Here is a 144,179-nt window from a genome sequence, read left to right on the forward strand (position 1 = left end):
ACAGCTTGAGGTGGCACATAGCCAGTTCATTACAATTTCTTTCTGACAAAACTAGCCTAAAAAATAAAACCAAGAAATAAACTGCACAATCGTTGTTAGCCCACACAAACATTCTATTTGCCAACTATTTAGACACTGTGTTTACCTATATCAAGTAGCCAATATGTCAGTTGTTTTATTTGATTTTCATGTTGATGAGAAAATGACAAATAGATCAGTCTAATTCAGGTTCTTGGCATATGGGTTTATCGTGTTTTAGTGTGTCTTTGTCAACTGAGTAGCCTACGTTTTATTTTTCATACACAGGCTATAGGCAACATTAAGAAACATTTGCTCAGGCTTGATTAATTATTTCTCCATTAAAACCTTATTAATTCAGGACAAACTTAGTCAACATAAAAAGGCCACTATTTTTATATAACAAAAACATCCCAACAACAGTACATTTGGTTTAAAACCCCATTTTTTGTTTATTAAGAAAGATTAAGCACCGACCTTTCAGCCATGTGTCATTCTCTCGTTCGGGGTTGGGGGGAAAGGTACAGAGGGGGCAGGTGAAGCTTAACGCCTCCTCCTGCCAGCCCTCTTGCGCCTACTCACCCTAGGTCTGCGCCTCCTGCGAACGGGGCGAGAAGCTCTTCGTCGTCGTGGTGGCATTGTTGTGTTTAGGATTGTGTACCGATACTGCGTCCTCGACCCCTATTTATAAGCAATTATAGTGACGTCATGTTTGATTATGACGTCATCGCACAATAAAACAAACAAACAAAACTAAGAACAGCAGAACACGCGCAATTGTTAACCACCACTGCAGTGCATAGTGTCAATCGGGAAATTTACCAAAGAAAGTCAGTGAATGGGGGCCGATGTTGCGTTTGAGTAATGTAGGCCTAGGTGGTCTTTCGGTAAGCTCCGTGAGGTAACTTTTCTCATTTCGATAATAAACAGATTATTCTGACTTAACCTCATACATCGATATATTTCGTTATCTAAAGTACTTGGACTTTTAATGACCGATTCTGAAATAAAAACTATGAAGCCATCGACTGCTAAATCGTCGTCCAAAAAAACAGGAGGTCGTGGTGCTACTGCTAACTCCCCGGAGGAATCAACTGACAGTGTTGATGATGGGCTAACAGCCAGCATGCTAACCAAAGCGCTGGACTCGCTGAAAGTTGACATTTGCTCGAAAATAGATCTGGCCGTTGGCGGAGTACAGGCTGACATTGCTGTCGTGAGAGAGGAATTGACCTCCTCTGTAACCAGCCTACAGAGAATAACAGAGGAGCAAGACAGCCGTCAAAAGATTTGGAATCCGCAGCCACCACTTCTAGCAACACTATGTCTGCTCTCGAGACCACGGTTACGACGCTCCAAAGCCAAGTCAAGGAGTTACATACAGTATAAGTGCGAAGACCTGGAGAATAGGTCCCGGAGAAATAACATCAGACTTGTGGGCATTCCAGAGGATCTAGAAGCAGGGGCGTCATGCAAGCCAAAATTCTTGGGGGGCACAATCAGGATTTTTTTTGGGAGGGGGGGGGGGCTTACATTAAAAAAGGTGCTGAGGTCTGACTTTGTGTGTGTTGAAAGCTGAGTAAGGTTAACACTAAATATTTGAATATTTTACTAGGCTACTAGTAATATAGTTTTCATTACCATTATGGCAAGCAATAGCTACCTCATTAGTAAGTTGCTACTTGCAAATCATGAGCAATTTTGACCTGATACATGAAGGACTGCTATTATTTTCTTGCGCTCTACATCACGGTCATAGCGATCCTATTTATAAAACAACTGTAGGCCTCCTTTTGAATGGGTAGCCTAATGTTATCCCTTTTCACTAGCAGCTACATGGATTAGCGGCCAGATACGTGAAGAGACCAAGTGGAGAAACATCAACGCGATGCCTTTGTAGGCCTATACTTGGTTGGATATTGTAGTTACTGCAAAATTAACACCCTCGTTTCTATGAAACTGAACCAGGAGACTTTGTCACGTACAAGACAGAACAGAGCAGATGTCTGTTAGCCAAATATTTGTAATATTTGTAAGAATGTTTGGATACGTCTGCTAGGAAAAAATATTCTATGTCAAAATCTGCAAAAGTTATAGGCCTAAATAGGCACCTCAATAATTACGGTCTGGCAGATATATGGCGACGCCTGAACCCCAATGCTCAGGGTTATTCTTTTTTTTTTTTCTCCTGTTCATCACATATATACACGTATAGACTATTTTCTTGTTGACAATAAACTATTTACACTTATTCAAAGATGCAACTACCATGCTAGACTTATCTCAGACCATTCACCCCTCTTAATGGCCATTAACTTTGTCCACAAATCCACATCTCGTCCACCTTGGAGATTTAATACATCTCTCCTATCTGACTCTGACTTTGTTGAATATATATCTCAACAAATTGATTTCTTTATTGACACAAATGCAACTGGTGGAACAAACCATAGCACATTATGGGAGGCATTTAAAGCCTACATGAGAGGCCAACTAATATCACGTGTGGCATATGATAAGCAGCTGAGATCTTTTACTCTCACCAATCTCATGCACCGCATTCAGAATTAAGGAACTCAATATGTTCAATCTCCCTCCCCTGCTTTGTATAAAGAGAAGTTATCACAGAAATCAATACAAGCAGTGGCCTCACTAGGGACCCCCAAGAAATTAATAACGCTTTCAGGAATTTCTACATATCACTCTATACTTCAGAACAGCAACCTACCGCTGATGACCTGTTAAATTTCTTTGGTAATCTTTCCATACCAAAACTATTAAAGGACACAGCTGAAAATCTTGATAGACCAATTACTGCAGAAGAGGTGGGGGAAGCTATTATGGCTATGCAAAGTGGGAAGAGTCCTGGGCCTGATGGTTTTTCTGCTGAGTTCTTCAAGAAATTTTCTGCGAAGCTCACTCCTTTGCTACTAAACATGTTCACTGAATCTCTTGCTTCAGGCATTCTTCCCAAAACTTTACGTTCTGCCCAAATTTCACTACTTCTGAAGAAAAACAAAGACCCTCACTGCTGTGGTTCCTATCGCCCTATTTCTCTTTTAAACGTGGATGAAAAGATTTTGGCAAAAGTCCTTGCCCGTCGTCTGGAAAAAATCTTACCTGACATTATATCAGCTGATCAAACAGGCTTCATCAGGAACAGGTTTTCATTTTTTAATGTGAGGCGTTTATTCAACATCATATACCACCCATCTGACTCCGCCATTCCAGAGGTTGTAGTGTCCTTAGATGCCGAAAAGGCTTTCGATAGGGTTGAATGGGGCTACCTCTTTTATACCCTTGAAAGGTTTGGTTTTGGCAAGAAGTTTATTTCTTGGGTTACTCCACTCTCTTCAGTACGTACCAATAATACTTTCTCAGAATATTTTCAAATAGGCCGTGGTACAAAACATGGCTGTCCACTGTCACCCTTGCTCTTTGCTTTGGCCATTGAGCCGTTATCTCTTGCTCTGAGACACACTCCACTAATAAAAGGTATTATGAGAGAGGGTCAGGAACAGAAAGTTTTATTGTATGCAGACGACCTGCTTTTATACATTTCAGACCCAGCTCAATCTCTCCCACACGTGCTTTGTATTTTAGATAAATTTCATCATCTCTCAGGCTATAAACTCAATTTACAGAAAAGCAAGTTGTTTCCAATTAATGTGGCAGCCCATCAATACACAGTTAGTTTCCTGCCTTTCAAGGTTTCAAATAAATTTACATATCTAGGTGTCAATGTTGTGGATAAATTCTCCAACCTCTTCTCTGCAAATTTTTTACCTCTACTCAAACAGACTGAACTAAACCTTAAGCACTGGGGGCCCCTCCCACTCTCTGTTGCAGGCCGTATTAATTCCATTCGAATGAACATTCTCCCCAAATTCACCTATTTATTTCAATGCATCCCTGTATTCGATGCCAAATAATTTTTTCACAAACTAAATTCTGTCATTACATCTTTTGTGTGGAATAATAAAGCTCCCCGCATAGCTAGAAGTATCTTACAACATCCAAAATGTCTTGGTGGTATGGCAGCTCCAGATTTTCTAGCATATTATTGGGCTTCTAATATACGTCCAATTGTACATTGGCTGTATGAAGATCCAGGTGCCGATACACCATCATGGTGCGTTTTAGAATCTTTATCTTGCCTACCCTCCTCTGTACCAGCATTGGTCTATTCTTCCACCTCTGAGTCCCCAACGGCTTTTGCCAAAAATAAGATTGTGAGATCAACCTTAAAGATCTGGACACAGATGCGTCGTCATTTTGGATGGACAATCTTTTCTTTAAAAGCTCCTATCCATTCAAACCATGTTTTCACACCTTCCTTATTAGACATGTCATTTTTGAATTGGCAGAGATCAGGTATTAAAGATTTCCATGACCTCTACTTGGACAGTGTTTTTTCCTCATTTGACCAGCTCTGTAGCCAATTTGACCTCCCCAAAAGCAACTTCTTTCCCTACCTTCAGGTCAGGGACTTTCTGCGTAAAACGCTACCAGTGTTTCCAGCACTGCCACCATGCAACCAATTTGAGGTACTTGTAGAGCGTCCTGAATCATTTAGGGGGATAATTTCCATACTATATAACAAGTTCACACAGGAGCGCCACTCACTACTACCCTCTTTAAAAGCCGATTGGGAATTTGACTTAAGTGAAAGCATTACTGACGATATGTGGCTCTCTATCCTGCAAAGGGTACATGGTTCATCAATATGTGCAAGGCGTAGCCTAATGCAATGTAAAATTCTACACTGCTCACACTGGACCAACCTAAAACTTTCAAGACACTTCCCAGACATTAGTCCTATCTGCAGTCGATGTAATTCATCCCCTGCTACTCATGCCCACATGTTCTGGGCTTGCAGCAAACTTAACAACTTCTGGTCTTTGATTTTTGAAACTCTTTCAGAATGCATAGGTGTGGAGACAACCATCAGTCCTTGCCCACTCATGGCCATTTTTGGTGCCTCCCCAGATCATCTTAAATTGTCAAAAACAAAGTCAGATTGCATTGCTTTTGTGACTTTTATTGCCAGACGTCTAATCTTACTCAAGTGGAAAGATCCCCACCCTCCCACATTTACACACTGGATTAAAGATGTGCTGTATTTTCTTAAACTAGAAAAAATAAAACACTCATTAAGAGGTTCTGTGAAGAGATTCTTTGATTTATGGAACCCATTTATCACTCATGTCAGGGATAAAATCCAGCTACCTGCAATGTAAAATATTTCTATGCATGCCTACTGCTCAATGCCTACATTTCTATGCCTACTGCTAAATTTCAGCTCTGTAGTAACTCTCATTCTATGTGCTTCTTGCCTAGTCTTGTTCTGTCTTGTCCTCTTTTATTTATTTATTTATTTGTATTTTATTGTCCTTTTCTTTGGGAGAGGGGGGTGGGGGTGGCCATTATGTTAGCCTTACTTTTATTGTATATGTTATGTTATGTCTATGCTATGTTGATCTTATTACAACTACACAAATTGTACATGTATACTGTGCTGTATAACCTTTTGAAAATCCCAATAATAAAAAAAAAAAGAAAGTCAGTGAATTCTGGAAGAGTAATGTCTTTAATAATCATTTGGGATTCTTGTCTTCTTGAGTAAGTTTTTGCCCTTTTTATGTTGAGGAACAGACCAGTTTAGGCATACATCTTTTCCCCAAAAGAAAATGAAAGATAGAAGCCTACCGCTGGATTAATTTGGAGGTCATTGGACATGATGTCAATTGTTGCCTGCATCAGTTGTAGGGGGCAGCCGGTAGTAGTAGTAGGGGGTTGTTGTAGGGGGTTGCCGGTTCGAACCCCGACCAGAAGTGCCCTTGAGCAAGGCACCTAGCCCCTCACTGCTCCCCGAGCGCCGCTATTGCTGCAGGCAGCTCACTGCGCCGGGATTAGTGTGTGCTTCACCTCACTCACTGTATGTTCACTGTGTGCTGAGTGTGTTTCTAATTCACGGATTGGGATAAATGCAGAGACCAAATTTCCCACACGGGATCAAAAGAGTATACATACTTATACTTATACAGTTGGTTTAGCCTACTAACAAAAAAAGCTTAATAAAAAAAAAAAACTTTCAAACAATTCCCCAATTAATTTGGCACAAGGGGTCTCGTCTCGTCTGTAAGAATGGCAAGAGCATGGGCTACAGAAGCCTCTTGGTCATGGTAATTTCAGGAACCACTAGATGTCAGCATATGCCTATTGTAGATGGGTGGTTGTGGTTGGGTTATGGTTATGGGATTTGGCAGACGCTCCAAAGCGTCCAAAGCCACATACAAATACAAAAACAATATAATAAGTTATTTAAAATTTAACAGGGATGTTGGTCAAACTATAAGAAGGAGAATAGCAATAATAAACAACAATGTCAATTCAATCAATAGCCTAATAAAATAAACAAGGAAAGTGAGGGGAAAAAGCAATAATAAACAATAATGTCCATAATATAAAAACAATAACATGGTAAGACTACATTAACGAGAATATCAATAATAAACAATAATGTCAAATTAATCAACAGCCTAATGGAAATAAAACAATATTATACAAACCATAACGCATAAGAAGCGCTTAAAGAACTAAGTGCATGTGTAGGCATAACCCTCATGTGTGACTAGATTTTCCATGGAGGTATTATGGTGCTATCCCTTCCTCTGAAGCTGCTGTAAGAGCGCCTTGTCTCCTCCCCCTCACCCTGCTCAGTCTCCCACTCCTCTGTGTTTTGTTATCGTTGTGTGTGAAAATGGAGGGAGAGAGGTGAGTTAAATTGTAATATCACAATATGGTGTGCTCACTGAAATAATTATTCAATTATTTTGATGTTTTGAATCATATTGAAGCTAGACGAGGGTGTTCTGGAAGTAAACACTCAACTTTTCAACACTGTAGCTCTAGAGGAGCTCTGTAGCTCCGGTTCTGCTCTCTCCTGGTTTGAATCCTACCTCACAGGACGCTCGTTTAACGTATCATGGCTTGGTCAGCTATCCGCACCTCACCATCTCACCACAGGGGTCCCCCAGGGCTCAGTGCTGGGCCCCCTCCTCTTTGCTATCTACACCACCTCCTTGGGACAGATTATCCGCTCGCACGGCTTCTCATACCACTGCTATGCAGACGACACACAGCTCTATCTGTCCTTTCCACCTGACGACCCCCTGGTTTCAGCACGGATCTCGGATTGCCTTTCAGACATAGCTACATGGATGAAGGCACACCACCTCCAGCTGAACCTCTCAAAGACTGAACTGCTGGTCATCCCAGCTAAACCTACCATACACCACGACATCAACATCAAATTTGACTCCCTGTCTGTTTCACCGACCAGGACTGCAAGAAATCTAGGAGTTGTTCTTGACAACCAACTAAACTTCTCGGATCATGTTGCCTCAGTCGCCCGGTCATGCCGTTTTGCACTCTACAACATACGGAAAATCAGGACTTACTTGACTCAAGATGCTACCCAACTTCTGGTTCAGGCAATAGTCATCTCACGACTCGACTACTGCAATGCCCTCCTGACAGGTCTCCCAGCCTGCGCAGTGAAACCACTTCAGATGATCCAGAACGCGGCGGCGCGCCTGGTCTACAACCAACCCAAAAGGGCACATGTTACCCCGCTGCTCATCCAGCTACACTGGCTACCTATGGCGGCCCGCATCAAATTCAAGTCTCTAACGCTTGCCTACAAAGTAGTCTCCGGTTCTGCTCCCACCTACTTGAATGCCCTCATACAGACTTACACTACCTCCAGACCGCTGCGCTCCTCTGACGAACGACGTCTAGCTCTACCACCGGTGCGCTCAAACCAATCCAAACTTTTCTCATCTGTTGTTCCTCGTTGGTGGAACACACTGCCAGTTCCTACAAGGGCAGGGACATCCTTTTCCACTTTCAAAAAACTCCTGAAGACCCAGCTCTTTAGAGAACATCTACTCTCATAGCAACACTTACAACAAGTCTTACTGATCCTAGCACTCACCAGCCGTTTTAAACTGACAAGTAAATGTTAAAAACAGCACTCACCGACGCACTTATTCTTACTGTACTCTAATGTTTTTTTTTTAAACTGTCCTAAAATTGTGAGAATTGTTCTAAAACTTACTGTTTACCATGTTGTTAGTCGCTTTGGTTAAAAAGCGTCAGCCAAATGTAATGTAATGTAATGTAATGTAGAGGAACATGAAGCTTGTGGGTTTCAGTTTGCTGTAGATGTCTTGGGGCCTGTACTACGAAGGGAGGCCCGGCGCGTAACAAACGTGGGGGATGTGGGTGTTATAACGTACACAGTTTTGCTGGAACACGATTCTATCCTCCACACTTTTTGTCAGATTAAAATGAAAGTAAAATATGGAAATAAACGCTCCCGTAAAGAGTTGGAACCGTATCTACCATAACGCATACACAGAGAGACACAAATAGGTCTGTTGATTTGATTGAACGGTCATCCAGCCAATCACATCAAGTTAGCCAGTGAAGAACCAGAGCCGCTCTGATCAAATTCAAAGTGTGCGTCTTTCAAGGCTGTGCTGCTGCTTGGGTCTGCATTATAACGTCTGCAGTGAGCAGATTTCAGGTAGAATTGAAATGATAATTGTTACCGCATTATGCTAATTTAGTAAACCAAAATTCACTGTCTGACTGACAGTTTTTGTCACAATGCAGAAATGCAGGGGAGTCAATAAGTGAAAGCAGGGGTGCGCGCACCAAGGCACTGTTGTTTCTGCAGAAAGGCCCTTGGCTACTGTTTTCAGAGCATTATGCTTTCTCTGTCTATTATCTGCAGCTTTTCTCAAACTATGGGCCTCCTCAACAATTAACCTACTGGTCCACGTAGCCCCCCCCCCCACCACCACCGCCCAGTTTCACCTACAAATGCCTTACTTTTCACCTTAAAACCCGTATCCGTAACCGTAATAGTAAACATGACATATTACATTAACTGTTAATCATAGCCCTGATTTTAATATTTACAGATATCTAGGCTATATTTAACATTTATTTTCTATGTGACCTGTTATGAAATCATGTATTGAACAATTAAAGCACAGTTCAGCTTTAAGAAACTCAAATAGTCTACATTAGCATTTTGTGATCATTAAGGCTACTTTGACAAACTCTTAGTCAGCTTATTTTAATATTTACAGATATCTAGGCGATATTTGTAACATTTATTTTGTATTTGGCCTGTTATAAAATCATGTATTGGACAATTTAAACACACTGTGAAACCTGAAGCCCAAAGTTGGAGACATACATTTAGACATTGCTGCAAATGTAAAACCGGATTACTCTGGAATGGCTATAACTGTACAGGGGAATGCTTTACACCTTTGTATTCGGTAAGGTCTGCTGTTTCTTCTAATATATGGTTTGTCATGTGTTCGGGAAAAATTCGTGAAGTATTCCACCGAGATGATTGGGTAGGGAGATGGGCGCAGAATGTAACATGATAAATTAAAGTTACTTTTCTCGCGAACCGTTTACCACAACAAATTGCGGCCAACATCGTTTAAAAGCTGAGAAAAAGCTCACATTTATTTAATAGGTATAGTGATACCTCGAAATTAGCCTGCTGTCTGTTAGGCAATTTATTGTAGCCTAACCCATATGCACAAAACATCATTTCTGAAATGATTTCTTGATTTATAACATGAGATATGTCGTGTTATGTGATACATGTAATATCTGTGTGAAGAGTAGGCTATCGGAGTATAGGCTAGTTCAGCAAAGAATGCGTGAATTTGGACGCACTTTCTTTCTTGCAGTGCGCTGTCACATTCTCCACTGCGTAAAAGACATAGGCTAAATTAATTTGCGTTGTGAATGCTAAGCTTAATCAGGCCATAGGCTAAATAAAAATCGCTAGTCGGATGCAGAATGCAGAATATAAAAAAGAAATGGACACCAAGGCCACAGTGGCCTGTGAACCTCCGCCGTAAAATTCCCAGCCTGCTCATAACACAGTTAAGGAATGACCAATGTTAACAAACTAACTGGCTAGATCACCTTAGAAAGCTAACATGCACATTAGCTAAAAACAAACCTTATTCAAACGAGAATAATACAAAAAGGTCTTTATTTAAACCAGCAACAATAATCTATATTACATCTAGTAGCCTATAGCCTTTATGGAAATATAGCTAAGCCCTCTCTACTGAAGTATGAAATAGCAAGTGATGCACTCAGTGTGGAATGGTAGGGGAACGCGTCGCTGCTGCTCCGATAGCTTATTTATACTATCCAACCAGCAAATCAGCACCCTCGAAATTCAGACGGGACGAATTAGAAAAGTGTGATTGGCAGATTCAACAGCTGTCAATTAAAATAGACCAATTGGGTGGGGCAGAAGAAATATTTGGAGGGACATTGCCCCTCCCAGGCATGCGTAGTGCTACATCTACTGGAGATCTTAATGTCTAAAATAGGGTACGATCGCGTTCCATTTAGAACATCTTATTTTGATCTTACAAACGGCCGCGTCAAGACACATTTGAGTTATACATCTGAGAGCTAAGATTTCCAGCATGTAGAACTCAATAGAACGCTTATGAGCGCTCATGCAATGTGTGCATCCCTGCAGCAAGTGAAACTGGAGGTAACGTGGGCTAGAAGCAACAATAGTTTAAACAACAACGTGGCTTCCTCTAACTATCAATGGAAAAACCATAGAAACTGCTAATCATAATCTTTAAATTGACATTAATTAAGCTGGCTACAGTATATGTACAATTTATTTATATTCCCTTTGCATATGTTTGACTTCAAACGTTTTTGAATTTGAGCTTACAGTTCTGCACTATTCTGTGTCCTTCACATTTATTTAATAGGTATAGTGATACCTCGAAATTAGCCTGCTGTCTGTTAGGCAATTTATTGTAGCCTAACCCATATGCACAAAACATAATTTCTGAAATGATTTCTTGATTTATAACATGAGATATGTCTCCATGTAGGGTAGTGCCAAATAGTGAAGTGATAGCAGGTAGATCATGTAGGCCTACATGTCACATGAGCCACACATAGGCGCTGCTTCTTCTGTCCCTTCCAAACTGCATTAAAATGGTGTGTTTAGCCATCAGAATCTCATTTTTTTTCGGGGGAGAAACTCCCGGACACCAATATAGTCCACACCCCTCTCAGAAAATACTTACAACATCCCTGTAGGGAGTTATTTATTATTTGGCCAGATTGTTTTATTTCCCTATTCCACAACTTCCACACTTTTAAAAAGCTTGATACGCCTCTGAAGGGAGCTTAACCTACCCAGATGTAACCCAGGGTTACTTTGTTAAACCGGGGTTGACAAAACCTGGTTATCTTAAATGGTGTTAATCGGTACTACGACGTTGATTATGAAGTTGATTTGTTGAGCCGGGGTTAACCTAATTGGAGTTTGTGCGCGTTCACATAAAAAGGGCGGGTTGCAGCGCAAGTCACCACTTTCAATGATGACGCGATCACCTTATTTTACGGATGAGGAATGCACAATTATTATGACAAGTTATGAGGAATTAAAACCCACTCTATGACAAAAATCAAATACGTCGGCAGTGAACAAAGCACAATTGGAATGGAAGGAATGCACAATTATTAATAGCTTGCGGAATGTCTGAAATGAGTTTGTAGCAGGTAGACCTTCTCTGCCTGCTATTTCCCCATAGCACCTGGAAGTGCTAATGAAGAGGGCGGGGCATAGGCATTTGATCAATCTGGCACCAGTGGAGTGCTACTTAAGAGGGGCAGTAGCAATGTAGACTCCACTGGTGTAGCCCCTGCCTGCTACCGTCAGGTATGCTGTCTCCCCATAGACATTTGTGGTTTTATGTTATGTATATTGTGGTGTGTTCTTTGTTTAATCTTCTGTGTTCTGTTCTTTTAGGCAGCACAGTCATGCTGATGGGGAACATGGGTCGTGCTCTTGTCTTGTCTTGGTTTTGCTTTGGTTATTTTATGTTTGGTTTTTGTGTTGCCTGTCTTGTCCTTCTGTTTGTAACTTTTATGTTTATTTAGTAGGGAGGTGGCTCTGAGGGGGGCTACTCTGAGCATACGTGTGGTGTGGTTTTGTGTATTGCTTATCGCTTTGCAGTGTGCCTTTGCTGTGTACTAGGTGAGCTTTTCTTAATGCTTGCATGTCAAATATTTGTGTGGACGTCCATAGTTGCCACCCTCAGATCCCCACCCGTTTGTGTATTAATAAATCCTTTGTTTTCCTGGAATCATGTCTCCATGGTGTAATTACGAACCTGAAAGAGCGGTCTCGGTTTAGAGGTACGATCTCTTAAAGATTCCCTGATGCACTAGGCCTCAGGGTGGCGTAGTCAGGCTACTGTGATTGGCCCCTTGGCCCTTCCGAAGTATTACCCTGTTACAAGTTGAAATAATTAAATTGCCTATTTTGAGTTCATAGAAATGCCTACAGATGCAACACAATTTAGAAGTGGGCATATAGATTACAGTAGTAGGATAATTGAATGTTTAAGTAGCCCCCATTGACTGATTTAGTGTATCATGCCTATACTGTGAACATTTCAGATGCAACACCATTGCCAAACGCACATGTTATAGCTTGCATTAATATTTCTTAATTATGAAAACATGTAGGCCTAGTATGCTTATAGCCTTCACTTGGCCTCTGTTTTAGCTAACAAGAAAAAGGTGTCTTTGAACACTACTGTAAAGAGTGTTTTACAGTAGCAGAGGAGTTGGCCATCGCAAATAATAGTGGAAGGCCGATTGTGGAAGGGGTTGAGGGAGGCATTCGGTCGGATTCTGGTGCTGTGGAAATGTGTAGCCTTTATGCAGGGTACAGTAATAGGCTATGACATTGAATTCAACAAGTTTGTTAAAATGGTGATTTTAATGTATTAGGCCTAGGCTATGCCCGATTTATTATGACCGCCGCGCAGCGAAGCAGCGGTCATATAGGTTTAGTCAGATTTTTTTTTTTTTTTTCTTTTTCGCATGCCCAAATTTCCGTCAATGATTCCCGGGACACTGAAAGACCGGGGTACACGAAACTTGGTGGACATGTAACCCCACATGGATAGCATGGAACCATCGTTTTTCGTTTTGATCTGTAGCCCCCCCGCTGAATTGGACCCCCCGAAAGGAGGGTAGGGCAGACACAGTTTTCTGTGAATATCTCGAAAACCGTAGGGTTTAGGAGGACCATTTTTTTTTTTGTATGTTGATCTCAAGGGGCCATGTCAACCCATTCCATAACCACTCATTTCATGTATAGCGCCACCTAGTTAAACACAAAAAAGTAAAAATGGGGTGGTGTAATTGAAGGTATCTGTGACCTAACATAGTCAAAACTGCACGAAATTGGAAGTGTAGGATCATTATGACACCCTCTGTATGCACGCCAAGTTTTGTGGAATTCCGTTCATGGGGGGCCACACAATAAATTAATTTATGTTACTATACACCAACTGGCCTGTAGGTGGCCGGAGACAGTTTTCTGTGAATATCTCGAGAACCGTAGGGCCTAGGAGGTCCACCTTTTTTTTGTATGTTGGTCTTAAGGGGGCATGTCAACCCATCCCATTACCACTTATTTCATGTATAGCGCCACCTAGTTAAAAATTAAAAAGCAAAAAATTAGGTGTTTTCATCTCAATATCTCTGGCTGACAAGGTCAAAACTGCACGAAATTAAAAGTGTAGGATCATTATGACACCCTCTGAATGCATGCCAAGTTTTGTGTACTTTCGTTCATGGGGGGCCTTACAATAAAATAATTTATGTGTACATTTAGTGACGTACACCAACAAGGATTCCCGTGACACTGAAAGACCGGGGTACACAAAACTTGGTGGGCATGTAACCCCACATGGATAGCATGGAACCATCGTTTTTCGTTTTGATCTGCAGCCCCCCCTCTGGACTGGACCCCCCGAAAGGAGGGTAGGGCAGACACAGTTCTCTGTGAATCTTTTATGGTATGTTGGTCTCAAGGGACCACATCAACCTGGCTCATAATCACTCATTTGTGATTTGCCCCCCCGCCCCGGTCAAAAATGAAAATGCAATATTATTCTGCTTTAATCGCCCCTATTTTCAGTTAAGATGTTCAGAACTGCACCAAATTTTATGTGTATGATTGACCTGGCATTCTCTGGGGGTCTGGGGGTATGCCAAGTTTCGTAGAATTTCATCCATGGGGGGGGCTAAAAAAATTAGGTTATGTGTACATTTAGTGACTGTACACTCATTGGCCTGTAAATGGCGGTGCACACATATAAACATGCACACACACAGGCACCCACATACTATCGGTATTAGAACGGCCGATACATAATTACAAATTCAATAGGATCAAAAGAAAGCCAAAATATTCATCATCATCATGGCTGCATTTTCAGTATTGGCGATAAGTAGTCGTTTGTCCACTAGATGGCGCATCGTTGCAGTGAGACGTAATTTTTTTGGAAGTTAAAAGTGGGTTGAAAAAATAATGGACACTTCCTACAAGGACTGTAATTTACCGCAGCGAACATCTAATAAGGACAGGACGATGTTCACATGAAGTGTAAGTGAGGATGAAGTGAGGATGTTTATCGGACATGCTTGGTTTTTACTGCAGGTACGTTAATCTTGTAATATCAATAAGGACCTAATGTTACCGTTAGCGTTGGTTGAGTGATGGAGGCCCATTTGATTGATTGCATTTGTAGAAAACTATAAATGCGGTTATACCAAGCAAATTGATAGCAGCACTGTTTGTATCTTTCGACTGTCATTTATTGCACGTGCTACAAAATCATTCTGTGCAATGGAAGATTTACCAACGTTACACCGGTCTGATACAGTTTTGCCTATACATGCGTGAGACTGAGACGCCTGTTTATTTTGTTTTAAGTGCGTGCAGGGTAGGGGAATCGATGTGCTTTGATTACAGCTTGGTAGTTGTAGTCTGTGAAATTAAAAAGCACGTGTGTGTGAAGTATCCAAACAATGACACCTTCATTTCATTATGGCTGCTTTAGCAAAACACCTTAAGCTACTGTGTAGTGGGTCCCATTTAGAAGTGGCTACTTCATTCGCGCTTTCCTTGACTCATGGAGCTGCGTGAATGTTATTACAACTTTTCGCCACGATATGACAGTTTAAGTCCGCTTGATACTGTAAGGCGTAAGCCATTGGTTTCCAAAGGAGATTTTATTTGTGTCGCCAGCATAGCCTATTGACAATTTATGTTGTAAATAGGCCTACCTTATAATCCTACCTGTAGCTTAGGGAAGCTAACAGCTTTCTATTAGGATCTAGTTTGTTAGTTACCGTTTTGTCATAACTCCCTGATGCATTTTTGCATTTAGAATAGCCAGAGCGTGTATATCTCAATCGGAAAATTAAACAATATCGGGTGCCTATGGACTAGGAGCCTGATCTGCCCGCTATTTATTTTTTGATTTCTTAAAAGATTGAGCTTGGTCTGATGAAAGCCAGACTAGCCATGGACCTCAGTTAAACAATGCAAGGGGACATGAATCAGCCTATATTTGCACGAACAATAACGGACAAAAGCTCTTCAACTTTGGCCCGTTAAAATGTGTATGAACAGTCTAGCGACGCATTTCATCAAGGCCCATTTGGACATGTCAGTTATTTGCACCACTGGTTAGATGTAAAACAGCATTTCGTTTCAGACTAGGCTACTGTTACTTAATTTGTGCATTAACAATAACGTTTCAGACTACTGTTACTTAATTTGTGCATTGACAATAAAGTATTACATGAACTAAAGATGACTAAAATCTTATGTAGAAGAAGAAACATTCACAAAAAATCCATCCATCCAAAAATGACCTTTGTTTTTGATAGCTGTTGAAAACGGCATGGAACTGACAGAGATGTTTTTGTTTAAAAATACATAAAAAATAAATAAATAAATAACATTATGCTGATACCTTTTGCTTTTCCCAAATACAATGTAGCCAACAGGTGTAAGTGACCTTTCATCAATCCAGTTGCAATGGATGAACTGTGATGAACTGCCCTACTTGTGATTGTTTAGAGATTTTAAAGGTTTTATAACAATTCTACATCTTCTTTGGCTATTCTACAATCTATTCACCTTTTCAGCACCAGTAGGGTACTTTCTGTGCAGCCGCACACACACACTCAGGCATGCCAAACAAGCATACACAAAAGTTTCAAGAGTGGGGGATGGAGTAAAATATGGAGACAAATTGAAGTGTGATTTATTTTCGCGGAACGGATGTACAGGACTGAGCGGCGGTCATATTTTGTACCGCTATGCGGTACATCTAGTTTTAGGCTATTCTTGCTCAGATGTTCAGCACACTGTAGGCTAGGCTAGGCCTATGTCCGATTTATTTTCGGACATACAGTATTCTTGCTCAGATGTTCAGAATCACCGATTAGATGGAAAACATGAATGTCCACGTAAGGGCATTGCTATGACGGGTGACATTAGAGACTTCTGCCTAGATCATCTGACAAAGATAACGAATTCCCTCGGCTGACAATCTATATCTATATTTGGCGGTCTCTAAAACCCCTCGAAGAGAGCACCTCACGATTTGCGCTCCGATGTCGTATGGATCATCCAGGTACGCCGACATAGTCTCGAATTGTTAGTGGAGGGGTTAACGGAAACCTCGGGTTAACCAAGAACATAACCTGCTCGGAGCAGGTTTGAGATGCAGCGTAAATTGCCATGGCAGCATACCTCGGTTAAAACATATCCACCTTTCGTAGTACGGGTTAACCGGGAACTTACGCCACACGTGATCAAGTTACTCTCGAAGTTACCCAGATAAGCCAGTAACCCCGCTTCGTAGTACAGGCCCCCGAGCTGTCGGTTCCAAAACACCGGTTACCAGTTAGTTCAATCAACCCTGTGTTAGATAACCTAGAGTTGTGCGCGTTCACGGCGAACTTATAAAGGCATCATCTATTGAGAGTCGAAACCATGAGTGAAACCGGCGAAACGAAGAGCACCGTATTTTTCAGAGGCGGAGTAGTCGAGGCTTACGAGCAGAACAGATTAAACAAATATGGGCCCCTGTGCACAATATCAAAAAAGGCCCCCCTTCCCCCTGACCGCGACGCGCGCGAGCGCGTTTGCGCGTGCAAGTGACGTGCGCGTGCAGCCAGCACTTCTCTCTTTGCTGTCGCTGTGCAGGCTGGTGCACAATTTCACACAATGAAAATGTAGTACATTATGTCATATGTTATAACTCAGGCCCACACAGAAATGAATTCCAGCAGCTGTTTTTATTATTAGGCTGTAATCTCCCTTTGCTGTCCAAACAGTCTACAGCAACATTTTTCACTAAACGGACCGGACACAGTTGTCATATCTGACGGACCGGTAGCAGGGACGGACGTTGATAGTATTTTGTGAGAGGTGGTGCTGATCATATTACGGGGGGTTCGGGGGTGTCTATCCCGGGAAATTTTCGAAATTCTGCCTGTTAAATATACCCTTTTGACGCAGTATACACACTTTAACAGAGCAAGCAGGGCCCGTTTTCTGTCTGACTCAGGTGACGTGAACATTGGCTACCTGCATGATAAGGTTTTCACTTCACTGCTGCTTGACACTACCTTGCATGGAGTCATATTTCACGTTAACAGTGGAGATGTTAGCAAAACTATAGCGTTTGGGTAAATGGAGATGCAGATCATCTCCCTAATTAATTTATTTGCGCAACAGCCCACATTATGCGCTCACTCCAGCGAGACGAGTGAAATAAGTGTAGGCCTATCTGTCATCGGCATCGCCATAGGCTATTTGCTACGATATAAGCTACTGTTAGGCCTACAACAAGTCGCGATTTATTAGGCTATCCAATCGCTATGCTGTTTTCATGAACATTGCAGGAATCCACTTCATTCACCTACCCACGAGTGGGTCAGTTTCACTTTCGCAAACACGCATACACATTGAATAAGCACTCATAGCCTACCACTTCCACCTAATGTTATGCCTCTATATTTTATGAATTAAGAAGTATTTATTGATCAGGAAAACATTTCGTTTATTTTTCTTTCGGTCCGCGGTTCCATAACACCATTCAGTTGTGCCGCAAATTAACAGACAGAAGCACCGGGCATAATCTAGCCTAAATTCATGGCATTTTTTTTTTTTAATCCGAGGGCCCTCCTGTGCACGTGCACACTTGGCACAAGCCATGATCCGTCCCTGCTTACGATGAGAGAACTGTAATAACAAAAAAAGAGCAATACTGCGTCCGAGCCTATTTAATGTCAAAAGCACAATTAAATAATTCAGTGGACATCACGTATTGACGTATAGACATCAGCCTATTGACTGCTTTAAATGATGCTATCTTAAACTAGCCTACCTTGTCACAGATTGAGTGAGCCATAGAATTCTTTCAGAATCCCAAATGTAATTTTCTATTTTAACGCGGGTTCTGCAGCTGTGGGCCAAGTTAAACTTTTGCGCCTCCATCATCGGAAGGGCGAAGAATGTCGGAAGGCATGGGTAGCCTATTGGACACATTTCGGTGCATATATGGAACATTTAATAAGTGATGCTGACCTGCCAGTTGGTGAAACTACAATTTAATGATCCTCGTGGGTTTGTGTCCAGGAAACGAATGAAGTTGCGCATGAACTGCTTTAGCGCAAGACAAACTTTACGCACCGACCGATAGCTTGCCCATATGTTCTGCGTCTCCAATACTAACATTACAAAAACTCGCAGTCGGAGAGCGATCATCGATGCACATAATTTGGAGAGAGGCAAAAAGTGTAGCCTAGGCCTATTGAAAAACTATTTTATCCCAAATGCCATCGGCATTCTTAACCAAACTAGTGACAACACACATACCTGGCTGAGCTGTTATGTAGCCTAGTTTTAATCCAGCTCCTAACGTTTTGACAAGCATTTCTACCAATTGACCTCGTTCCTGCCCATCTCTAGCTTTGCTGTCTCCATCCTTTCTGTTTTTGTTGTTTGCAAAAAAAATATATAGTATTTATTGGTAACCAGCAACAAGTGCAATTTGTTAATCGCTGTCATTCTCTCTCCTGCCAACAAAAATGTGTAACGTTCCAAATAGCAGTGCGTAATTCTGCTTCATAAAGTTGAACAAATACATTTGGTCATATAAATAGCCAGTTTATGGTCTACAGTGTAGTTGGTAAGTTATGGTAGGCCAACTTGGAGTGAATATACAGGGGGAATTTTTTGTCTAGCTGAGTAGCCTGGCAGGTGCGCACGTAGGCATAGCCTACGGCCGAACACTGCAAGCGCTAATGAATCGTGCTCTCACGACAACCACGTTGTTAACTTAAATAGGCCTAGGTTAACATCACTGAGTTCGCATTCAAGCAAGCAAAACGATGATTTGAATACATCTGTTTCACTGGAAGGGCTAGGGGTAACAGGACAACACAGAGACAGGCCAGAATGCAGGACTAATGTTATGAGAGTATTACAGTAATATGGGATATTCTACGGGAAAATATTAAAACGGCAAGACAGCGGGGAAACGTTAAAGGAGAACTTGGCAACTATTTCAACTTAATAAACCCGTTTAGAAATCATTTGGATGGTTAAATGACCTGTTCCGGTGAAAATGGTGACTTTCCCCGCTGCGCCTCTTCCCCAGGGCGGAAAACCAACCTTGCAACATTGAGACTACCGTCCCGGAAAGAGAAGTGAGAAACAAGAAACTCGTTTTAAATCGTGTTTCTTACCTTGTAACATCCACATAGTTCTGCCAAACTTATGCTAACAGTTCGCTAGCTTGTAAACAAATCCATGTGCTTTATCATTACCTTTTCACACAGTTTGAAATAGCATAATGTGCAATTTCTCCAGCAGAGGGGGAAATCCTGCCAAGTTTCCCTTTAAAATGATAAACCCGGAAAAAGTTGGCATGTTAGTTATTCTTCGGTCCCTGTGATTATTTGTGAAATTGTGCAAACGGCCTTTTAAAGCCATTTGAGAAGGAAGGAGTGTAGCAAGCTCCCAAATTGACGCTCGTCTAAAAAATTGAGTTTTAGATAATGTTCAGCTTCGGCAGCTTTACAATGACTGAGGACGCCTAGAGACGAGTCCATAGCAACAAGTTCATGTGTTGAATTTGTTATTACGCAGTGTGCTTTGTTGAATGGTCTCAATGCTTTATTTCATGTGAATACTTACTAGAGGAGTAACTTTTCAAGTAGGCTAATGCAGTTGCAGGAAGTGTGCATTTAGTTTCCATGCTTATTGTGTTTCCACAACAATGTTAGTGAGTAAATCTACTGAAATGGCCACCATCTTGGTGAAGTGTGATGTGTAAGATCAGAAAGCAGAGGTTGGTTATAGGGCGGTAGCATATGTAGATGTGTTTTCATAGCGCGTAAAGAGCGTGGGCGGAAGATCTCGACAATTGGCCGGGGAGGGTCATGTCAGTTTTGAAAATGCTGCTGGAGGGTCGTTGAAAATTATAGCGCAGGCAGGGGAGGGTCATGCAACTCTTGATCGAAGCACTCAAAATCCCTCCGGTGATCCCGTTTATAAATAACGAACGGCCCCTTATTCATTTTCTATACGTTTTCCCTTTTTTGTAGCCTACTGCACTGTAATTATCTTCAGTGTGTCCGAGATGTTTTTTGTCCGAGATGTTTTTTTTATTCTATTCTAATCCATGCGTAGCCTAATGTAGGGATGGAGTCGAGAATGCTTTTCAAGTAGCCAAATTTAGGATTCAGCGGAAAAACTATAGCGCTCTTGTAAAACTCGTTTGGAAAAGAAAGGATGGGCTATCATGTGATGTGGTCTTATCGCCCTCTCACGGATAAATATTACATGATTTTGTGCTTCTTTGTCAATCGGACCTTCTTCAAAATGAAACGTCATTGCGTGACAAGTGAAATAGCAGCCTGGATGAACATGCTCTGAAATAACCTAACATAATTGAACATAACCTGAACAAAACCTACCCCCTACCAGGTTAAGTTCAGAGCCTATGTTACCATAGTTACTTACATAGCCTGATCATATTTGAGCGTTCTGGGGCTTGTACTACGAAGCGGGGTTAGTGGCTTATCTGAGTAACTTCGAGAGTAATTTGATCACGTGTGGCGTAATTTACCGATTAACCCGTACTACGAAAGGTGGATAGGTTTTAACCGAGGTATGCTGCCATGGCAATTTACGCTGCATCTCAAACCTGCTCCGACCAAGTTATGTTCTTGGTTAACCCGAGGTTTCCGTTAACCACACCCTTTATAAGTACCACCCCTCCACTAACAATTTCTCCCGAGACATGTTGGTGTAGGCTACCTGGATGATCCATACGACATTGGAGCGCAAATCGTGAGGGACTCTCTTCGCAGGGCGAGGGGTTTTAGAGCGCCCGAAAATATATATATAGCCTACCCGGACGATATTCTCTATGAAGATATATATTGTCAGCCAAGGGAATTCGTTATCTTTGTCAGATGATCTAGGAAGACGTCTCATAGCAATGCCCGTACGTGGACATTCATGTATTCCATCGGATGCAAGAATACTGTATGTCCGAAAATAAATCGGACATAGGCCTACAGTATGCTGAAAATCTGAGCAAGAATAGCCTAAAATAAATCGGACATAACCTACAGTAGGCCTAATAAATTAAAATCACAATTTTAACAAACTTGTTTAATTGAATGTCATATTACTGTACCCTGCACATAAAGGCTACACATTTCCACAGCACCAGAATCCGACCGAATGCCTCCCTCAACCCCCTCCATAACCGGCCTTCCACTATTATTTGCGATGGCCAACTCTTCTGCTACTGTAAAACACGCTGGTGCCTTTCCTCCTACAGTAGTGTTCAAAGACACATTTTCTTGTTAGCTGTAAAACAGAGGCCAAGTGAAGGCTATAAGCTAGGCCTACATGTTTTCATAATTAAGAAATATTAATGCAAGCTATAACTATATAAACCTACTATTCTGAATAATGTTTTTGTTTTCACCTGCTGCCATGTGCGTTTGGCAATGGTGTTGCATCTGAAATGTTCACAGGATTAGGCATACACTAAATCAGTCAATGGGGGCTACTTAAACATTCAGTTATCCTTATTACCAGGGTGCGATTTGTAGGGGGGGGGGGGGTGGTGAGGATTTCCCCCCCTCTGGTTTCCCTATCCCTACCTCTGCTAAATAATTTTTATCGTCGGGGGGGGGGGGGGACAACATTTATCCCCCTTTGCCCCTCATATTGATTAATGCTACTTCATATAAGTAAAGCGCTGCAACGTGAGAACAGTCTAGATAGGCTAGCCTACATAATAATCTGACATAAGAAACGCACCGTCACCGTCAGCACTGATGCTGCTGACACAGTGGCTGCGTGATAACTTAAATTTGGCCTTGATCGTGCAGGACATTTCAGAATGTCGAGTGTGTAATCCATCATAAATGGCTAGGTTCAATGGAAAAGTTAGCTGGACAAATGAAAGAAAACGAGAAGGATTCAGTGAAGCAATAATGTTTTAGAACCTTCAAAATTAGAAAAACTGATAAAGATGGAGGACAACTGCACGTAGAGTAGAACGTAGGCCTATTGTCCGAAGGAACTTACATTAAATGAGGAGATATTTGCTGAATGTCTCAAAAAGTGTTACAGAAATTGCTTGGCATCGCTTATTCAATGGCTCTCTACCGAAACACCTGTAGTTTGCGGAGGACGAACGAGAAAGCACTCGTTTGATAAATCAGCCAGTAGTAGACAAATAACTTTTAGAAATAATCTGTACTGCAAAAACGAATGTTGGTGGGTATTTAAACTATCTAGCGGGTATTTTAACAGCTGCAAGAAATAGAAGCTTCATGGTCTTTATGTTCTGGTTCGTAAATTATTTTCATAAAACTTCAAGTTGCCCTATAACTTTACTCTCCAAACTCTTCACTGCACTGTAGGCAATTAACTGACAGTATGATAGGCTATTTATTTTCTGTAGGCTACAATTAACACATTTATTTTTTTAACACTTTGCAATATTACGCAAATCAGCACGAGAGAGAATGCACGTAGCCTACGCAGCGTGTAGCGCAATGTGTAGGCTATTTGGTTAACAACTAACACTGTTAGCCAATTCACTAACTTAAGACTTCAGTGCCATCATATACAATGTTTTTTTACACAACAAATACAGAAAGGATGGAGGCAGCAAAAGTAGAGAAGTCATTTCAGATGGGGCAAGAACAAGGTGAATTTGTATGCTTGTCAAAACATAGTCCTACCCTGCATTAGAGGAGCTGATCATCATACCAAGCACACTCGCTGTTCACATTACTAGGCTATGAATCGTTCGTTCATTTTTTTTATTTTTTTTTTGGGGGGGGGGGTTACAAACTTATTCAAAATCAACCCCCCCCCCCCCCCCCTCTGGTTTTTACACAAATCGCACCCTGCTTATTACTGTAATCTATATGCCTACTTCTGAATTGGGTTGCATCTGTAGGCCTTTCTATGAACTCAAAATAGGCTATTTAATTATGACCGCCGCGCAGAGAAGCGGCGGTCATATAGGTTTAGTCATATTTTTTTCTTTTTCGCATGCCCAAATTTCCGTCAATGATTCCCGGGACACTGAAAGACCGGGGTACACGAAACTTGGTGGGCCTGTAACCCCACATGGATAGCATGGAACCATCGTTTTTCGTTTTGATCTGTAGCCCCCCCGCTGGACTGGACCCCCGAAAGGAGGGTAGGGCAGACACAGTTCTCTGTGAATATCTTGAGAACCGTAGGGTTTAGGAGGACCATTATTTTTTTGTATGTTGATCTCAAGGGGCCATGTCAACCCATTCCATAACCACTCATTTCATGTATAGCGCCACCTAGTTAAACACAAAAAAGTAAAAATGAGGTATTGTAATCGAAGGTATATGTGACCTAACATAGTCAAAACTGCACGAAATTGGAAGTGTAGGATCATTTTGACACCCTCTGTATGCACGCCAAGTTTTGTGGAATTCCGTTCATGGGGGGCCACACAATAAATTAATTTATGTGTACATTTAGTGACGTACACCGACAAGGATTCCCGGGACACTGAAAGACCGGGGTACACAAAACTTGGTGGGCATGGACCCCCACATGGATAGCATGGAACCGTCATTTTTCGTTTTGATCTGTAGCCCCCCCGCTGGACTGGACCCCCGAAAGGAGGGTAGGGCAGACACAGTTCTCTGTGAATATCTTGAGAACTGTAGGGCCTAGGATGACCATTTTTTCCGTATGTTTGCCTCCAGGGGTCATGTTAACCCATTTCATGTGCACTCATGTGCACAAACAGATACACACACACACACACACACACACACACACACATACATTCACAGTAATCATACGTATGACACATACTCACACAGTAGACATATGTACTCTTGCATGCACTGGCACATACGCAGGCACACACACAAGCACGCACACACACACACACACACACACAACATAAACATAACACAAACAATCAAGAATTTCTCAGAATTATGAACAGGCAAGATGGGGGTGGGGTCGTATAAAATCAATTTTACATGTGAAATCTATGAACTAATCATGTTTTGGTACTTGTACTTGTTGTCTAGCAGATACCAGTGAGAATTGAGTATGGATAATGCAATTTAGTGAGACAGTTAGAATCATATAGGCCTTTCAGCGTGATTTATTTTTGTGGAAAAAATGTGCTGGACTGGGCGGCGGTCATATTTTGTACCGCTCTGCGGTACATCTAGTTTCAACTCATTTCAGACATTCTGAAGCTACTAACAGAGACTTTCTAATGTGGAGACACAGCACTCAAAAAATCCTCCATAGAAATGCATGGGGTTAGTTTATCACGCCAATATGGTCGTTGTCTACACATATTCTTTTTATTTTTGCCGATTCCTCGGCAAAACATCGACATGTGAATACATTGAGCCAATCATGTGGTGTGATGTGAATACATTGAGCCAATCATATGTTGTGTTGTGAAGACATCGTGCCAATCACGTGTTGTGATCTCGCCGCTGGAGCAAGATTGGTGTCGTGAAGCCTTGCGCACGCGCAGTTCGACCCAACGGCTGTGCCCGATGAGTGCCCATAAAACGTTTGTATATGGCCGCCGAGTGGAGGGACTTGCCTAAAAGGACTTTGCTACTAATCCTCCGTAACACATATTTGAAGAACATGTGGGAATAAAACTTTACTTTGAGGCATTTAGGCTACCCGATCTGCAATACGTTGCCAACAGCCTTGCTTTGTTCACTGCCGACGTATTTGATTTTTGTCATAGAGTGGGTTTTAATTCCTCATAACTTGTCATAATAATTGTGCATTCCTCATCCGTAAAATAAGGTGATCGCGTCATCATTGAAAGTGGTGACTTGCGCTGCAACCCGCCCCTTTTATGTGAACACGCACAAACTCCAATTAGGTTATAACTTCATAATCAGCGTCGTAGTACCGATTAACACCACTTAAGATAACCAGGTTTTGTCAACCCTGGTTTAACAAAGTAACCCTGGGTTACATCTGGGTAGGTTAAGCTCCCTTCGTAATACAGGCCCCTGGAACTGAAATCCCAGGTTTACCGCTAACTCTGGGTTAACATACCCAGTTAAGCCAGTAAACCTGCTTTCTGGAATACCCCCCAGGCCCTTGGGTCTTCATTTGTCTTTCTTTGTTTGTCACGTCATCCTATCCCTCTTTTGATAGCTCTCTTTTACATCTTTCTGATATTGGGTTGGATAGATAGCTCAGTCTGTCTGACTATAATGTGCCAGTCAGTGCATTGTCATGGGTCTGTTTCATGGTTCTGTTTTATCTCTGGACAGATCTCCTTGATGTTCTTTGGCTGTAACGAGCTGATGCTGAGTCTCATGCTGATGAGGATGTTATGGTAACCTCATGCATGTTGAACGTAATTATTCAGGAATGAGGCCTCAGCACCATTGAGGATCTTTTGAAAAGGGAAGAAATAATACAAGCAAAACACTTGAATACACTTTTTGGCTGGGTTACAAGAAGTTTATGGGACTTTTTTGCGATGATTAGACTTGGAAACCTCTTAAATGTTGACATGACATTGATGGTGGCTGTATTGCCTGGTGTCCCTTTAATGGACTGTGCTTGGTCAGTCATTTTGCCTCACACTGCAAAACATAAATTTGTGAAAGTTAAAATGTTTTATTTTCTTTTAGGAAATCAGTCTAGTTTTTGCCCAAAAAGTCATCTAGTCACAATGTTGTTCAAATAGTTCTTACCAAGAAAAACACTTTTATTTTCCAAGAGACTTTTACCACATTCAATATTTTTTCTTCTTTCTAGCAGTGCCTATTTCAGTGCAGAATGTATACCTTGTGCACCAGTACACCTTGGGCCAGAGTAGGCTTGTCTGAAAACACTAATATGACTTACAGCTTACATTATTCAGATTTGTTATTATTATTAGGTTGTAACCATAAGTCAGCTTCAAGATGTATCAATATATTACCTTTTTTTCTTTCAAATCCAGTGCCCTCCAGAATTATTGGCACCCCAGGTAAAGTTGATTAAAAACGGTAATAAAAATGTAATCTTTTGGTGATTTATCATAATCTCACAATGAAAATAATGAGGAGAAATCCAGCTTTGAAGGGAAGCACATGTATTCTGAGAAACAAAAATACCTCATAGGGCAATTCCATGGAAAATTACATTTTTTGTAACATCCATAACGGCAATAAAATGTGATGGTATGGTATGATGTGAATGATTACATGAAATTTGAGCATTTGCTATTTTTGGCTGAAGAATGTACATGAGAAAAAATGCACAAAAAACGAACGTCATCATTCACATCATACAAATGCCAAGGCATTTCACTGGCGTTATAGATGACAAAAAGTCCATTTTCCGTGGAATTGCCCCATAATGAAATAAATATGCAAGATTACAGTTGGTACAGATTGTTAGATTGCTTACCAGGACAAGGAAACAACACATCACTCAAGTACTGGCAGTTTTGCACTGGCTTCCTGTTAAATATAGAATCCAGTATATAAAGTGGCACTCTTAACTGTTTTTAAATCATTAAATAGGCGTGCTCCAGGTAACAAACATGCTGAACCTTTATACCCCATCATGGCCACTAAGATCTGCATCCCAAGCACGCCTGGACACACCCTGTTCCCGCACACCGAAAGGTGACTGTGCTTTCACTATCCATGCACCGCACCTCTGGAACAGACACAACACCTCAAATCAGTATCATCTGTGACTGTTTTAAGTCTCTACTAAAAACCCATCTCTTCAGACTTTTAACAGCCATTGAGCCTGTGAAACCTTGGATTGTGCAATCTCTTTGATTCACTGTTTTTCTATGGAATTTAGATCAGGGAATTGAGGTGGCAATGAAGCTTGATTTTGTGTTCAGTAAACCCTTTTTGGTTTTGATCTGAACATGTGTTTTGGTTCAGTAGAAGGGGGTCACTTGCGCTTCAACCTGGTTGGTGCTCACGGAACAGGACACAGAAGTCAAAAAAGGAGATCCAAGGTCTAACAGGAGCCAAGGAGCAGGACCGGAGCACTCAATGCTTAACGTGTTTTTATTTGTGCAAATTGACTAACGTGTCGACGCCCATGCATCTTCTTCAGAGTCAAACAGTCAATGGCAATGATGTACAGTTTTTAGAAGAGTCAGATACTAACATCTTTCCAGGCATTGGTTACTGGCTTAAGTGAGTGTGGTACATCAATTAACTAGGCAGGCAGGCAGGCAGGCAGACAGAGACACCTTCAAAGAAGCAGTACATGTAGAAGTATAGAAAATAAATATACATACAGACTCAACATTTATACACATACCTCAAGGTGTGGATTATAAAAAAAAGAGAGGCCAAGTTCCTCATTAAGACCATTAGGTTCTACTGTGTTCAGAGTGAAAATCCAAAAAACCTCTCTTTAGGGACCTCACTGTGTCCCCTCCTCGTTGGGAGGGTAGGATTTTCTCAATCCCCCAAAATTTAAGGGACGCATTGGAGCCATGATTCGCTTGCACATAATGTCTCGCAATAGCATAGTCCATATTCCGGTTACGAATGGCTGCTTTGTGTTCTGCAATGCGTAGTTTCAGGGGGCGTTTAGTTTGGCCCACATAGACCAAGCCACAAGGACATTAACATGTAAATCACATTGGCCAATATTCCCATTGGAATCCGCCGCGGCGTATTACTTTTAAACTTCCTCGCTCACTTAGAGACAGGTTGGTTCACACAACCATGAGCCCTCCACCAAAACCTACGTGGTTGCCGGCTTCTCCTCTGGGTTTTTACAGATGTGGACATTGTACTCATTGTTCGAACTCTTATGACACAAAGAAATTTTTCCATCCCCAGTCAGGCAAAAAATACAACATCAACTCATTTTCAGTGCTAGGCCTATGCAAAACTTTGCTGGAGACGAGTAGACACTGATACAGCGGAAAGATGTGTAATAATAATAATAATAATAATAATAATAATAATAATGAAGAAGAAGAAGAAAATGTAGAATCACTATGGGTTGCCTCGCAGCTTCGCTGCTTGGCCCCCAAATATCCTAATGAATGATAGAACCAAGCTTAAAATGTTAAATATTTAATTATTTTATATTCTAATGTCATCAGAAGTTCACTTAAAACAACACTCAACAACAGCGAATACGGTTTAAACCCCATTTTTATTTATTTAGAAAGATCAATGACTATCGACCATGTTGGCCGATAGACCTCTCTCATTCGGGGTTGAGGGGAAAGGTACAGAGGGGACAGGTGAAGCTTAACGCCTCCTCCTGCCGGCCCTCTTGCGCCTACTCACCCTAGGTCTGCGCCTCCTGCGAACGGGGCGAGAAGCTCTTCGTCGTCGTGGCGGCATTGTTGTGTTTATGATTTGTGTACCGATACTGCGTCCTCGACCCCTATTTATACGCAATTGTTGTGACGTCATAGAGGTCGATTATGACGTCATCACACAACTAACAAAACTAAGGACGCAAATTGCTCACTTTATCCTGAACTTCTGTTTGGGAAGGTTCAGGAAGATTAGACGCGTCTCCTGTCAAGACTACTCCTTCTTCCTTTTTGTTTTTATTATTTGGATTAATAATAAGTACTTCTTACCTTTGGAGCTGGGTTTGCAGATAGGCCTACAGCAACAAACCTAATGTTTTAAAAATGTTTTAAAACGTCGACAAACTAGATCAGTGTCTACTCGTCTCCAGCAAAGTTTTGCATAGGCCTAGCACTGACTACAGGTTACCCTGTAAAGTTCACATCGAAACGAAAGTTCAAAACATGAACACCTGAACCATATTATTTTTCTGTCCGATGCTATCGTGCAAGTCAAAGAAATATTCATACGGACGGTTTTAGATTTGCGTAGGGATAAATAATTAAATAAACAGCTAATTTTACACCAATATTCTAATCAAACATACAATCTTTGTTTTACATCGCAATCAATGCATAGACCAAGACCAGACTGACAGAATTAGGGCCTAAAATGTTTGTATATTCTGAAAACTTATGGAATTGGGCCCGGTTCCCCATAAGCATCGTAAGTTAGGCGGTAAAGTCCCTCTTACGGACGTCTTAAGATTTGCGGACTGTTTCCCGAAATCATCGTTGCTTAAGAACGTCGTGAAAACACTCGCAGATCTACGAGTGGTCCAGAGTACTCGTTAATGTCGAAGAGAGTCAACAGGTACTTCACTGAGGTCACCAGCAGGACATACAGGAAAATTACAACTAAGAATATAATTATCCAACATTTGTTACCATTCTTTATTATATTTAATTGTACTTAATTAGATTAGCAACATAGCATAGGCCTACATTTAATGTTCATAATGATATGTTTAAAACGGACAAAAATGCAATTAAGTATGAAACGATAGGCTACATTTGTGATAGGCCTACAAGCAATGCAGCTCGACTACGCCACCCAATTGGAGAGCTGGGACTATTAAATAAAATAACCTTATATTTTACTCACAAGTTCGTTTAGTTTGGTGGGATCAACACAACAGATTTACCCAGACAACAAATTTTGTACAAAAATATATTTATTACAATCTGATTACAATAATAAAAAGGGGTACACCAAGCACACACGCACTCGCTCAAGCTTAAAAGCTAGACATCGGACAACAGATTCAAAAGTCCACTTGAAGTTCGTAGCTAGGAGCCCACAGTCCATAAGAGGTTCCTCTAACACAAGTCAGTCTCACACCAGGCAATGACGTCTACACAGCAGGCCACCTGTCAATCACTCGCACGCACCGGCACATCACACAAACAAAGAGAAGACCGCCAGTATCTCCATAGATAACCAACACAGCATAAGCACAGCACCACACTAGAAGAGCAACAATCGTGCAATACCAAATTAAATCACTGCAATTCGTGAATATGTATAGGCTATTATATATATATATATATATATATATATATATATATATATATATATATATATATGGATATGACTACGGCAGACAGTCTGGAGCACTCCGATTTAGTGAGACGTGGATCTTAACCTCAGACGAGGGAAGACAGCATAGCCTCACACAGGGCGTCAATCACCAATAAACTGGGAGTAGACGAATCTGGCTCCCAGTCCTGTTGAACAGCTGTTCACACTGTTCCAGTTCCTTCGCTTTTTAAACAGTCTGATTGGCGTGGCAATTACCAACAGCTGTTCATATCGTAATCACCTGTGGTCGGGCATTTAAGAGAAAACGGGTGCGTTGCCCCACATTCTAAATCACGGTCAAACAACCACTGAAGTCACAAAACAACAACAAATCAAATTAAGAAAAAGGGAAAACAGTGCCAAACACACACATGAAATAAAATAGACCATAATCTCGCCATATGACACATTGGCAGAATAGATTCTCTTTGTCGTAAGTGTAGGCTATCTTAGTTATATAAGGTAGGAGCAGAGTAAGGAACATATGGTGCGACAAAATGTAAGCTTATATGTTATTTAAGCCTACACATTTCCTCACTTTCTTACTCGACCTCTTCCTCATCTTCAAACGTCTTCTTCAGTGACACTCCAAAACTTGGCAGGCAGCACACACAGTGGGACTTACAAGTGGCAAAGAACAGCAGGCATGACAGATATATAGATATATACAGGCTATAAGCTTATAAAACGAATGTATCTCTATCTGGACAGAGATGTGTTAAAAAATAGTTGTGTTGAAAGTTGTGTTATTTTCAACACATATTTTCATCACGCATTGAAAACAAATACACATATTTTCAACACATATTTTGTAACAAATAAAAAATGGAAACAACAGAAACTGTGCTGTCCCTATCTGGACACAGAGATGTGTTAAAAACAACGCAAGTTTTGTTTTAGGAGTGTTAGGCATATGGTCATAGGCTACATCCAGGCGCGCGGGAACCTATTTTTGACCAAGGGTGCTGAATAACAAAAATAATGGATGTCCGTCGATTTCTCCCCCCTCCCCCCCCCCCCCCCCTCCCTCCCCTCCCCTGGACATGTTTAGGATTTTGACTGCTAAATAAGTCATTTTAGTGCGGTGTGCGGGTGATAGCGAGAAGTTTTAGAAAAGTCCTGGGCAGCCACAAATTCCAATGTTCCGCGACAGCACTCCGAGTCCACTGCACCCACCCTAACCCCACAGAAGCGCACTTGACATCGTTAGCCTATTTCAGTATAGCTAAGGAAAATTACTTTTCTGATCGTCAAAACCACACCAGAGATGTTAGGCTTTAAATATAGGCTAATAATCAGGCTGCAATGATCTCGCAAATAATTGAATAGCCTATAGAGTGTGTCGTCTCCACAGCAAGTAGGCCTATGTGTCCTAATAATTTCTATCTTAGCGATTAGGATAGTGAAATGATTTCACTAGCTATGCATTTATTATTTTGGCAAAACTGTAAAACACAATTAAAGTTTCTTTCAGCTTATCAATGGTTTTTTGAACGTGTAAATCGCATAGAATATGTAGGCCTATATCAACCGTAGGCCTACACACTTGATCGCTATCACATAGATGAAACCACGCTACTGTTCTTACAACTGACTCACGTTCATATTGATTAGGCCTACTATAACTGTTAATTTTTAGTAGCCTATATTCGAACCTATCCATAACCCTTTTTTGCTATTTGACTCATCATTTCACATACAAACATATAAATAATGTCAGACAGCGAATTAGTAATTATTTAAAAATATATATAATATTTTAAAAAAATCTATCTCCTGCCAGCAGGGGGTGCTGCAGCACCCTCAGCACCCCCCTTCCCGCGCCCTTGGCTACATCTTGCAAAAAACATGACAACGGTGCAACAATCTAGGCTAATCTTAAATAATAACTATTATTCGTGTCTCTGTGTGGAATTATAGCCTGCTGGGGATGCGTAGGCTACAGTAGGCCTACATGTAGATGTCAGTTTTTCTAATTTCGCATTGAAGTGAATTACAAGGATACAAGAAAGTTTATTGTCACATGCATATAGTTACTGGAAGTAAGACATGCAGTGAAATTATGTCATTAGGCCTAATGTGTAGATCCGAACTTGACCAAATTAGAGGATATTCCAGAACTATTAAGCGTTTTACTGAGTGCAGCGAATAGGCAGTCCCGGCGGCATGGGGGGGCTTTGGGGGGCCAGGCCCGTCCTGGAAGTCATCTGTGCCCGCCCTGAACGAGCTTGGCTGCTCCAACCAACCCCAATCCCATAGATTGATTTTAAACACTTAAGCCTATTAAATGTAGGCCTAGCCTATACGTTTGTCAATCTAGCAAGTAGCAAATAAAACAGGTAAAATCTGTATTATTCCGTAGCTAATCAATCAGGAACATTAGGTAAGCCCATCACCTAAATGGAGAGGAGGTTACGTGGCGCAGTCTACTTCACTTCTGCACTAACCCCTGTCATCCGATGACAAATACAGTTTATCGGCTCGCAGGTAGGCTATATCTCATATCGTAGTTAGTAGAAGTATGCCTAGTAGTTTCTGGGTTTGTTTGATAGCGTTAACCTTTACAGTTTTTTTCTTCTGACCTAGTCGGAGAACAGGGAGCTTACCACTCCAGGGCCGAAGTTATCCGTAACTTCGGGGCTAACTCCCTAACACTCTATCTGAAAGTGGTTAGCAAATGAACGAGGATTTTGGTTTTATCTGCGGATTTATTTTTGCATTATTTTGAATATGACTAGCTCCAGTCTCAACTGCACGACTACTTTTTCCACACGCATCTCAGTTCTAACACACATATCCCCTCTCGCTTTCTCTCTCTCCATCCCTGCGCACAGGGCTCTCTTAAAGGAGCTGCACCATTTTACAACAATTGCATCTACATTTTCATATTGGAATGTTTTGTCAAGTGTAAGCTTAAACTACCGTGATCAATTTAAGTTCCAGTGCCCCCCCTGGAAAGGTATAATGCCCGTCCGTGAATTTGTGTCTGCCGCCGGGTCTGCGAATAGGTTTGGCTTGATAGATGGCCATGGTCCTGGGATGCCATTAGCGGGGATTACATGAGTGAGGCTAACCACATGTTCCTTACTCTGCTCTACCTTGTAGGCCTAATAAAAGACAAAGAGAATCAGAAACTATTCTGCCAATGTTTCGATTCATAACTTAATTGCATTTTTGTTCGTTTTAATCACATTATTATGAACATTAAATGTATGTTAAATTAAATGTAAATTGGATAATTATATTCATAGTTGTAATTTCTGTATTCTGCTGGTGACCTCAGTGAGAAGTACCTGTAAGTACCTGTAAGACACTCTTAGCCAGTAACAAGTACTCCGGATCACTTGTAGATTTACGAGTGTTTTCACGACGACCTTAAGATGGTTTTGGGAAACATTCCGCAAAACTCTTAACGACCTACTTAGGCTTAAGATGCTTACGGGAAATCCAGCCTAGGTTCAGGCCAATCATACAAAACAAAAAGTAGATTACTTTGGATGTCTCGAAAATTAGGCCATATCCCATCCTAAGGTTTAGCTTTGGAATGGTGTTGCATTAAGAAGGTTCCTGGATATGCGCTCAAGTAAAGTGTCCAAAACAAAAGAGAATGAATAGAATCGAAGACAAAAGAGCTAATGGAATATTGTGACCAACATAATAGGGCTAGAATTTTAAGTGCAACCCAAAGCGCTCCACACACAAGACATTGACACATAAGACAACGCGTCATAGGCCCCAGCGCTGCGAAATCAAAACATAAACAAACAATTTGACAAAATAACAAATGACAGAAGACAAAAGATGCCGGACGGGAGCGGCGTAATCGCCAGCGTACCGAGACACCTAACATAGCCTACAAGACAGACAACAAACACAAATGAACAAATAAGAAAATAAATAAATAAGAAAAAAGGAAAGTCCGTGTTAACCTAGTCCATCTCAGTCCAATTGGTTGAAAAATGTCCACGGGCAATGATCAGACCAACCCGGAGGATTTAACGTTAACATTAGACATAGTAGGTTCCCGAGATCACTGAAGTTAAATTATGATAACAGTCATAAGTAGTTTTAATCTGTTTCCTCTAATGTTGTAAAAATGGGGAATAATTGTGAATGGAGAAAGAATCATATCCTGCAATAATTGTTTTGCAATAAAAACAGAAAAGTTAGAAAAGTAATTTAACAATATTGAACCTAGCCTATCCTATAGTCATTTTTCAAATTTGTGAAATATTATGGCAAATCAAATGCACACTGATGACCCATGCACAACCACATTATGACGTCTCCCAGAAACTGATGTCACAAAGCCAAAGACAGGAGTTTTGTTAAAGCAGACCAAAAAAATAGGTGACTGATGACGTCATATTTCTGAAACGTATAAAAGGCCTGCGCTGTCACTCAGTAATTATCATCAGCATTACACAACAATGCCACGACGACGAGCACGCTCTTCCCGCCCCGTCCGCAGGAGGCGCAAGCCCAGGGCCATGCGTAAGCGCAGGAGGGGTGGCAGGAGGAGACGTTAAACTTCATGTTATCTCCAAGTAGTTCGTCGGCTGTTGTGTGTTGCCCAGGTATCCGGCAACGGTGCCTGAATATCTCAATAAAATATTGAGAATTTAATTGAAATGACTGTCTTTGGGTTGTGATTGTAGCTATATAGATGCCGTTTTTTGTCTTTCATAGGCCTTATAGTAAAGATACAGATATGTAAAGATAATAGATAGCCGATTGATAATTACCTCACAGTTGATCATCAATGTGTCAAAGTAGGCTACTGATATGAATCTATAGATATAGATGGATGTAAACAGTGTATGGTCTATATGACAAGATGTTTAATATTGTGAAAATACGATAACCTAAAAACTATAATCATACAATTTGTGATGATAAAGGCCTAGGGCAATGTGCCCACTGCTTATGTTGTATTCAATACAATTATATAGCCTAAAATAAATACGAATGTGTATAAGCTATAATTTTGTATCATATAGGCTATTTATGGAGGAGCAATTGTATGTTTGCAAAGGTATTGACACATTATTATTTTCATGTTTCAAAAACATTTTTAAATATGTTGCCTTTTAAAAAAATATATATTTTAAAGTGCTAAGAGACATGTAAGGCCTATCCCTGTTTGATTTTCTCTTCAATGCATATCCTACATTTATACTCTCTCTCTGTTTAATTTAGCTTATACATATCCCCATTGCTACCAAGTATGACATATAAGTGCCATTTCATTAGCCTTTAACGACTGACACGGATCCCGAACAATGTGTGGCACTGCGGATTCGGCAGCAACGGTCAAAAAAGGCTGCATATGGATAGGGTCTGTAGGTCCTGTAGGTCTTGTAGCAATTAAAACACAACTTCTGAAAGTGCTGAATAGCAAAGCGTTCCTTTACCTGTCCCTTTTTCCTAGATAGTGAGCAGAATTAATTTAAGATTAACGTAGCCTACCTGCAGTAAAAACCAAGCATGTCCGATAAACATTCTCAGATTTATTTCGGCTTCAAGAAGAAATAGGAATTACATGTCATGCACAAATCATCCTATCCTTATTAGACATTCTCTGCGGTAAACTACAGTCTTGTCCTTATAGGAAGCTATGTCTTTCCAACCTACTTTAGATTAACTTCCAACAAAATTACGTCTCACTGCAACGATGCGCCATCTGGTGGACAAACGACTACGTGACGCCAGTACTGGAAATGCAGCCAAATTATTATGATGAATATTTGGTTTTTCTTTAATCCTACTGAATTTGTAATTATGTATCGGCCATTCTAATTGCCAATACTGATGGTATGTGCATGCCTGTGTGTGTGTGTGCGTGTGTATATGTGTGCACCACCATCTACAGGCCAATGAGTGTACAGTCACTAAATGTACACATAACTTAATTTTTTTAGACCCCCCCCCATGGATGAAATTCTACGAAACTTGGCATACCCCATACCCCCAGAGAATGTCAGGTTAATCATACACATAAAATTTGGTGCAGTTCTGAACATCTTAACTGAAGAGAGGGGCGATTAAAGCAGAATGATATTGCATTTTCATTTTTTACTGGGGGTGGTGCAAATCACAAATTAGTGATTATGGGCTAGGTTGATGTGGGCCCTTGAGACCAACATACCATAAAAATGTCTTCATCCTCAGTGCCACGGTTCAGGTAGTTATTTAGAAAAAACTGCATTTTTTGGGTTTCGGGGGTCCAGCGCGAATTTTTTTCCGTAAAAGTCTAGTGGGGCTACATACCCACCAAATTTCATGTGCCCCGGTGGTTCGGTGTCCTGGGTATCGTTGACCAAAAATTCAGGAAGTAGATGACGGGGGAAAAAAAAAAAAAAAAGAAAAAAAAACTTTGACAAACCCTATATGACCGCTTCGCTAGCGGCGGTCATAATAAGTGAGGTATTCACCTAAAGTAATATTGACATAATCTCTAGCTCATTATGAATTCATCATGTGTTCAGTATGTAGGCCTACATTAGGAATTATGAATTAGTTTACTGTGTGTGCCTTATGAATTCATCATGAGCTCAGTATGTACACATTAGGAATTCATCATTGATAACAAAGGGAAACACACTGATAACACATACTAAATAAGACTATAACAATGAGGAAAAGGATATTTGTTATCCCTTAAGTTTGTATCAGCGATGGCGGCAGGGTCGGACTGGGAACAAAATTCGGCCCTGGCTATTTTCTCCTGGACCGGCCCACCACTGGACCGACGACCTATAGCCTAATCACAATAACACGGGGGTCCGGGGGTGTCTTTAAAAATTCTGGTTGCTAATCACACCATTTTAAAGTGATTTGAGAGGGACAGGATTCAGGGATAGGCTACTAAAGACAGGCTCATCTTCTGTCTGTCTCACATCATGTTTCCCACATGTCACTGCTTGACTATAAATGAAAAATATAGGCTACTGAACATGGACATAGTCATAGTTGACAGAAATTACGTTTTGTGCCAACATGTTGTAGAAACACAACCACAGCCTTTATTTGGTGCAAATCTTCTCCTTTACTTTGGTTATAGTCCGCGATTCACATTACATGTAACTGTAGGCTATCACCACATACTAAACGTTTTTGCCCAAGTTTGTGTGCCGTCATCACATTTGGCAAAATTAGGCTACCTTCGTTACTAACCTACCAGTTGATACTTTTTACTTGCATCGACTCGCGATTGATTGTGCATCTAATGTAACACTCGGTGGAGAGACTTCCACTTTCCAAGTTTCACTTTCACTGTCGTTGTGAGCTAAAAGGCTAGGCCTACTATATGGGAAATACTTTGAAGTTCCTTTTGAGTAGGATCAGCTCCAAAAATGAATGAGTTTTCTTTAACCTGTGTTACACTTTTCCACTAAGTTGGGCGAAAATTGTAGGCTACCCGTAGTTTTTTTTTTATGTTGACAGAACCACACTACTGTAGCCTACATGGTGCAGTAAATGGAAGCTCTTGGTAGCGCGTGCAACTAACGTCTATAAAAAGAACTTACGGAATAAAACTAGACCTCTGATTGCTGTTTACGGTACACCAGCCAGCGGAGGGCACTTACACAACCTAGGCTACCATGCACTCGTAGCCTCGTAGTCGTAGCCAAATGGATGCAACTGCATTTATAGGCTAGGCCTAGATGACGGGCCGCAAATAGGCTAAATAACTTTTAAAAATCCCGGAGGTCACCAGCCCACATGTGGAACGGCCCACCGGGCATTTGCCTGGTTGTACAGAATACCAGTCCGAGCCTAGATGGCGGGGTAATGTCACTTCTGTTGACGTTAAAAAAAAAAACAGAGCTAGCTCGCTCGCTCCCTCTCGTGCAATTGAAACTCTCCTGAACGCGCATCTCGTCCATTATTGGTTGGAACACTTTATTTTGCATTTATTCCACTGCTTGGTTGAATTTCCTATTGTCCTACGTAATTTAGAACGACCATTAACCGTATGTTATTTGCATATGTAGCACTCGGCTCAATTTACTATATTCTAGGTTATGTCTAGTTACTTGGACCAGAATCAGAAGTTTCTAGATAAGACTACTGGAGGTAGATGGATGCAACAAGCTAAAGTTTATGTTAGAATAATGATGACATTTAATAAGTAAAAGGAGTGAATGAATAAAATGGTATAAATAACAATAAGTACAATGAATAGATTGAAATAAATAGAATACAAAGTGCAGTGCAATAAATAACAACATCAGATGTTCTATATACGGTTCTATATTCGGGTGCACCCTTATCTTACCTAAGTTCTAAAATATTCAATGTGATCTTTCAATGGTACAAGAAAATAAAAATATATACAATAAATATTCAGTGTATTATAGTATGTATGTGTATCAATTCAACAAAATGTATTATCAATATCAACGATCAATGTGTCACAATCAATTAATTCAGTTCATTCAGAAGTTATCAGGAGGTTAAGTCAGGGAATAGTCAAAAGGTCAGTCTGGGTCAGTCTTACAGTCCTACCACAGTGGTGTGAAGGGAAATGAAAGGTGAAGGGAAGTTCAGATTCGGGATTCTGGGAGGCTCGCCATCAATTCAGATCTTTTATCCACTATAAAAAACCTGACCTGTAAATATACAGGCCAGAAACAATCATGTATCCAGGTCTCAGAGTACAAAACATCCAATAAATAGTCACATCAAATAAATTAAATCAATAAATAAATTATATGAAACTGGTCTATGTTAAAAGGTTTATTAAACATTACCGGAGTTCAAACTAGCGTTAGGCTTTTATGGTGCTGCACCAGCAGTAGCTCTAGTAGCAAACCTAGCTTAGCATAAACTTTTAACGGAAAAAACGAACTCACCGAAGCCAGCATTCGATGCAGTACAGGCAGTTCAGAAAGTTGCAGTTCTGTTTGAAGTTTTGTCTTCTGGATGTCTACAATCATAATTATGTCTACATTACTATTTATGTATTTAGTCTTGTTCTAATCTTGTAGATATTTCAGTTAAATATGTACCTTCAATCCATTCGATTTAACGTTAGTCCTGTCAATCGTTTTCCCTCCGGTCAGGTTTATGTTCTAGTTCAGGTTTCTATATCATATTAATTTCATTACTAATCATGTTTATCATATTACACCATGTTCTAACTTATTATTGGATCAAATAATTACCTTTTCTCTTCTTATTGAGTTCTTATTGATAGATTATTCTCGTTGGTTCGTGTTAAACGTCCCACATACTCGACGCACCCGACCAGTAGCGCGACAATGTGACGTCACAGAAGCGCCGTAACCATTTATACTCGCGCGTGGTGGTCGCAACACTAGTTGCAATATTCTCCTGAACAGAGGTGTCGCTGTTGTGAAAAGACTAACATTAACTACTTACACAGCAGAAGAAGCTGCAGTAAGAAACACCAAGTTCCGTGGAGCTAGCGACAGTAAGCGACAGTACGCGACAATAGCGGGCAATATGGCGGCGAAAAGCGTCAAAATAAAGGTACAGATGAACGATCAGATAAAGTAGGTTAAAATTCGGTTTTCAGAGTATTTTTCAAAGGTTTACACAAAATGTAAACATGTTGCTGAAACTTAGCCTATGTAAATGCATGTGCAAATGTTATAATTGTAGCAGAATTGTCTTGCTAACATCCTTGTAATTGAACGGAAGTGATCTCGCGCAACACCTTTCTCAATGCAAGGCAAGACAAACCAGAGCCCGTCTAAGGACATTCTCTGGACAAACGTCTCCATCTCCTGATGTAGGCTACTATTAAAAGAGAGGGGAACAAAAACAAACATAGAAAAAGGGGATAATAATGTACTATACATCGATTTAAAGTTAATGTTTTTATACAATTATACTTTGCATTAATATAATTGTGGAAGGATTACCTTTTTCATTAACAAGACCTAAAATAACACTATTATCAAATAACACTTAGTTCAAACTTAGGGTGGTAGGCTAAAATGGACTCCTTGTACTTTCAGAATAGATTCGTCTATATAGGTATATGCCATACTAACTCTATACGGACTCATATAGCCTACCCTAGGCCTGTCATACTATACACAATACTATTGAACTTTAAATTGTGTGGCTATGGAAACAATAAGTTGTGCATATTTAAAAGGGGGTAAAATGGACTCCTTATAACATATACTTTCAGAATACACATAGATATTTATACCAAGTTCGCCTTTGTAGTACCAGGCAATACCAAGTCACTAGGCCTTCTATTGACACACACTGTTGAACTTCAAATTGTGTGGCTGTGAAAACAATAAGTTGTGCATATGTAAAAAGGGAGTGAAATTAAATCCTTATAACATGTACTTTCAGAATATATAAAGATATCTATACCAAATTCGCCTTTGTAGGTACAAGGCCATACTAACTCTGTATCAAGTCATATACTATGTCTGCCATTGACATACACTGTTGAACTTCAAATTGTGTGGCTGTGAAAACAATAAGTTGTGCATATGTAAAAGTGGGGTCAAATGAAATCATTATAACATGTACTTTCAGAATACATATAGATATTTATACCAAGTTCGCCTTTGTAGGTACCAGGCCATACTAACTCTGTACCGAGTCATATACTTTAGGCCTGTCATTGACATACACTGTTGAACTTCAAATTGTGTGGCTGTGAAAACAATAAGTTGTGCATATGTAAAAGTGGGGTCAAATGAAATCATTATAACATGTACTTTCAGAATACATATAGATATTTATACCAAGTTCGCCTTTGTAGGTACCAGGCCATACTAACTCTGTACCGAGTCATATACTTTAGGCCTGTCATTGACATACACTGTTGAACTTCAAATTGTGTGGCTGTGAAAACAATAAGTTGTGCATATGTAAAAGTGGGGTGAAATGAAATCATTATAACATATACTTTCAGAATACATATAGATATTTATACCAAGTTCGCCTTTGTAGGTACCAGGCCATACTAACTCTGTACCGAGTCATATACTTTAGGCCTGTCATTGACATACACTGTTGAACTTCAAATTGTGTGGCTGTGAAAACAATAAGTTGTGCATATGTAAAAGTGGGGTGAAATGAAATCATTATAACATGTACTTTCAGAATACATATAGATATTTATACCAAGTTCGCCTTTGTAGGTACCAGGCCATACTAACTCTGTACCGAGTCATATACTTTAGGCCTGTCATTGACATACACTGTTGAACTTCAAATTGTGTGGCTGTGAAAACAATAAGTTGTGCATATGTAAAAGTGGGGTCAGATGAAATCATTATAACATGTACTTTCAGAATATATATAGATATTTATACCAAGTTCGCCTTTGTGAGTGCCAGGCCATACAAACTCTGTACCGAGTCATATACTATGTCTACCATTGACATACACTGTTGAACTTCAAATTGTGTGGCTGTGAAAACAATAAGTTGTGCATATGTAAAAGTGGGGTCAAATGAAATCATTATAACATGTACTTTCAGAATATATATAGATGTTTATACCAAATTCGCCTTTGTGAGTACCAGGCCATACTAAGTGTGTACCGAGTCATATACTATGTCTACCATTGACATACACTGTTGAACTTCAAATTGTGTGGCTGTGAAAACAATAAGTTGTGCATATGTAAAAGGGGGGTGAAATGAAATCATTATAACATGTATTTTCAGAATATATATAGATATTTATACCAAGTTCGCCTTTGTGAGTACCAGGCCATACCAAGTGTGTACCGAGTCATATACTATAGGCCTGTCATTGGTACACTGCTGAACTTCAAATTGTGTGGCTGTGAAAACAATAAGTTGTGCATATGTAAAAGGGGGGTGAAATGGAATCCTTATAACATGTACTTTCAGAATATATATAGATGTTTATACCAAATTCGCCTTTGTGAGTACCAGGCCATACTAAGTGTGTACCAAGTCAAATACTATGTCTGCCATTGACATACACTGTTGAACTTCAAATTGTGTGGCTGTGAAAACAATAAGTTGTGCATATGTAAAAGGGGGTGAAATGAAATCATTATAACATGTACTTTCAGAATATATATAGATATTTATACCAAGTTCGCCTTTGTGAGTACCAGGCCATACCAAGTGTGTACCGAGTCATATACTATAGGCCTGTCATTGGTACACTGCTGAACTTCAAATTGTGTGGCTGTGAAAACAATAAGTTGTGCATATGTAAAAGGGGGGTGAAATGAAATCATTATAACATGTACTTTCAGAATATATATAGATGTTTATACCAAATTCGCCTTTGTAGGTACCAGGCCATACTAACTCTGTACCGAGTCATATACTATGTCTGCCATTGACATACACTGTTGAACTTCAAATTGTGTGGCTGTGAAAACAATAAGTTGTGCATATGTAAAAGTGGCGTGAAATGGAATCCTTATAACATGTACTTTCAGAATATATATAGATATGTATACCAAGTTCGCCTTTGTAGGTACCAGGCCATACAAACTCTGTACCGAGTCATATACTATGTCTACCATTGACATACACTGTTGAACTTCAAATTGTGTGGCTGTGAAAACAATAAGTTGTGCATATGTAAAAGGGGGGTGAAATGGAATCCTTATAACATGTACTTTCAGAATATATATAGATGTTTATACCAAATTCGCCTTTGTGAGTACCAGGCCATACTAAGTGTGTACCAAGTCAAATACTATGTCTGCCATTGACATACACTGTTGAACTTCAAATTGTGTGGCTGTGAAAACAATAAGTTGTGCATATGTAAAAGGGGGGTGAAATTAAATCATTATAACATGTACTTTCAGAATATATATAGATATTTATACCAAGTTCGCCTTTGTAGGTTACAGGCCATACTAAGTGTGTACCGAGTCATATACTATGTCTACCATTGACATACACTGTTGAACTTCAAATTGTGTGGCTGTGAAAACAATAAGTTGTGCATATGTAAAAGTGGCGTGAAATGGAATCCTTATAACATGTACTTTCAGAATATTTATAGATATGTATACCAAGTTCGCCTTTGTAGGTACCAGGCCATACTAAGTGTGTACCGAGTCATATACTATGTCTGCCATTGACATACACTGTTGAACTTCAAATTGTGTGGCTGTGAAAACAATAAGTTGTGCATATGTAAAAGGGGGGTGAAATGAAATCATTATAACATGTACTTTCAGAATATATATAGATATTTATACCAAGTTCGCCTTTGTAGGTTACAGGCCATACTAAGTGTGTACCGAGTCATATACTATGTCTACCATTGACATACACTGTTGAACTTCAAATTGTGTGGCTGTGAAAACAATAAGTTGTGCATATGTAAAAGTGGGGTGAAATGGAATCCTTATAACATGTATTTTCAGAATATATATAGATATTTATACCAAGTTCGCCTTTGTGAGTGCCAGCCCATACTAAGTGTGTACCAAGTCAAATACTATGTCTGTCTTTGACATACACTGTTGAACTTCAACTTATTGTTTTCACAGCCACACAATTTGTGCATATGTAAAAGTGGGGTGAAATGGAATCCTGTGGTGTGGACAGTGGTGTGTGTGATGGTGTGGTCAGTGGTGTATGTGTTGGGGTGGACAGTGGTGTGTGTGATGGTGTGGCCAGTGGTGTGTGTGTTGGGGTGGACAGAGGTGTGTGTGCTGAGGTGGTCAGTGGTGTGGACAGTGGTGTGGCCAGTGGTGTGTGTGTTAGGGTGGACAGTGGTGTGGCCAGTGGTGTGTGTGTTGGGGTGGACAGTGGTGTGGACAGAGGTGTGTGTGCTGGTGTGGTCAGTGGTGTGTGTGCTGGTGTGCAGTGGTATGGACAGAGGTGTGTGTGCTGAGGTGCTGAGGTGGTCAGTGGTGTGGACAGTGGTGTGGTCAGTGGTGTGACCAGTGGTGTGTGTGATGGTGTGGACAGTGGTGTGTGTGTTGGGGTGGACAGTGGTGTGGCCAGTGGTGTGACCAGTGGTGTGTGTGATGGTGTGGCCAGTGGTGTGTGTGTTGGGGTGGACAGTGGTGTGGACAGAGGTGTGTGTGCTGGTGTGGTCAGTGGAGTGGACAGAGGTGTGTGTGCTGAGGTGGTCAGTGGTGTGGACAGTGGTATGGACAGAGGTGTGTGTGCTGAGGTGGTCAGTGGTGTGGACAGTGGTGTGGTCAGTGGTGTGTGTGTTGGTGTGGACAGATGTGTGGCCAGTGGTGTGACCAGTGGTGTGTGTGATGGTGTGGACAGTGGTGTGTGTGTTGGGGTGGACAGTGGTGTGGCCAGTGGTGTGACCAGTGGTGTGTGTGATGGTGTGGCCAGTGGTGTGTGTGTTGGGGTGGACAGTGGTGTGGACAGAGGTGTGTGTGCTGGTGTGGTCAGTGGAGTGGACAGAGGTGTGTGTGCTGAGGTGGTCAGTGGTGTGGACAGTGGTGTGGCCAGTGGTGTGTGTGTTAGGGTGGACAGTGGTGTGGCCAGTGGTGTGTGTGTTGGGGTGGACCGTGGTGTGGACAGAGGTGTGTGTGCTGGTGTGGTCACCCCCCTTTTACATATGCACAACTTATTGTTTTCACAGCCACACAATTTGAAGTTCAACAGTGTATGTCAATGGTAGACATAGTATATGACTCGGTACAGAGTTTGTATGGCCTGGTACCTACAAAGGTGAACTTGGTATACATATCTATATATATTCTGAAAGTACATGTTATAAGGATTCCATTTCACCCCACTTTTACATATGCACAACTTATTGTTTTCACAGCCACACAATTTGAAGTTCAACAGTGTATGTCAATGGCAGACATAGTATATGACTCGGTACACACTTAGTATGGCCTGGTACCTACAAAGGCGAATTTGGTATAAACATCTATATATATTCTGAAAGTACATGTTATAATGATTTCATTTCACCCCCCTTTTACATATGCACAACTTATTGTTTTCACAGCCACACAATTTGAAGTTCAGCAGTGTACCAATGACAGGCCTATAGTATATGACTCGGTACACACTTGGTATGGCCTGGTACTCACAAAGGCGAATTTGGTATAAACATCTATATATATTCTGAAAGTACATGTTATAAGGATTCCATTTCACCCCCCTTTTACATATGCACAACTTATTGTTTTCACAGCCACACAATTTGAAGTTCAACAGTGTATGTCAATGGCAGACATAGTATATGACTCGGTACACACTTAGTATGGCCTGGTACTCACAAAGGCGAATTTGGTATAAACATCTATATATATTCTGAAAGTACATGTTATAAGGATTCCATTTCACCCCCCTTTTACATATGCACAACTTATTGTTTTCACAGCCACACAATTTGAAGTTCAACAGTGTATGTCAATGGTAGACATAGTATATGACTCGGTACAGAGTTTGTATGGCCTGGTACCTACAAAGGCGAACTTGGTATACATATCTATATATATTCTGAAAGTACATGTTATAAGGATTCCATTTCACCCCCCTTTTACATATGCACAACTTATTGTTTTCACAGCCACACAATTTGAAGTTCAACAGTGTATGTCAATGGTAGACATAGTATATGACTCGGTACAGAGTTTGTATGGCCTGGTACCTACAAAGGCGAACTTGGTATACATATCTATATATATTCTGAAAGTACATGTTATAAGGATTCCATTTCACCCCACTTTTACATATGCACAACTTATTGTTTTCACAGCCACACAATTTGAAGTTCAACAGTGTATGTCAATGACAGGCCTAAAGTATATGACTCGGTACAGAGTTAGTATGGCCTGGTACCTACAAAGGCGAACTTGGTATAAATATCTATATATATTCTGAAAGTACATGTTATAATGATTTCATTTGACCCCACTTTTACATATGCACAACTTATTGTTTTCACAGCCACACAATTTGAAGTTCAACAGTGTATGTCAATGACAGGCCTAAAGTATATGACTCGGTACAGAGTTAGTATGGCCTGGTACCTACAAAGGCGAACTTGGTATAAATATCTATATATATTCTGAAAGTACATGTTATAATGATTTCATTTGACCCCACTTTTACATATGCACAACTTATTGTTTTCACAGCCACACAATTTGAAGTTCAACAGTGTATGTCAATGACAGGCCTAAAGTATATGACTCGGTACAGAGTTAGTATGGCCTGTAACCTACAAAGGCGAACTTGGTATATATATCTATATATATTCTGAAAGTACATGTTATAAGGATTCCATTTCACCCCCCTTTTACATATGCACAACTTATTGTTTTCACATCCACACAGTTTAATTATATTGACGTTGAAAAAATATAGCATTCTAATGTGTATTTTCGATTTAAATGTCTTATTTAATTATTTTCTAAATTTACTTTCCCTTTGGTAACACAATACAGTTTTAAATTAATAATTTTTAAACATATTCATTACTTTTTCATTGAAAAAGTAATGACTATGTTCTGACTTTTATTTTGAATGATTCGCGATTGGCGGCCATATTGGAATTTTCTTTACTGTCGCTAGTTTCACACTACTGAAACACCAGTAGCTAGCCTCTGTGATGGTACTTCAGACTTTGGTTGCTACTATTCACAACTACCATCATCATTATCATGTAGTTTCCAAGGTGTGTGCACAGGTAGATAGATAGATAGATAGATAGATGGATATATAGATAGGTACTTTAGTCATCCCGAGGGAAATTTTAATAATTTAAACAGTTTAGTTAGCTAGCTAGCTAGCTAGCAGTCAAAGTCAAAGTCAGTCAGCTTTATTGTCAATTTCTTCACATGTTCCAGACATACAAAGAGATCGAAATTACGTTTCTCACTATCCCACGGTGAAGACAAGACATATTTTACCAATTTAAGTCCACAGACAAACATAACATTCAAGTAAACAAAAAAGTAAGTAAATAAGAGGGCACATATAATAATGAAAAAAATAAGAGCAGCAAAATTTGGTTGAAAATTGTGCATAGACAGTCAATAAAATACTAGTGCAAAGTCAGGCCAATAAAAGGCTTGTGTAGTTCTGTTTGACCTAAGTAAGAAAGAAAGTGACATAGTGGTGCAAGTTATGTAAGAGCAGCAGATGTGTTGTGTTTTCAGGACAACAACAACAAGTTGTAAAGTGTACAAGTGTGCAAGTGTGCAAGTGGAGTAGTGCACGCGGCCATTGTGGGTCCAATGTCCAGGATGTTATGTAGCTGAGGGTGGAGGGGGGAGAGGAGGGAGAGAGTTCAGCATCCTTACAGCTTGGTGTATGAAGCTGTTGGTGAGTCTGGTAGTGCGGGAGCGCAGGCTTCTGTACCTCTTCCCAGAGGGCAGTAGATCGAACAGATTGTGAGCGGGGTGACTTGCATCACTCACAATTTTGGTCGCCTTGCGGGTGAGGTGGGTGGTGTAAATGTCCTTCAGGGAGGGGAGTGAAGCACCAATAATCCTTCCAGCTGTGTTCACTATGCGCTGCTGACTGAGTTTGTGTAATTTCCTGAAGTGGAAAGAGATTTTGTTCAGGCCTTAATAGATATCCTTTGTTTTAAAATGCACGACTGTAACAAAACACTGCAACTCGCTTGCCCTCGAACTAGTCCATCTTCCTGTTTCCGCCTTGTCGCGCTCGTCTGAAAAAAAATGAGTGGTGCGCTACCTCGCGCTACACGGCCAAAACCCTGGCGCGCCAGAGAGATCTACGTCATTTTGATGTCACATTGTCGCGCTACCGGTCGGGTGCGTCAGGTATGTAGAAGCCTTTAGTTCGTGTTGGTTCGTGTCTTTCGTTTGATTTCATTCAAAAGTTTTTCTGTGGTTGCTGTGGAGACGCAGGGGTCGCGCTCTCATTGGCCAGCTGGATTTTAGAAGTTAACCCTTTATGCACTGGGCTACACACACCTATGAAGTAGATCCATTTTTTTGGCCGCATCACACTTGTATATTAATTCCCGAACTCGTTGTGAAGTTTAAATGAACGGTCACGTTGCATCCGAGCTGTAAAATGCAGACGTTTAGAACATTGCAACATTGTAGCATATGATGGAGGTGGCTTTTAGCTAGATGGATGACAGCAAGCTAAGTAAAATAGCGATGTTTCAAAGCTAAAGTTCATCAGAATCTTGGGATACGCTCCGCTCTAGAATCTTTGGTAGAAACCATAGATTATTGAACTAGTAACGGCAGTTTGTCCTGCAAGTTGAGAAATTAGCCTAGTTGATAGGCTATGTGTCGAAAGAAAGTAGTTCTACAAACAAGACAGTTTTAGCGATTAAAACTTTTAAATTGTAACGGGAAATTAGCACAACGCAAGTGGCAACTGTGGAATAAGCAGGATAATGGACTCCACGGTGGTCTGTTCACAGAAGTTAATGCACTTACGCTTCGCGTCGGGCCTTTTTACAACCTCGATCGTGCATTAACTTCTGTGAACAGACCACCGTTCCGTCTTGAAAAGAAGTAGCGCCTCATGAGGAATACTTAGGTGACACATCTGACGTATTGAGACTTTTGCATTCGTTTGAATGCAACCACGATTTCATGCTGGTAACTTGTGACGTGCAAAGTTTATATACATGCATTCCTCATGAAGCAGGGACTGAGGCGCTACTAGGCTACACTTCTTTTCAAGACGGGCTACTGACACAGCTCCTCCCAATGAATTCTTACAGACACTGTCCCAAGTTGTTTTAACAATGAATTATTTTGCTCTTATTACTTACAGAAGCGTGGGGTCAGTATGGGTAGTTGCTTCGCACTATCATACGCATGCCTAGTAGGCTAATGGGTTTATGGAAAGCTAAGTTCATTGACAATCCTGTAAACAACCTATTCCTCCCTAAAACCCCTCTTTGTGAAGAGGTACATTGACGATGTATTCTTTATTTGGATGGGGACTTCTCTGGAATTAGATCACTTCATGGCCTATATTAACTCCACGACACCCTGATTTACTCGGGAGCACATACAATAATTTTAGCGACCTTTGACCACTAGGGGTGCTATAATTTGCAACACTTTCTCGTATCGACACCAAACTTGGTACCTGGACTCGGGACCACATCCTGAATAAGGACAATACATTTAGTGAACTTTGACCACTAGGGGCACTATAATTATCAACACTTTCTTGTATCGACACCAAACTTGATATGTGGACTCGTGACTACAACCTGAGGACGCACAATAGATTTGGTGATGTTTGAGGTATGCATATGTGTGGGGGGTTATTGGGGCGTGTGGGAGAGGAGGTTTATCTGTGTATGTGTGTGTATGGGACAGGGGGTTAATTGGGTGTGTGTATAATGTAACAACATTGGGTTGCCATGACAACTCCTGCTCAACTGCTTGGCCCCCACATTGCTGCTTGCAGCTATATTTTTGTTTGTTGTTAGTTCGTCTTGTTAGGGTATTTAACAGACAATTTAGCAGACGCTCTCCAAACGTCCAACAAAACAATTGACTTACTTTGTAGCTCAGTGATAGGCCTATTGTTACCTGTCAATTAATAAATTATAATTTGTTCCTTCTAATAAACCCCTGTATCGTAGCCTAAGTGGATTATTTCCGAGAATAGGCCTACATATCATTTCTGAAAATAGAATAATATCACTTATCATGTGGATCCTGTAGGCTAGTGGCTTTTTATTGCAGCTATAAGCCGAATCCAACTTTTAGCGAATGGGGCTTTTAGAAGAGGCCTATCAGGTTTAGTTTCCAAATGTCAGCAATAGCCTCTATTCACTATTGCATAACGGGTGCGAAGTACTCTCACATAGGCTAACTTAGCTTTTTAGAGAAACAATTTTCATATGCTGCCCATGCTTGTCATTAGAGCATAGCCTAACATTTGACTAACTAGTGCAATGCCCGTTCAAACACCCTATTCCCGTAGAAACCCCGTAGCCCAATTACATGCCAGCAGGTAGGCCTGCTTTAAAAATAAGATGATGGGGGAAAAACATCATTCCAGGTAAGCAATCAATAGTGAGTATTGAATATTATATTACATTATAATAAATGTGCAGTGAGCCGAATTTAAGCATGGCTGCATGTGATTTTTTATAGGCCTAGATCAAAATGAAATAAACAGCTGTTTTGAGTTGACTAGGCTATGTGACTCAAAAACAATGTCTGGTTAGCCTATAAGTGACATCACGCTGCCACTTGCTCTGTCTGTAGCTGATCATAGTGTTTTGTTTGAACCATATAACCAAACGTGACTTCCGGAATTCATGCCAGTTTGTCATTTAAAATAGCATAACTTTAAAGACAGACATAAGCCTACAGTAGGCACCTACGAGTCTGATCCCCTGTGTGATTAGACCATAGACTGTAAAAAATAGACCCATACCCTACAATTCTGAACCCAGTTTCCCGATATCGATGGATGAACCTTACAAAGAACATTAGAACCTTACGAAGAACCTTATTTTAGAAAGTTCCTTTTTTCCGTGTTTTCCGAACATGCTCATAATAGTGAATGTGCCTGCACTGATCTTAAAATGAGGACGTTAACAGTTCTTATTCTTCTTCTAACGCATTTAATGCAGCTTCAACCGTTTAACGTAGAAACTTCATTCAAACTATGTTACGTAGGTCTTACTTAGGACAAGAGTGCTATGTATTTTTCAGCTTTGTAACTTTTATACTTTTTAAACTATTAATTAAAAACTGTTCAAAATTTCCCCATAGACTTAACATGGGCTGATGACATCACAATAGAGCCGTTAAGCAATTTGAATCCTATGGCAGGTGTTCAGGCCACCTGGATCAACTGCCAGTCTCAGGCTTTAGCATACAAACTGGCCCTATTAAGACTACACATCCTGTTCAACTGCTTCCTCTGCCAAAAACTGTTTCAAAATAAAAGTCCTCACTATAATATTTCACTGTTAAACAATTTAACCCTTTAAACTACTGAACTTTTTAACTGTTCAGCCATTGTAACTGTTACTTGTCATCAACTATGACTCCTACCCACTGTAGCTAGTTAGCATAGTTAGCATCGCTAACATTGTTAGCATTGTTAGCATTTTTAACAAAACTGCTAAAAAGGATTAGCTAAGTAACATGGTTAGCATAGTTAGCATGCTAGCATGCTAGTTAGCATTTTTAACAAAACTGCTAAAAATGATTAGCTAAGTTAGCTTAGTAACATGGTTAACATAGTTAACATGTCAGTTAGCATAGTTAGCATAACTTTTAAAAATGATTAGCTAGGTTAGCTAAGTAACATGGTTAACATAGTTAGCATGTTAGCATGCTAGTTAGAATAGTTAACATACCTACTAAAAATGATTAGCTAAGTTAGCTAAGTCACATGGTAAGCATACTTAACATGTTAACATGCTAGTTAACATACCTACTAAAAATGATTAGCTAGGTTAGCTAAGTCACATGGTTAACATAGTGCTAGTTAGCATAACTACTAAAAATGAAAACATTAGCTAAGTTACGTTAGCTAAGTTAACTAAGTTAAGTAACATTATTATCTTTGATAACATAGTTAACATTACTGCTAGCAAACATTAAAGCCATTCCAACTGTCAGTTATCGTCATTGCATCCAAATAACAGAAATGGCAAACTCCCAAGTTATGGTAGGGTAAGTTACAGTAAGCTATAAGCACATAGCCATTAAACATGAAGAAAAAAGTGAACAGGACATATTTCACTAGAACTATTTCAGCTTGTGTAGGCCTATCAGCGCTTTCTGAACATATTGAACACACTTTTAGAAATACCGTGATAATACAGAAAACTGTGATAATTTTGGTCACTATAACCGTGAGGTTAAATTTTCATCCCGTTACATTCCTACACTGAATATGTACGTTTCACAGTTTTACTGTATATGCTCTGTGCAATTCTAAAGCATTGTGACAGAATTTGATAACTAGTTCACCAATTTTGTATGTAATGACTCAAGCAATGAAATGAAGACTATTAGTTTCATTGGGAACGACTATTCAGCATCCATAAGTATAGTTCATTTTGACTGACATGACAAAGCAACTGATACATGTTCAAAAGCATTTGCAATTTGCTCAGAGGAATGAGAAATTGCTACTATGATGTGCACAAAGGACTAAATGTTGTGGAGGTTGAACTAATAGTTATGAGAATTTTCATTCTGATCAGAGAAAAGCATCAAAGCGACTAAGAAAAACTGTAACATGGCGCACGTACATGGCTAGTCGCCCCTGTGCTATGTAGATTTAAATGTGGATTTCTAAGCCAATAGGTATGCTTCAAATTGGTGGTGGTGGTGGTAATTAAACATGAATGAGGCCACATTCATGTGGGGGCTTTAATGAGTGCCCTTCTTGTTGTAAACATAATTCAACACCCTAAGGTGCCCCTTTAAATGGTCTATACTTGGCGTTCCCTATGTGAGCCCTTCCATTGGAAAAGGAAATTATGGAGTGCCCTCTATGCTGCCCCTACATGCCAGTGTTCTAAGGGTGTCATTTCCAGTACAGAATGCAGTGGAATGCAGCCCTATATATTGTAGGCTACTACATGTGAGGTAGGTGCTCCTAGTGGATAAAATGTGATGCAGTCAAGTAAAGGGCGTCTCTACTTGCATCAATTTAGGGACGTACGTTTCTAATGGATGCCCCTGCAGTGAGAAATATGTGGTAGGTGTCCTTACACTTGAGGTGTCCTTACACTTGAGGTTCCCTACAGGTGCCTTTCTGATGGAAGAAAAAAAAATCCTGAAGCGCCCTTGCAATGGAAAGGAACAAATCCCAGTCAATGAGAAATGAGAAGTCTTCCTTACCATGTGAGGACCTCTAGAGAAGGTTTTCCAAAAGGCATGACGTGAGTCTACGGTGCCACCAATTACTTTTTCTGTATTTCTGCACTGCACTGCACTGCAGACCCTCACGGCTCCCACACACAGCTGCGTTCCGTCAACGCATTCCAGTGGGTGTTCCCGACGGTAGCTATGCAAATGACTTGAAGTAAAACCGTAATGTGATTGGTTGGTGCCGTCCGTAGATTGGCTTGATTGGCCGGTGCCGTCTGTCGGTGCAGCAACAGCTGAACTCAACGCGAGCAGCGGGAGAAACGCGACGGACCCACAATTCAGTTCGGCAACGGATCACGTGAGCCCATTTAAAGTGAATGGGATGAGTCTCCAGCAACGCGATGCGCGCAGCTGTGTGTGGGAGCCGTCACCCCTATCTCACAACGGAAAAGAAAGTGAAACTCCAAGTGAAATTCCAAAATATGAATTCTGATCTGTGTAATTATATTTTATTTTACAATCATTTATTTTAGGAGGACTGAGAAATGGGGTCTCTCACACGGGTAATGTGATGTGTCTTAATTGGGCCCCTCAATCATATACCATGGGCTATGTTATTCACCCCTGATATCTGAATAGCCCTTTTTTCAAGATGCCTATATATATGTTAATGGTTATGTCATATTGTAAATTTCAATCTGTCATTTCTTTCCACAAAACCAGTCAGAAGTTATCATTTATCGTTTATAATTTACACATCATAACCTTTTGTGTGAGGTTGGGACCCAATATTGTGGGGCCCTTTTTCTTTTTTCGCCCCTGCCCTTCAAGAAGCACACCACTGCTTTCTGGCCTGCAGTGACCCTTTTTGTACTGTTGAGTTTTGGTCATGCTCTTTTAAATAGTAAAACATGTTTCACAGGCTAAATCTATGTGAAAACCGAGGAATTACAGAAATAACTGTAAACCTGTTTACTCAGAAAGTGTTAAGATATAGAATAGCATATATGAATACCTAATTATAATAGGCCAGGGAGATGCAGAGCCAGGTTTAGTAAACATATTCCAGAATAAACACACAGCGTGATTATCCTTGGAAGAGTAATAGGCTATTTGGATTGGATACAAAAGGTTGTGAAAGTTTAAGTTAAGTAAATAAATAAAACAAATATATAAACACAATTAATGGAAATAATGGAAGTTTTTCAAAGGTCAAAGTTTAAGTGTAAAGTTCTCAAAGTTTAAGTTCGGGGTTTTCCGTGACTCCAAATCCTTTCCTACAGCACTGTTGAGTGGGTTAGTGATAAAAGTAATGAATAAACGAATTAGGCAGAATCTTATATCTTCAGCAGACACTAATCTTTGTTGTTCTTCATTTGAGTACGGCTCGCCATCCAAATCCGGTCAGTCTAACTCTAACTCTTACTCCGTTTCAATGGATCCAAAAGAAACCCCTGAACAATGTTGGTCTTTCAGCGACGACAAGGTTACTTGGTTGCACTCATGTAGATGATCAAAATGAAAAATATTGTTTGGACCATCCGGTCATTCTTCATTTAGACAGTTACGCTTGATAATGTCTTGAAATCCCTAAAAAGATGTCTATGACATATGCATATTCCAGTCTTACTCAAAACTGCACCGATTGATGTCCCAAACGGAAATTTACACTCATTATTATCCCTAGGTTGTTGTTAGACCAGAGTTTCCCTTTACTGTAATGCTGCTGAAACTGTCCCTTTTCAAGTCAAGTCAAGTTTATTTATATAGCACATTTCATACACAGAGGTCATTCAATGTGTTTTACATAAACGAAAGCAAACAGTGATAACAAATAAAAGCATAGAAGGGCAATATTGTCAAAGATCCAAAATATTTGAAGAAGTTTGTCTGTGTCTCTTCTCATTCCCTTTTTCTATTATTCTGGGATTCTGTTATTCTGTTTTTTATGCTTTCATCAGTTCCCGTAGATCCTCCTTGTGGTTACATCATTTCGTACATGAACCCTGTCAGTCTACAGGATTGTGTAATCAAAAATTCAAGAATTTCCTGGTTTGGCGTCTATTTTCTCTACTGCTATTGGTTATCTCTTCCCAGATCTGTCTTGATGTATGTGTGTGTCGGCAAGCTCCATTATTTGGGCAGGTTACTAAGATCCCATACTTCCTTTCTTTACAAAACAGATGAGCTTCTGAATATGGCTGGCCAATGTTTAAACAGTCGGTTATATGTCAGGTCATACAGTTTATTACAGGGACAAAAATGCATTTCCAGCTTTAAAAAGCTCATAACATTGATGATTTGTCAGTCAACCAATAAATAGGTTAAGAAAATAACAGTATGCTGGAAGAGATGGATACCAGTTTTATCTTGATGCTCGTTACCGCATTGTAGTGGTAATAGTAGTAGCCGTGTAGTCACTGCATCTTCCTCGACACACACACACACACACACAGTGATGTTTCTTGTTTTCTTAATTCTCTCAGAGAACCAGTGAACTTTCACCTTCCCATTATCAGAATCACAATTGCGTAAAACAAACAAGGAATTTGACTTCTTTGCTCTCAAAGTACAACACTCACTTAACACTCACTCAACATATAAGAATAAAGAATAAAAAAACATAAACGAATACAAAGCAGAACAGTAAGAATGGAATGAAGAGCAGTAGAATATGTAAGGGATAATGCCCGACGAGGTGTCCATTATCAGAAACAAATGGACGACGCGGAGGCGTGAATGCGGAGGACGGTTGCTTCCGCGAAGTCCATTTATTTCTTATAATGGATGCATCAAACTTTTTTTTTTACCAGATCTACTTCATAGGTGTAGTAGATCACTTTTTAAACGACACCCTTTTCAACCTAGACCATGATATAAGGCTATGTATAAGTATAATTACAGTATGTCCATTTGCAATAAATAGAACACTATGGGTGGGATGGGGAAGTACAATTGCACTCTTGTATCATTGCAAAGCAATACAGAATGGTCCCTTTGTATTGAATTGTTATAGAAACATTTGTAGAGGTTTATTCAGTGATAGCCTCTCAAAGACAACATCATAGTTGATTGGTAGGGTTTCCGAGCATTTTCCACACAAGTAGTTCTTTTTTAGTGACTGGCCTCCATCTAGTTGTTGATCTTAAATTCAAGTGGTCTGCATTCCAGAGGAGCCCAGAGAGGAGGAGGGGAAGTCAACACTCTCAAGAGTTTGGGAAAAACAAATGTAAATCCCCACTCACCATAGCCAAGCATGAACCCACAAAACACCCCACACACTCTGAATGTGTCCTATTTCATATCAGAATTGTGAACGGAAAAATGTGTTTGTATTCACTTTTGAGTTTTGTAGACCTATTTACTTTGTGTGTAATGCCTGTCTCACTTCCTAACTCTGACTTTTAGAATCCTTGATGTGAGTACATAAAAATACTGAGGTCATTGGTGGGCCGTATGTCTATCCTCCTCCCACTAGTAATACAAGCCAGTCTTACTTCCCACATTTGCACTGAACAGATGGCCAGATAGCCCCCCCCATTTACAGAGAAATGAAACTCCAGCTAAAGACAAACAAAACTCTTCAGAGATCTGTCTAGGAGTCAGTTGACAGCGAGGACGCATGAACAATGGCTCTCTCTCTGGCCTCCATGTTATGGTTGGTGCTCATACTAGCGGCCTCCTCCAGCAACAGCACCCCTACTGCCACTACTTGGCCTACTGCTACTACTTGGCCTACCTCTAATATGACAGGTAGGCTCGGTCTTGTATTCATTTTTTGGCATGAAACAACAGATGACTGGTTGCTCTGTAATGCAAAGTGCAGTAATACTGAAAGGCTATAAAAAAAGTCAGGTAACGGAGGAAAGCAAAGTGTTTCAAGAAGAAGGGACTGCAGGCACTCCACTCCTATTACCAAACGCAAGGCCACTGCAATAGAGGAAGGGAATCTCACTGCCTTTAATGTCATCTTTATTGTAATGGCTAAATCCAGACCAACGGTGGTTGAACCATGTCGGCATTTTTAACTTGGTAAAGGGGACATAGCCTATTTGTTAATACATTTTCTAAATTCATACATTTGTAAAAATGTATTTTATTTGGACATTGGGATAATTGTCTTCTTTTAATTTCTCGAAGCTGACATAAGCCTATAACAATCGGAATTTCTTCTCACAGGACTCACTCACTCACTCACACAAAGCTATAAAGGCATCTTCAATAGCAATATGTTCACATTTTATTGTGATTTGGCATCCAAAGCCTTGTGGCTTAGTAAGTCACAGCCCCAACTACACAGTCTGCTGGAGTACTTCTCACTCATGAGTAAGGGTGAAGTACTGTAAGGGTCAATGAAAGATGTTGACAACGGGAAACATCCCCATGTCAGGATGTGGGTTGAACTAACCATTTTTGAGGAACTGGCTTCCTTTTAGCGTGTGCATGCACATGCACATGCACATGCACACGCACACACACACACACACACTGACACCTCTATATTTTCAATGCCTGTTCATAAAAATAATAGGTCACACTTTACTTTACTCCTGGACTATCTACAGATGCTCAGATTCTAAACATATAAATCTGTGACACTCTGTTAATGTAACCTGTGTTGAGTTGAATCATGTGGCTCTGCCCTGCACTCTCGGACTCTTGGCAAACAGCAACATCTCGGATGGGGAGTCGAGCGTGCTAGCAATCCAGCTAAAAGGCCAGGCTGCTAGCTCTCTCATCGGCATGACTCTTAAGGCGTCAGGAGGGAGGTTTACACAATGTACATACTGCACAGCTACAGACCAGCTGGCTACCGTGACATGCACAGGTTGTTAAACATTCTAAAAAGTGAATTGAATTTCAACAAACCATCTGTAAAGTCTCTGTAGGTGAACTATCCAGGTAAAGTGTTACCAAAAATATGTGTAAGCACCTGTAAAAGGTGACTATTTAATAACCTTTACTGTATTAACTCCATTGACCAGCATGCTTTGTGTTTTAAATGTTCATGTTGGGAAATGAGCTATAGAGTACTAACAGAGACGGTTGATAAAGCCGTAAATTTGCCTAATCTGTTCTGATTACATAACGTTATTACTGTCAACCGGGGTGGCTTCAGACACTTTTTTTTTTTAAAATTGGGGGGGTTGGGTTATTTTATTATATGATTAATACTACTTTTGTGATTTGTGTATTGTGATTTAATTTCAGTTGTGTATTGTATTGTCTTCCATACTGGTAACTGTTTGGCTTAAGCTAACGGTGTTGGCTAACCATTAGCTGTTAATGTAATTACCCATTCATTGAATAGTTTTATTCTGTAAGATTACATCATACACAAGCTTTAGTGTAGTATTTTTACAGTGGAGGCACCGCGCTGTTTTTTTATTTTCTTTGATTGTTAGTCTACTGTGGTATTCAGGAATATTTCAGCCAGCTCACCATTCCACTGCTGAGAACTTAGGATCCTGTTTGCGCCATTGTTTTATGTACTGTAACGAGTGCCTGTGCACACCCGTTAAGAAGGGGTTACACATGTATATAAACTAGATGTACCGCATAGCGGTACAAAATATGACCGCCGCTCAGTCCTGTACATCCGTTCCGCGAAAATAAATCACACTTCAATTTGTCTCCATATTTTACTCCATCCCCCACTCTTGAAACTTTTGTGTATGCTTGTTTGGCATGCCTGAGTGTGTGTGTGCGGCTGCACAGAGAGTAGCCTACTGGTGCTGAAAAGGTGAATAGATTGTAGAATAGCCAAAGAAGATGTAGCATTGTTATAAAACCTTTAACATCTCTAAACAATCACAAGTAGGGCAGTTCATCACAGTTCATCCATTGCAACTGGATTGATGAAAGGTCACTTACACCTGTAGGCTACATTGTATTTGGGAAAAGCAAAAGGTATCAGCATAATGTTATTTATTTATTTATTTATTTATAAACAAAAACATCTGTCAGTTCCATGCCGTTTTCAACAGCTATCAAAAACAAAGGTCATTTTTGGATGGATGGATTTTTTGTGAATGTTTCTTCTTCTACATAAGATTTTAGTCCTCTTTAGTTCATGTAATACTTTATTGTCAATGCACAAATTAAGTAACAGTAGTCTGAAACGTTATTGTTAATGCACAAATTAAGTAACAGTAGTCTGAAACGAAATGCTGTTTTACATCTAGTGGTGCAAATAACTGACATGTCCAAATGGGCCTTGATGAAATGCGTCGCTAGACTGTTCATACACATTTTAACGGGCCAAAGTTGAAGAGCTGTTGTCCGTTATTGTTCGTGCAAATATAGGCTGATTCATGTTCCCTTGCATTGTGTAACTGAGGTCCATGGCTAGTCTGGCTTTCACCAGACCAACCTCAATCTTTTAAGAAATCAAAAAATAAATAGCGGGCAGATCAGGCTGGGTTCACCAAGCCTAGTCCATAGGCACCCGATATTGTTCACGCTCTGGCTATTCTAAATGCAAAAATGCATCAGGGAGTTATGACAAAACTGTAACTAACACACTAGATCCTAATAGAAAGCTGTTAGCTTCCCTAAGCTACAGGTAGGCTTATAAGGTAGGCCTATTTACAACATAAATTGTCAATAGGCTATGCTGGCGACACAAATAAAATCTCCTTTGGAAACCAATGGCTTACGCCTTACAGTATCAAGCGGACTTAAACTGCCATATCGTGGCGAAAAGTTGTAATAAAATTCACGCAGCTCCATGAGTCAAGGAAAGCGCGAATGAAGTAGCCACTTCTAAATGGGACCCACTACACAGTAGCTTAAGGTGTGTTGCTAAAGCAGCCATAATGAAATGAAGGTGTCATTGTTTGGATACTTCACACACAACGTGCTTTTTAATTTCACAGACAAGCTGGAATCAAAGCACATCGATTCCCCTCTCACACCCTCACGCACTTAAAACAAAATAAACAGGCGTCTCAGTCTCACGCATGTATAGGCAAAACTGTATCAGACCGGTGTAACGTTGGTAAATCTTCCATTGCACAGAATGATTTTTGTAGCACATGCAACAAATGACAGTCGAAAGATACAATTACAGTGCTGCTATCAATTTGCTTGGTATAACCGCATTTATAGTTTTCTACAAATGCAATCAAATTGGCCTCCATCACTCAACCAACGCTAACGGTAACATTACCTAGGTCCTTATTGATATTATAAGATTAACGTACCTGCAGTAAAAACCAAGCATGTCCGATAAACATCCTCAGATTTATTTCGGCTTCAAGAAGAAATGGGAATTACATTTCATGTGAACATCATCCTATCCTTATTAGACGCTCTCTGCGGTAAACTATAGTCCTTGTAGGAAGCGTCCATTGTTATTCCAACCCACGTTTAACTTCCAACAAAATTACGTCTCACTGCAACTATGCGCCATCTAGTGGACAAACGACTACTTATCGCCAATACTGGAAATGCAGCCATGATGATGATGAATATATATATTTTGGCTTTCTTTTAATCCTACTGAATTTGTAATTATGTATCGGCCGTTCTAATACCGATAGTATGTGGGTGCCTGTGTGCATGTGTATATGTGTGCACCGCCATCTACAGGCCAATGAGTGTACAGTCACTAAATGTACACATAATCTATTTTTTTTTAAGACCCCCCCATGGATGAAATTCTACGAAACTTGGCATACCCCCAGAGAATGCCAGGTCAATCATACAAATAAAATTTGGTGCAGTTCTGAACATCTTAACTGAAGATAGGGGCGATTAAAGCAGAATATTGCATTTTCATTTTTTACCGGGGGGGTGCAAATCACAAATGAGTGATTATGGGCCAGATTGATGTGGGCCCTTGAGACCAACATACCATAAAAGATTCTTCATCCTCGGTGCCACGGTTCAGGTAGTTATTTAGGAAAAACTGCTTTTTTTGCGGTTCGGGGGGCCCAACACGGGGGGGGAGTGGACCCCGGGGACGAAACAACATTTTTCCGTAAAAGTCTAGTGGGGCTACATACCCACCAAATTTCATGCGTCCCGGTGGTTCGGTGTCCCGGGTATCGTTGACCAAAAATTCAGGAAGTAGATGACGGGAAAAAAAAAAAAAAAAAACTTTGACAATCCCTATATGACCGCTTCGCTAGCGGCGGTCATAATAATGATGGTTGATTGCATGGGGGACATCCCAAAGGGTAATTTTATGGTTTGTAATGTAATCCACATTGTTCCTATTAAAACACAGATTGGAGATGGACATCCTCACAGTCGTGGTACTGGACATCAAGCCCTTCCCCAGGTCGAGGTAACAAAAAATAAGTCACATACAAACACACACTCCTAACCAGAATAATTTACAATGTGTACATGTGTATGTTTATTCATATGTTCCCAAGAGTGTGTATTTGAGTGTATGAGATCATTATGTGTTTATTATAATATTATATGTTAAGTATTAAGCCACATTTATTATTTTTAGATACAGTATAATAGCTGTACATTATGAGAATTGATACTGTATGTATGAATGTTTGTTTGTGTGTGTTGCTGTGCATAGACCTGACTGGCCGCATGTTCAGTGTGATGTCTGGGAGTGTAGTCACATTCCGCGGCTTCCCCCGTTACCAAGACACCCGGGCGTTCACTGTCTGCCTGCGCATCATCAGTGAATCTGTGCCCGGTACGGCCCTTTTCACCATGACCATGAGCAACAGCGCCACCCTGACCGTGAGGTCGACAGCCGACTCGGGGTACGAGCTGACGGTGGGCCAGGCGTCCAAGACACTCTACCCCGTAGCGGAGCTGCCCTTGTTTGGGAAGCTCTATCCCTGGACCAGCCTGTGTGCCACCTGGGACTCTGCCACAGGCATGACCCAGATGTGGAAGGACGGGAAGATGAGTGTCAGGAAAGGCATGTGGAGGAGTCAGGTGAGAAACACACACACACACACACACACACACACAGTATATGTGGAGAAACATACATACACACACACACACACACACACACACAGTATATGTGGAGAAACATACACACACAATATATGTGGAGAAATATACACACACACACACACACACACACACACACACACACACACACACACACACACAGTATATGTGGAGAAACACACACACACAGTATATGTGGAGAAACATACATACACACACACACACACACACACAGTATATGTGGAGAAACATACACACACACACACACACAGTATATGTGGAGAAACACACACACAGTATATGTGGAGAAACACACACACAGTATATGTGGAGAAACACACACACAGTATATGTGGAGAAACACACACACACACACACACACACACACACACACAGTATATGTGGAGAAACATACACACACACACACACACACACACAGTATATGGGGAGAAACATACACACACACAGTATATGTGGAGAAACACACACACACACACAGTATATGTGGAGAAACATACACACAGTATATGTGGAGAAACATACACACACACACACACACACACACACACAGTATATGTGGAGAAACATACACACACACACAGTACATGTATATGTGGAGAAACACACACACACACAAACACAGTATATGTGGAGAAACACACACACAAACACAGTATATGTGGAGAAACATACACACAAACACAGTATATGTGGAGAAACATACACACACACAAACACACAGTATATGTGGAGAAACATAGACACAAACACACACACACACACACACACACACACACACAGTATATGTGGAGAAACATACACACACACACACAGTATATGTGGAGAAACACACACACAAACACACACACACACACACACACACAGTATATGTGGAGAAACATACACACACACACACACACACACAGTATATGTGGAGAAACACACACACACACACACACACACACACACAGTATATGTGGAGAAACACACACACACACACACACAGTATATGTGGAGAAACACACACACACAGTATATGTGGAGAAACACACACACACAGTATATGTGGAGAAACACACACACACACACACAGTATATGTGGAGAAACATACACACACACACACAGTATATGTGGAGAAACATACACACACACACACAGTATATGTGGAGAAACATATACACACACACACAGTATATGTGGAGAAACATACACACACACACACAGTATATGTGGAGAAACATACACACACACACACACACACACACACACACACACACAGTATATGTGGAGAAACATACACACACACACACAGTATATGTGGAGAAACATATACACACACACACACACACACACACACACAGTATATGTGGAGAAACATACACACACACAGTATATGTGGAGAAACATACACACACAGTATATGTGGAGAAACACACACACACACAGTATATGTGGAGAAACACACACACACACACACACACACACACACACACAGTATATGTGGAGAAACATGTGCTCACGTTCATCTTCACGGTGACAGTCGCCATTTATGTCAAACTGTAACAAAGTTCATCTCTGTTGTCTCTGCTTTGCAGTCGTTCTATGGCCCACCTGCAATGACCCTGTCAGGGTTCGAAGGTCAGGTGACTGACATTCACGTCTGGGACAAGGCCCTCCCCCTCTCCAGCCTGCGCTCCTACAACCAGGGCTGGGGCTATCCCTCTGGAAACCTGCTGAGCTGGCGAGAGGCTAGCTACACCTCCCAGGGCTACGCGGTCCTGGAGGATGCCTATAGCAGTCAGGTGGCGCTTGGAAAAGAAGATCGCACTGGGAAGCCGCAGAGGAGGCACTGGAAGAAGCATGGGAAGCTGGGATATGTAGTCCAGGAGGGGCCGGAGAGTGGACAACGTTGTCTGGGTCTGCGGAAGCGCTGTGGGAAGAGTCAGGAGCTGCTGGAGTGAGGAGCACTGCAGGATCTGGAAGCTTCCGCAGTCATATTTAATCAGTCAATTTAGCAATTATTCAACTACGGTGCTGTCAAATTCACCATTTATACTTTACATTGATTATGTATTGTATCAATTATATTTAACTTGCTTTTGATAATCTCAATGTTAAATCGAACCACGTTGATAAGCTCTTTGGGTTGCACTCTGTGCATATAAAAATGTGTTATATAGATAAATGTGACTTGACTTATCTTAACTAAATCACTGTGATAGTATTCAAGTAAAAAATAAAACTCTGCTTGTCCTGCTAGGTTGTTTTTTCTGTCATTATGTAAGGACTTTCACAACACTTTCACACTAGAGCGTGTTAGGAAGAAAGAGGACATATATGGCTGTATAATGTGTGCATGTATGGATGGTGTTTATTTACCCCTCCTTGTACTACTGCACCTGTGGCACAAGAATTTTGCCGTATTGCAAAGTATATGCAACAATAAAAACTTCAAACTTGTAACTAGACGATAGACTACAATCTTTTCGGCTCTGAATCTTTTAGCACCACCTGCTATTATGGAAACGTATTACGCACGCACAGGACGCACACTCAGTGTCGGCGTCGCTTTGGTCTGTTCCGACTTCCGAGGCACTTTTTTGACCGACCCAGGGAGACGGGAGCCGACTGATCAGTCCAACTGCTTCTCTGCCGACGGTCAGCTGTCGGCTTGGTTTGTCCCGGCCTTAACGGCACGTTTCCAATGAATAAATGCTCAAGGCTGGATGTGCAAACAGTCCGCTGCCAAGCAAAGACACATTCTAAAATAAGGAAGCATAAACTAATGACGCGATTGCACAAAAGCAAAAGCAACTGCATCAAACACGAGGTCAATTTACAAGCGAGAAAGCTTACCTTGCATTAGAACGATGAAATAGACCTGAGCAATAGCCTAAATCAAGCTCCAGCAAGGCCCAACCAAGCTGCCTGCAAGCCACCCAAATACGGAAGCTAGATCTTCCAGCGAAAATGGGAAAACGGAAGACGCTCAGTCAGCTGATAAATATACTCAACACGGGGACCACCCCCTCATTAACGTGTCTACCTCCAGAGCCCTTTTACGGAGAGCCGGTTCAATCCCCCCAATTAACTCCATTGTACCTGCAATCTGTTGCAGTTCCGCTAGGGGCCATCGCGAACAAGTGCGAAAACAATGGGGGTCTATGGAGCTAGACGGCTACATTTGTCTCTTTCACCTGATTGTCGTTGTAGTTTCTGCAAACTCAATATGGAGTACTTATGTCCTTTCGATTTCAGGTTAGGTCGTTGTTGCCCATAACACACTAACATTCTGCAAATGAATGACGTCATTGACACGTTTGAAAGGCTATCCCCCCCCCCCTTCGAATGCAACATTCATATTTCTTGACAAAAAGCTCCATAGACCTCTATTCATTCTGCACTTTTTCGTGAGCACCCTCACCCTCACGTGGAACCAGAACAGGAACTGCAACCAGTTCAGAAACCGGAAGTGTCCCGAGAGTGGAGTTTGTCTCTTTATTAGACATTCTCTGCTACCTCCAATCTGACAGCTGCCAGAGGGAAACAGGGAGAGCACAAGCTTCCCTGCTACACCTGTCTCACCTCCCAACCTCCCAACACTGACTGTTAGAATCCTTGATGGTTATGGTTATGGATTTAGCAGACGCCTTTGTCCAAAGCGACACATACAAACAACATAATAATATTTGAATAGCAATATAAAATTGAACAGGGAACAGATTAGAATGTAGGTCAAATATAATAAGGAGAATAGTTATAATACACAATAATATCAATTCAATCAATAGCCTAATAAAAAGCAATGGAAAAAAAGGGGAAAGGCAATAATAAAACAATAATGTCCATTCAATCAATAATATAAAAACAATGACATACTAAGACTACATTAAGGAGAATATCAATAATAAACAATAATGTCAAATTAATTAACAGCCCAATTGAAATAAAACAACATTATACAAACCATAACACATAAGCGCTTAAACAACTAAGTATATGTTGAATAGGAATGTCTTTAGACCCCTCTTAAACGACCCAAAACTACCACAGGAACGGAGAGCACTGGGCAATTCATTCCACCAACATGGAACCATTGAAGAAAAGAGTCTGGAATTAGACCCAGTTTTCATGACTGGTCGACACAACAGACGCTCACCAGAAGACCGCAGTGGGCGGTTGGGGATGTAAGGCTTGATTATTGAATTAAAATAACTAGGAGCAGATCCAGTTAGTGTCCTATAGGCCAAAGTGAGAAGTGGCACATGAAAGCATAGCGACAGTTTCTTAATGGTAGGCTCTAATGGCAAAAAGTGAAGCACTGCACCAGTGACTATAGGCTATGCTGCAGGTGGCGGCTCACTGGTAGTTGTTGAACTTCAAATCAGCGCGATTTACGGCTGGTAACGTTACATGATCCCTACAGACACTTTCTTATTTTTAACCGTCAATAACTATGAAAATTAGATCGGATCTGACTATTTGTGGTAGCCTATGCTAGCTCTATTTATCTACCCGCCACAGTGGCTGGTAAGTTGACCAAATTCACCCGCCAGCGCACAAAACTACCCGCATTTGGCGGGGGGGGGGGGGGGGGGGGGGTGGCTATCCCTGACACACACACACACATTTACAGAGAAACGAAACTCCAGCTAAAGACAGACAAAACTATTCAGAGATCTGTCTAAGAGTCAATTGACAGCGAGGACGCATGAACAATGGCTCTCTCTCTGGTCTCCATGTTATGGTTGGTGTTACTAGCGGCCTCCGCCAGCAACAGGCCTCATACTACCACTCGTAGGACTACTACTACTTGGCCTAATACCACTACTAGGCCTAGGCATACCACCACTACTAGGCCTACTACCACTACTAGGCATACCACCACTACTTGGCCTACTACCACTACTAAGCCTACCACCACTACTAGGCATACCACCAACACTTGGCCTACTACCACTACTAAGCCTACCACCACTTGGCCTACTACCACTACTAGGCCTACTACCACAACAGGTAGGCTCGGTCTTGTATTAATTTTTTGGCATGAAACAACAGATGACTGGTTGTTCTGTAATGCAAAGTACAGTAATACTGAAAGGCTATAAAAAAGTAAGGTAAACGGAAGCAAGCAAGAAGGGACTGCAGGCACTCCAGACCAACGGTGGTTGAAGCATGTCGGGATGTTTAACTTGGTAAAGGGGACATAGCCTATTTGTTAGTACATTTTCTAAATTCATATGTTTGTAAACATATATTTTTTTTTTATTATTTGGAGATCGGGAGACTGATCATTTTTAATTTCTTGAAGCTAACATAACCCTAAGCCTATGACAATCATAATTTCTTCTCACAGGTCTGCCTTCTACTCTCTTTCTCACACACATACAGAGACACACACACATACACACAAATCTTCACACAAAGCTATAAAGGCCTCTTCAATAACAATTCATAGCAATGTGTTCACATTTTATTGTGATTAACTTTACAGTAGCGTGCAAAACCCAAGTGGCTTAGTAAGTCACAGCTACTACACTACAACTACATAGTCTGGATTACTTCTCAAGTACGGGGGAAGACCAGGAAACATCATCATGTGGGGAAGTGGGTTCAACCATGTGTTTGGGTGTGCATATGAACTAACCATTTTTGAGAAACTGGCTCCTATTAGCGTGCGCACGCACACACTCACACATGTACATACACACAGACCTCTTTATTTTCAATGCCTGTTTATAAAAAAAGAAAATAGGTCACACTTTACTTTACTCCTAGACTACAGTTGCTCAGATTCTAAACATATAAATCTGACACTCTGTTAATGTAACCTCTGTGTTGTGTTTAATTATACGGCTCAGCCCTGCACACGCTCAGACTCGAACCAGCAAACAGCAACACCTCGGATGGGGAGTCGAGCGTGCTAGTAATCGAGCTAAAATCCCAGGATGCTAGCTCGTCCATGATGCTAGTGTTGATCTTTCTTGTGATGTGTAGTATGCCTCATTTTGTAGGCCTATTCATGTTTGCACCTTCACTTACATTTAACTGTTTAACTGTAGGCTTTCCCTTGTTGAGAGCAAATGAGTTTTAAATCTTATAATAATTAAACTTATGGCTGTCAAAGTTGCTCTGGAGTCAGTATAGTCCCTTTTAATAGAATTAACATACTGTATGTAAGTCACTTTGGATGAAAAGTGAAATGAACATGTAAATGTTCTCATGAAAAGTGTTCAAATGAAAAGTGTAAATGAATACATGTAAATGTTCTAACTTTCTGAAGTGGGCAGGGGGGCCATTTTCATGTCTGTGTCCAGGGGCCAAGTGGCTCATAATCTGCCCATGATACCAAGGAGTATAAATACAAAATTGTATTTGTTGCTTTAACAGTAGGCTATTATGTTTTTATTTGCCTAAATTATGTTCAGAAAATGTAGGGAGTTATTTATAATTTGGCCGGGATTATTTCACTTCCCCATCCCAGAACCCCCACACTTTTAAAAAGCTTGATACGCCCTTGTTCGGGAGCGAGGTTTACACAATGTACATACTGCACAACTATGGACCAGCTGGCTACCGTGACATGCACAACAATCTATCGGTTAGTCTTGGGGTTGGGTTGGGTTGGGTTTGGTCAAGGTGAGGTTGTTGCAGTAAACAACAAATCTAAAAAGTGAACTTGAATTTCAACAATCATCTGTAAAGTCTCTGTAGGTGAACTATCCAGGTAAAGTGTTACCACATATGTATGTAAATAATGATGGTTGATTGCATGGGGGATTTCCCAAAGGGTAATTTTATGGTTTGTAATGTAATCCACATTGTTCCTATTAAAACACAGATTGGAGATGCCCGGATCAAGCCCTTCCGCAGGTCAAGGTAACAAAAAAACAAGTCACATACAAACACCTAACCAGTATAACTTTCAATGTGTACATGTGTATATTTATTCATATGTTCCCAAGAGTGTGTATTTGTGTGTATGAGATCATTATGTGTTCATTATAATATTATATCTTATTCTTTATATCTTAAGTATTAAGCCACATTTGTTATTTTTAGATACAGTATAATAGCTGTACATTATGAGAACTGATACTGTATGCATGTATGCATGTATGCATGTATGTATGTTTGTTTGTGTGTTGCTGTGCATAGACCTGACTGGCCGCATGTTCAGTGTGATATCTGGGAGTGTAGTGTAGGGCTTCCCCCATTACCAAGACACCCGGGCGTTCACTGTTTGCCTGCGCATCATCAGTGAATCTGTGCCCGGTACTGCCCTCTTCACCATGACCATGAGCAACAGCGCCACCCTGACCGTGAGGTCAACAGCCGACATGTGGGGGTACGAGCTGACGGTGGGTCAGGCGTCCAAGACCCTCTACCCCGTAGCGGAGGTGCCCTCGTTTGGGAAGCTCTATCCCTGGACCAGCCTGTGTGCCACCTGGGACTCTGCCACAGGCATGACCCAGATGTGGAAGGACGGGAAGATGAGTGTCAGGAAAGGCATGTGGAGGAGTCAGGTGAGAAACACACACACACAGTATATGTGGAGAAACATACATACACACACACACACACACACACACACACAGAGTATATGTGGAGAAACACACATACACACACACACACACACACACAGAGTATATGTGGAGAAACATACATACACACACACACACACACACACACACACACACACACACACACACACACACAGAGTATATGTGGAGAAACATACATACACACACACACACACACACACAGAGTATATGTGGAGAAACACACATACACACACACACACACACAGAGTATATGTGGAGAAACATACATACACACACACACACACACACACACACACAGAGTATATGTGGAGAAACATACATACACACACACACACACACACACACACACACACACACACACACACACACACACACAGAGTATATGTGGAGAAACATACATACACACACACACACACACACACACACACAGTATATGTGGAGAAACACACACACACAGTATATGTGGAGAAACACACACACACACACACACACACACACACACACACACACACACAGTATATGTGGAGAAACACACACACACACACACACACACACACACACACACACACAGTATATGTGGAGAAACATACACACACACACAGTATATGTGGAGAAACACACACACACACACAGTATATGTGGAGAAACACACACACACACACACAGTATATGTGGAGAAACACACACACACACAAAGTATATGTGGAGAAACACACACACACACACACACACACACACACACACAGTATATGTGGAGAAACATGTGCTCACATTCATCTTCACGGTGACAGTCGCCATTTATGTGAGGCTAGCTACACCTCCCAGGGCTACGCGGTCCTGGAGGATGCCTATAGCAGTCAGGTGGCGCTTGGAAAAGAAGATCGCACTGGGAAGCCACAGGAGAGCAGGCACTGGAAGAAGCATGGGAAGCTGGGATATGTAGTCCAGGAGGGGCAGGAGAGTGGATAACGTTGTCTGGGTCTGTGGAAGTACTGTGGGAAGAGACAGGTGCTGTAAGGAGCGAAAGAGGATCTGGAAGCTTCCGCAGTCATATTCACAGCAATCACTTGATTAAATAATGCTGTGATGTGAAATTTAGCATATGATTTCTATTTCTACATTGATTGTCATGCTGAACCATTGCATTCAGAAAGTATAAGATCTGCACAGAACAATGGTGGAAAAATCTCCAAATCTAGGCTGTAATTTCTGCCAGAGGTGTTTCTACTTAGTAGGCCTTTGTGTAAAGTGTCTGATTACTTATGTCAGTCACTCAGTGCAGTTACATGCAAACAAACAATCAGATTTCACTCCAATTAAATGTTTTACTTTTTTTTAAGAAAGCACCACTTTTAATGTGATAAACTGCTTCAGCATCTAAATAAAATGCAGATTAAAATGGCCTACTTGCAGCCCTGGGCTCATCCATGTCAGCACATCCGGTTCCAGCTAAAAAGCAAGTTTAGAAGAGAGATACAAAAACAAACAGAATCTGTTTATTTCCTGGCAGAGAACTATATTTAGGCTACTAGAGCATTCCTTGCAGCTAAATCTGTATACTTCTATACAGTATGTTCATAATAGTTTAAAATGTCTTGCTGCATCCGAAATATAATATGGAGAAATGCCGATATGCTCAGTGTAACGATGGACCCAAATGCACAGCAAACAGGGGAACTACAAAATCAAGAGGCTCTTTACTTACACAAAACCAGGGAAACAAGCAAACAGACAGTGAATACATCAAACATAAACAAAGACTGACACAGAGGTAAGGGCTTAAATACACTGGGAAACAAGGCACAGGTGAAGACAATGAAACAATGATGAGGGAACAGCCACTGCAACTGATAGGCCTTCAACTGTTGCTGAACCTGAAGCTAAGAAGGCTGCTGGTAAAAAAAGTAAGAGATATTGATCTGTATTTATATTTATTTCAACATACATTTTGAACAAAATACATTCATAAATTAGAAATAATTTATTTTCCTGTTGTCAATCGAAATTAATTAAGTGCCAAATGTAGTGGAGGAAATTGTTAAATTTGAATGCCGGATTTTACTGTGGCATAACCTATTTTATACAGTCTATGGGCATAACAGAGAAACCAAAGTCCACAGGTAAATAAAAAAAAAAAAAACGGCCAGATAACAATTAGGCTTCACATGACGGAGAAACAAAACTACTTGACAAAGCTGAAGTTGGCCCCAGAGTCAAAATGTGGTGGAGTTGTGAATGAATGAAGTTTGGATGAAGTTTCTATTCCACCTTAAATTCCACCTTAAATATTGCAATTTTCTACCGTCAGGGGGCAGTGTTGACTGCATTTCCGAGATGACAGGCATTCGCCAGCCAAGCAGTAGCAGATGAACAGGCAGTCTTCACAGACTTATAATAGCCTCTAGATATATTATGTTTCTAGTGACTCCATTTTTGAATCCTTTGATAAATAGAGTAGATAAATCAGTAGCTATTAGAAATTCCACCACGACACTACCCATGAACAATTTCATCAAAGAAAATGGGGATTTAATTCAATTTAAAAGTCATCATCAACTTTTTTTGCACTATTTTCAGCACTGACATTGGTCGCTTTTGCTCAAAACTAATTTGAAATTCCTCCATTTATGGATACAGACTCCCCTCTTTAATATGACACCACCCATGAACAATTCCATCGGAGAACATTTACATAAATGTCAAATAAAAGTCCATATATTGTAGATTATGAAACCTTTCAGCACTGAAATTGGTCCCTATTGCTCACAATTCATTTGACAGAGGAATTCCTCCATATATGGATACTAGAGACTCTTCCCTATTACACCCTTTTACAGTCTATGGATAACAATAATTCCAATGGGTATTGATTTCAAATTAAAAGTCATTATTCCCATATTTTCAGCACTGAAATTGGCCTACTAGGCGTAGCATGTTAGCCAGTTTCACCAGACATGGTGCTTTTAATTTTCACACGTGTCCTGGATTATTTGTCAACACAACCCGATTGCTGTCATTGGGAATATGAATATATATATTTTTTAACATTTTGTTGTGAATACCTGCATTTTGAAAAAATAAAATAACTGAATTATCTCACAGATGCCTAGTAAGTCAATCATCCACACTGAAACACATTCAGCATCCTTCATCCATTGATCAAGCTCAACAAACACAAAACAAACAAAATGCATGCACAACCATTGAATTCAATTGAAGTATATTATACTGTATGTAGCCTAGGTCTTGTGCTGTAGCAATCCGTAAAACAGCGTGGAGATTGTCATCGGTGATGCGTGATCTGTGGCTGGTCTTGTTCAGATTCATGACAGAAAACATCTGTTCGCACAGGTAGGTGCTTCCAAACATGGACAGAACACGGGCTGCTTGAAGTCGAAGCTGAGGCATCAAACTTTAGGGGAATTTCTGAGATAGTACCCAAATTTATTTCTGCCGAGGATCTCGAACGCATGCATCGCTCTTCAGAACCTCAGACTTCTCACCCTTAGCTCACCAAGGCTTCATTTGGACCTCAGGGGTGAGACTCTGAAGGTTGTGCGGGATGCTGCAACAGGTCAAGAACAGGCTTTGAAGGTGGCCATAGAAAGCATGAGGAGAGAGATGAAGCAAGTGATGAGGAGCAGACAGGGGGAAAGAGAGAGGAAGTTAGCAGTCCTGCTGGAGGGTAAAGAGATGCGGGTCACGGAAATGGAGAAATGGAACGAGGTAAAGAAACACATCTCCCATCAAATAAGGGAAGAAGGAGAGTGTGCAATGCTCAACGAGGCTATTGCTCAGCTACCCAAGGTAATGCATTCCCTTGACCACATGAGAATGGTGGAGCTTGAGGAGTGTAAGAAGAGAGGAAGAAGAGGACAGCTTGGAGTGTGCAACATGGAGGGAGCAAGTTTTACACTTGGACACCATCACCAGGCAGCAGAGCAGAGACGCAGTGGCCAGAGTCACTCAGCTCTGGAATACAGCAGAAAATGGAGGACGCAAGAACATTGATTTATCTTGTCACAATGTTAGTGTCTAGTTCATAATGTAACATTTCCTAAGATAGCACAGTACTCATAAGTTATGTATGATAGAGGATGCGGAGGAAAGGAACACCCTAGCTCCTGTCATTGTTGGTGCATTAGTATCAGAAGTACAGCCTTTCACCCTTGTAGTGTTGTCAATTTTTACAAGATGCTGTTTTTCAACAATACAGAGTGCTGCAACACTGGCTCTGCCATCCAAGCTCCCTCTACTGCCATCACAACTCCCTCCTCTGCTGTCCAAGCTCCCTCATCTGCCATCACAACTCCCTCCTCTGCTGTCCAAGCTCCCTCATCTGCCATCACAACTCCCTTCTCTGCTGTCCAAGCTCCCTCATCTGCCATCACAACTCCCTCCTCTGCTGTCCAAGCTCCCTCATCTGCCATCACAACTCCCTCCTCTGCTGTCCAAGCTCCCTCATCTGCCATCACAACTCCCTCATCTGCCATCACAACTCCCTCCTCTGCCATCACAACTCCCTCCTCTGCTGTCCAAGCTCCCTCATCTGCCATTACAACTCCCTCATCTGCCATCACAACTCCCTCCTCTGCTGTCCAAGCTCCCTCATCTGCCATCACAACTCCCTCCTCTGCTGTCCAAGCTCCCTCATCTGCCATCACAACTCCCTCATCTGCTGTCCAAGCTCCCTCATCTGCCATCACAACTCCCTCTACTGCCATCACAACTCGCTCCTCTGCCATCCAAGCTACAGTACCCCCATTGCCAGCCAAGCTCCTCCCTTTGAACCCACCCCTTCTGAGAGCATTCTGCAACCCAGTTGCCCCTCTGCCTCCCATCCAGTGCAAGAGAGAACAAGAGGACCTAGACCTAGAGAGTGTTTCAGAACATTCCACACAGGTGAAAGAACATTCAGACCATCAGAACCATGTCATATTCCTCACCAGTATAACCCAGGATAGGTATAGAGTTTTATGGTGTATGTAATCTACACAGATGTTGGACATATTTTGGTGTCAGGCAGAAGTTGGACAATATTAGCCAATTAGAAGTCCAGGCTGTCTGTTTCTCTGTCTGTCTGTCTTTCTGTCTCTCTCTCTCTCTTTTTGACACAGAGTGCTGTGGCAGAGCACTTGATGGTGAATCTGGATGCTGATGGTCAAAGTCCAGAGGCTACCAGCACATTGTCCTCTGAGTCAGCAGGTGACAGCATGGTAGAGCAGGAGAGGAAAAAAGAAGAGAAGCATTAAAGAGAGGTGAGATTGCAACCACACAAAACGGTTAACATGATATCTTTGAAGATTGTGCTAGATTTGAGGTCGCTGATGAACTGACACAAGAAGTTGGGGGAAATGTAAACTTACTGTATACCTGTCAGCTCAACAGAAAGCCTTTTTGAATAGTTCAGTTCAACTGCTGCAGTGCCAAAGAGGACTAGAAATACCTATCAACCCACTTTGATCATTTGTATTAGTTTAATTTTCCTAGCCACCATAAATAAATCATACTCAAAAGCCATGGTTACATTTATGCATGGGTAATTTCATTCATTTAATTTCGTAGTGATATTATTGTTTGGCTGTCTGACTTGATGACGATTGCAAAATATCTTCTGAGCATCCCAACATTGAGTGCCTGCTTTATGTGTTTAATTAGATTATAGATAAACAGAGCAGCATACTATTAACAACTGGTGTCAAGCTTATCTTTTTATGCCTATCTCTACCACTAGATGGTGTCAGTCTTCCTTGTAAAGTCTGAATGAAATCCTGAATTTTGCCACTGCCCTTGGCTTGACTGTGCCTCAGCGACACCATTCTGATTAACAAGCAACCTGACGACCACTGTTGTGTGGTGTGAGGAAAAAAGTGAAACTATTGAATGCATGCTCAGAGACCACCTGCAATGCCTTTCACGCACCATCACTAGACAGTAACCCACTGTCAACAATAGCATTTGTCCAGATTTGGGCAAGTTACAGTTCTAGCCCCAGCTTGGAATGTATTTGGCAGTGCAAGTTCTCACTGGCACGAGCAGTCAGACACATCTTCACTTTTATGAATGTGGTTGCTGTGAGTGTCTGGCTGGGCTTCAAGGCTTCAGCAGCTTATGTTTAGCATGTAGGTTACCATGACATGCAGCCACAGCAGCTCATGTTAACCGTATAGGCTACCATAACATATGGTAAAATCACATGTCCAGGCCCAACCATCCTGAATATGTAACATTTGCTTTTAATATTGGCCATATTTGCAAACCTTTGCTGCATGTAAAATTAACATACTTCTGTTCCAATAATTTTATAATGTCCCCAATATTGGCGAAGGTACAATTAAAACTTATCTAAAGTGTTGACAACTTTTCTTCAAACACTTCACGAATCATAAACCCAACACAAGATTTTTCCTGCTAACTTTTCATTATGCTGGGCCGACACTACTGGAAGGAAGAATTTGCAGGACTTAAGGAAATTGACTCATTTATTACGCTTTGTTTTTCTGTCCATACAAATAACAATTAGTAAATGTAAAATGACAAAAAGCACTTCAATATAAAAATGTTGACTTGTTATCATTATTGTCACACACTTGTGGCATGTTTAAAATCACTTCACAGAGGTGATATAAAAAATATCAATGTCGTGTGCTTTATGGAACAAATACAGTGATTGACACCTACTGTAAGACACAATTATATTTTCTTGGAACTTCAGTCTAAAAAGTACACATACATCTTTCAAATTAAATATAAAATCCTACACCCCTTAAACATGAAGATAAAGAAGTTTCCAGTTCTATTGATAAGAACCTGACGAAAGATTTCCATGGCTGTTGTTTTGTGCACATAGTTTAGAAGAGAAAAAAAACCATGTATCTATACAAACAAATCATTTTTGAACGGAACACTAGGCACTAAACATTTGGAATTTACAAACATTCATTACCTGAAAAAAATCAAGTGAACAGTTTTTATGATGCTAATACTGTAATAATGGTAAAAATATTAAACAGAAAAAGAGTCCCGCTGTTGGAGGCCATTTTTTTGTGCTGTGAGATGATTTTCAAAGCCTTAAATCTTTTTGTGCACACGTGGTTTTCCCTCAGTACAACAGAAGGAGTCACCCACATCCTCTCTACAGTCTGGCTTCCGTCACAATGGCAGACGACGGAAGCGTTCCGTTCTGGTTTGCCTGTGTGCAAGAATGACATTATTTAGTGCCACATACCACATATCTCTTGTCCCAGTTCTGTTTGGCAGCACGGAGGCCATCATATCCTGTCAGCTATTTTCAGACAAAGGCATGACTGCTCATTTTTAATTGTACCTGCTGATGTATTTTTTTTGTATTGTCTACTGTAGTTCACTTTAGTCATGTTGCTACATTTATGAAATCAATTTTTTTCATAAATCAGTGATATCACAATTCATGACCACAATTCTTTTTTTTTCTAATAGCTGTCATCAGGCACATTTGTGTCCTCCTCCTGGAGTGTGATGTGATGCATATTGTACATTTGCCTTTGCCCTTACACACTTGTGTTAGGATATTGCAAGCGTTATAAATCACATGATGGACCCTATTTTGGGATAACACTACATGCAACACCATATGAATATGTTTTTACTGGTGCTCCAACACCACTGAGGTCATGAGTTTGATTACTGGGGAATTTCTTTTTTAAACATAATCCCTACTCTGAACATTTGTCAACAGACTGGCTTGTACTAATAACGGCTAGCATGATTGAGTTCAGACAGGTGTGTCAGAGTAGGGATACTACAGATGGCAAAGACACAATGCAGTTAAATGCTTCCCATTCATAGCATCACATAAATAACCCTGCATGTAAAGATTGTAAAGGTCACAATTTAATGCCAATGTGTCATACTATCTACACTGTTCCCACTGTAAGACTTTCCCTGACAAAAAACCTGAATTTCCATGACTTATGAATGGTACATTATACCGACCAAAGATTTCAGAGCAGCCACATGGTGTTCAAGATAGGGTTGTGCAAAATTTGAATTGCAATTCTGCTTCCTGTTTGCTACCTCAAGTGAAATTCAAGAATTGAATTGGAATTTAAGAGCCAGTTTCAATTCAATTCTGGAATTTTGCACAACCCTGGTTCAAGACTCTTTGATAATCTGGGCATTGAATAAACACAGTTGGGCTAACCACAACCACTCGATGTCACTTATAGAGGTTGCTAAAACACACCAAGATTATGGGTATGTTTGGCAGTTTACATTGGTTTACATGGGCATAAATTGCCGCGGATCCCCAAAATGCTTTGCGTTCACCAATGGGAAAACGCTATGATGACGACACATTAGCAATCTTTATAGGCTACAAGAGACTGTTTTTGAGTCCCAAAATTTCATATGATGCATCATTTCACAAAATGGTTTGTCTACTTTATCATGAAGTTATTCAGTAGGCTAAACATATAGCCTTAACTCAAAACAGCTGTTGAACTTATGTCATTTTGAAATGTCAGTGCAGCTATGCTTAGATTCTGCTCACTGCTCATTTATTATAACATATAATATTCAGTTTTGAATGCTTAGCTGAAATAATGTTTCCCCCCCCATCATCTTATTTTTAAAGCAGACCTACCTGCGGACATGTAATTGGGCTATGGGATTTCTAAAGGAATAGCATGTTTGAACGGGCACTGCACTAGTATAATTAATTGTAATGCAATCTACAGTCTTCTACTTGACTAGATAGTGGGTGACAAAGTGGAGTTGACTCATTATAGTCTAAGACTTTCTAATGAGGGGACACAGCACTCAAAGAATCATCCATAGAAATGCATGGGGTTAGTTTGTAACGCCAATATGGCAGTAGTCTACACATACCCCGCCCTTTCCTGTATGCCTCCCCATTAATTTGAATAGGAAAATAGCTGCCTGATAACTGCCCAAAAGTGTGTTACCAAGATGGCTGCCAAGTGGGGACACCTGGACCTGCCTACAAGGACTTTGTTAGAGTCTAATGGCACGTGAGAATTCTCCTTTACGTGCCTGCCCTCTATGTGCAGTTCTTTAGCTAGCCACAGGGAGGCGGTTAAACTCCTAAACTTGAGAATGAGAATGCTTGAGTGCTTAATGGCATAACCTCGAGAGCTTAATGGAATAACCTCAGCGACTTATTGCAACATCTACTAGTCTTTGGCATCATCATCTGCATAATGTTAACAGAATATGTTAACTCATGTTCAGATGGTGAAAACTATGCCTGACTATAATGCGTCTTGGCTGTATAATGTACTGTGTGCACGTGATTGTGTGTAAACATGATTGACATGATTAGCCAGCAGATTAGAAGCAAGAGAGGGGAGGCTGAGAGGGTGGGGAGAGGAGGGGGATTGGATCAGAAGCGTGAAGGAATGACTGTGGGAAATCAGCAGCCAGGCAGCTCCTACCTTAGGTATGGCGGTGTTGATGTGTAGATTTAAGGGACAGGGGGGTTCAAATGGGAAGAGGGGAGTGGGGGGAGTGGGGGGGGAGTGAGGGGATTTAATGATCATGGCTGTGGAGGGGTGACCAGAGCCGTGGCGCCGTATTCCGCCCCCTCGAGATGTTCCTTCGCCGTCTGGCAAAAGAGGTGGGGGATAGAGGGGTGGGGTTGGATAATGCAACAACAGCAGGTGGTTCACAATGAATGTTGGGGCAGCCGTAGCCTACTGGTTAGCGCTTCGGACTTGTAACCGGTGGGTTGCCGGTTCGAACCCCGACCAGTAGGCACGACTGAAGTGCCCTTGAGCAAGGCACCTAACCCCTCACTGCTCCCCGAGCGCCGAGGTGAAGCGCCATTAGTGTGTGCTTCACCTCACTGTGTGTTCACTGTGTGCTGAGTGTGTTTCACTAATTCACAGATTGGGATACATGCAGAGACCAAATTTCCCTCACGGGATTAAAAGAGTATATTATACTTATACTTACAGTATACAGTATATGGGTAGGGTAGGAAAGGTACACAGACACCTCATACCATCAGAAGCATTCTCACACCGTCTGGTGACATTGTTTAGCACATCCATGTAGCAACACATCCACCATCACTGCACAGTATGTGTGCAACACTCTCTCTTTAAGGGAGTGTAAGATAAGACCATTATTATTATTTTTTTATTTAACCTTTTCCCTAAAGGTGTGACATTTTTGTTCTGTGAAGTAGCTCTCATTTGACCAGAATTGAGATTTCCAGTCAGTCACTGACAGTCATTGACAGTTGTATCGGTTGGCCTGATGTATTGTGCAAAGATGGTAGCTGACAACTCTGCCCCAGAACCTGGCCAGAGGGGCACCTGATGTGCCCATCCCCTCAAGACAAGCACTGATCATGGGTCTTCATCATATAAGGTTCTCTGTGCTCTGTACCCAGTCAATGTCACCAGAGGTTTTTGATGGCACTGAGGATCCAAAAAGAGGGTCCTGCAAACATGGTTCATGGCATTGTTTTAAAGCGAGCTGATTGGTGGAAGAATGTACATTAACACAAACATTCAACTAGTGATTATTTCTGTGAAAATTCATAACTGAATTAGACTCATAATAGTGTAATCTATGCATCAGTTAAGAGATCATATCCAAAAACAGGTGTTAGGTTTCCTGGTTTAGCATACTTATACATATTATTTCAGGATCATTCATCTGTCATTTATTTGCATGCCACAGCAAACTGTCATATGTTGTTACAATATTATCTACAATACTATCCTAACATCATGTGTTATGTGCAATGTCATATAGCCAATTTGATTTTGTTTTGTACTTTTAATTTGAACTTTTAGGTATCAAATTGTTTTTACTCTAACATATGGACAACCACTTATAAAAGACAAATGCGCTACGGCATGGCATGCTCCTCAGAACGTGCAATAGATCTATACCTTACACGTCCATGTGTGGGGGCTTTTTGAGTTCGCTCTTTAAAACAAGTGAGAGGAAACAACACAAGGGGCACATGTTAACCACAGAGGAGAATGGGGATGAGCTTGCATGCTCAATTGAAGATTATTTTGGACAAGGAACACAACACACACACACACAAAACGTTGGTGGTACTGTCACTCAATTTGAGGACTGTCATACTCACAGCTTCCTTGGCCAATGCATTTGCCTGCTGTCTCCGCAGGTCTGACTTGATAATGCCTTTCAATTAGGAGGAGAAAAAAAAATGGGGGAAAAAAACACTGGTCATGAGATTACATTGGTCATTAATAGTCCTTTCGTTGTCCTTCACATATAAAAGCATGATGTTCAATAGCCATCTGACTGGCTGTGCCTGTTAGCCTGGCAGGCCATCCTATATCAAGTCAAGTCAAGTCAAGTCGAGTCGTCAAGTCGGCTTTTATTGTCAATTTCTTTACATGCACTGGTCATACAAAGAATTGAAATTTCGTTTCTTACTTTCCCATGCAGACATAGACATACTTTAAATACAGACATAGACATACTATAGACATAGCCATAGACAATAAACATTAAATTAAAGTGCAAGACTGAAATATAGAACATGTATGTATCAAAATAGAAATATAGGACATATATATATAAAAAATAGAGGTAGTTGTGTCTGGAGTCTGGAATCGAACCATTCACCTCGCTTAATCCAAGAGGTGATCTTCTTAATTGATTTCTTAATTGTCTTTCAAACTGCCTAGGCATGCAATAGGCCAGCGCTACGACCATATCCGTATCCGGTCGGCAAAACGGCAAATACATCCTTCTTCAAAAGGAATGACTTAAGTGCATTCTGTTGCTCGACTTTCAAAGAAAAGTCCAACTCCTCCAAAGTTGACGGCAACGCCAATTCAAACAACCGCTCTTTGTTAGCCATAGCCACCTTCCTTGTTGTTCATGTCACAGGACTGTCGTTATCCTGTTAAGCCCGCTTTAAGACTCTCTAACAAAATAGAGTGCTGTGATTGGATGACGTCCACGGCGTCAGCCAATAGAAATCCCTATGGTTTGATACTAGACGTACAGGCTGAGCAAATTAATTTGCCGCCGCTAGGGTGCGTCTAGATTTCTAGGCTATGTGCCTGTGGCATCTTAACCTGACCCTAGCCAGATGAATGTCGTTCCGCTTAGCTCCGCCTAGCTTCACTCACATCCATCTGGGACCTCTTCCATTGAGTGATTTCTGCAACCGACTTTATGGTTCAGCCAATCAGGATGCAGGGCGGGAGTTTCATAGATGTGACATAGCGTAGAAGCGACTGTGAGACTGTTATCACGGGTTGGCTTCGATGTGAGTGGTTGAAGTAGCACGTCAATAGATGACGGACAAGTGGCTTATCCAATCTTATGCAAGGACTCGCTTTCTGAAGCACCACTCCAATGGATCGATCCCAGATGGATGAATGGAGCTAGGCGGAACGAAATTCATCTGGCAAGAGTCAGGTTAGGACAGGCTTTCTTGTCTCTAATGACTATAGTTTGATAGTTATAGTGTTTGCTGGCCTTCCTGCTTGTGTAGTGAGACCATTACAGACCATTCGTGCAGCAGCACGTCTGGTCGCCGCAAGACACATGCAACTCCTTTGTTAGTTATTCTTCATTGACTTTCTACAGCAGCCAGATTATTCATTCCCCTCACTGACCTATAGGACACTTACTGGATCAGCACCTTGCCATCTTTAATTCCACAATCCAGCTCGTTTGCCCCTCTCGCCCGCTGCGGTCCTCTCATGAGTGTCTGCCATGTCAGTTTTTCATCAACACTAAATGGACACAGCCAATACTCTTCCTACGCCTACTCTGGATTTACTTCTATAAAACCACTACCAATATATGTTGCACCCTTACCCTGGAGGTTAGAAAGGACAGCGTTATGCTATGATGAATCTTGTTCTATATGGTGTATCCTTACACATTGCTGCCATAATTCTGTCAGTTTTTAAATAGATGTGCTTGTTAAAATAGGACTGGTGCTTTTTAAGGCTCACTGTGATTTAAGCTCAGGTACATCTAAACTGTAAATACTGTAAGTCCACGTCTGACTGATGGAGGATTGAGTTTAGGCAATATAACCCAAACGTAACCCAACCTAATCTAATGCCTAGGGCGGGTAAGTCGACTACCGGGGGCCAGCATTCTCCAAGTGATTTTTCAGAGGTGGCGTTTCATTTTACTGGAGTTTGTTGTTCAGTAACTCAAAATATTTCAACACATTCTCTGTGATGAATCATAAATGTGGTGCATGCATAGCAATGCTATGCTGAGAGCATTGGCCTTTGTAAGCGGTTCAAAACCGTGCCATTGTTACCACACAGATGGCTTTTGCCCTGGCAGATTTAATGAGACCACATATTTCTCTAGAACTTTCTCCTCTCCCACGAGCAACACTGTACCTGGAAATAGAGTTCTACTTTCGAATCTGTTCGAAAGTGTTGGCAGGCATGCAGGCGTGCCAAACAGGAACACGCTGTGATTCAGCTATTACAATAAACACGGTGACATGCATAACATCAGAGGCCGACAAAACCTCCAGAGCGTGGGATAGGAGAAGGGAAAATGGCTAAAGAGATGGAAAAAGGAATACCTGGAAATAGAGTTTTACCAAGAAAGAAATATAAACGCAACATGCTGAGGGGTGTTAATGCTACAGTCATAATCTGTAATTGTTAACAAAATGAGATTACCCTGTAACTAGCATGAACCAACTGAAGTTTCAAGAAAACTATTAAAATTATCCGAAATGTGTTTGACACTGAGATTTTAACTGTGATATGAACTCAACTGGAAGCATGGTCTATCCCCTGAGGTCTAGCCTATTGCCTCTTATTAGATTTTGAGGTCATTATCCTATTAAGGTTTTATCGCTTGCCTGCCTGAAGCTATGCAGCGTGGTTGTACAGCTTTTAGTTCATAAAAACCCCTGTTTGATGCTGCTCTTTAGGGTACATTCTGTCGATCATAAATTAACATTTTTGTGTAAGTGTCCAACAAATACATCATTCAATGTGAAGTGCTTAGTCACATAGCGTGATTGTGCCAAATCATGGATATGTGTAATAGTACCAGTCATGATTGTGCCGATGAGCAAGAAAACACAGAGGAAAATGTTGCCGGGCAGATTGCCGTAGGAATCGATGATCTTTCCCTCGCAGATGATGAAGATGATGCCAAAAACCTGATGGAGGAAACAGACAGTTGGCTATAATGTACTACAGATGATCATAAACACACACATTATTACTGTACACACACATGCACACAAAGTCAAACAAATAGGCCTTGCACAAATGCTTGGACATATGGAGTGTACATACTGTAGTGTACACACACACACACACACACACCTGAGCAGAGCAGTTGAGTAGCCCTGACGATGTGCCCTCCGACTCTGGATAGGTGAGTTCCACAGCAAACTCAAAGCCAAGAGGTAGGTAGCCGGTCATGAAAAACCTTCACACACAAACATGATGCATTAACAAACCCAGTAAGCTACCAAAAACACTGGAGACTGCTGGACTGTGGGCTGACTGTGCTTGTTTGAGAGTCTAGTGCAAAACATTTCCTTAATAAGTTGTGGCTGTTAACAAGTGTCAGAAAATGGCACACTGGCTAAATTGTGCAACTGTGTGAACTTCAAATGGAAACATACCCTAATGGATGCCATTCCTTCAGCTATGTCACAATTATGTCATGGTTCAGTGCACAACTGTTGGTTGTACATTCTAAGGCAATACAAAACAAGTGGACATTGGAAAAACACTGCATATCTCTTTCATAGAAATTATGAATGATGACCAAAATAGTTGAACATCTATTTAGGTGTTGTGTAACTTTGGAAGAATCGCTTAACAGACTATAGTCCTAACTTCCAGAAGATTCTACAGAGACTAACTAAATCTCTTGAGGCTCCTGACATGAATTTCTGCTGCGACTCAAAAGCATGTTACAGCATTAAAGACAGTTCACTAGAGTTTTCAAAACAAGAAACCAAGGGTCCAAAAAATGTGTTATGGTGTCTGAGGTCGACTTGGCAGTCTCACCCTAATGCTCCAGCAGTGATGAAGACAACCCACAAGTACCCTACGTTGAGCGTAAAAGCGAACACAATCATCCCGAGGAAGGACATCACGTACACAACCAAAGTGGTCTGCCTGGGAACAGAGAAATAACAAACGGTATGCAGCGTGGTTGTACAGCTTTTTCTATTAGTTTCTATTAGACATTATTAGTGAAGGGCTTCTTTGATGAATATCACATCCTATTGATGTTGATGTGACCTATATTACGTCACAATGTTCATGTGAAACCACATAGGTCACAGGAACACAGTGTATTCAAAAAGCCATTTAGTCGACACCAGATGGGTGTTTGGATTGCTGATGCTTTTTTTGGGTCACGAAATACGGAGGGGCAGCGAGGCGAGTAAACAACACTGGAGCTCGCAGCGGCAAGAGCCCTGCAGTTACAGTATGGTCTGGAATGTGCTGGAACTAAGCTCCCCCACTTTTTAAATAGTATACCTAGTCATCATAGGGGCTTTTCTTACACTGGTGATCTGCACCTCGAAACTCTTCTTCCTATTCAACATCATGTCGTTTTGCAGGGCCCATTCAATTAGGTGCTAGGCTTTGAGTTACATGGTTGGATCTAATGGAAGGGACTTGGTGGCCAGGCATCTTGAAAGACTGATGTCGTCTGCGTATCTAACCAAGACTGTATCGGAACTCCCCCTATTACCGTCAGTCCCGAATTTCCGCCGTCTTGCGTGTATGTGTCACTTAATATCCATTTCTATACAAACTAAGACGGCGGACTCCTAAAGAAACGCAACCACCCACACCATAGGTGTATCTAAATTAGCTATGTACCTGCGTGTACACAACCGCTTGGAGCTCCAGTGGAATTTTCATTTTATGACGAGAATTCTCGGTCTAACCGTTCATGTGCCGTTGAAACGGCGTAAATAGGCGACCCATCAGGCCAGCACTATAACTCCGAGCGTGGTAAGCAAAATCGGATATTTCAGGCAGTAAATGCTCCCGTTAAGAACCAAACCAGATTTTGTTCAAATCTACACACCTATGGCTACTGAAAAATGTAATGTTCATTTAGCTAATGTTATTTTGAAGTGTTTTAGAATTTCTGAACAAAAGTGGGGATAATTGGAGGTGTTACGTTATCATCACAGAATGTGTTCCTAGAACCAGGGTTCTAAACTAACCTTTTTGATCACCAGCCAATGTGGCTGGTAACTTTCTAAAGTTACTAGCCAATCAGAATTTCTACTAGCCATTTTTTTTCCGGTGAAAATAAGAGAATTATGAGTTTATATATCTATCTATATACTGTATCTATCTATCTATCTATCTATTTATCTATCCTCATCCCCTGCTTCATTTCTCTTCTCGCCCCCATAAGTCTGTCCCAACCACTGCCGCATTTAGTTTAATCTTAACTTAAAGGAGAATTCCGGTGTGATATTGACCTAAAGTGTATTGAAACATGATACCGAGTGTGAACGTATGTCTCATAGCCCATCTCGGCTTGTCCTCTGCACTCCAAAATCTGGCGCTAGTTAGCCGATGCTACCAACAGCTTTTTCAATAGTGGTGCTTTGGCATCGGGCTAGCCATGCAAATAAATCACTGTTTTACACCCATTTACGAGGCTCAATGTATCTCCACACTTCATTGGTAGACTTCCGAGGGCCCTGACATTTAAAAAGAGACACTGAGAACTTTGAAAAAGTTGAAGGTAGTTTACTTACAAGACGATTTATACAGACAGTATCTTCACGAAGTTTAGCGTTTGCAGCCATCTTGAATTTAGTCACGATAAGTCGAGCAACGAGTAACAATGAACAGGTATGATAAGGGATCAGATTCCAAAAATAATTCAGTGGAAATGCATGAATTCCAGTTGCTGCTACTGGAAGAAACTGGAATCCATGCATTTCCACTGAATTATTTTTGGAATCTGATCCCTTATCATACCTGTTCATTCTTACTCGTTGCTCGACTCTCGTGCGAGCTCAGATGCGTCCTCAATTAAATGGAGTAGGCCTAGCATAGGGCCTACGTTCAAGTTGGATCTTTATAGAGAGGACCCGAAAAGTATCATCTTTATGTAACATGCTGTTGGTGCATGTTGACATTGTATACTTTCTCTAACGAGTGAAAAACAGTTTGCAGTACGGCTACTATTTATTGGCTAAATGTTGGTCCCTTCTCTGTCTCTTGGTGCCCTATGCACAGTGCATGATGCGTCTGGTGGTGGTGATCACTGATCAGGAAACTTTTTAATGAAAATTTTCGCCTACAAGCTCCTCAGATTCCAATATATTTAACATTTAATTAAATATTTAGTTAATATTTCGTAACACGGTGTATTTGTGTTATGTACATGTGTTATGTACCTTTTACTTTACTTTACTTTACTTTACTGGCTAACTCCCTCCTCTTTCAGTCTATGCTCCCTGCTCTGGCTCCATTCGTTCTTCTAATTCCATGTGTTTTCTGGTAGACGCTCCGTTCGTTTACATCATCTCTCGCGCTGGTTTCCCTGCAAACTGCGCGCAGCCAATGGACGTATGAACGTATTTATAAAACTTCTCGCTATCACCCGCACTAAAATGACGTAGGCTATTTAGCAGTCAAAATCCGAAACATGTCCGGGGGGGGGGGGATAGTCGGACATCCATTATTTTGTTATTTGCACCCCTGGTCAAAAATAGGTTCCCGCGCGCCTGGTTCATCACAGTCCATCCATTGCAACTGGACTGATGAAAGGTACACCTGTAGGCTACATTGTATTTGGGAAAAGCAGAAGGTAGCAGCATAATGTATTTATTTATTTATTTATTATTAAACAAAACAATCCCTGTCAGTTCCATGCAGTTTTCAACAGCTATCAAGAAGAGAGGTCATGTCATGGATTTTTGTGAATGTTTCCTCTTCTACATATGCATAAGTTTAGTCATCTAGTTCATATGATATTCAGCTTTATTGTCAATGCACAAATTAAATACCAATAGTCTAAAACAAAATGTAGTTTTACCCAGTGGTGCAAATAACTGACATGTCCAAAAGGGCCTTCATGAAATGCGTTGCTAGACTGTTCATACACATTTTAATGGGCCAAGTTGAAGAGCTACCATCCGTTATTGTTTGTGCAAATAATAGGCTGATTCATGTTCCTTTGCATTTTGCAATTATGAGGTCCATGGTTAGTCTGGCTTTCGCCAGACCAAGCTCAATCTTTTAAGAAATCGAAAAAGAAATAGCCGGCAGATCAGGCTGAGTTCACCCAGCCTATAGTCCATGGTAGGCGCCCGATAGAAATATTGTTTAATTTTGCGATTGAGATATCCACGCACTGGCGCCCCCCCCCCCCCCCCCTGTGACGTGTTCGCCCCCCGGTTTCAGAGCTATTCTAAATGCAAAAATGCATAGAGGAGTTATGACAAAACCGTGACTGTTAACAAACTATATAAGGTAGGCCCTATGCTAGGCCTATTACACAACATAAATGGTCACTAGGCTATGCTGGCGACCCAAATAAAATCTCCTTTGGGAACCAATGGCTTACAATATCAGACTTAAGCTGCCACCTCTTGGCGAAAAGTTAATAGTTTTGCATATCAGTAGTAATACATTTCACGCAGCTGTGTTAATCACGGAAAGCGCGAATGAAGTGGACACTTCTAAATGGAACCCAATCCACTGTACAGTAGCTCAAGGTCTGTGGCTAAAGCAGCCATAATGAAAGCGTTATCATTGTTTGGATACTTCACACACACGTGTTTTTTAATCGCATAGACTACAACTACCAAGCTGGAATCAAAGCACATCGACTCCCCTCTCACACCCTAAACACGCACTTCGAACAAACAAAAAGCATCTCAGTCTCGCGGTAGCCATAGGCAAAACTGTATCGGACCGGTGTAACGTTGGTACTAAATCATCCATCGCAAAGAATGATTTTTGTCATTTGGTTTAAATGGAGATGTAGATCATTACGGGTGCGTTAATAAATCTACATTGCGGCGAGTTGACACAAATGATTCACTTTGACGAATTTATGTAGTTTCAGTCCTAGATACTTTACTTTGGGCCATGCTCTTCCTTACTTGAATCACCTTTGAAAATAGAGGATTGAAGTAGGCTAGCCTATATAATATGGGTGTTTGGGAATGGACGTCGACTCAGATGCTTTTTGAGACTTTGAGCAGAAATGTCCCAGCCCGGTGTTTAGGATGCATCATAGTCAGGTTATCTTTCAGGTAGCCTATATATTTTCCATTTAAAACCATCACGTAGCGAACATGTTGTGGCTAACTCACTTAGCTCCTGTTAGTAGCCTAGGTTATGGTCATAAGCAAATGAGATGACAGTCGAAAGATACAGTTAGTGCTGCTATCAATTTGCTTGGTATAACCGCATAGTTTTCTACAAATGCAATCAAATTGGCCTCCATCACTCAACCAATGCTAACGGTAACATTATTGTACCTAGGTCCTATAGCTATTGATATTATAAGATTAACATACCTGCAGTAAAAACCAAGCATGTCCGATAAACATTCTCAGATTTATTTCGGCTTCAAGAAGAAATGGGAATTACATTTCATGTGAAAATCGTCCTATCGTTCTATCCTTCTATAGACGTTCTCTGCGGTACAGTCCTTGTAGGAAGCATCCATTGTTTTTCCAACCCACTTTAGATTAACTTCCAACAAAATTACGCCTCACTGCGCCATCTGGTGGACAAACGACTACGTATCGCCAATACTGGAAATGCAGTCATGATGATGATGATGAATATTTGGTTTTCCTTTAATCGTACTGAATTTGTAATTATGTATCGGCCGTTCTAATTGCCGATACTGATAGTATGTGCGTGTCTGTGTGTGTGTGTGCGTGTGTATATGTGTGCACCACCATCTACAGGCCAATGAGTGTACAGTCACTAAATGTACACATAACTTAAATTTCTTTAGACCCCCCCATGGATGAAATTCTATGAAACTTGGCATACCCCCAGAGAATGCCAGGTTAATCATACACATAACATTTGGTGCAGTTCTGAACATCTTAACTGAAGAGAGGGGCGATTAAAGCAGAATGATATTGCATTTTCATTTTTTACCGGGGGGGGTGCAAATCACAAATGAGTGATTATGGGCTAAGTTGATGTGGGCCCTTGAGACCAACATACCATAAAAAATTCTTCATCCTCGGTGCCACGGTTCAGGTAGTTATTTAGGAAAAACTGCATTTTTTGGGTTTCGGGGGGCCCAGCGCGACCAAACGAAATTTTTCCGTAAAAGTCTAGTGGGGCTACATACCCACCAAATTTCATGTGCCCCGGTGTTTCGGTGTCCCGAGTATCGTTGACCAAAAATTCAGGAAGTAGATGACGAAAAAAAAAAAAAAAAACTTTGACAATCATTATATGACCGCTTCGCTAGCGTTGCTAGCGGCGGTCATAATGATCAGCCTACAACAGGACATGAATCAAGCTGGCGCCATGCAGTCTTTCTGAAAGTGATGGAGATGGAGCTGGATCACAAGATGCATCAGATTAGCCTGACCTATGAAAGTGTATTTTCCGCTATTCCAATGGGTTGTCTCAGTTCGTTTTAGCACCAATGATTGCGGAGATATTCAAGCAAACACCATGGGATTTCGTGTTTTGACGTTTGTGCTCACCTTTCTATGGAAAGAAGTTTATTAGCAGTTGTTTCCCCTCATTTTGATGTCTCTCTTTTTCCTGTTTTGGCCTTTGTTTTTAGTAACCTGACTTGGCTTTCTTGGAGAAAGACATTGCACCAGCAGCACAACAATTAGCGGTCCACTACTAGCGATGCTCAACTAAATAAACAAAAGATAGACTACCTCATGAATCGTGCAGGTGGACTCAACCATTTAGCTCTTTAGCAAGGGAGAGTGAGAGTGACCTTAGACACTTTTCACTATGTTTTGTTTACAAAATCCAGTCAGTCAAACTTTACATTTCGTCTGACATTCATTTTTACATTTAATTTGGAAGTTAAAATATTCAGGTAAAATAAATATATGGTGGAAATAAGTATTGAACGCTTAATTTTTTTTTCAGTAATTAGCCTAAACTTCCAGTGAGTCTATTCAAATTTTTCACCACACATTATATTAACACACATATAAAAAATCCAAACACAAGAGTTTTGTGTATTAAAGTGGAATGACACAGGAAAAAAGTATTGAACATGCCTACTGAAATTTCTTCAATACTTTGTGCCCCCTGTATTCCACTTTTCAAGGGCCCTCTCCTCCATTGCCCTATACTTCCCACTTTCCCCCCCAGTTCGACGCCCTTTAATCTGCTGAACCTTCTGCTTGTTTCCAAATATAAAAAAAACTCTCTGCAACTCAACATTGGCCTGCCTACCTCAGCTGCCTGTGAGGGGCTTTTCAGTTGTGCTGGATTACTGTTCACTGCAAAGCGACCCAAGGATGAGTGCAACTAACTTTGAAAATCAACTACTGCTCAAACTTAAAGGAGAACTCCGGTGATTTTTCACATAGATCTCCATTTCTCAACATCCTTATCAGGCAAGTACCTCCACTCGCGGCCATATTGCAACACTTTTTGGGCACTTATCGTGCATCTATTTCGGCAGAAATGCGTGTGCGTAAGGCTTCACGACACCAATCTTGCTCCAGCAGCGAGATCACAACAGATGATTGGCACGATATCTTCACAGCACACCACATGATTGGCTCAATGTATTTTACCACACACCACATGATTGGCTCAATGTATTCACATGTCAACGTTTTGCCGCGGAAGGGTTGTGATATGTGTAGACAACTGCCATATTGGCGTTACAAACTAACCCCATGCATTACTATGGAGGATTTTTTGAGTGCTGTATCTCCTCATTAGAAAGTCTCTGGTAAAACCGGTTGTTCTGGTACCCACCAGACTAACTAAGTAACTTTTACTTAAAGGAACCATATGTAAGATTGTGGCCAAAACTGGTACTGCAATCACTTTCAAATTACTGTAGAGAGGTGTATCCCCTCCCCCTCCCCCCTGACTTGAGGTTGCCAACCCCGATACCGAAACACTACTGACTTTGTGATTAGTAGATAGGTGGAGGGTGGCGCATCAGGCCAAAACACAACATGACATGACAAAACACAACATCAACATTAGTTGAGGGCTGCAACTTCACTTTTTAAATGACAATATCCTGGCCGGAAGTATTTGAAATGAACATGATTTCTTAATGTCTAGTGACATATCAGGGCCATTTTATGATTAATTGAGATACATACATACACCAAATTTCCCTCAAGGGATCAAAATAGAGTATATATACATACATACATACTATACTTATACATTTCTTACATATGGTTCCTTTAAAGTACATTTTAAATGAACTACTTTTTACTTTTACTTGAGTACATTTTCAGATCGGTATTTTAACTTGTACTTGAGTAATATTTCATCAAGGTATTGGTACTTTTACTTTATTTACTTACTACAATATTTTTATACTTTTTCCACCTCTGTTGACAAATACCTTTTGGGTTCTGCCGTGGAGGTAGTTGAGGGTCCATGCAATGTCTCGAGGGTCTAAGATGACCTCACAATTTACATGTTTGCGTGTTGCAAGGTTGACTGTCAAAGGCCTTGCTCATATCAGCCAGTAAAACCCGGATCACTATGCCATCATGAGATTCCAGTGCTGTAAGCCAGGACTGGTAGGCTTTGACCAGGGAAATTGTGGTTGAAGACTTGGCCTTTCACCACAGAAAGGATGTGATCACTGCTTTGTTTTAACATGCACTTTTCTAAGAGTTTAGCTATTACACTAATAGGGATATTGGTCTGTACTGGTTCAGCTAATTAACCCCTGGCTCTTTTAGGAACGGGAATCACATTTGCACAAAGATAGCTGGAAGCTTGCCTTCTGAGAATGACTGTTTGAAAAGATGCGCAACGATTGTTGCTAAGCCTTCAGCATATTCTTATAAAAGCCATGAGGGGGTGCCATCAGGCCCATCATGTTTTTTTGCCATTTGTTGTTTTAAGTAATGACTCTCCAACAGAGCAGAGCTAATTTGTGTATTTTGGTCTTGAGAGAGGGAGGATGTTCAGTGAGTTATTTTCACACAAAGCCTGTGCATAAAAGTTGCCTGATCAATGCGACTGCAGTTTGGCTGAGCAAACATCGTTCATTCCAGACATGCCTTACACACTACTGGGACCTGGTCAGTGTAACCCCAGGCATTTAACCAGGAGGCACACAACAGATGTGTAGCTTCACAAAGGTTACTGAGCAGACACGTTTGTCCAATGTGAATATGACCATTACAGTTCAAAATTGAATTTTGTTAAAAAAAAAAACAATTGATAAGCAAAAAAGTATAACATCTTTCTTACTTGTAGGTTTTGGTCCGATCAAGCCAGATTCCACAGATCAAGGAGCCAACCATTCCAGCGATAACAATGGTAAGCCCAATTCTGCCAGCATTGACCTCTTCACCCTACAGAATGACACACACCGGTGATGAATGTTCAGATGGAATAATTGAGAAGATTTATGTTGTGGTGTGTGTGTGTGTGTGTGTGTGTAAAACTCACTGGATAGTACTCAATAATCATGCGGTTGAGCAGTGTGCTGACGGCATAGAAGCAGCCCACATTGAGGCCTGCAGAGACTAAACATGATTAGTTCATAGATTTCACATGTAAAATTCATTTTATACAACCCCACCTCCATCTTGTTCATAATTCTGAGAAATTCTTGATTGTTTGTGTTATGTTTATGTTATGTTATGTGTGTGTGTGTGTGTGTGTGTGTGTGTGTGTGTGTGTGTGCGTGCTTGTGTGTGTGCCTGTGCATGCAAGCATACATATGTCTACTGTGTGAGTATGTGTCATACGTATGATTACTGTGAATGTATGTGTGTGTGTGTATCTGTTTGTGCACATGTGTGCACATGAAATGGGTTAACATGACCCCTGGAGGCAAACATACGGAAAAAAATGGTCATCCTAGGCCCTACAGTTCTCAAGATATTCACAGAGAACTGTGTCTGCCCTACCCTCCTTTCGGGGGGTCCAGTACAGCGGGGGGGCTACAGATCAAAACGAAAAACGATGGTTCCATGCTATCCATGTGGGGTTACATGCCCACCAAGTTTCGTGTACCCCGGTCTTTCAGTGTCCCGGGAATCCTTGTTGGTGTACGATCACTAAATGTACACATAAATTATTTATTGTAAGGCCCCCCATAAACGAAAGTTCACAAAACTTGGCATGCATTCGGAGGGTGTCATAATGATCCTACACTTTAAATTTTGTGCAGTTTTGACCATGTCAGCCAGAGATATTGTGATGAAAACACCTAATTTTTTGCTTTTTAATTTTTAACTAGGTGGCGCTATACATGAAATAAGTGGTAATGGGATGGGTTGACATGCCCCCTTAAGACCAACATACAAAAAAAAGGTGGACCTCCTAGGCCCTACAGTTCTCGAGATATTCACAGAAAACTGTCTCCGGCCACCTACAGGCCAGTTGTTGTATAGTAACATCAATTAATTTATTGTGTGGCCCCCCATGAACGGAATTCCACGAAACTTGGCGTGCATTCAGAGGGTGTCATAATGATCCTACACTTCCAATTTCGTGCAGTTTTGACTATGTTAGGTCACAGATACCTGCGATTTCAACACCTCATTTTTACTTTTTTGTGTTTAACTAGGTGGCGCTATACATGAAATGAGTGGTTATGGAATGGGTTGACATGGCCCCTTGAGATCAACATACAAACATGCAGTCCAGCGGGGGGGCTACAGATCAAAACGAAAAACGATGGTTCCATGCTATCCATATGGGGTTACATGCCCACCAAGTTTCGTCTACCCCGGTCTTTCAGTGTCCTGGGAATCCTTGACGGAAATTTGGACATGCGAAAAATAAAAAAAAATAAAAATCTGACTAAACCTATATGACCGCCGCTTCGCTGCGCGGCGGTCATAATTACACTGTGAGACACATTGTAAAGACTTTCAGCAGGAATGGACAATAAGCCTAAGGGCTAAAGCTAAAGGTGTTAACTCTCAATTTATATTTTCCTGAATGCGGCTGAATATGAGTGTTGCTTGTTGTTGAGAGGCACAGTTTATCTCAACAGTACACTGCTTTCTCAGAAAAAAAACCCTTTAAAACTTAAAGTTGCATGGGCCATTGTAATTCACATAAAAGTGACTGTAAAGTGCTTAAGATATGGCTAACCCTTGTGGAATGGGATCTATGGCTGTTAATCATTGTCAGATAAATTGATGACCTTGAACATGCTGGTCTTTAACCCTTAAGGCGGGGATCACATTAGCCAGCAGCAAGCGGCAGGTTTCCTATTGTTTTCTATGGTTCGGCAGCGGAACAGTGGCAACGCTGGCATAATTGGTGGTGGTTACTAGTGAGGACCCCCCCCCATTGTAAAGCGACCTTGGGTACCATGAAAGGCGCTATATAAGTCCAAGGTATTATTATTATTATTATTATAATGCTAGCGTTGAACAAGCTGAGCATTGAACTTGGTTCAACTTTCAAAGCGCAACGCGAGCATATTCAATTGACAAACTGTTTGTGTTGCTTAGAAACGAGATAAAACTTTTTCGACACGGTTCCAACTCTAAAAATTCAGGCCCAAACCGGTTTTTCCAAACATCAGATTCCAAAAATAATTCTGTGGAAATGCATGGATTCCAGTTGCTGCTACTGGAAGAAACTGGAATCCATGCATTTCCACTGAATTATTTTTGGAATCTGATCCCTTATCATACCTGTTCATTCTTACTCGTCGCTCGACTTATCGTGACTAAATTCAAGATGGCTGCAAACGCTAAACTTCGTGAAGATACTGTCTGTATAAATCGTCTTGTAAGTAAACTACCAGTGCTTTTTCAAAGTTCTCAATGTCTCGTTTTAAATGTCAGGGCCCTCGGAAGTCTACCAATGAAGTGTGGAGATACATTGAGCCTCGTAAATGGTGTAAAACAGTGATTTATTTGCATGGCTAGCCCGATGCCGAAGCACCACTATTGAAAAAGCTGTTGGTAGCATCGGCTAACTAGCGCCAGATTTTGGAGTGCAGGGGACAAGCTGAGATGGGCTATGAGACATACGTTCACACTCGGTATCATGTTTCAACACACTTTAGGTCAATATCACACTCATTCTCCTTTAATTGACCTTTCACGAAGTCCCGCCCCCCTTAGTTACTGTTGCTAAGTCCGACAGCTAAGACCGGAGTTGCATAGAACTTCAATGGTAGCTGTAAGCCTGTCTGTAAAACTTACAACCTAAGAGGCTCTTTTACAGAGCCACAGACCTGATTTAATTTAGAATCCGTTGAACAACTTCACTATGCCATGGAGACACATGTATAAAAATGAATATCTAGGTTTGTTAGGTGACAAACTTAGACGGGGGGCGAGTGGGACTTCCTGATATTAATAGCTAGCTGTGCTAGATAGACTTGCATGCATATTGCTAGGGCATCAGGTCATGTCATGTAAGGAACATGGTACTGCAAATAAACGGAAACATAGTCTACATTGCAGAGCAACTTCAACTTTATTAATTTATGGTGAATAAATGTTACACTACTGTGCACAGTCCCATGCTTTTCTGATGAGGTGATGCTAGCACGTTAGCAGCGGTTAGCTAACTATGCTAACCTTAGTTGTCTACTAGTCTCCTCTAAGTGACAATCATTTTATACATAATGCTGGCAGTGCTGAGAACAATAAATGATCTTGTTTATCTTACTTACATTGAGTTAACTGTTTGGCTTAATCCATAGATGTGGTGGAGCACTGTTTCATTGTGGTTTGCTAAGGAGTAAAGTTTAACCCTTTTCTTAAAATAGGGGAGAGCTGGGAGGAGATAATTTAATCTAATTTAACATAATAACAAAAAAGCATAATCAAGATTGAAAGCCATTATTCTGTGTATCGGTGTTGTGTTAATCCCACACATGTTAATCCCACACATTATCTACATGTGCATTGGTTCGATGGGCGGGGCTTGCGATAGGTCAATTGACCAACTTTGCTGGACTCCCTCTTATGAGGTCATCATTGTGTCTGGAATGTTTCCTGGAATGTTCATAAATTCAGTTATAAAAATAACTGTAAATATTGTTCTATTGTATTTCAAGTTGATTTTTCAAGAAAAAATCACTACTCACTACTTTCTTGCTTCATGTCCCTTCATTTGTCAAAAATGTTTTTTAACCTGACATACACACTTTTTGGGAGAGATTCTGGGAGAGATTCTGGCAGCTGCCTAATGGGCTGGTCTTTGCTGTCTGTGTATGTGAAGGTGTGTGCATGTAACTTTTGTCCTGTATGTCCGATTTTCATAAGGTACCGTTGGAATCCTTGGATGAAGCCGAGTTCCATGCCCCTGATCAAACCCACTCTTGCCGTTCCTCGGAAACGCAATTATAGGTTTGCCGCTGCCACTTGCCGCTGGCTAATGTAATCCCCGCCTAAAGGCCCATTCAGACCAACAAAAGCGTTCACACTGAACAACAATAATTGTGTTAATATGAATGTGACGGTTAAAATGCGATGGCTTCTGATTGGCTATTAGCATTTTATCGTTCTGAAAATCGCTCTGAAAGTGATCCCCAACGATATCGTTCTTCATGACGTTATTGTTATAGTTTATGTGTGAACGTCGTCATTCATTCTCTGAGACTATGTGTAACCACTCACCATAGCTGATGATAAGGAGGATGAAGGGCTTGTTGCTGAGGAGTCTCTTGATGGAGGCCATGTAGGAGTAGTCCTCGGGGGGGATGCTTCTGGCTGTGACCTGGGACTGGGTTGGTGGAATCTCGGGCTGCTCCTGGAAGACTGTAGAGAGAGAAGAGTCATCACATATATATATATATATATATATATATATATATATATATATATATATACAGGGTGCGATTTGTAGGGGGGATGGTGAGGATTTCCTCCCCTCTGGTTTTCCTATCCCTACCTCTGCTAAATTATTTTTATCCCCGGTGGGGACAACATTTATCCCCCTCTGTCCCTCATATTGATTAATGCTAATTCATATAAGTAAAGCGCTGCAACGTGAGAACAGTCTAGTAGGATAGACTACATAATAATCTGACATCAGAAACGCACTGTCACCGTCAGCACTCATGCTGCTGACACATTGGCTGCAACTTAATTTGGCCTTGATCGTGCAGGACATTTCAGAATGTCGAGTGTGTAATCCATCATAATTGGCTAGTTTCAATGGAAAAGTTAGCTGGACAAATGAAAGAAAACGAGAATGATTCAGTGAAGCATAATAATGTTTTAGAACCTTCAAAATTAGAAAACTGATGCAACTGGGACGGAGGACAACTGCACGTAGAGTAGAACGTAGGCCTATTGTCCGAAGGAACTTACATTAAATGAGGAGATATTTGCTGAATGTCACAAAAAGTGTTACAGAAATTGCTTGGCATCGCTTATTCAATGGCTCTCTACCGAAACACCGGTAGTTTGCGGAGGACGAACGAGAAAGCACTCGTTTGATAAATCAGCCAGTGGGCTAGGCCTAGTAGACAAATAACTTTTAGAAATAATCTGTACTGCAAAAACGAATGTTGGTGGCATGGGCGTAGGTTTAGGGTGGGACGCTAGTGACTAGTCCCAATCAAAATTTTGAGATGACAAAATTGTCCCCACCAATATTTTAGCGAACTCCTTTGTGCTATTTGGATTATTCCAACGGCAAGGACGACAGTAAAAGAAGCACTGTCATTTGATTGGCTGAAACCGAAAGGGGTTTATCTGACACACACAACAGAGTCAAAGCATAGCCTATAGGCCTACTTTGTAGTGACACTGTCAGAAAAGCGAGCGAGTGTGTATGCTAAGTTATCGAGCGAGTGAGTGTGTATGCTAAATTATCAGGGATGTCTACCAATACATAACCCAAAAGAGGCCAGTGTAAAACATTGTAACATTCCCTTTGCCCTTCAGCATGCACATTTTGCCTCTTTTTGCGCTTTGTAGATCAGCTATGCCGCCAAAGCAGAAAAGGAACATTCAACGCGTTTTCATTATGCAGAGTCTAAGTAGGCAAAGTAACTACAGTACAGACTGTGGCAACTGGTGACAAGGTTTTCAAATGCGGATTTTACTAAGGAAAATAGCATTAACTGTTAGGATATTACCCAGGATATTGTTACAGTTAATCTAGCTTCTGTAATCTTTCAACCAAGGTTAGGAGTCATGTTGAATAGGGATGTGCCGCACAGACAGTGGCATATAGCACAGAATAGAAGTCACCATCACTGACTGTTAATTGGGCTACCAATCTTGCAGTCGCAATAAACAGTGGATCCGAGACATTTTCCTGTTCATATATTCTGTTCATGTAGGCTAATGTATTTGTGAATGTAGCCTGCACAATGCAAATAAATAAAAGATAAACTATGGTGCATTTCCATACTTATAGAAATGAACATTGCAAGACACTTGCATCTTCTTTTATGATCTCATTCAAGAAATATTTTCTTTGACTTGTTAGTTTTTTGAACATTTATTTGATCTAATGACAAAGCAAACATGATGAATTGAATCCACATATCCTTGCACTATGCGAAACTATTTTCCACTAGCCTAAAACCGTGAGTTTGAAAGCTAATTGCGTTCACGTTCTCCTTAAAGTGACAGGCACACAATTAAACTTGCACACCACAAATGTGATGATATTGAAGATAAGTGTAGACTAATAATTTAAATATCATTATGATGTATTCAAATGACCAAATATGTTTAGCTATTAGTAATTATGCCGATCATAAAATGCTATAAATAATTAACAATATACAGTATATAACGTTTATATGAATACCAAAATATGAAATAGAAACCTATGACAACCATCACTTTCTGTGTGTGTGTGGTGTGGGGGGTGTGGAGGGTCAATCAAATTCTATGATTGCCACTGATATTCAATAGCCTATTACTGATGCCGTCAAGGTGGTGGGGGCCCCCAAACCAAATCAAAATGTAAAAAATCGCAAAGTTATCGAAATCGAGATTCTTCACTTGGTATTGGTATTGAAACAATAATGTTGGTATCGTGACAGCAGGAGTTGGGGATGTGTCCCCACCAAAGCTGAGACCAAACCTACGCCCTTGGTTGGTGGGTATTTAAACTATCTAGCGGGTGTTTTAACAGCTGCAAGAAATAGAAGCTTCATGGTCTTTATGTTGCCCTATAACTTTACTCTCCAAACTCTTCACTGCACTGTAGGCAATTAACTGACAGTATGATAGGCTATTTATTTTCTGTAGGCTACAATAAACACATTTATTTTTTCAACTTTTGCAATATTAAGCACTTGGCTACTGAACGCAAATCAGCAGGAGAGAGAATGCACGTAGCCTACGCAGCGTGTAGCGCAATTTGTAGGCTATTTGGTTACCAACTAACACTGTTAGCCAATTCACTAACTTAAGACTTCAGTGCCATCATATACAACCTTTTTTACACAACAAATACAGAAAGGATGGAGGCAGCAAAAGTAGAGGAGTCATTTCAGATGGGGCAAGAACAAGGTGAATTTGTATGCTTGTCAAAACGTAGTCCTACCCTGCATTAGAGGAGCTGATCATCATACCAAGCACACTCGCTGTTTAAAGTCATACACCACGGTAAACTAAAACTAAAATGTTACAAAGGTGGCAAAAATAATATAGGGTATTATTAGCCATTACATTATTAGGCTATGAATCGTTCGTTCATTTTTATTATTTTTTTTTGGGGGGGGGGGTTACAAACTTATTCAAAATCATCCCCCCCTCTGGTTTTTACACAAATCGCACCCTGTATATATATAGCCTATAGCCCATATATATACATTTTCTGTGAGCCATTTGGGATTTGTAGTTGCAGTACGCTTTGGGATTTGTAGTTGTGGAATTTCTTCCTCTGTACCATGTTGTCAGACATGCACAGAGAAAAGTAGTGTTCTGAGATTAGTCTTGGAATACATTTTTACGGGAGACTGCAGAGGCCAAAAGGAGACAAAACACACCTTGCCTACAAGCACAATGTTTTTACATTATTTTTACATCCTGTTTTTCCAAGTGTGACAACCCTAAAGAAAAACAGGATACTGTATGTATGCATCTGCAGACATTTTAGAGTAAAAGTCAATTCAGGTGGTATGGCCGTAACATGGACGCTCTGTGATGAACATGGCACTGGTAATATATATAATCCTTCATATATCTGCCCATTTCCATATTAAGACAGGGGAGCCTCTATGCTCATCTGCTCATCTCCATATGAAGACAGGAGAAACTCTAATGCTTCATATACAGTATCTGCTCATCTCCATATAAAATAGTCACAGGAGCCTAATGCTTCACATATTTGCTCATCTCCATATGAAAACTGTCACAGGAACCTAAGGCCTCATATATCTTGCCATCTTCATAATAGAGGAACCAGATGCTTCATATATCTGCCCATCTCCATGATGGAGGTGTTAGGTGAGATGCAAACAACCTGCAGTCCTCCCAACTCAGAACTCTGGGTGTAGAGGATACAGACCCCGGCTTTTAAATAGCTGTGTGTGTGTGTCTAATGGGCCACCTGTGTGAGCTATCACTATTATGACTGCATTGTTCCCAGTTGATTACACACACACACACACTCTCTCTCTTACACTCAAACACTTACTGTAGAAACAGTGTTACAGAAACAAAGAGAGAGAGAAAGAGAGGGAGAGAGAGAGACACACACACACACACACACACACACACACACACACACACACACACACACACACAGATGCCTCTCTCAGACATACCGTACCGCCACGCAGCTAATGATACTACTGTGATGCTTAGGTGTTGTACAAAATAATGGAAACACCATACTAAATAACATTGGGTTACTATCACCCTCTGTGAGTTATGCTGCCCAGAGCTAGTTTCCCCGTGTTTTTGGTATACCAATGTGACAGTGTGAAGACACTGCAGTTACATGTACTACTATGTAGTGCAATGCAGTCTTGTCAAATGTTCAAAGTATTCCGTTTCCTTTTGCAAATAATTCCTCCAAAAGGGTGGTTTTGATGATCAGAAAACTGCAGTTTTGACATTTGAAATAGTGCAGTTATTTGTTGATGGTTCTATCAACTGCTCCCACTACATGAAGACCCCAACCTCTAGATCTACATTTGTCTTCCATCATTTGCAAAAACATATCAAACAAGACAGTGACTGAGTGGCTTTCATTAATGGACACGGAATGTTACAATAAAGAGGTCAGGAATTCCTTGCTACTGCTATTTGTGTGTGTGTGTGTGTGTGTGTGTGTGTGTGTGTGTGTGTGTGTGTGTGTGTGTGTGTGTGTGTGTGCGTGCGTGAGAGTGTAGAGACACACTCTGGGGCGTGAGTGTGCGTGTGTGCGTGGTGTGTGTGCACGCATGTTTGTGTGTGTGTGTGTATGTGTGTGTGTGCGTGAGAGTGTAGAGACACACGCTGGGGCCATGTTTCCACTGCTGCTGCTCTGCTTGATGAAGGTGGCTGTGTTTGGGGACGGTCTGGTGGACAGACAGGAAGCCGGACAGGAGGCGGCACATTGAGTCGGCGGCCGTCAGGCGGCTGCACCCTCACCCAGCCGCCCATTAAAATGGAAATGGAAAAGATCCCTCTTGAGTTTGCTTTAGGAGAGGAGAGCACTGCCAGGCCGGAGCCAGTGCTGAGAGCATCTCTGGCTGACACAAGGTTAAGAGCTCATTAATTCACATGACAGAAATTAAGACTTGCTGCTTGATGGTGTTGAGCTTGAACTTTCATATCTCTTTGTCAACCCTTTTTAATTTCCTGTGAAGATACCTTATGACTTCTGATAAAACAGAGCAATCACATGTACAGTATATTAAGACTGGTTCATGCGGCTTCATGCTGTGCATTAGACATTGACCGCATTTTCACAGCAAACGTATGAGACAGGAGAAAGTCAGACAGACATCAATTCAAACACAATTAACAAATTGTTATGAGTTATGAGATAAGCTTTTGGGATGAGATGAACTCAGTGAGCATGTCTTGCAATACATACCAATGACCACCAGGACGAAGAGCAGAGTGGCCACGCCAGCAGTTATGTAGAACATCACACGAATGTGGTGCGCCAACTCGTCCATGTCGTCCACATTTGGCACCAGGATAGGGGGAACTAGGAAGCCAATGGCAATGCCAAGCTGTAGGAAGAAGGTCAGAAGGCACACAGATGAGTTTCTGAGTTTGCCATGTCATCATGGTTCACAGGCCATCTTACATGTATACTGATAAGCTATGACTCAAGTTAAGATAAACTGATGTGTAACTATCAAGCCTCAGTTCATAACACTGGAGAAGTCTATGGAAACAAAAATGTGTTCCACTACAGTACAGTGTAAATTGTGAAATGACCAACTGGAAGTGGAACTTTTTCATTACAACGACATGTTATCACTGTCTGTGAGCCCTGGTGATTGCAAATGAATAGCTGAATAGATACATCAAATGAATAAATACAGGTCAGCTACTCTTAAGTTACGGTTTGCTATTAATTTCTGACTTTGTGTCAGGAAATAAGCAATAGCTTTCCCAGGCCTAAATCATCTACATGTCATAATCTGATTGTGAGAGTAGGCCTATTAACTTCTTCCCCCGAGCCCCCAGCAGAGAAGGTTATCGTCATTTATGAACTGGGCGTTCATTGACTCAACACACAGCAAACACACAGGGTCATCGTGGCAGTGGAGGGGGAAACATGTCCTGTGGTCCAATGAAACACAAGCATGTAACCTTGCCATGGGATGGGTAGTGCCGCACAAACCCTTCTCAAACTGAGGGCAACGGGTGAGTTTGCACAAGGTGGTAAATTATAAAGAATAACAGTTTATTCTACATAATTTGTTTCAACTATGACTTTTAAGATGCCACTCATTCACACGTACACACAAGATTCAAAATCAGTACTGTCAAAAAGAATATAGGCAAACTAGCTGGGTACAGCTCAAAAGTTGGATAATGGTGAGGGTGGCGGCCCGGGAGAAAAGCTCCTGCCCTACTCTACCTACTCTACACATTGGCTTAAACCCTTTCTATCTGCTTTTCCAAGTCGAACATGTGTGTAACTACGTTCATTTCTGTTGGTTTTTACACTTGAGTTATCACTTGCAAGAAAAGTCTCCATGTGTTAATGATTTAAGACCAAGTGGTAATAATCTGATACTGTATTGATCCTAAAAACTCCTTTGTGCTGTATTCAAGAAGTTTATTAGCAATCTATATAATAACATAAGCTTCTTTTTGAACTTTTAAATTCTTGGAGAGATTTCCTGCACAACTGAGTACTAAAGGGTTAAAACAAATCCTGATATTGTTGTTGAAGTCTTATTTTCTAGAACTGTACTTCACATCAATAACTAGACTTATCGTCTTAAAAATTATCAATAGACCTGCTGCTCGATGTGTTTCAATGACCAGAGAACTTTTATCAATAGAATATGAAAAAACATCACAAGAGGAAAATCATTGTTAAAAGCCTGGCTCAAAGCAAGCAACAGAGTAGGGAAAGGCCACACGCGGAATAGCGATATATATATATTAGATTTATTAAGTGAATATAATTTTAACAGAATGGGTTAAGTAAAGTCAGTAGAGGAGTTAGATTTGGGGAATAAAAGTGTAAGCAGCCAGTGTAGCGCGGTGTAGTGCATAAGCAAAACAAAATCCTAAACGGTGCGGGAGAGACGGAGCGGCAACGGTGGACAACCCGGTCTCGTCTGAAGTGCTTTTAAACAGATACTTTCTAATGTGGAGACACAGCACTCAAAAAATACTCCATAGAAATGCATGGGGCTAGTTTGTCACGCCAATATGGCCGTTGTCTACACATATTCCACCCCTTCCTCGGCAAAACGTCGACATGTGAATACATTGAGCCAATCATGTGGTGTGATGTGAATACATTGAGCCAATCATATGGTGTGTTGTGAAGACATCGTGCCAATCATGTGTTGTGATCTCGCCGCTGGAGCAAGATTGGTATCATGAAGCCTTGCGCAATGCGCACGCGCATTTCTGCCGAAATGGATGTCCGACGAGTGCCCAAAAAGCGTTGTCAAATGGCCGCTGAGTGGAGGGACTTGCCTAAAAGGACTTTGTTTTAAAGGCCCAGACCAGGAAGTGATTAGCACGACTCCAAACACCTGCGCCCAGCTCACCTGCAAGAGACAGATGCAGCACACAGAAAGGAGGAGGAGCCTGGCAAGGCCGTGACATCATCCACAAACATCCCCTCATCACGTCACCTGATAGTGTGTATCTCAACTGTACACATTAAGACATAGCTATAGAGATCAGCAAGGCAAAATCATTCTAATCAGCTAGTGTGGAATCTACTTCAGAACAATGGATCTATTTTCCCATTTTAATGCTATGTTTTTTTTAATGAATCAGTAAGGGGCTGTTCAATGGACACAAAATAAAATTAGGATAATCTTACAGGAACATACTATTATAAGTATAAGTATGCTCTTTTGATCCCCTGAGGGAAATTTGGTCTCTGCATTTATCCCAATCCGTGAAACACACTCAGCACACAGTGAGGTGAAGCACACACTAATCCCGGTGCAGTGAGCTGCCTGCAACAACAGTGGCGCTCGGGGAGCAGTGAGGGGTTAGGTGCCTTGCTTAAGGGCACTTCAGCCGTGCCTACTGGTCGGGGTTCGAACCAGCAACCCTCCGGTTACGAGTCTGAAGCGCTAACCAGTAGGCCACGGCTGCCCCTATTATAGCCTTGATGTCTTTACGGATGCTTTAGGTTCTATTCCTGTTCATTCATTGCACACATCAAAACAAGAAGCCTGACCGAGGGAAAGCACGTCTCCAAACACAGTGACATCATCCTCTTATCATACCAATGATACTGTCCTCATATCATATTGCCTCGTCTGACCGTTTCCTCATATTTCTAAAGGAGAGTACACACAAACATCACAGTAAGAGAAAAAAGCTGCTTTTGGTCAGAAACAGATCACCTGCTGAACTGTTGTATTTAGGGCACATGGAGTGCTTGAACTCTCCCCTCTGCTCTACTGAACTTTGAGCTTTTAGGCTCAAAATAAACTGGATTGTTCTCGGCAAAAGTGTTTCATCAAGAAATCAAACAAGCTAGAACACATATTATCCAGTGTAAACTCAATAAACTCAGATACACTGCCCGACTTAGAGTCTTAAAGCGATAGGCTAGTGCACCCAGAAACCAAAAAATAATTTTTACCTCATGCCCGTGAAAGCCTGTATTAGGTTTGCTTGTCTATCTAACACCGGCTGCAGAATGCCAGCGGTCAGAAAGGGGTGGTCATCATTTACCTTCCCTGTATAGAAACAGAACCTCTCTCACAAGCTATCATCCTCCTATAATACAGACAAGTAAATCCAATTATGTCTACTACAGGCATGAAGTAGAAAGAATGCTTCATAGATGGGTGAACTCTCAAAACATGCCGTAGCCAGCAAATTAAAAGAAGATAATCTAAGGGTTACTAATGTGTGCTCAATTCCTTCTGTAAAACACACAATCTAAGACTGTACTATACTATATACGTCTCTTCTTCTACACACACACACACACACACACACACACAACACACCTGATTACCCAACACTCCAATGGAGCAGGCAGTGGAAACTTCATTCTCTCCAAACCACACTGATGCCAAGCGAGGTGGGATTCCCAGGATGAACACAGTGCCCACTGAGCAAACAAACTGCCCAAAAAACGTCAAAGGAAACAGGTCTGGCGCTGCGCTGCCAACCTTCGCCCAGGCGCCGATGCAGTTGAAGGCCGCGCCAGTGAGGACCACGTCCCGCATGCCGCGTTTGTCGAGCATCCACATGACCGGCCCAATGAGTGGGACGTAGGTAAGCAGGTAGATCATGGAGAGCCAGTCCAGGGCCATGTTGTCGATGCTGTAGAAGCGAGTGAAGATGTTCCCGACTATGCCGTACTGGAGCCACATGAAGGCACTGCTGGCTGAGTAAGCGCTGAACAGGAAAAGCATTATCCAGCGGCGCCGGTACACGCGCGTCTCTGTCTTGGACACCAGACCCACGCGTTCCCCAGCCTCCATGGTCAGCGGTGAGCCCAGTGGGCCGGTGGGCAGCAGCTTGTTGTTGGCCTCGGTGGGAAAGAAGTCCCTGCTGTGCTCGAGGACACCCGCTGGGCTCTTGCTCATCTCTGGGCTTCTGCTTACTACTTCATTGCTTTGAGGCATTGCGTGTTAAGAGTTATCAGTGAGCCGCGGTTTACATGGGCTTGCAGCCAATCACGAGTGTTTATACCCGTATAACCAGTATGACAACAACAGAACAGTTCTCTTTTCTTTCTTAACTTCTTCTATTGCCTTTCGGTTTGACCACAGATTCGGCTGGTGCTCCTGTCACAGGATGTCAGGGGAGGAGGAGGGGGGGGTTCCCTCAGAATGAGTGAGGTGATAGATGGAAGCAGTAGGAGAAAGTTCAGTGATGTCCTGTCCAGCCCTGTGTCACAGCTCATGTTTGATTGTCAAGATTGCATTGCAACATTGCAAGTCAAGACATACGGTACAGTTGGTGGGAGGGGTCTTGGTTATTGGCGAGTGAGGGAGGTGTGAGTTCCAAGAAGATTTTGTGTCACATAATTTGGTGTGAAGTGATATATACAGGAACGTATGGACAATTCACTCATAGGCTACGGTTGAAAGTGATCAGGCATGAAAACTAGTGCTGCCAGAGCGACCCGTGAGACCAGCTGCTTTTTTTTCTCAAGCTGATAAAGTGAAAATAAAAACTGCACAACAACAATAATACGCTACAAAAGTTGAGCTCAAGCATCTGACATGAAGCACATCAGTTCCCACCAGGGGCTTTGTTAAAGATGAAAAGTCTTTCAAGTCTTCTAACATCCAGACCAGGGCTGCAATGTAGGATAAACACAAGCAAGCAGTTTATCCACCTCTCAAACGAGTTTATTCACCATTGCAACTTGTAACATTCAAAAAATTACACTGTATTATCCACATTCACAATATGTACACATATTGTGTGTATCAACACTCTAGGAACCATTTAATACCACTTTTATTGTTATAAAAATTGCACAATAACCTCCACCAGTGGCGGTTCTAGGATTTTTCTGAGACAGGGGCCACATCATACACTGAAGGGCCAAGAACCGGTCAACATCCATGCACAGAAAATCCCTTGTTCAGTATGGCAGTGGTGTAGTCTACGTGATATGCAGGACTATGCAGTATACCCACTTAAAAAGCATCACCATCTCAGTATACCCACTTAAAATAGGCAAGGATAGGTATTAACATTTGGGGTTGATCACAGTATACCCACTACAGCTAACTAGACTATACCACAGCAGTAAGGTGCATATATTTCACTAGTCTCACCTTGTTCAAATACTTTTGCTAGAAAACTAAAATATAAATCTTAACAAATTTCCCATTTATTTATAATGTGCATTGAAAACACAATATATAAAACTAAAATATAATAGACACTTCAGCTGAAATGCATTGATATTTTAAACAGAAATCATACATCATATTTGTTCAATCATATTCATTTTTGTTCAATTGGACAAGTTTTACTTCAACTCTTTCCCCTTTTGTTGATAAGAGAACCCACTTTGACTGCCAGTTTGCATACATTTAAACAAACAAACACACACACACACACACACACACACACAGCATGTGAGCAACAACTACATCATATTTACACAAATGTTTTTTTTTTTCAACAATTATTTTTACAATGGTCTGATTTGGAATGGTCTTTGAAGCCACCATCTTGCTTCCAGTTAGAGAAGCCTGATTCTGATTTGAAGATAGATAGATAGATACTTTATTGATCCCCAAGGGGAAATTCAAGACAGAAGATGGGGAATTTGGAAGCGAAAAAATTACGGAAGGTGTAGCAAAACACTAAATATGGAATACTCCAACCATTGGAAGTCTTTGTATCAGAAGTCATTTAGTGGCCTCTTCCTATTTCCATGCTGTATCTTGCGGAATACCTTTAGGAGAGGTTGCACAGAACCAGCTGCTCTATAATGGGAAATGTCTGGAGAGAAAGAAAATGAAACAAGTTTGAGTAACTTAATTGTTATTAACTTTCATAACCCACCGTCAACTTTTTTACTTTTTTAACACCTACCTTTAATGTCATGATTACATTATATGTAGTCTAGGTCAAGTCTAGGTGCCTTTCACTTTAAGGAGAGCAACTTGTGTCCTTGTCTGTAGGCTATTATTTGGAAATGAGATGTGCATATGGGATATAAGTCAGGATGTTTGCTCTTTGATTAAGTAAAATAAATATTGAACAAGCAAACAACTTGAAGAGAACCTGTCTTGGATCGCAGGAGTGTCATGCAATGTTCATTTCTGGTGAGCACTTGACAAGCAAACATGACGTGAGCTTACTGATGGCTAGAAGCAGGGGCGGCGCCAGCAGTTGAAAACATTCAGGGCTTAGCCCATACATGCGTTTCTAAAATAAATGACAAAATATGCTCACTGTAGTGGCAATACATACAGATGGTTGAGACGTTCGCAAAGGTTACCGCCCCACATGAGGGGAAAGCATGCCAACATCACACAATGGAAGTCAATGGGCGAACTCGCTAGCAGTTAGACTTTATACATTCATTTTACATTCAGGTGGAGTTCTGCTTGTTTCTGAACACAATGATTTGAAGGAATTGTGTTTACTTAACTCTACAGTGTATGGTAACAACCTAAGCCACCCTCGATTGCCCAATGTTGACGACAAATTTCTCTGAAAGCTATATTCGATGGTAGCGTCATTAGGTTGCTAACTAGCTTTCTTTATATCGTCAGTGTAACATAACCAACTGATACACATTACTTGTTAAAACTATTCCCACGGACATTGTAGGGATTGTACATTCATGTGAGAATAAATGAAGATGCAACTTATGAGTATGTGGTGTTATGGCAATAGGCTTAGCTTGCTAAACCGAGCTATACAGTCCGGCCATTGAAAGCAGTTCTACAATAAGTACACTCGAGACATTTCTGGCAGTTTAACTGGAATTAGCAAAATGAGGGAACTCAATGTTACCCTTAACCTCGTTGGCGCACAGATAACTCTCAGTTCAAACGTGTTTGTGCCGTTTATTGATGTTTGTGAAAAGATTTCATCTTTTTAAAGGTGTTTTCTGTACTCATGCACCTTCACTAGATTACATGCAATCGAAACAAACATTTTCCCCCTTGGGGGCGTTTCAGCCATGGTAACCACGGTAACTGGGGGCGGTAACCACGATTATGACTAGATGCCGACTGCATGTATTAGGCATCTTCGACCTACGTAATAATCAGGTAATAACGTTCGCAGCGGCCATTTTGTTGATATAGAAAATGCATAGGTAGGTCTATTTAATGCAGCTGTCAATGGTATTATCGCTGTAGGCTATTTATTTATTTGTACAAAATGTAACGTGATGGTAGGCCTATGTTGTGCAATACGCTACAAGCCTTTCTAACAACAGCAATACAGGCCGTTCTAACAACAGCAGAGCCCTAGAGTCACCCACTGTCAGCAGTGGCGGTTCTAGGATTTTTCTGAGACAGGGTCCACAGAGGGGCCACTTCATACACTGAGGGGCCAAGAACCGGTCAACATCCATGCACAGAAAATCCCTTGTTCAGTAAGGCAGTGGTGTAGTCTACGTGATATGCAGGACTATGCAGTATACCCATTTAAAAAGCATCACCATCTCAGTATACCCACTTAAAATAGGCAAGGATAGGTATTAACATTTGGGGTTGATCACAGTATACCCACTACAGCTAACTAGACTACACCACAGCAGTAAGGTGCATATAGTTCACCAGTCTCACCTTATACTTTTGCTAAAAAACTAAAAAGCCTATATAAATCTTAACAAATTTCCCATTTATTTATAATGTGCATTGAAAACACAATATATTCATTTTTGTTTAATTGGACAAGTTTTACTTCAACTCTTTCCCCTTTTGTATCAGAAGTCATTTAGTGGCCTCTTCCTATTTCCATGCTGTATCTTGCGGAATACCTTTAGGAGAGGTTGCACAGAACCAGCTGCTCTATAATGGGAAATGTCTAGAGAGAAAGAAAATGAAACAAGTTTGAGTAACTTAATTGTTATTAACTTTCACAACCCACTGTCAACTTTTTTACTTTTTTAACACCTACCTTTAATGTCATGATTACATTATATTAGTGGTGTGTAAGTCTAGGTGCCTTTCACTTTAAGAAGGAGAGCAACTTGTGTCCTTGTCTGTAGGCTATTATTTGGAAATGAGATGTGCATATGAGGATATAAGTCAGGATGTTTGCTATTTGATTAATTAAATATTGAACAAACAAACAACTTGAAGAGAACATGTCTTGGATCGTCATGCAATGCAGGAGTGTCATGCAGGAGTGTCATGCAATGTTCATTTCTGGTGAGCACTTGACAAGCAAACATGACGTGAGCTTACTGATGGCTAGAAGCAGGGGCGGCGCCAGCAGTTGAAAACACTCTGGGCTTAGCCCATAGAATCTAAACAGCACTGTCAACACGGCGTTTCTAAAATGAATGACAAAATATGCTCACTGTAGTGGCAATAGGAAATATCATCGTACCATTAGGAGCAGCTTGGTGACTCTGGTGGTTCTGAAGACTGTGGGTTGAAGTCACCAGCTCCGATCTGAGCCTGTGCCATCCCAGTCTGTAGGTGAAACACAAATTGTTTGTCACAAAATCCATACTTGTATTCAGCATGTCGTCTAGCAACTGTAAAACCAGTTATTATTAAAAAAAATCATATAAAGCTTGAGTGAATAGGGTAGAAAATCTAACCAATTTATCTCAATGAAACTAACCAATTTATCTCAGTGAAAATCTAACCAATTTATCTCCAATAAAACACTTTGATGCTAACAATTGTGCTAACACTTTGATGCGAAGCCCATGAATCAGAATAGTGGTTAATAACTTTGCAATGATAGCTCACATTAACTCTACAAAAATGTAGTGTTAGCTAACATTACCCCTCAATTAGGCCTGCATTCTCGTGAGATTTAACACTAATGTTGGCAGCTGCTAAACTTTTTCCTCAAGCAAAAAATCGAACGTTACTTATATTTGGTAAGGCGCACTAGCGCATGTAACAACAATGAACAGTTCTACTTGGATCAGGTTGATGAGGTGGCACAGTGGTGTCAATCTAACAGCTTGACACTGAATATCAATAAAACCAAGGAAATGGTAGTGGATTACAGAAGGCAGCAGCAGATCTACAGTTACACCCCACTAATGATCAGCGGGCAACCTGTAGAGAGAGTCACAAGTTTTAAATACCTTGGTGTCCACATTACTGAAGACTTAACATGGACTGTTAACACTCAATATGTTCTGAAGAAGTCCAGACAACGACTCTACTTCCTTCGTCAGCTAAGGAAATTCAAAGTTTCTACATCCATCATGAAGGCCTTCTACACTTCAGCGGTTGAGAGTGTTCTAACTGGTAGCATCATCACCTGGTATGGGAACTCCACAGTTAGAGATTGTAGTACTCTGCAGAGAGTAGTGCGCTCAGCTGAACGTACTATAAGAACTCAACTCCCTGCTCTACAAGATATCTATTCCAGAAGAGTACTCCTAAGAGCCCAAAAGATTCTGAAGGACTCTTCTCATCCTAACAATGGATTATTCCTACCGCTGAAATCAAGAAGACGCCTATGTAGTCACAAAGCCAGAACTGAGAGACTCAGGAGAAGTTTTTATCCCCAGGCCATCCGAACTCTGAACTCACACTATACTGACTTTGCACACATTCACTCCTCAGCACTCTCAAACATTTCCCAACTCTGAACTCACACTATACTGACTTTGCACTCATTCACTCCTCAGCACTCATGACCCCCCCCCCCCCCCCCACACACACACACACACCCACACACACCTACAAGACTTTTAGCACTTTTACATCCCTCTCCATATGCTACAGACCTTTTATTTATTTTCTTATTTCATCACACGTCAAAACACACACACACACACACACACACACACACACATATCTGACTTTCTCCAACTTTTGCACACTTTTTATTTATTATTTTTGATTTCTCCTCCATCTACCCATGTCCTTGATTGCCTAGCCTTTCTGCCCCCCCACCCCCCACCCCCCACCCCACCCCCATCCCCAACACACACACTTACATCATCACTGTCATCACTTCACATACATACAGCACTCCTCTACATACTTGCTGCACACTGCCCCCCCCCCCCCCCCCCCCCACATACACAGCACATTGTCTTCAGGATCTTCTCCAACACACATCCTCTACATACTTACAGCACACTGCCCCCACCTACCCACACACACACACACACAGTCACTGCTCCACTCCCGCCCACACACACATCTTCACTGTCATCACTCACATACATTACATACAGTACTCTGCTTGCAATAGTAAGTCCCTGACCCCCCCCAACACACACACTTACATCATCACTGTCATCACTTCACATACATACAGCACACTGCTTGCTACAGTAAGCCTCCTCTACATACTTGCTGCACACTGCCCCCCCCCCCCCCCCACATACACAGCACATTGTCTTCAGGATCTTCTCCAACACACATCCTCTACATACTTACAGCACACTGCCCCCACCTACCCACCTACACACTACACACACACACACACACAGTCACTGCCCCACTCCCCTCCCGCCCACACACACATCTTCACTGTCATCACTCACATACATTACATACAGTACTCTGCTTGCAATAGTAAGTCCCTGCCCCCCCCCCCCCCCCCCCCCCCCTACATACACAGCACATTATTTCATCAGGAAGCTTCTCCAACACACATCCCCAACATACTTACAGCACACTGCCCCCCCCCCCCCCCCCCCAATACACAGCACATTGTCTCATGAGGAAGCTTCTCCAACACACATATTGCACACTGCCCTCTCCCCACATACACAGCACACTATCCCATCTCCCCTGTCATCCCCCCAACACACACACCAAGACCCCTGGCAGTTGGGTTAGCCCCTTGAGCCGTGGATCTGCCCAAGGTTTCTTCCTTGGTAAGGGAGTTTTTCCTTGCCCCTGTTGCTCTTGGGTGCTCCTTGTTGGTGCCCCCCACCCAATCCCAATCCTCCCCCACCTTTTTTATGCAGCCCTTGCCACTTAATCTACTAAACCCCTCTTCTACTGCACTTTTTACCCCCCCCCCCCCCCCCCCATTAATGCACAAATAGGCTGACACCAGACATAATTTCACTGCATTTCTTACTTCCAGTAACTATATGCATGTGACAATAAACTTCCTTGTATCCTTGTATCCTTGTAATATTATTAATGTTGGACCCCAAACAGACAGGATGTCCATTTCTCTGCAGTGCCATTTCATATAACACCATTCAAACACGTCATACATTAACGCTACCTTTCCATGCATAAAATCTATCAGCATGCTAACAATGAATTCAAACCTGAACTCAAGTAACCTAACGTTAAGTTAATGTTAACAGTTCACTGAACAAGTTAACGTTAGCAGCTTGCTGCTACTTCATAATTTAATTGACAAACCTAACAGCAACAAATAAACTTCCTTTTCACATATTAAAGCTGCAGTTGGCAAGTCTGACAGATTAAAGGGACAGCTAAAATGTTGAATGTTTACAACTCTCATGCCCCTCCCCCACTACCACCAAGCACCCTCTCATCGAGTTTGTGCTCGTCAGTGCACACCAGACTGCACCAGACTGTCAGAAAATGACAGTCAGATCTCACACAGCCCTGCTCTGATTGATCCAGACGAACCGGGAGCTGTGGATTTTTGCAAAACAAATAACAGGCTCTAGTTGGAGGTAGAAGTGCGGGTTTTTTCTAAAACCAGCTAATTCATGTTGTTCTTTCGGAGCATAGTGTCAGTTTCAGTGAATATAATCAAAACAATCTTGCTAACTGCAGCTTTAATGATGACCAACATAGAGATTTGTGACTCACCAAGAAACTTCTGTGGAGGATGAAACGCTGCCATTGATCGGTTCTTCGCGTTAGCTGATACTTTCGTTAGCCAAATGTATCGGTTCTTCACATTAGCCGAGACTTTTCTGGTTGGCAAATGTGTTCTTTCTTTCGTGCAGAGACCTAAGCAGTTCGTTGTGTGCTTTAGCTTTCAAGCTTCAAAAGGTGCATTACTGCCACCAGTTGTTTGGAAATGGAATTGCATCGCTGATCATCGTTCTGGGGGTCGTTTCTAGAAAAGTTAGCAACGACTTTGCTCAACCACCATGGTACGACGCAACTTGCGACCAAACAACGACACTGTTACACCTGTTTCCAGAAAGCATCGTACCTGTGTCGCAATTCGCTACCTCCGTCGTTCGAACACCGTAGTTCCAACAACGTTGTTGATGATGCAGCGATACATATCATTGGTGGAAACAGTGGCAACGTGTAATACCCCACCCCCTAGAAATGTTCTGTCACGGCCTATGTCGACATTTTTCTAATCTAAACCGAGTGATTAATGCTGGCATTGTCATTGCCATCAGCCAAAACCTAAACCTATTGCAAGCATAAAAAACAGTTAACTTAAGCAGACCAATATGAGTCATTATTTGTGTTAAATATCTATGTTGGAAAAAATATATAGCCTGGACAAATGTCTGGGTATCCCATAGCTTATCACTTGTCTCGTGGCTTAACGGCAGCGCGTCGGTGCACTGCGCGCTCGGCCGGAGTTCGCATCCTATCTCTTCTTTTCACCTCTGAGTAAGAGTAGGCCTACGAGACACAACAATAGGATTTGACCATACATATTTAGTTACTCTACATCGAGAGACCAAGACATCAGTCAAAAACAATTGAATCTACGTGTCACACTAGTTCACCTGCAGGTAGCGAGAAGCAAGAGGAGAATCTCACAAACATAAGAAAATCGAACCTACAACGCTGGGATAACAAGTCACCTGCTTTAGCCACTACACCATTTATCACTGTGCTGAATTCAATAGTCTGTGAAGATTATAATTACTAGCCTATCAAAAAGCAAGGCAATACTCGAATGAATATAAATAGCAAGAATGAGCCAAGTAGGGGAGTCAGTCTCTTAATCAAAATTAAGCTACAGGATAGCTCAATCATTGAGTCACGAGATAAACACCCACTTACTAATTTTTAGTTAGGCGGTTGTGATTTTTGGTTAGGCGCTCCGGACACCAACTGGAACTACCAAGGAACGACACAAGTGCGACTGCCCAGGGGTAGTAGTTCAAACGACCAAACTTTGCGTCCTTGTTTGCGATTGAGAGTTCGAACTTCCTTTTCTAGAAACACCAAATCCAAGAACGATGGAGCGAACTACCAAGGTTGCGACGCAAGTTAGCAAACAACGCTTTCTAGAAACGAGCCCCTGAACAAGTTTGACATTTATTGATGATTGACGGTACAGGGGCCAATGAGATTTTAGGTGGGGCCAGGGCCCCTGTGGCCTAGATGAAATACTCCAAACTGACAGAAAAGATGGTCCAGGTAGGAAAAAACTTTCAGACATATTTACGAAAGAAGTGGTGTGATCTGCTAATTCTGCTCGGAGGCAAAAGCGAAAGGAGAGTTCGCTCGTGGGAAAACTTGGTCTGAGTGGAAGCTTGATTACCTAAAGCGTTATCTGACACATAAAGTCCATGTAGACGCATTGAAAACATTAAGACTTAGACATGGCATGGGAACTCTATCGATCAAATTCTCCCCGAAACTAATGAATCCCAAGAGAGACGAATTCAGAGAGCACGATCTGACCCTGAACAAATAAAACTACTAATCGACAATGTGATGCTAGCAATTAACACCAACATGTCCATGTTATCAGTTCAGGATACACGACCATATGGCACGATGCTTGTGCTTTACATTACGTTTCGGAAGCAAACTGATTTCAGTTACAAGACAGTTTTTGCTGGAATCATTCAGCTTTTAGTCAGGGGGCCTATGTGGTTTCTGTGGGTTTGAAATGTTAATTTTTGGAGAGTGGTTGGACTGTCTTTAGAGGTCATTGAACATGTTACCTGTTTCGACCCTATTTTTTTAAATTGTATATTTTACTGTAATTAACACCATACATTTCGCCTAAATCACTGGCTATGTTGAACAAAGTTCACAAAAAAGTTATTTTCAACAGTATGATTGTATGTCAAACAATTAGAGATAAGATTAATAACCAATCAGTTTCACCAAATACACATACTCCATTGCTGAAGGATAGCGAAAACATAACAATCACAGATGAGACCTCGAACAACATTTAATTCATTTACATATACACAACATATTAGACCTCACTTCCACAATTTCCTCATCAAAATCTACAACTAGTCTACTAGACCCTATTCCTACTCACCTTCTTAAGACAGCTCTCCCCTTCCTGGAGAATGTTTTGCTCTAGATTATAAATAATTCAATGCTATCAGGGCATGTACCACAGTCGTTTAAGACATCTGTTATTAAGCCCTCCCTCAAAAAACCTAGCCTTGTATCAATACTGGTCCTCCTGGACCTCAGCGCTGCCTTTGACACCATAGACCATGACATACTACTTAGGCTTGAAAATTTGATAGGCATCAAAGACTCAGCACTCGCTTGGTTTAGATCATATACCTTCCTAACCGTCAACGATTTGTACAGGTCCATAATAAACCATCTACCCAGATTATGGTAAAATATGGAGTGTCTCAAGGCTCAGTACTGGGGCCCCTGTTGTTTAGCAGATGATACACAACTATACCTCTCCATAAAACCTGATGAATTAACCCCGTTAGCCAAACTTGACACATGTATAAGAGACACAAAGACATGGATGATGAATAATTTCCTGCTTTTGAACTAAAACAGAAGTCATGGTTTTAGGTTCTAAAAAGATGAGGGATATCCTATCCACATCACAGGCTACATATAGTGATCTTCCACTGACTTCATCCACAAGTGTTAAAAACCTAGGAGTTATAATTGACCAGGACCTAGCACTAAATAATCACATAAAACAGATCACCAAAACTTCATTTTACCATTTAAGGAACATTTCAAAGATAAGGAAGTCCTTCTCCTTACCAGATGCCGAGAAATGAATCCATGCTTTTGTCACCTCAAGGATACACTATTGCAGTACTATTGCAATGCTATTACACTGGCTGTAATAATACCTGTATAAAGAGCTTACAGCTTATACAAAATGCAGCTGCTAAAATACATACAAATATGAACATATTTCCCCCATCCTAGCATCTTTACACTGGCTACCTGTTAAAAGTCATTGACTTGAAAATATTACTTATATCTCTTGGTTGGTTGCCTGCATTGAAAGAGGACACCTTATGAAGACGCTCTTTCTGCCCTGTCTGCTTCTGACAGAAGAAGCATTTATCTATGCTGGCAGCAGCTGCTGCTGAACAAGTGTACAAAGTCCCTCTAGATGGACATGATGCAGTTGCAGGTGTTGCTGCAGGTTCAGAAGATGGTCTACCACATATTTTCTGAAGACACGGAGTCCTGCCTGATTCACATGATTTCTAGTAGCGAATCTAGATGCTCGTTACAGGTGGATTTGTAGCAGTTCCTGTGCCAAACTGCTTTGTTCTGTTGTAAAATAACTGCACTGTAACATTGTAATCGTTGGCTGATCTGTGATCACCATCTCCATACTCTCTCACTGACAAAAACAAGAAATTTGGCATATGTCTCTAGTGATTGGTCATTCACCAGTCCACACATATCTGCCACTGGATACTTAGCCCAAAATCTGTTTCTTTTAGAATATATGTGCCCATGGGCGGACTGGCCATCTGGCATACCGGGCATTTTCCCGGTGGGCCGACGCACCTTTTGGGCCGATAGAATAGGATATATATAATTTAATAATTTTGCCCAACGATCGGCCCAAAGGAAGGACAATCAGCGGCCCACTGGTTACATTTCCATATTGACACGCGACTGATCCAATAACAGCTCACGTCAGGCCCACCCCTCGCATTTTGGCCCAGAGCCAGGATTTTGTGAGCCATCAGAAGTTAATCGAAGTTGCCTACACGAAATTGCGGCCGATGCCGGTAGTGACAATAGTGCAAAAGTAACACCAATGAAAATTCAAAAATACAATATTGGAAGTAGGCTAGCAAATGTCAGCAACATGTTGAAGTTCGTTGAGTTTGAACGAGGATGTAAGCAAGCATACAGAGGGACAGTGAGCAGGTGGTGGAGCCTTGCGGCCAGGGGTGCAGCTACCCATTTTTGAGGGGTATGCAACAACAATATAGGCGCCCCCCCCCAAAAAAAATTAAAAAATTAAAAAAAATAAAGCAAAAAAAAAAGGCCAATAATTTACACTATTACAGCGCATTAGTGTCTATTGAATATGTTTTTAAATAAATGCTGCCAATTTGATGTTTAACTTGATGTTATACTTGATAAGTATTGATAAATGGTGCATTGCCACTTCAAGGGAGTCTAAACGGTTCTCATAACGTCCTTTTGCCAGCTATTGCTCACAATGGATAAGGCTGATAGGCACTCTAGCCTTGTTTGTTTGCACCACATTGACAACACAATATTAAGTTATTACAAGGAGCCTTCATTGTTAGGATAATAATAAACTGGACTGGTCAGTCAACACTGATGCACTCTACAAGAAAGGGCAGAGCAGGCTGTACTTCCTGAGGAGGCTGCGGTCCTTCAATGTGTGCAGTAAGCTCCTCAGGATGTTCTACCAGTCTGTTGTTGCCAGCGTCCTCTTCTATGCAGTAGTATGCTGGGGAGGAAGCACAAGGAAGAAGGATGTGGGGCGAATTGACAGGCTGATAAGGAAAGCTGGCTCTGTAGTGGGAGCTGAACTGGAGTGCATCACTTCACTATCTGAAAAAAGGACCCTGAACAAACTGATCAACATCTTGGACAATGAGTGTCCCCCACTCCACAGCACTATTGTTAAGCAGAAGAGCCTGATCAGCTGGAGACTTCGCTCACTGCCTTGCACAACTGACAGACTGAGAAAGTCATTTGTCCCCAGGGCCATTGAACTGTTCAATGCCTCACTTAAGGGAAGAGGAGAGATAGACTTCTCTGCATAGTCTGTCTGCCTCTTCACCCCCTCCATGTTTGGTACTGTCTGTCCACTAGCCACTTGTACCACTGTCTTTATGCCTCACTGTTTGCGTGCTATATTAGCACATTAGCACATATGCATAACCACCCCCCCTCCATGCCACAGCCGAACTGTGGCCACACTTATACATTTTCTTAAATAGTTAAATATATAGATATATAGACTTTACTTTATTTCTGCATTGATGCACTGTTGACTTACTCATTTGCACTATCACCATGACCACTATCACCATTGCACTACCACCATGACACTTATTCACACAGAGCACCTTAGGCGCATTATTTATAAACGGGATCACCGGAGGGATTTTGAGTGCTTCGATCAATAGTTGCATGACCCTTCCCTGCCTGCTATATAATTTTCAACCACCCTCCAGCAGCATTTTCAAAAATGATATGACCCTCCCCGGTCAATTGTCGATGTCTTCTGCCCACGCTCTTACGCGGTAAGAAACACATCAACAAATGCTACCGCCTTAAAACCAACCTCTGCTTTCTGATCTTACACATCACACTTCACCAAGATGGTGGCCATTTCAGTAGATTTACTCACTAACATTGTTGTGGAAACACAATAAGCATGGAAACGAAATGCACACTTCCTGCAACTGCATTAGCCTACTTGAAAAGTTACTCCTCTAAGTATTCACATGAAATAAAACAATAAAGCATTGAGACCATTCAACAAAGCACACTGGGTAATGAACTTGTTGCTATGGACTCGTCTCTAGGCTTTCTCAGCATTGTAGCTAAAGCCGCCGAAGCTGAACATTATCCAAAACTCAATTTCTCAGATGAGCGTCAATTTGGGAGCTTGCTACACTCTTTCCTTCTCAAATGACTTGAAAAGGCCGTTTGCACAATTTAACAAATAATCACAGGGACCGAAAAATACCTAACATGACAACTTTTTCCGGGTTTATCATTTTAACGTTTCCCCGCTGTCTTGCCGTTTTAATATTTTCCCGTAGAATATCCCATATTACTGTAATACTCTCATAACATTAGTCCTGCATTCTGGACTGTCTCTGTTTTGTCCTGTTGTTACACCTTGCCCTTCCAGTGAAACAGATGTATTCAAATCATCGTTTTGCTTGCTTGAATGCGAACTCAGAGTGATGTTAACCTAGGCCTATTTAAGTTAACGACGTGGTTGTCGTGAGAGCGTAACACATTTTTGTTGGCAGGAGAGAGAATAACAGCGATTAACAAATTGCACTTGTTGCTGGTTACCAATAAATACTATATATTTTTTTGCAAACAAAAAAAACAGGAAGGATGGAGACAGCAAAGCTAGAGATGGGCAGGAACAAGGTCAATTGGTAGAAATGCTTGTCAAAACGTTAGGAGCTGGATGTGTGGATGAATGAAGCACAAGTATGCTTTATGTTAAGCACACTGTTTAAAGTTAGGCTATACAAGTAAACCAAAGTTAAATTTAGCTTTTTTAGGGCTGGATAAAGTTGACCAAATGGATATAGGCTGTTAGGCGTGAATAAAGTAGGCTACTTTGTTGCTCCAACCCTTCCAACGTTAATGGGGACGAATGTTGACATTTTCCGTATTTTGCGTGAGAAATCTCCCTTATTTTCATTGTTCAATGTTGACAGAGCTATGGAACGAAAGATAACGTTATATGGCGACAGAAATCAACAATCAAACAAGCCACTTTGATTTTTTGCTGTTTTCATTAATACAAAAGATGGGTGACCCTCCCTCCTAGACAAAAAAAAGTTAGGTGACCCTCCCCTCATCAAAGAATAAAAAGACATGACCCTCCCCTATTTTCCTCCGGTGACCCCGTTTATAAATAACGAACGGTCCCTTAGAGCACCTTACCATACCTTACTATGCACAGAGAATCACAGGCTCAGTCCCTGCCTCAGTCATTGCAAGCGCCTCTGATTTATTAATCACCACTATGTGGATACTGTTTTTAGAATTGATTTAGATTAAGTGTTAGTTAGTTAGTATTTTTGTAATTTGTATTTTAGTATATTATTATATATTGTATTAAGTGTTAGTATATTTTGTATTTTAGTATTTTTAGCATATTCTTTATCTTCTACTGTCCTTACTGCTTAGTTGTGTTTTTATATTATATACTTTAATTACTCTTTCTGCTGTTAAAGAATGTGTTTGTGTTGTATGTATGCTGCTGAGACCTTGAATTTCCCCTGGGGATCAATAAAGTATCTATCTATCTATCTATCTATCTAGGATATGGAAACATGTAATGAGTTGCTGCTAGCATGACATTTCTCTTTGCAGTTGGCCATTAAAAGTGCAGTATGAGCATGGCAGCCACCTAGCTATCTGAATGGAATAGGCTATGTTTCAATCGGCATTATGCTTAACAAACGCTAGTTAGTCTGTTAACATTCATATTTGCAAGCCTCCAAGTACAGACGTCATCACTTTAATAAATCCTACCTGTTGCCTTTCACCGTCCACTTATTTAACTGCTGTTGCATCCCTTGACATGCCATCTCCTTCTCCCTTTCTTTTTCTATTTTTTGTCAACAGCTTTTTTTTGCTGTATCCATCTTTTTCCATAGACGGCAACTCACTACTCGTAGGCCTATCTGCTCGCCCAGCGCTCACGACGCCCCCACTCCCTCTTCTATGTCAAAATTCTGTGATGGAATCTTATGAGATAGGGCGCCTACTCTAGCCTGGTAGTCCTCTAAAATGTTATAGAACATTGAGAAAATGTTGAAATAATTTAGAAACGGACAGCAGTAGCTACATATAGAAAATACCAAATATATTATTTATTTATTTTACCATCGCTTTGGCGCCCCCATGGAGCTGCGCCGCATATAGCGCATACCCACTTTTTGCACCACTGCTTGTGGCTACATGATAAGAACTCAGTGGTGGAGCAGGTAGGCCAGGGGTCGGGAACCTATGGCTCGCGAGCCACATGTGGCTCTTTTGGGAACTGCATCTGGCTCTCGGACAAACCTGCCATTTGTTTACTCAATAAGTCATGAATAATTTTGGTACTGTAGGCTATTAAATTAAAAATGGACCTACTGAAATCAAAAATGTTAAAATAGTGTTCGAAATATAATATATGTTCACATAGTTTAATACATCCCATGTCTGTTCTCTACCGCTGAAGTTCACGGTTACGTCGATGTAGCCTACTGTAGGCCTACTGTGTGACATGCCATGCTGACGATGATGATTATGATGACTTATTAATTGCGATAATGTAATGATGTGGTTATGATAACGTAAGGCCGTGCTGTGATTATAATAACAAACAGCGTAACTTAAATGTTCTAAATGAATGATTTGCAACCCCGGACAGCAAAAGAGTGTCAAATCGATGTTAATTGTTGGTCAGATTGATCAGTTTCCGTCAGACGGCCAAAATTCAACATCGATGGCATGAGTGGTGGTGGTCTCTCAAAGAGCGTTGAAAGATGTACCAGCAATGTAGTATAGCCAAAGATCCTTGATTACTAGCAAGATAGAGCAACGTAATTCGTTACTATGGGAGCAAAACGGGACAGTTCCGGTCTGCATAAGTGGGAGTGTCACCCTACGTCACTAAATAAACTTTCTCTCTTAATAAGCAATAACAACAGATAAACATAATTGTGTTCACAGTATTATTGTCCATAATCATGTATGATACCAATGAATCATTCTTAAGGAAATGATATGAATAATTTAATTTGTCATGTGAACCGAGCTAGCTAGCTAGCTAACGCTAGCTTAAAATGCTATACAAGTGGATGGTAGTAGCTATGGCAATACAGCTATGCGCTAACAAGTGACTAGTAGTTGAAGGACTTCGCTTAAACTTAATATACTGTTGCAAATTCGCTTGAGTATAGACTATCCACTTTAACTAATGTCAGTAGTGTTATTCAGCTAGTTGTCATTTCAAAGAAATTACACTTCTCCGTTTAAAATGTTACCTTAGCTAAGAGGCTAGCTAGCATGCTAACAACCGGACAGTAACTGGCAGCAGCATGGTCTAATATTAAGTTATTTTATTACAAATCCGAACACTAAAAAATTACACTATTAGGCTTGAAATGATCCCAAACACTTACAGATTATGACACAATTTTCCAAAAAACCCTCAACAAATCCAGAAAGACAAAATGACCAATTTATTGGTAAAATTCCACAAGTCTCCATTGACATTAGTGCAGCAAGGGCTTACTCTGGTCTGCATAAAGGGGGATTTCCCCCCCTCCCCCTTGCAATAATCGAACGCGGAAATTGTCGAACGTTTGCGCCTCTCGCTCCGCTTGAACCCTCTCTGGTATAGCCTACAGGAATTAAATATTTCCAGCAACAGCCCTTATTTTGTGTTGTTTCAGTTGTCTTACAGTGATTAACGTCTACTACAATCTAGGTAATTTAGCTCTTTACACATAGGCAAATTCAGTAACTGTTTGGTGCTGCTGTCAGTTGAGCATTGTATCTAGTTTAAATGTAGCCTATTGAATAATTTGAAATGTGTTAGAACTAGCAATGCTAAAATGTTAAGTGCGGAATACAGCTGCCACGGTGAAATTTGAAGACACCAGACAGCTAAATTTACCTTTACTAACTCCAAATGATCAAAGGGCAGGCTGCAGGTAACTTTGAAGACGCCAGCTACCAAAGTCATCTTTTCAAATGGTTTAATTACCGTGCAAGCAGCAGCTAGCTTGGAAGACACGATAGCTACTGTCTGTAGATAGCTAAAATCCATCTTTTCAAATATTCAAATTAGCAAAAGGGCAAGCTGTAGCGTTAATTTCATTTGAGTGTCACGTGACAAAGATTTTGATGCACTGTGTGCCGTTGTTTGATAGCTGTTGCTTTTAAAACAAACACAAAAATAGTAGGCTAGACTACTTTGCACGTACCTGTGATGTTCGATGCAGGCTACAGGATCCTGTGCCATAATTTCTGTTACTTCTCAGGCGTGGTCTGGAAGGTCCTGAACGTTCAATCGTGTTATTAGCTTTATAAGTTTGGTCACGAGATTTACAAGTTTCAGGAACTTAATACTTTCTATTGTTAGGTGAAAGCAAGACTGTGTGTTGAAAATCCATATATGAATAAGTTGAGACAGCTTTCTTTCTTTTTCAGTATTACAAACTCCTTAAAATAAATTGTCAACTCACCTATACATGTACAAGTAGCAAACTTAATTTTTTTATGTCGAAAATGTTCTTCATTTTAAGTTTTATCTACTAACCTCTGAATCATTTTTTAGAGTGTGCATGTGTTTGAGGATCATATTTGGTCGTCCTAGTTAAGCCTAACATTGTCACTATTTATGAAGGTTTGTGGGCCATTTGACATTCTTAGCTTAACCTGAACATAGGCCTAATAGGTAGGCCAACATTTATTTATTTTTGAAGTTTGAGAAATATTATGTGTCAATCCCTGCAAACCATGTAGATTTTGTTCATTTTGTTGTTTGTCTTGAGGTAAATTTTCTAACATTGTGCCTTTCTTTTATACAGATAAATGACGAATTCAGACGGATTTCTACATTCATTCATTGCACAACTGGACCAGTTGCCATTGCTTTAAAAATAAACAATGCTTTCAGAAAATTTAAATTGCTGTGTGCTTTTATTCAGACAGAAGTGAAGTAAGTTACTATAACTTAAAAAGATCCATGCAAATTGTTACCTTAATTTTTTTTAAGTCGTTTCAACTCAAGTTGTTTTTTGAGTAAATATTGTGAGACTTTTATAGTGAGAAGAACTCAATTAGTTTAGCACAATCAACCTGATTTGTCCTCTAAAAGCTTAATTAAGTTGAACCAACTTAATTATATTAATTTGATCATATAATATAATTCAGTTGTTCTAACTATGTAAGTCTCACAATATTTACTCAAAAACGGCTTGAGTTGAAATTACTTAAAAAGATCCATGCAAATTGTTACCTCAATTTTTTTAAGTTGAGTAAGTGTATTATTTTTTAGAGTGTACTTTGAATTCAAGCAGAAACTCTTCTTTAATAATTGCTTGTATAGCCTAGGCCAGGGGTCCCCAACCTTTTATGTGCCATGGACCGGTTTGATTCCCATTTTTTTTTCACGGACCGGGGCTGGGGGGGTAGTGGGTTGGGGGTTCGGGGGTTCCATATGTGTTGTGCATGCATTACTTGAAAAGAACTAGCTCCAGTTATGTATGAACAGTGAAGGTAACAAACTCTTAAAAATGTGAAAAACGTGAACTTGAAGAAGTAAAAATTTAACAATAGGCCTATGAACTATGAAAATTGAACAACTTGAAGCTACATCTATCAAGTGTGAACATGCTTAACAAAATATGGGAACAAAACATGGGAACTAAACGTGCATTACGAATATAATCAGTGGGAGCCCTGTGCTTGTTTACCTGCAACAAGAAGGTTCCATCTGGGGGTGATGGAAGACAGTGACACCCTTAGTGTGTTTGAAATGTCCAGTTGATTGCGCAATTTGGTCTTAGTTGCAGCCATTGCAGAAAACCCGGTTTTCAGCACGTTCACGGCTATCTTGGGATATTCTGCTTTGGTTTTGATCCAAAAAGCCGCCAGAGAGGTTTCCTCATACACACTCTTAAGACCACCGTCATTTGCAATTTCGATCAACTGCTCTTCCTCCTGCGCTGACAAGTTAGGACTATTCTGGATATTGACAAATGGGTTGCGGACCCACTCATTGGTTTGCCGTGCATCTTTGGAGAATGGGAAGTACCCTAACGCTCAAACTCATTTGAAAGCGCAACAAGGTGATCGCGCACCAGCTGCGAGAGAAAGGGCCCTGCCTCAGTCTCTCCCAAAACCCCCACTACTGTTTGGAACATATCAAATACACCCCGTTCCCATTCGTCCCCACAAATCAAGCTTGGCTTTAAATACAGTGACTTTATCTGCCAGTTTAAAGACAGTCGTCATTCTCCCCTGGAGTGACAGGTTGAGGTCATTAAGCAACCCGAATATGCCACACAGGTAAGCGAGTTTTGACACCCAGTCCTCATCACTAAAATGTGCAGCTAACGGTGACTTTTTTTTCTGTAAGAAATCTCTGCAGCGGATCTCGCAACTCAAACACTCTGGCCAGTGCTAAAGATGCTTGTTTTTTGTTGCTCATTCTAGCAGTTTAGCTAACTTCGTGTGACACTACCGTTCGCCAAGAACTGATCAAGTGAAGTGAGCTGACCGGAGGCTGCGCAGCGCTGAAGGCAATATGTAAAAGTGTTGAAGGCAGGACAGACAGACGTAAGAAAATAGACCTTGCAAAATGCAAACATGCGTGCAATCAAACAACTGCATATAGGCCTATGCCATGTAAAAATGTGACATTATTGCGAATTAAATTTAGTTTAGTTTGCATGCATTTTTTTTAAAACTCATGTCGTAGGCTACGGCCCGGTTAGGAATGTCCCACGGCCCGGTGGTTGGGGACCGCTGGCCTAGGCTACTTGAATATGGAGATCATGTACTCCATGGCTACCTCTGATTAGTGAGAGTGATAGCCAATGAGGCCTATCACTTTCAGTGCTCCATGACAGTTGAAAATATATGCATATTTAAGGGTAATGCAAAGATTTTGTATTTAATTAGGTGTGCCCGACCGATTTGAGGGCCGCTTGGGCCAAATATGCGAGGGCCGATTTTTGGTCCCAGTCCGCCCCAGGGTTCAGATGTACTTGATTGAAATCACCGGCCACAATAAAGCGCAGCTTCTATGGGGCGCCAAATGTAACATGCCTTATTTCGTGGACAGAATGACTTTCGTGTGACGAAATACATATATTCATTACGAAACCATGTTACATCGTAACGCCTTTTGTCCACGGAATGCACAAATTGGTTTGCATTGTGTCCACGAAACACTGAAGCGAGCACATCATTTCGTGGACGAAATTGACTGGTGGCCTTTTCCTTTCGTGGACATAATGCTGAATGCAGTATTCACTGTCGTAGACGAAATGTTTGGTCAAAAGTAATTCTGTCTACGTAAATACGGAATGCACCTACACGCATCATTCTGTGCATCCTATTTCAATTTCGTCCACAGAATTATTGTGTTGTGTTACAGAAGGCATTCCGTCCACGCAATAGTAACTTAACAACTTACGAAATGCATTCAGTGACATATGCTTTCATTCTGTGGACGAAATGCATAAAAGAATCACGAAATCAGTTTTGTGACCTGCTACAATACATTTCGTGAGTCAGCAGTTTACGAAATTAATTATGTGTCAGGATAATTTCATTACGTGGACGAAATGCATAAAATAATCACGAAATCAGTTTTGTGACCTGCTACAATACATTCCGTGAGTCAACAGTTTACGAAATGAATTATGTGTCAGGATAATTTCATTACGTGGACGAAATGCATAACAGAATCACGAAATCAGCTTTGTGACCTGCTACAATTCATTTTGTGAGTCAGCAGTTTACGGAATGAATTATGTGTCACGAAAATTGTATTACGTGGACGAAATGCATAAGAGAATCACAAAATCAGGTTTGTAACCTGCTGCAATACATTTCGTGAGTCAGCAGTTTGCGGAATGAATTAGCCAGTGGGTCCCATTTAGAAGTGGCACTCGCGCCTCCCGTTCTCTTTCAAGCATTCATTCGGTATCTCACTACGGGACACGCCCCCTCGCGAGTTCCCCAGAAGCCATTATTTCATTACGCCAGCCACCATTGGCTGGACGACTGACGTATGCGACGTGGAGGAGGTACTTCCTCCCTTATATTCTACGGCTCAACGTCATTGCTTCAGTCTAGCTAACCAACCTCTTCTCGCCACCAGCAAGGAGGGTGGTCTGGTGAGATACCTCACTCATGCTATCAGAGAACCGGGGTTACGTGAGTAACCTTAAGTTCTCTTTCAAGCATTCATTCGGTATCTCATTATGGGATATCGTGACTCCCGGATTGCCAGACAAGCTTGCGATCCCCAACAACATCAGTGCGCCCCCTGCGTCCCAGTGCCTAACACTGAATGTGCCAAAGTCGGGGCAGTGACATCAAGTCTGTAAAACCTGACAAACGTTGTCGGGTTTGCCCAACACGCTGCCAAGCATACATCCTCTATGGGGAAGCCCTGAAATAAAGCCCATGATGTCGACATTCCTCGAGTGGAATGGGCTCGTAAACCGACTGGGGGTTGTAACCTCTTAGTCGTATAGGCCAGGGCAATAGCCGCCACAATCCATTGTGATAGACGCTGCTTAGTGAGCGGTCTACCCAGATGTGACTTTGCACAAGACACAAACAGCTGTTCCGTTTTCCTTAACTCCGCTGTTTTGTCCACGTACGCACGCAACGCCCTGACCGGACAGAGCGCATTCAGCCGCTCCTGCTCTGGGGAGGCGAAAGGCTGGACCATTGGCTGGACAACTGACGTATGCGACGTGGAGGAGGTACTTCCTCCTCCCTTATATTCTACGGTGCAACGTCATTGCTTCAGTCTAAAACCTCTTCTCGCCCCCAGAGGCTTGCTCTCTCGTATACAGGTGCTGTGGCTTGGTGGCTTAACTGTTCATTGAGCGAGGTAACGACTCGGTCCCCGAACGCTACCTTAACGCCGCTTCATCTTCGAAGAGCACTGGTTTGGACTTGGCTAGCCTGTTGCCAAACAGTAGCCTCTCCCTTGCTAGCCTGTCACCAAACAGTAGCACGCTAGCCTGTCTCCAAACAGTAGCCCCTCCCTTGCTAGCCTGTCACCAAACAGTAGCACGCTAGCCTGTCTCCAAACAGTAGCCCCTCCCTTGCTAGCCTGTCACCAAACTGTAGCTAAGCCTGTCTCCAAACAGTAGCCCGCTAGTCTGTCTCCAAACAGTAGCCTCCAAACCCCAAAGCTAGTCTGTCTCCATACAGTAGCTCCAAAGCTAGTCTGTCACCAAACAGTAGCAACCGCTAGCCTGTCCTCAAACAGTAGCGAAACAACATGTCGACGCCAGTGCCCCCACTCCCCGCGAGGAAGTGCGAAGCCCCGGCTAGGATGTGTTGGTGTGGGAACAAGATTTTGGCCGCTGACACCCACCAGGTGTGCGCCGCGTGTCTGGGGCTGCAACACGCCCAGACCGCGTTAACATCCCCGGAAGTGTGTGAACACTGCGCCCGACTTTCCCTCCGGTCTCGCCGACGTAGGCTAGCACGCCTAGCCAGTCTCACCGACGACGACCCCATGCTAGGAGCGGATGACCTCCCTCCCCTTGAGTCAGCAACCCTTTCCCAGGAGCCGGCTGGTGCTGGAGAACTGGGCGCTAGCTGGGGCGACCAGCTCGACGCTCTATCGCCTATATCCGACACCGAAGACAGCCCAATGGGGATGCTAGGTGCGACTGGCGAAGCTGAACTCATCTCAGAGGATGACGCTGTCGACCTACTATCCCTGGGGGATGAGGATGGCGACGACTTATTCCTTCTAGCCACTCAGGCTGCTCGCCCGAGCGGCGTGAGAAGTGATAGCACCGCCACTAAGGCTGATGAAGCCGCAAGCGTGGGCCTTCACGACGTCTGCAAGAGAGCAGCTGCAAAGCTCGGCGTTCCCTGGCCTGAGGCCCAGAAGGAGACCGTGTCCTCTCGCTAAGGGAAAGAGGCTCCCGAAGGCTAAAAGCTCCACCAGACAACTACTGCCCGTCTTCCCCGAGTGCCTCGAGGAAGCCACACGCTCATGGAGCAGCCCATTCTCAGCGAAAAACCCGGCTCAAGGGCTCGCGGCGCTGGAATGGCCAGACATGGAAAGCAGTGGATTCTCCCATCTGCCCCCTGTCGAACCGCTCCTGGCCTCCCATCTCCACCCCACCCAGAAGTCTGCGATGACCCCCTCAGGACCCGCATTCCCCTCCAAAGCCGACAATTTCCAGTCCGCCGTGACTGAAAAAAGCTACAAAGCAGTGGCATCGGCGGTGAGAGCTCTCAACGCCTCATCTCTGCTCATGGCCTACCAAGCCGAGCTGGAGGAAGACTTCTCGTCCGCCCCCAACCAGCCAGCTGTGTGGGACGAAATGTGTGTGGTCACAGACTTCTGCCTACAGCTACACAGGTGTGCGGTGCAAACGGCGGGACGGGCTATGGTCCTCATGGTCTCTCAAGAGAGAGAGAGCTGGCTCAACCTCTCCAGACTCTCCCACAAGGAGAAGACCCAGCTGCTAGATGTGCCCGTGGACCCCAAAGGCCTCTTTGGACCAGCCGTGGCCACTATGCAAAAGCGGTGTGAGGAAAAGAAACGGGACGGTGAAGCGCTGCAGCTGTGCCTCCCCAGAAAGGCACAAGCCCCCGCTCCCAAAGCACCCAGACAGACGTTCTCCGAGGCAGCGGCACGCCCGCCGCAGTACCGGATACCGAGACGTCAGCTCCCGACCCAGACTGCCACTCAGAGCCTTGGTAAGACCCCCGAGCTCAAAGGTGCCTGGGTTAAAAAGCCCTTTAACCCTAACGCGACACAGGGAGGTCAGCAAAACCCCCCACCCGCGCAGGGAGCGAGGAAGAAGAAGCGCGCCTAGTACGCGCCTTGCACACGAGGGGGGGCGGGTCCAGCCAGACGCTCCCCCCTCCTCGACTCACACCGGCCCCGTTCCTGGGCCTGTTCAAAGAGGCATGTTCACTGCCCCCCAAGAGGCGTGCAGAGGCCACAGAGGAGCTCGCAGTTCACAGCCCACTGAAGCGGAGAAGAGACCTGGAGTGCCAGTTCGAGCCCCAACAGAGTCTCACAAGCACACACCAGTGCCCCCCTTCAAAAATAAATGTTTCGGTGCGCAGCCAGGCCGAGGGCCGAGGGCGTATCCGTCAAAAGAATGCAAAAAATTGTCAAATGAACAAAAAAGCTCTCACAAAAAGTCACGAGCCATGTTCAGTGGCAATGGCGTGCAATCACTCCCTAATAACGCAACCAGGCGGAGCCAAAGCTCCACCGGGGGCGATGGGCAACATAAGCACGCTAGCGTTGCAGCCCACGCCAGCTCGGTCGCGCCAGTTAGCGCCACTAGATGGCGTCATTTCGCCACTGACCGAGCGCATCCAGTACTGGCGGATGCACTTGAAGTCAGACTGGATAATAAAGATTATAGTGAAAGGCTACCGCCTACAGTTCTCTACACCCCCACCCCCGTTCAATGGGATTGTACAATCCCACGCCACAGGGGAATCTGCCCGTGTTCTACAGGGGGAAATAATTTCCCTGTTAAACAAACAAGCGATCAGAGTAGTCCACATCGAGCAAAGCCGTCACGGTTTTTACTCAAGGTATTTTCTGGTCCCAAAGAAAGAGGGGGGCTTGCGCCCAATATTGGACCTGCGTGCACTGAACAGATACCTAAGAAAGTACAGGTTCAGGATGCTAACCAACGACGCATTAATGCGCTTCGTGCGCCCGGGCGATTGGTTCACCTCAGTGGATCTGACCGATGCGTTCCTACACGTCCCGATCTATCCGCCCCACAGAAAGTTCCTCAGGTTTGCCTTTCGAGGTGTGGCCTACGAGTGGCTTGCCCTCCCATTTGGCCTTGCGCTCAGCCCCAGAGTCTTCGTCAAGGTCACCGAAGCGGCTATCGCGCCGCTCCGGGAAAAAGGTTTATGTCTGGCTACTTTTATCGACGACTGGCTGGTGGCCGCGCACTCATACCAGGAAGCGCAGCAGCACACGGCTCTCCTAACGGAGCACCTGTTGTTACTAGGCTTCAGAATAAACTGGGAGAAAAGCGTGCTGTGTCAGATCACCACCTTCAGAGCGCGCCTGTCAGCGGAACGAGTCAAAGCGTTCCGCGCATGCCTCGCGCTTTTTTCCGCAGGGGGGCTACTGTGAAATTCAGGGTCTGCCTCAGACTCCTGGGCCTCATGGCGTCAGCCTTGGTGGTCGTTCCCCTCGGCCGTTTATACATGAGGGCTGTTCAGCGATGGGTGGCGTCACTGGGATTGAATCCCTCGCGTCACTGCCATCGCCCTATCGCAATCTCAGCAGCCTGCTGCGCTGCGCTAAGGCCCTGGAAACGCCCACTCTTCCTCACGGAGGGAACTACGATGGGTGCTGTCCTACACAGGAAAGTAGTGACGACGGATGCCTCGCTGAGCGGCTGGGGAGCTACTCACGAGGGCAGGTCGATAAAAGGGGTGTGGGACTCACACATGCAATCTTTGCACATAAACCGTCTAGAACTGATGGCGGTTTGGCTCGCACTCAGACATTTTCTGCCCATCCTGAGAGGGCATCATGTCTTGGTCAGAACAGACAACACCACTGTGGTGGCTTATGTCAACAAGCAGGGGGGACTCATTCTCGTAGCCCCGTGCTGGCCAGGGAAACCCTGGCTAGCAGAAATAATCCCGTTACTCCACTCCCCACCGTGGCCGCTGCCCCCCCGCAGGGACCTGCTGTCCCAAGCGAACGAGGAAATATTTCACCCTCATCCAGAGCGCCTGGCCCTTTGGGTCTGGCCCGTGAAAGGCTGAATCTGACAGCTGCAGGACTGCCCTGCAATGTCATAGCGACCATTCAGAGCGCTAGGGCGTCATCAACTAGGACGTTGTATGATAGCAAATGGCGTGTATTTAATGACTGGTGTATTAAAACAGGGACGATAGCCTTCCAGTGTTCTGTGGACGTTATCCTTACGTTTCTGCAAGACTTACTGGATAAAAACAAGTCCTTCTCCACTGTCAAAGTTTACCTGGCTGGCTCCATTACAACAGTTGGATCTTAAAGTGCTCTCACTCAAGACGGCTTTGTTGGTGGCTTTGGCTACGGCTAAACGCATAAGCGATATTCATGCCCTAACTGTGAATACAGCCTGTATGCAATTTTTCCGGGGTGACTCGAGGGTTGTATTAAAACCCAACCCAGCGTTCATTCCGAAGGTTTTCAACCCGTCACTGTCGTGTCGGCCGATTGAACTATTTGCGTTTAACCCACCGCCTTTCGCCTCCCCAGAGCAGGAGCGGCTGAATGCGCTCTGTCCGGTCAGGGCGTTGCGTGCGTACGTGGACAAAACAGCGGAGTTAAGGAAAACGGAACAGCTGTTTGTGTCTTGTGCAAAGTCACATCTGGGTAGACCGCTCACTAAGCAGCGTCTATCACAATGGATTGTGGCGGCTATTGCCCTGGCCTATACGACTAAGAGGTTACAACCCCCAGTCGGTTTACGAGCCCATTCCACTCGAGGAATGTCGACATCATGGGCTTTATTTCAGGGCTTCCCCATAGAGGATGTATGCTTGGCAGCGTGTTGGGCAAACCCGACAACGTTTGTCAGGTTTTACAGACTTGATGTCACTGCCCCGACTTTGGCACATTCAGTGTTAGGCACTGGGACGCAGGGGGCGCACTGATGTTGTTGGGGATCGCAAGCTTGTCTGGCAATCCGGGAGTCACGATATCCCATAATGAGATACCGAATGAATGCTTGAAAGAGAACTTAAGGTTACTCACGTAACCCCGGTTCTCTGATAGCATGAGTGAGGTATCTCACCAGACCACCCTCCTTGCTGGTGGCGAGAAGAGGTTGGTTAGCTAGACTGAAGCAATGACGTTGAGCCGTAGAATATAAGGGAGGAAGTACCTCCTCCACGTCGCATACGTCAGTCGTCCAGCCAATGGTGGCTGGCGTAATGAAATAATGGCTTCTGGGGAACTCGCGAGGGGGCGTGTCCCGTAGTGAGATACCTCACTCATGCTATCAGAGAACCGGGGTTACATGAGTAACCTTAAGTTATTCACAGAGCTGCGTGAAATGTATTGCAACTTTTCGCCACAGGGTGGCAGCCTAAGTCCGCTGTAGCATTGCCAGTAAACGGGACAGCTGGCTGCATTCAGAGGCTTTGCAACTGCAGTGTGATTGGCAATCCGCGAACCGGTGCCAGGCCGTGCTGGACCTAGCCTAGGTCCGCAAAAAGCAACTGCATAGGCTTTCTCTGAATTATCTATGGTCTATGATCTTCAAACTATAAGCCTCTTCGACGAGTAGATTGCTGGTCCACTTCTGTCTGTTAATTTTGCGGCACAACTGCTGGAACCGTGGACCGAAAGAAAAATAAACTAAATGTTTCCCTGATCAATGCATAGGCCTACTTCTTAATTAATCAAATATAGAGGCATAACATTAGCCTAGGTGGTAGTGGTAGGCTGTGAGTGCTCATTCAAAGTCTATGCGTGTCTGTGCAAGTGAAACTGACAAACTCGTGGGCTAAGCAACATTTTTTAAAACAATGAATGAAGTGGATTCCTGTAATGTTCTTGAAAACAGTTTAGCGATTGGATAGCCTAATAAATCGTGACTCGAGGCCTAACAGTAGGCCTAGTTTATATCGTCTCACTGGAGTGCGCGCATAATAGGCCTAATCGCTATGCCTACCCGTCCAAATAAAGGGCTTTCCTTTGTTTCACGGAGCTCTGACTAACGGGAGGCGCGATTGAAGTGGCCACTTCTAAATGGTAGCCTAGGCTACCCATTGGCTAATTCATTCCGCAAACTGCTGACTCACGAAATGTATTTTAGCAGGTCACAAAACTGATTTTGTGATTCTATTATGCATTTCGTCCACATAATGGAATTATCATAACACATAATTAATTCTGTAAACTGCTGACTCACGAAATGTATTGCAGCAGGTCACAAAACTTTTTTTTTTTATTTACTTATTTCATTGTAGTCAAATACAACACAAAATAGACAGAACAAAAGACATACAATATTACATTAAATACACAACATACAGGGGTACAGCCACAGTCACATTAGGCCAAGGTGGACGGGCAGGTAGGCAGAAAAAAAACAAACAAACAAAAAAAAACAAACACATTAATAACCCTTTGAGGTCACATACGACTCATACAGAATCAGAGTTCTCATGGCCTTAGTATTTTTTGAGTACCATCAATCATAAAAACAGAAAAAAATGGTTTAGAACCACTGAATTTGCTCCTATGGATGTGGTATTTAGCATATAGAAATAAAAGATTTATAATGAAGTGTTTACCTTCATATTCAGCTTCAAAGTCAAACATACCAAAAAAAATATCCTTAAAACAAAATGAAAAATCTGGGATTAATACTGTGTGAATGAACTTTAGGAATTCTGACCAGAATTTCACTGTGTGGGTACAACTCCAAAAAAGATGTGACACGTTTTCATCAGTGCTATTACAAAATGAGCAGCTGGACTCAATATCCTGCTTGTATCTTTTAAGGAAGGATTTTGCTGGATAAAACCTGTGTATTAGTTTAAATGAAATCTCTCTCACTTTATTAGTGACAATGTATTTGAAAGGCAAGGACCACACTTTCTTCCAAGGGATATTCTCTACTATACCATTCCAGTATGGAATAACATAGGGAATAGTAACAATTTCACTCTGGAATAACGCTCTGATCTTCCTATTGATACTGTGATTTTCTACTGAGAAGCATAGACGACCTACAGTAGTATCAAGTAAATTGTTTAGATGAGTAAGTGGCTGTGGGGGAGTATTACCCTTTAACAACATTATAATCCCAGTGGGAATTGCATCAAAAACAATAGCATATTCCTTTACAGTTACTGGAATTTGATAAATTCTTAGGAATTCTGAGTATTTGTATAGTTTACCATTCAAATCAAAAAGTTGACTAACGAGTGTAATGTTATTGTTAAACCAGTTTTCAAAAAAAAGAGATTTGTTTTTGTAGAGAATATTCTCGTTATTCCAAATGTAACATTTGTGAGGTGAGAAGTTATGCTTATATATGAGAGACCATGCCAAAAGCATTTGCTTGTGAAAGTTAGACAATTTGATAGGGATTTTACTAATCTTATAATTGCACATCAATAAAAACTCCAGGCCACCAACTTTAGAAAAAATATAGTTAGGGATAAAGTTCCATAAGGATGCAGGGTTATTAATAAATTGTCTAAGCCAATTTATTTTGAAAGTGTTATTTAAGGTTGTGAAGTCTAAAAAGTTCAACCCCCCCAATTGATTAGAGTTCATTATAACAGACTTTTTAATATAATGTATTCTGTTTTTCCATATAAAGTTAAACAACATAGAATCAATTTTTTTGGACAAGCTACTATCTACCGCTAAAGAGAGAGCACCATAAGTAAGTCTGGATATACCATCAGCTTTTGAGAGTAAGATTCTACCTCTAAAAGATAAGTCTCTTTGCAACCATGAATAGTGACTCAATATAAAAGTGAGATCTTCTCAGATTACTTACCCGCTACCTGTGTTCGAGTTATCAAGGAACTGCACGATATCGCTGTTGCTAGCCAACTAGCAAACAAACGTTTAAAAGACAGTTGACACCGACGAGCCCTCGCCGCGACACGATGCCTCCCCTCAGCTGTGCACCAGGCTGCGACTCATGCGTCCTTCTCAGCGAAAAGATAGTGGAACTCGAAGCCAGAATAGCGACCCTCCATCAGATTGAGAAGGATGAACAGTTCCTCGACACCATTCTCTCCGTAAGTAACGTTACCTCTCTTACACACACAAATGCCAGATGCCCTGATTTCACTCTGTCCTCCAATACTTTAACCATGCCATGCACTAATGCAACTTCTGTCCCTGTTGCCTCTCCCCGGCCTCTGCTGAGAACCAAGCCTGCTCTGCTGGCCAGCTCCACTCCACACCAGCCTGAGCCATGGCGTAGAAGCAAGCATCACAAGCACGGCAGACGGTCCGGACGGCACTCAGGCCCAGCCCAACCTATACGACTGGAAAATCGCTATGCCATTCTGACCGAGGATGAGGAGCCCCTCCAGCCCCGAGACAACCATCCTGGTCCCTCCTCAAAGTCGGCGCCCCCCCGACCCCCTCCTCCCCGGACCTCATCAACCTCCACCCTGGTCATCGGCAGTTCCATGGTTAGAGACCTCTGCATTCCCCCATCATGTAGCGGTCCCTCCAAGGTCTACTGCTTCCCTGGTGCCAAGGTCCTTGACATCCAGCAGAAACTCCCAAGCATCCTGGCCTGCCACACCAAGGTCAACAACATCATCGTACACGTGGGCACGAACGACATCAGAGATAAGCAGTCAGTAGCACTGCAGGGAAACTACAAAACTCTCATCACCACTCTGATGGGCACAGAAAAACGCTTTGTCATCTCTGGGCCTCTCCCTACCTACAGAAAAGGTGCTGAGAGATGGTCCAGACTGTTCGATCTCCACACCTGGCTCAAACGCTACTGCGCTTCCCTAAGCATCCCCTATGTCAACAACTGGGGCTTGTTCTGGGAGAGGCCCAGTATGCTGAAGCGTGATGGTCTCCACCCAAACCAACATGGAGCCAGGCTACTCTCTGACAACATAGCGTCCACACTGAGGCATTGACATTCTGTAGAAAATATTACAGATTCACGCCCCCCAGGTATTGATTCGAATGGCATTATACATGTGGATGAGTCTGAGAATGTTTTCTGCAGGGTAACATACAATACTACTACCATAGATCAAGCTGCGTCATGCAATAGCATGACTTATGCTTATAGTTCTATTCCAACGTTGATTTCTACCCAACGTATAGTAAAAAGAAAAGACAAATTTAAAACTAGAAACCTAACAAATATTCTTTCCATACCTCAGCATATTCCTCAAAAGCCAGAGGCATTTTCAGCTAACATGGGTTTACTAAATATAGGTGCACTTACTACCAAAACCTTTGCAATCAATGATTTTATTAGTGAAAAAAAATTGGATTTTCTGTTTCTTGTTGAAACCTGGCTGACTTCAGACAGCGAAGCTGTTCTTGTTGAGACTTGTCCCCCAAATTATAATTTCTTCCACTCAATTAGACAAGGCAAACGAGGTGGTGGAATTGCCTCCATTCTCTCAAACAAATATAGTTGCACACGAGTCAACTTTGGCGAATTCGCTTCCTTTGAGTATATTGCCCTCACTCTGAAGGCTGACCCAGCTGTACTTCTATTAACCTTATACCGCCCTCCTAAACTATGGACAGGCTTTCTCGACCAGTTTTCTGAACTTATGTCACTCATCATCACTAGCTATGATCGGATAATTGCAAATGGCGACTTCAATATTCATCTCAATAAGACAACTGATGCTAAAGCCAGTAAGTTCCTTAATGTGTTGGACAGTTTAGAGCTAAAGCAGCATGTTACAGGACCCACCCACAACCTTGGCAACACCCTCGATCTAGTCATTTCTAGAGGGATAGAAGTCACAGACTTATCAGTAAATGATATAAATATGTCTAATCATCATTGTGTATCTTTTAATATAGTACTACATACTCCAAAAATTCATCCCGAAATTGCAATCAAATCGCGACTCTTGGACATTAGAGCAGAACAGCAGTTCATAGCTCTTATAGACTCCACAAATTTAGATATTTTACATCATCCCATTGATCAAATGGTAGAGGCTCTCAATCGTGAATTAGGCGCTCTGCTTGACAGAGTGGCACCCTTAAAAACTAAAAAAAGGCCCTGTAGCAAACTGACACCTTGGATGAACGAAAATATCCATGATCTAAAAAGATCATGTAGGAAAGCTGAGAGAACATGGAGAAAAACTAAGTTACAGGTTCACCTTGCCATTCTAAAAGAAAAAATTGCAAATTATAATAGAGCTATTCGGAATGAGAGGAGGAACCACTTCTCTAAGGTAATTGCTGAAAACAGTGGAAACTCTAGGGTGTTGTTCTCTACCATTGATAGGCTATTGCATCAAACACCTTTTGATACACTCAGCCAGGCATCCTCTCTAAGATGCGAAGAATTTGCAGACTTCTTCAAAAACAAAGTCATTTCTATAAGGGAGGCTATTGGTAACACAAGTAATATGTTTGATAGTACACCCAAAAACAGCCCCCCAAAATTAAGGTCCTTTAGCACTATTACTCAATCTGAGCTTGGTAAAATTATAACTCAAACCGGCTCCTCAACATGTGTTTTAGATCCAATCCCTACTACATTCCTCAAAAAAGTATATGATAGCTTAGCTCCCTTTTTTCTCAAGGTAATAAATACCTCATTAGAAACAGGTATATTTCCAACTGCTTTTAAAACCGCTGTTGTGAAACCTTTACTTAAAAAGTAAAATCTTGACCATACCAATCTGAGGCCTACTACAGGCCTATATCAAATCTATCGTTTTTGAGCAAAGTACTTGAAAAAGTTGTTTGTAATCAGTTAAATACCTTCCTCAACGAAAACAGTATCCTTGAAAAATTCCAATCAGGTTTTAGATCAAATCACAGCACAGAAACGGCTCTAGTAAAAATAGTCAATGATCTCAGACTAGCTACCGACTCAAACAAAGTCTCAATCCTTATTCTTCTGGATTTGAGTGCGGCATTTGACACCATTGATCATAGCATCCTAATTCACCGCCTTGCGAAGTGGGTGGGTCTCTCTGATAATGCTCTAAACTGGTTTCAAACCTACATTACTGGCAGAGATTTTTATATCAGTCTAGGAGATCATGTATCTGAAAAACATGACTTGCCTTTTGGTGTGGCCCAGGGGAGCTGCCTTGGTCCCCTGCTATTTTCTCTATATATGCTTCCATTGGGAAACGTCATAAGTCAGCATAATGTAAACTTCCACAGCTACGCAGATGATACCCAATTGTATATCTCTGTGGAGCCAACTAACCCAGATGGCCTTTGCTCCCTCACTGCATGCCTAACCTCCATTAATCAGTGGATGAGCAAAAACTTTTTGAAACTAAATGATGACAAAACAGAGGTACTTCTGGTTGGACCAAAACTAAAGCGAGATATTATTCTTAGTAATCTGGGGAACTTGGCACACCAGGTCAAATCAAAAGTAACAAGCCTCGGTGTCATCCTAGATGCAGAGTTAAGTTTTAAGCCCCATATCAGTAAAGTTACTCAGACAGCCTATTTCCACTTGAGAAACATTGCCAAAGTGCGGCCCTTCTTAACTCAACAAGATGCAGAAAAACTAATTCACGCCTTTATCACTAGCAGGTTAGACTACTGCAATGCACTTTTCACTGGTCTTCCCAAAAAACATCTAAAGAAATTGGCACTCATACAGAACTCTGCGGCTAGACTTTTAACTAAGACTAAGAAGAGAGAACACATCACCCCTGTGTTGGCTGAACTGCACTGGCTCCCTATTTCCTATAGAATTGATTTTAAGGTTATGTTAATTACTTACAAAGCTCTGAATGGCATAGCACCTTCATATATCTCTGAGCTTTTAATATCTTATCAACCACAAAGGAAACTTAGATCATCCAATTCTAATCTTTTAATCGTACCCAAAGTGCTCCACAAACAAAGTGGAGAAGCTGCGTTTATCCATTATGCCCCCAAACTATGGAACACCCTGCCTCTGTACATCAAGCAGGCGAGTTCAGTAAATATTTTTAAAAAAGATCTGAAAACATACCTGTACAGGAAAGCTTTTAGTTAACTCATCTTATCCTGTAGACTACATTTTCAGATTATTCTACATCTGCTACTATTGGAGGGCGCAGCCAGCCAGAAGCAGATGGGCTCCCCCTATTAAGTCAGGTTCTGCTCAAGGTTTCTTCCTGGAATATGGGAGTTTTTCCTTGCCACAGTTGCCATATGGCGTGCTTGTGGGGGGTAAGAGGGTTAAGGCTGCCAGTCTTATGACATGTCATTTTCTATATTTTTGATATGTTGCTGAGTAGATCATAAACAGCAAAGAAAAGTGATTGATAATGACTGACTGACTATTATTGTGTTACATGCTTCAAATGTAAAGCACTTTGAGCTGCATTCTGTGTATGAAAGGTGCTATACAAATAAAGCTTATTATTATTATTATTATTATTATTATGAATTCAGTTTCCTTTGTGTTTTCTGAAAGGTAGGACTAAAGTTTAAAGAGCACCTTGTAGATTGGTCTTTGGTTATGATAATTCCTAGATAAGTGACCTGATCTCTCACAGGGATGTTATGTATAGAGGGCACCAAGCAATCTTTTATGGCTATAAGTTCACATTTTTTTAAGTTCAAGTGAAGACCAGAAGCTTTTGAGAAACCATTAATTAAGTCTAATGATAGAGGAATTTGGGAGGCGTCCTTCAGAAAGAGTGTGGTGTCATCAGCAAGTTGACTGATTTTAATCTGCCTATCAGCAATTAAGATTCCTTGCAAGGCACTGTTTGAAATATAAAGAGCCAGGATTTGAGAAGCTATTAGGAACAAGTAAGGTGAGATAGGACAACCTTGCTTGATCCCACGAGACACATTAAACCTTGGCGATGTACCAAGATTTAATTTTACTGCACTATTGCCATTCTTATACAGGGTTCTAATAGTTTTACAAAAAAAATGACCAAAACCAAACTTATCAAGAGCTTTCAAAATGAAGCCATGTTCAAGAGAGTAAAAGCTTTATAAAAATCAAGAAACATAAGAAAACTATTATCATTGATAAGATCGTTATAGTCTAGCACATCCAAAATCAGTCTAACATTGTTAGCAATATGACGTTTCCTCATGAACCCAGATTGTGACTCATCAATGATAGAGTCCAGAACGTATTTCAATCTATTAGCAAATATGATAGCCAACACTTTATAATCATTATTTAGCAGTGTGATTGGACGCCAGTACTCTAAATTTTCCTTATCTTTATTTGGTTTGGGAATCAGGATGATGTTACCTTGAGTCATACTTGTTGGAAGAGCTTCACTATGAATACTTTCTGAGAAAACATTTAGCAAAAAGGGAGATAGTTCTTTGTCAAACATTTTATAGAACTCAGAGGTAATACCATCACACCCTGGGCTTTTATTAATTTTAAGACTATCAATCGCTTTCAATACCTCATCATTAGAGATATTATAATCACATGCATCCCTATCCTCTGCGGAAATGACTCTACAATGGCTAATTGAATCTATAAATGAGTTAGCGGTCACTTCACAGTATTTAGAGGTATATAGATTGCTGTAAAAACGGTGGCAAAAGGTAGAAATATCTTTGGGATTATCAACTATCTGGTCATCTATTTTTAGTTTGTCGATCGTAGCAAGAAGAGATCTATTTTTTTCCAATCTAAAAAAGTAGGCTGAGCTTTGCTCGCCCTCCTCTAACCATTTGGATCTAGATCGAATGTATGCACGCTTAGCTTTTTCTATATATAATTCATCCAGTTTATTTTGTAAGTGCATATATTCAGTCCTCTCCAATTCAGATAAGGGCTCCTTTTGAAAAAGAGACGCCAGCTGCATGATAATCTCGTCTTCACTTGCTCTTTTTTGTTTAGCCAGATCAGCACCAAACTTCCTAAAAAACTTCCCTAGCTCATATTTTAACAGTTCCCAATTCCTCCCGTAAGATTTCTGGGTTTCTGCAAGGTTCCAGTATGTTATTATTAGATCTTTAACTTTTTCTTTAACTTGTGAGTAGTTCAAAAGAGAACTATTTAATTTCCAGAAAGTTGCTATTGGGCCTGTATGACTTCCAGGCAAGGATATTGATAGATAGATTGCTTTATGATCAGTCAACGGAGTATTACAAATATGAACTGAAATTTTATCGTTTATCAGGCATTTGGAAACTAGCCAATAATCAATTCTAGACTGTCTTGAACTGTCCTTATTAGACCAAGTATATTGTCGCTCAAATGGAAACAATTTCCTCCAGACATCAACTAGTTCAAACTTCTCCATAAAACATTTTAGAGTTGAATTGAGAGATGCTGAATTCCTTGGGTGGTATCGGTCTATGTTGTTATTTAAGGCTATATTAAAGTCTCCACCTAAGATTAAAGAAGCATTAGGATATTTAGTTAACCAGTAAGAGACCTTATCTTCCAAAGTATCAAACAGTGTACTATTCTCCAGAGATGATTGGTATCCATAAATGTTAATTACAATAATAGTAAGACTGTTTATGGCTATAATCATACTGACAAAGTGACCTGAAACATCTGTATCGGTCTCCATAACATTTCCCTTAAAGTTGTGTTTGAAAATCCCTACTCCAGCTGAATGTTCAGATCCGTGTGCTAACCATATGTTGTTCCCCCATTGTGATTTCCAAAAGTTAGTGTCAATTGGAGTTGAGTGACATTCTTGAAAAAAATAAAAATCTGCCTTGTATTTCTTTGCAAACAAAAATAAAGCCTTGCGTTTCACATTATCTTTCAGACCCCTAACATTAATTGACAATAAAGACAAAGAC

The 144,179-nt window shown here is 41.5% G+C and overlaps 3 protein-coding genes and 2 long non-coding RNA genes across 10 annotated transcripts in view; 1 reads left to right on the forward strand and 4 right to left on the reverse strand.

Annotated features, from left to right (window-relative positions):
• The window catches only part of LOC121689926 (disks large homolog 4-like), a 72,989-nt gene extending 72,673 nt beyond the window's left edge, over nucleotides 1–316 (reverse strand). The window contains exon 1 of one of the 2 annotated variants that reach the window (XM_042070171.1): nucleotides 1–316. This exon is cut by the window's left edge and continues 335 nt beyond it. The gene's annotated coding sequence lies outside the window, so the exon portion shown is untranslated. The other variant, XM_042070173.1, reaches the window with a different exon arrangement.
• Nucleotides 317–38,407: 38,091 nt separating this feature from the next.
• LOC121689993 lies at nucleotides 38,408–39,765 on the reverse strand. The gene is made up of 4 exons (XR_006024960.1): nucleotides 39,672–39,765; nucleotides 39,516–39,591; nucleotides 39,360–39,433; nucleotides 38,408–39,116 (listed from the first exon to the last, which is right to left on the reverse strand). It is a non-coding gene; the product is annotated as an uncharacterized LOC121689993 (long non-coding RNA).
• A 17,057-nt stretch (nucleotides 39,766–56,822) lies between these two features.
• LOC121690398 (serum amyloid P-component-like) lies at nucleotides 56,823–64,642 on the forward strand. Its single transcript, XM_042070927.1, has 4 exons — nucleotides 56,823–56,989; nucleotides 61,470–61,529; nucleotides 61,782–62,152; nucleotides 63,770–64,642. The coding sequence occupies exons 1-4, from the start codon at nucleotides 56,866–56,868 to the stop codon at nucleotides 64,133–64,135; spliced, it is 921 nt and encodes a 306-aa protein (XP_041926861.1). The 5' UTR covers nucleotides 56,823–56,865; the 3' UTR covers nucleotides 64,136–64,642.
• Nucleotides 64,643–68,951: 4,309 nt separating this feature from the next.
• LOC121690399 lies at nucleotides 68,952–71,525 on the reverse strand. Its single transcript, XR_006025057.1, has 4 exons — nucleotides 71,445–71,525; nucleotides 71,147–71,188; nucleotides 70,511–70,731; nucleotides 68,952–69,629 (listed from the first exon to the last, which is right to left on the reverse strand). It is a non-coding gene; the product is annotated as an uncharacterized LOC121690399 (long non-coding RNA).
• A 4,678-nt stretch (nucleotides 71,526–76,203) lies between these two features.
• On the reverse strand, nucleotides 76,204–107,107 carry LOC121690065 (feline leukemia virus subgroup C receptor-related protein 2-like). Of its 5 annotated transcripts, XR_006024981.1 has the most exons (11): nucleotides 106,469–107,107; nucleotides 102,883–103,024; nucleotides 97,503–97,643; nucleotides 93,352–93,419; nucleotides 93,151–93,254; nucleotides 84,757–84,867; nucleotides 84,061–84,166; nucleotides 83,780–83,891; nucleotides 80,850–80,905; nucleotides 79,174–79,343; nucleotides 76,822–76,931 (listed from the first exon to the last, which is right to left on the reverse strand). XR_006024981.1 is itself a non-coding variant. In XM_042070399.1 (10 exons), exons 1-10 carry the CDS (start codon nucleotides 107,090–107,092, stop codon nucleotides 76,875–76,877), a joined length of 1,521 nt encoding a protein of 506 aa, XP_041926333.1. In that variant the 5' UTR covers nucleotides 107,093–107,107; the 3' UTR covers nucleotides 76,204–76,874. The 5 variants fall into 5 exon arrangements, 4 of the variants coding, with proteins under 4 accessions (XP_041926333.1, XP_041926334.1, XP_041926335.1 ...); XM_042070399.1 differs by lacking the exon at nucleotides 79,174–79,343 and having other exon boundaries at nucleotides 76,204–76,931; XM_042070400.1 differs by lacking the exons at nucleotides 76,822–76,931; nucleotides 79,174–79,343 and adding an exon at nucleotides 79,634–80,680.
• Nucleotides 107,108–144,179: the final 37,072 nt, after the last annotated feature.

Source organism: Alosa sapidissima, chromosome 18 (assembly GCF_018492685.1).
Source record: "Alosa sapidissima isolate fAloSap1 chromosome 18, fAloSap1.pri, whole genome shotgun sequence".
Lineage (NCBI taxonomy): Eukaryota > Metazoa > Chordata > Actinopteri > Clupeiformes > Clupeidae > Alosa > Alosa sapidissima.

Bases quoted from the DNA above. Each gene is read 5' to 3' on its own strand.
- LOC121690398 (XM_042070927.1), top strand. From the start codon at position 56,866: ATGGCTCTCTCTCTGGCCTCCATGTTATGGTTGGTGCTCATACTAGCG. The intron at 56,990-61,469 runs GTAGGCTCGGTC...ATTAAAACACAG, and splicing joins GCCTACCTCTAATATGACAG to ATTGGAGATGGACATCCTCA. The intron at 61,530-61,781 runs GTAACAAAAAAT...TGCTGTGCATAG, and splicing joins AAGCCCTTCCCCAGGTCGAG to ACCTGACTGGCCGCATGTTC.
- LOC121690065 (XM_042070398.1), bottom strand. From the start codon at position 107,092: ATGCCTCAAAGCAATGAAGTAGTAAGCAGAAGCCCAGAGATGAGCAAG. The intron at 103,025-106,468 runs GTGTGTTGTGTG...TTCTTCCTACAG, and splicing joins TTGGAGTGTTGGGTAATCAG to CTTGGCATTGCCATTGGCTT. The intron at 97,644-102,882 runs GTATGTATTGCA...CTCTCTCTACAG, and splicing joins CTTCGTCCTGGTGGTCATTG to TCTTCCAGGAGCAGCCCGAG.